Below are 136,747 nucleotides of genomic sequence, written 5' to 3'. Positions count from 1 at the left end.
CTAAGGAGCACTTTCCCGTTATTCAGCTAAAAACTGCCCTTCCAAGTCATCGCTGACTTGCTGGGGATACCCTACGTTACCCCAGCTGGGGGCTTGGCCCCTCGACTCCATAGTTGTGGGGGGGTTTTGCACCCTCTTGGCCCTGGGCTCAGCACCTACGGCCCCGCTGAACACCTGCGCCGGCAGAACGATCCCTCCCTGCCTCAGTTTCCCCATGCCCGAAACAGCCACCGCACAAAGCTCTTGGGTTTAGGTTTGCAAATGATGGCGACATGGGATTTTTTTAGCTTTTCCTGGCAGAGTGTTTCCTTGCGTTACCCCAGTAACGAGGGGAAATTAAAGGCTAGAGAAGGGAGCGTTTGGGTGCCTGCACCCCAAAACCTGGGTGCTGTTGTGGAGCAGCACCGGTTGCATGCACGGACTCAGCGTCATCAACCTGCAAACGGAGGATGCCCTGGGTTTTTTTGCAGGTAGGAAAAGCTGCGTTTCCTTGTTTGCGGGTGAGTGGACACGTACCATCACTGGGGCTCCGGGGTTATTCAGCCGTAATCAAAAAAGAAAGCGTTAAATGACGCTGCGTAATTAATCCCAGGGAGACATCCCAGCGAGGGCTGCGTCATGCCGGTGGGGTGGGAGAGAGGGATCATTCCTACTCAGCGAACGGAGAAACGAGGTGTGGGGAGCTCGGAGGAGGAGGAGAGAAATTCAGAAGGTTACGCCGAGGGTTTACCCAGCCTCGTAATTATGGGCTGTCCCTTCCCTGGGAAAGACCCGTAATTATTTCCTTGCTCCCGGAGGAGAATTAATCATTGCTGGCCCCAAAAAAGATATTCCTTATTTTGTCCTTCTCATCGCCAGCGAGGATCGGGGAGGAGGGGGGGGCCAGGCAGCTGATTGAGGGCCGTCCCTGTCCCTGCGTCCAAACCAGGGCCAGCTCCAGTTTGATGTGGGATTTCGAGGGTCCCCCCTAGTCCAACCCCCTCCCACATCAAAAGCCAACCTCTGGCTACCCCAGTTTCAGCCTCTCCTCGGGCTTTCAGCTTTTTCAGCGCCGGGATTTGCTGGGGGATAACTTTAATATTTTCTTTAATGTCTTTTACAAGAAGCCCCCCGGAGCTGGGGGGGGCGGAGGGGTGGGGGGGGCAGTGGCAGGTTGCAGGGCTGAGCGGGGTCATGGGCTGCCATCGGAGCAGGTGATGTTCGGATTAAAAGGAGCGTTTCTCCCTAATCCCAGCAAAGAAAACCAGTGCTGGCGAGGGGACAGGCCAGGGAGCCGTTTCCCACTTGGGAACTGCTTCTGGAGGCTCCCCGAGGTCCAGCTCTTCGAGGGGTGCTGCACATCTTGGGGTTTTATGGGTGCAAACAGAGGCTCATCTGCCCCAGGATCCTCCAGGAGTCACCAACATCAGCTGCCCACGGAAGAGGACGGGGATGGGGACAGTGTCTCCAGACCTTTCCCATGTCTCATCTCCAGGGACACGTGTCTTGGGGTCTGTGCTGCAGAGCCCTGCCCGGTCCTGCCTGAATTTGTTCCTGCTGTGATTTGTGGGGCAGAGAAGACGGACCCAACCCTCCGCTATGGTCCAGCATCTTCCAGCGATGGTCTAGCACCTTCATTTCTCCTGTTCACCCTCAGCAGTAGGGAAGGGGGAGGGAGAATATTGCGACTGGCGTTGGAGCTGGGGTCAAATAGGGTGCTTGGTCACCACCAAGATCCTTTGCCTTCCTATTCCCTGCCCAATTCCTGAGTTTTCACCCAGGTTTTTCAGCCTGATTGGCTCATCTGATCCTGACCAGCTGGAAAATCTGCCCGTTAGCATCAGCAGGGGAGCTGCAGCCCTCCAAAGCTGTGGGTTTTAGTTGGGCACCTGAGGAATGAAGCTGATAATCTGGTGAGTAGCTCCACCTGCCTGAGCTTAGAAAAGGACCTTTGCGAAGACAAACCAGTCTGGGACCATCCCTGGGGCTGCTGGTCCTACTGGGACAGCCAGGTACGCTCCGCCGTTGGGATAAAGCAGGCGAGCGAGGCCAGGCAGAGCTTAGACAGGAGGAAGGGTTGCGTTTCCGTCATTCGACAGCAATAAAACCCAAGATGTGACTGTTTGAGGGCGCGGATCCGTGTCTCACGCGCCGCAGCGCCGGGGATGTTGTGACAGCTTTCTGGCAGCTCCTGTCTGCATCGTCCTCCCCTGCGGGATCCAGGGAGGGGGAAGAGGGTTTGTTAATGGAAAGGATGAGGAGAGGTGGGTTCCTGTGGGTTGTTTTGTTTGATACCAGTGAATTTTGCTGATTTGTTCCAGGGCACGCGCTGTTGGAGCCTGTGAAGGGGGGGGTGTGTGGTGTGCGGTGCTGCCTGCTGGGCTGGCAGGAGCAGGGCTGGGGCGGGGAGAGATGGAGGGGACCCTTTTTTGGGGCAACAATGAGAAACCGGCCCGCCTGGAGTTAGGAGCAAACACCTCATTTTTTTTTATTTTTTATTATTTTTTTTTTTTCCAAATGCCTATTTTTACTATTTCACCCCAGGAAGGCTGTGGGGTGCGGTGACCATTGGGCTGCTGAATATATCAGTGTCTGAGAGCTCCAGGTGAATATATCAGTGTTTAAGAGGGTCTAAGTGTAGCCTCTCCCTGCCCAAGGGACTGTGTGAAGGTCCTGAGTGGGGGCATTTTTTTTTTTTTCTCCCTTTTTACCCCAAAGGGGGTAAATTTTGCAGAGGCCATTTGTACCCCTTTAACTCCCAGGAGCATCACCGCACTGAGGCGGGTTTACACCAGCTGAGGATCCACAGCAGCTTTTTAAACATCACGTTGTTGGGGGGGGGGCTGGGAGGGGTGAAAAAGGGAGACGATGGCTAAAGGGGAGGGGGGGTGAAGGGCTCCCATCTGTCAGGTCTTCTCCCGTCACTTCTGCTCGGTCGTGCACGGCGGCGGAGGGGGCTGACGGCTGTGACAGGTCGTCACGCTGGCTTGCCAAGCTTTGGGAGTTCTCCGGAAACTGGGTTTTTGGATGGCAAAAGCCGAGCTTGGGGAAAGAAAACGGCATTTGGGGAGAACTCCGGAAAGCCTCGTCTCCCCTGAGACCGATTCCGAACCATCACGCTGCCCTTTGCGTCCAGCATCTCTGCCTCCATCGCGGGGGTGAAGTTTTGTGATCTCTTAGTTGTCACCAAGAAAAGCGCCTGCCTTTTCCCCAGCTCTGGCACGAGCCCATTTGAGCTCTAAACCTGCAAAAAAGTGAGTTTTTTTGCAGCAGGCGAGCAGGCTGAGGGGGCTGGGAGAGGGGAAACGGGAGCTTTGCAGGGCCCGCAGCACCCTGGCTGATGCAAAGGTTGGTACCCACCACCAGGAGCCCCCTCTCCCCCCCTGCCCTAGGGGAGTGGGGCTGAGAAAACACTTGTTGTGGGTCAAGCCTGGCTTTTCATCCCAAGGGTGAGCAATTTTTTAGAGGAATGTATGTTGACTTGAGGTCCAGAATATGAAACAGCTGTGAACCAACCTCTTACTGCAGCTCCTGAGAGCTGGTGCCTAAATCCCTTGGACTTGCTTGATCCTAGATCCCTAAATCCAGTGGCTTTTGGTAGCAGAAGGGTCCCTCCCTGGATTTCCACCCTTGCTTTCCCCCTCGGAGCCAGGAACATGGGCAGGAGCCTGGTGCACGAGCGGGGCCTGGCAGGTTTCCAGCTCTCCTTTCACCCCAAACCCTCAGCTTTTTAATTGCGTGCCAGAAATTCCCCCGGGGAAGGTTGTGGCGGCCCCTCTGCGGTGGGCAGGTCTCGCCGTCGGGGTCAGGTAAGCTCAGCTCGGGGTTAGGAGGGTACGTTGAGATAGAGGAAACAGCTCGAATACCCGTTCCTGTGTCGTTACACCTCTGTGCACGTTGAGATGTGTGTGTTTGCGTTCTCTTTTTTTCTTTCTCAACATGTGCAGGTGGAGGAACGTACGTACGCTTTAGCTCCTTCCCTGCAACGGCACCAGCTGAAGCAGCTTCCTCTGCGCTTTTCGGATCAGCCCACCAAGTCCCTGTTTCAGCTAAGGTGAAAATTTTCCCCCAAAAGACCAATTCTTTTTGCCCCCAGGCTCAGCCTTCAAGGCAATGCACCCCTGCTCCCCCCGGCAGCCCCGGAGGCTGTCGGAGCCGAGACCTGCAGTGGCCGGTGTCCCATTAAGCATCTCTTAGCGCCATGGTTTCACTCACATCCACAGCTGGACGCGTTATTGTCACTGGGAGTAGCCTCACCCCCCATCCTGCCCTGCTGCGTGTGGTGAAATGGGTGATTTTAGTAGTGGAAAGGGGACCTAGAGCCCTTAAAATCCCCCTTGGTGCCTGTGTGCCCATAGATAGCGCATCCCGAAATAAAACATAGGCGCCGGGTCCTCTCCTGGCTGGAGCTGTTATATCGCAGCCACTTGCCAAGACCCGCAGGACCCTTTTTTTTGGTTCGTTATTTGAGTTTTTTTGGGTAAATTTGCCGTGTGCCATCCCTCCCCGCTGCCGAGGACGGGACTTGGGGGCCCGACTCCATCAGCGGCCCAGCCCTGGGTTTGGGCAGCGACGGGGGGGGGTGGGGGGGTGTGTGTCTGGATGCAGCCATCAGGTCCTGGGGAGCACGGGGATGCTGCGCGGGGGTTGTCCCCCATCCTGGTGAGATTTAAATAAATGCTACGGCATGCTGTAAAAATGCAGTGTCTTGGACTAAGCTGCTGTATTTCCATCCCCCAGACAGGGGCACTGTTGGATTTCATTCCTGGTGGAAGATATTTTAATCTTTTTTTTTTTTTTTTTTGGTTTACGGTCCACTAAATCTTCTCCGGGAGGGGCACAAATTCCCCTGCGAGGTGAATTTAAGATTACTGACAGTGACTTTAATTTTCTTGGGCGTTTTTTCAGAGGCACCCTTAGCCAGCAAGACCCGGTAACCGCAGAGCAGACAGAAACTGCTGCTTTGGAGACACCAGCAAGCACTTTCTGATGTTACCAGGCTTTAGCTGCTGCGGGGACTTGATTTGGAGGCTCAGCCGGAGTAACCCGAGGAGGCAGAGCTGCTCCCTCAAGCTGCTGCCCGCGGACTGAAGGAGGAATGGAGGGAGCAGACCTGCACCTCCCTCACCCGCTGTGAGGGGAGGTTTCGGCAGCTCAACCCTCTTGCGTCTCCTGTGCCTCAGTTTCCCCACCTATAACCTCGCCTTGGGGGCAGGGTTTTGAGGCAGAGAAGTGACGCCGTGCTCGGCCTTCTGGACTTTGTAAAGGAGGAATATCTGCTCAGGATGGATGTTGCCTTATGCTCACCTCCTGCACCACACGGGAGGGAGCCTTCCCCTCCGCGGCTGGTTACAAGCAGGCCACCAGAGCCCCCTCCTCGCCTTCCTCCTGGCTGCCCCCATCGTCTGCAGGGAGAGGAAAGGACCCAGCAGAGGTCCAGATTTCAGACTTTCCCCCTTGCTCCTCCACCTTTCCCTCCCTAGATTGCGGAGGCACCAGAGGAGGGGTATTGCCACCCTCTCTTCCCCGCTGCAGCCTCTCGTTTCCCATCTGTGTCTCTTTTCTTCCCCGACTGAAAAGAAACTGTCACCCTCTCCTTCGCCTCACCGCTCACCCCAACATGTGACACAGCCACATCTACATCCCTGCGCCCGTCCAGGGGCAGAGGCAAGGTGGGCGAGCGCATCTCCTCCTCCCTTTGTTGCATCGAGGGGGGGATTCTGCCCCCCTGCTCCGCTCCGTGAGCCCCCCCTGCAGTGCTGCCTCCAGCGCTGGGGCACCAACAGCAGAAGGACACGGAGCTGTTGGAGCGGGGCCAGAGGAGGCCCCGGAGATGCTGGGAGGGCTGGAGCCCCTCTGCTGTGGGGACAGGCTGAGAGAGCTGGGGGGGTTCAGCCTGGAGAAGAGAAGGCTCCGGGGAGACCTTCCAGCCCCTTCCAGTCCCTAAAGGGGCTCCAGGAAAGCTGGGGAGGGACTTGGCATCAGGAAGGGGAGCAATGGGACGAGGGGGGACAGATTTACACTGAAAGAGGGAAGATTTAGCTGAGATCCGAGGAAGAAATTCTTTGCTGTGAGGGCGGTGAGCCCCTGGCCCAGGTTGCCCAGAGAAGCTGTGGCTGCCCCATCCCTGGAGGGGTTCAAGGCCAGGTTGGACGGGGCTTGGAGCAACCTGATCTATTCAAAGATGTCCCATCTCATTGCAGGGGGGTTGGACTGGGTGACCTTTAAAGGTGCCTTCCGACCCACACCATTCTATGATTTCTAGCCTTTGGCTGATAGAAAATGGAAAAGCAACAGCCCCTTCATGAAGGAGGCTGTTGTGGGGGTTAAATTAGGGCTGGAAATCATAGAATTGTCTAGGTTGGAAGGGACCTTTCAGATCATCGGATGGATGCTTTGATGTCATCCTTCATGGACGTTGGGGTGAGATGCTGCTCTCCCCAGGGAGGAAGCAACGATGTGAGCAGATATGTGCTGTGGTCAGAGGTGGTGGTGAGAGTTTCTTATTACTGATACAGAATAGCCTGATTTTGGTGACCAGGAGCTGCTGTGACGTGGGTTGGGTTATGCAAACCCTCCGAGAAGGTGACAGGCCTGGAACAGGAGCCTGCCCGTTGATGGGACAGCATCGAATTGGGCAATGAAGACCCATAGGGTGGAACTTCATCGGGGTCAGCGTGGGGTCTGGGGCGATTAGTGACAGTGTTTATAGACAGCTCGATGAGGGGGTGGGGGATCGGATTGCCCAACGCCACCCCGGCACGAGGGATAGCGTAGCACGGCCCGTGAAATCAGAGTGGGCAGAGAAAGTGATCACCAAAGATTAGAGAAGGGGGGAGCGCTGGGGAAACGGGGCCTCGGGGCACAGGGACGGCCGCAGTGGGACCATCATCCTCCAGTTAAAGAGCTGGTCCAGGAACTGGGATGCTGCTCCTGGCTCTGCCCTAAATGCTTTTTGCCTCCTCTGTGTGTTGGGGACGGGGTTGTACCGCAGACCTGCCTGAGGTCCCCAACTCAAAGCAATAGCAGAGGGTTAACCTGTCTGAGCATCCCTTCTTCTCTGCGCTCCTCTTGCTGACGGGAGCCAGTCCCAGAGCACAGGGGCGGCGTGGTGGGCTCCGGGATGCTGAACAAAGCTCCAACAGACTTTGGCTTCCTCTAAAACTGTTGCGTGTGGGCTCAGGAACAGCGTTTAGAGCTCGGGGAGGGAGCATCTGATGGGAAGGACCCTGCCGGCTGCAGCCTCAGGTGGGTACCAGTGCGCTGCCCCCAAACCAGGTGGGACACGGAGCTCGGGAAGGCGAGAGGGGAAATTGCTGCCCCTGTTGAAATGGGAGCGGGTGGCCGTCCCGCCTTGCCCGCAACCCAAGCGGCTGCTCGAACCTGCTGCCATGTTATCCCGGATGGAGATGCGTTGACACGGCAGATCCGTGCCCTCCCTGGGCTTTGCAGAGCTGGGGCCAGCGGCCGAGTGATGCAGGGAACAGGGCTGTCCCCCAAACCTCCTCTTACTAAGTTAGTCCCAGCTTTCCCTTCTCCTGGTGTGGCTTTTTGGGGTGCTGAGGACCCCAATTCCCGGGTCCATGGAGCACGCCCTCCTTTTTCGCCCCGCGAGTTGTTGGCCATCCTTCCCCTTCCCTCTCTGCTGCCAGGGACCTGCTGGAGCGTGGCCGGCGCGGAGCTGCTGCCGCTTGGCTGCCGACGCTGCCAGCAGCTTGGGCTGCTCCTGCCGGGGCCGGGCAGATGGCAGGCAGGGCAGGTCGCATCCCGCAAAGAATGGCCCGGAGAAAGCTTTTGTTTTGCTGCCTGGAGCTTTTCAGTGTTTCCAGGGCATCGATGGGAGCAGTGGCAGCCCTGGTGTGATGGGGGAGGTGTCCGACCCTCTTTGGAGAGGGCTTGGCGTGACCAGCAGTCCCCTGTCCTGCTCTGGATGGATGTGGGCAGCCAAGACTGGATCCAGCACTACAGATCTGAAGCTTTCGTTGATGAGCAAAACGCACCGCAGTCCCACAAAGCAGGAAATTAAAGGAGAAGAATGAACCAAGTGGGACAGAAACCAGGGAGAAAGGAGGTGGTGGAGATGGCAGGGTGCAGCGAGGAGGGAGAAACACAATCCACCCAAGTGGGTACATAATTTATTTGCCCATTAGCTATTAATAAGCCGGCCTTTTGTATCAAGTCTCCCAACGCCCTTGTAACAACTTCAGGCCTTTCTGTGGAGCATCACCCTTTCTGGGTGTTCCTGTGCCACTTGCCATGCTAACATGATTCTTGATATGTCCCGTGCCTTCGTTACCACCGTTCAGCTGGACGAGTAATTAATGAGATTCCCCATTACTGCAGTGTAACGGTAACCTCTGGGAAATACCCGTGAGGTAGTACCATCTCCTGGAGGTACTTGGGCATGCAGGGATTTGGGTGGGGCTTGAAGGATGAGGTAAGTCTTTGGGCCTTCCTTGTGAGTTGAGTTAAAACAGAACGGCCAATGACTTGGGCAAGCCATGGACCTTTCCTTCTGCTACCTGCTCTTCATCGTTACTGCAGGATCAGACGTGGTACCTAATACCAAGATGCAGATCAGCTCAACGTAGCAAAGAGAGGTGGGGAGGACCCGTCCATCCTGGTCAATGAACTCATGGCTACCCTGCAGCCTCCAGAGTGTACCTTCTTCCCATCCTTCCCACCAAGCAGAAGATAGATGGGTTTAACCCATCCCATGTGTTCTTGGGATAAAGATGACCATACCATAGGCTTGGAAGGACCCATCAGAGCAGCTGGTTTTTGGTGGCTCAGGGAACAAGGCGGGTCTTTGCTAATGGGAAGGCCCTTCTGTGACCTTGGGTTATGTCACCTCTTCCCTGGCATTGCCTGATGCTACTGCTGAGAGCTGAATGCAGGTGTGGGGTGCTCAACGCGTCCTGGCAAACCCCTGGAAAGGCTCCCAGGGCCTCCCTGGGACACGGAAGGGCCACAAGTCAAACGGTCCCCAAGGTGTTGGCCTTGTGTCCCGTAGGCATCGCACAAGGAAGAGCGGTGAGGCCAGGACCCACGCCTGAAGCCACACAGCTCCTGTTGAGACAAAAACATGCCTTGGTGGGATGAAGAGACTGGACTTCAGCCCACATCTGGGCAGGTAAGAGCTGCCGAGCTCTTTGGTGCCTTTTAATCTTAAAATGTGAATGTTGCTTCTTAAAACAGGTCTTGCCGCTAGGTGGGAAGCTCTTAATGTCAAGGGGAATCCCTCACCCCATGGGTACGTTGCCCGTGGAGCAATGATGGGGACAGATCTGCTCCCACTAAATGAAGCTGCCACTTGGGGGGTTCAGCTCCGGAGCCGAGCTCTTGGGGGTACAACCCCTCTCTTGGGGCTGGTTGCCGAAGAGTTCGGGGTTGTTCGGGGCAGTTGTTACCCTCCACGTGTGAAGATGCGCCACAGCCCTGCTTGCAGCACCGCGTCTCTTCCCCGTGTTTCCTTTAAAGCCAAGGACAGCAAGGCGAGGTAGGGTTTCACGAGGGTGTAGGGTTTCTGAATCTGAGTCTTTCCTGAGACAAACTCTTTCTAATCCTTACCTGCCTGTCAGAGAGGCGCAGGCACCGGCCGCGTCCGTAACCACCCAGGATACTCTACTTGCTTGAGGAAGGGCTGGAATTCAGGCTGGCTGATCGGGGCTGCAGGTGAGTGACTGGTTTTCATTTTATTTCCTGGGCTTATAAAAGTCTGTTACAGCATCGATGATATAATGGAAACGTAACTGAGCCCAACGCCCGTGGAAAGTTCCCACCTATATTAAGCCACTTCTTTTATTTTGCTTTATTATCGCTAACATGTGGAAGAATCACCTGGTTGCGAAGGTTTCCATTTATCTCCAGCTAAAACGGTGCTTGGCTCATGGTTTTATACCAAGTTGTGCTGATACGGGGTTTTCGGATGCTCTTGGGTTTGTGCCTGAACCCAGACAGATACGCTCTGTGCTTTGAGCATTTACAGCCTTTGTTTCTCTTCCAAGACTTAAATAAAGTAGTTACTCTTGGCTGTGATCTTTTTTAATGGCCTTGAACGCTTTGCAAGTCTTCCATTAGAAAATCATCAGCCGTGGCAACCCGCTTTATTGGAGCGGAGGCAAGAGACGTCGAAGACGTCGAAACACACGCGAGGAAATGTTAGTTGCCTTCAGCCACGGCTCAAATTAAACCGTGAGGACCCGGGGTGAAACAATTCGTCAGTATTTCTGACAGGCTGAAATCTATGGCTGCCAAGTAGTCACTTAAATCCTGAAACAGCGGCGGGAGCATCCGTTCCATCGGGATGAATTAAACGGGGATGCAGAAGCAGCCGACAGCAGATGCAGGCCGCAATAATAAGAGTTAATGGGTTCTTTTTTGGGTTGGCTCGGTCTCGCCTGGAAATTATAGGGATGTTTTAGCTGATCCCGGGGGAGCGAGCGTGGGAATCCCCACCGCACAAAGCTGCCCAGGGCTGATGCCAGTGACGCAGAGCAGGGCGCGGGGACGGTTAATGGGAAGATCGGGCCAAAACTGCTTCTAGTTCCAGTGGATTCAGTACACTTTGCATTTAGTGGTGAAGAATAATGTGATTTTCACGGAGTCTGGTTTAGGTCATCTTCCCCGGTCTTGTGGGTTGGCGCAGGAGCGCAGACGGAGCTGGTCCTGGCGCTGGCTCAGTGCTCACTGCGGCTCTCGCACTAACGAACGCCTCCATCCTCTAAGCACTAATGAAAAAAGCCGGTAGGAAACCAGGCACTGGGGGCGAAAGGTTGGGCGAAAGGACTCGGAAGGGGCCAAAGAGACCTCCCTGGGTTAGTATTGGGTTTGGGTTCAAGCAGGCATCACCCCAGAGCTGCTACATGAGCACCTTCAGGGTTGTTTCGTGTCTGACGTGTGATGAGCTGCCCGGTCTCAGGGGGAGGCAACCCCTGGAGAAATTGTAGAGATTTCCATACAAGCAAAGCCTCGACCCATTAAAGCCTGTTTTTTTAATGGGGAAAAAATGATTGTATTGCTGATTCCCGGAGCGATACAATCTGGCTTCCTCAGCTGAGCTGTTCCCGTTGCATCTCCCCCAGCCCCAAAGTGGCTTAAAACTGCGGCTTTTCCAGCCGAGATGGTGCGTCTGTGCCCCTGTGAATGATTCCCCGTTGCATCCCGAGATGAGATTCAGCTCATGGCACGCAGCTGGGAAAACCACGGCTTTGCCGTGATCACTTAAGTGCCGTCCTGGGCAAGGAGCGGGGACCAGGGCACCCCATCCCAGGGTGGCCCCTCTGGGCTCGGCCGTATCCGTTTTCAAAGGTCACAGGAAGGAGATTGGGGAAAATTGCTCCGAGGCAAAATCAGCTCCAACTTCGCAGGAGGAGCCTGGGGTTGTTGGGGGAAGACGACCATGAGGGGCAGCTTTTTCCTCTCTCTCAGCTTTGAGATCTCCTTTTCCCCACAGCTCGGGGTTGGGGGGGAAGATTTTCCAGGAATGATTTTTTGATTTTTTTTCCAGGATGCGAAAAGACGGTTCTTTTAATTCTTTTTTTTTTTTTTCCTTTTTTTATTTCCTTGGGCGTTTTTTTTTTTTTTTTTTTTTTGAGCAGCACCTCTGGGAGAGCCCCGACTTTGCTCACCCCGCTGCCGGGATGCCGCGGAAAGGGCTCAGCGAGAGGCTGATCTCGATATTTCGCTTTCCCAGTTCAATGGCGCAGCAGCGTGGAAACCTGCCCCAATTACACGGGCTGGAACGAAGCTTGAGGGAAAGGCTCAGCATCCCAAGCTGCTGGCAGGAGGATTTGGGATGCAGGTGAGGGCTGGGGACGGATTTGGAGGTCAGTCGGGAGATGCCCTGCCTGGTACTTGCCCTTTGCAGGGTGACGCTCTCATTTTTGCCTTTTCTTGTGAAGTTTTGGAGGGAGGAAGGAAGCAATGCTCTCTGCCGGGCCTGGGGGAAGAAAGGGAAAGGGAAATAGCTGTGGTTTCATCAAATCCTGCCGGCAAAGCAGGCAGGGGCTTGAAATGGCAGCTCGGCTGCCTTTGCTGAAGGCAGTGGGTGATGCTCAGAGCCCCAACGGCCCTTTGGACCAACCGAGGGGTTACGGCCGCATCCAGCAACCTCCGCTCAGCACCTGGCTGGGGCTGCTCTTGGCCGTGTCCAGGGTACGGCCAGGACCCAACGTTGTACAGGCAAAGTGTGACACCCCACCCCAGCCCCGGCAGAGGTTCGGGGAGGATCGGGCACCCCTGGCCACAGCCATGTAAAAACAGGATGGAAAAAGCCCCCAGAGGTGCCATTCCTGCCCCCGAAGCTTTGGCAGTTTGGGAGCTCCCCTCTGCGGATAACGGCAACTAAGCTCCCAGAAATGAAGGATTTTCCCGGGATGAAGACAGGCCCAGATGTTGGCAGCAGCTGAGGAAGTGCCTGGCCAAGGGGACTCCTGGTCAGAGGAGGCCTGGACGCCTCCACCCGGCTGGAACCTCAGCGTGCAGCCGTGCCGGTGGGAGCGACGGAGGGTCCCGAGCCTCTGCCTTCTCCTTCCTTTCTTTCAAGTGGGTGCAAACGAACCTGGGCTCCCTGTGAAATCGTCACCGTCCCGGCTGAACGTGGCAGAGCATCCCAGAGAGCAGCCCCGGACAAAGACGACCACATTTGAGCATCCCTTCTTCTTCCTCCGCTCCCTCCTCACCCTCGCTTGGGAAGCAAAGGCCGGTGCACGTGTTCGCGGACACGAAGGTGGTGCGTTGGGATCCTGGCTGCTGCTGCTGGTGGTGGGCAGGACCCAGCGAGGGAGCCAAAAAAAAACCCCATTTCAGGCACAAGGAGAATGAGGGCAAGGAGTCCCACCGGGCTCACGTGGGTACCGGCATCACCTTTCTGCCCGGCGCGGCAGAGGTACGAGCATCCCAGCGCTGCCGTGGCCATGCGCCCGCGAGAGGCAAAGGGGCAGCAGCGCTGGGCAGCCCCCGGCCAGCCGAGCTGAAGGAGGAGGAAGAGGATGGAGGTAAGAGGAACGGGATCCCCACGCGCTGGGGGAGGATGAGGACGATGCAAAAGCCGGGTTTGTTGCTCCCTTCTTCTTCGCAGTGGTGGGGGGGGCGGGGGAAAAGGAGAGGAGGGTTTGGGGCAGTTGGGTGCTGCATTATGGTTTCGTTGGGTATTTTTGGGGTAGTGGTGACCAGGGGAGAAGTTTAGTTTGTCCTTGGAGGAAAAGGCAGGGTGACGCGCTCCTGATCGCCGGGTGCGTGCTGGGGGTAGCCCCGGTTTTGCCGGCAGCCGGAGGGTCCCGCTGGCATCATCTCAATCGCTTTAAGTGTTAATTCTTTTTTTGCTGCTGGGTCCAAATTATGTCCTCGCCTGGATGGGACCGTGGGGTCACGGGCTGCTGTTGATGTGCCAGGGAGAGCTGCCCCGACCTCTGCAGCGGCTCCGGCTCAGCACACGATGCCACAAGCCCAAGTGACACCGGGGCCCCCAAACCCTGTCGCCGGCTTCTTAGCTGCTGCTGTTGCAAAAATCGGGATCGATGCAGGTACCCATCTGACCCGATTAGCGGCTTCCTATTGCTTTCCATTTATACTATACATCCATTTTTGGCTCTCGCCGACAACCTCCCAGCAGGGTTTGCTGCCAGTGCGGATTTTAGGGGTTGGGGGGGGGGCCGGGACGCAAAGTCATTTCTTTGTCCCTAGGAGCAGGCTGAGGTTACAGCGCTGAGCCCTGGACGCTAGGTCGGGGCCGGGGGGGGGGGCTCTGCCTCTATCCGAGCACTTTCGGACAGACCGGGGAAGTTTCCCATCGATTTGGGATCGAATTGTCTTTATCGCGTTTCAGCCGCGGTAAGCAGGGAGGGCGAGAGCGGGGAGGGCGGCTGCCTCCCCCGGCCCCATCCAGGCGCCCTGACAGAGCCGGGATGCTGGAGGGGAAAGGGGTCACGCCGTGCACCCGCGATTTCTGGCACTGTACAAGCGCTTTGAGTCCGTCCGTCCATCCGCTGGCCGCTTCCTAAAGCGCGTCCCTCGAACCCTTTGCAGCGGCAATTTCTTCGCGGAGGGCAGATCTCCGGCCTCCAAAAAGCCCATTCAGCATCGCCCAAAGCCACCACAGCACCCTCAGAGGCAAAAACCTATTTAAATCTTTCCCTGAATCAGGTTAAAAACCCGATTCCGAGCACGGGGAAGATGAGGAGGGCTCAGCTGCAGCCTGGCCCGGACCCAGGCTATCACTAGCCCCCCTTGGGCAAGCAGCCTGCATCGCCGCAGAGCTCATTTCACCCCATCTGGCTTTTCCCGCTACCTGCGTCGTTCTGCGGCAGCTTTTATGGGGCACCCGGTGCGGGACCAGGTCGGTTCCCCCCTAGCAGGGACTCGCCCTCGCTTCTTATTAAATTACATCCTGACCCGGTTAATCCGTAGCTGATTAATTTTGGACTGTGTGGCTGGGTATCAGAGAGGTTTCATCCGTCTCATGGCGTGTACTGTATGTACTGGGCTCTCTGTTAATCTGATTTTTATTTTTTTGATTATTTTTTTTTTTAATGTAAAAAAAAAATATGGGTGGAAAAAGGAGAATTGAGGTATGCAAACTGGGGGAGGGATTAAAGGGCTCCGGCTGGGAATGCCTCTCTGCCCGCTGTGGGGGTCAACAGCGGGGGACCCCTCTGTCCCAGCACCGGGAATCCCGCTTGGGATCTTCCTCCTGGGCATCTTTTCCCGCAGGGCTCCTACTTGGCTGTATAGGAGATCGCCAGCTCCGGGGAAACTGAGGCACGGAGATGGAAGGAGCCCATAGGAGTCGGTGGCCACTGGTTCAGGCTGATCATCCTGTGCGATTTGTGGGTTTAAATGGTGGGGGTCATCCTAACCCCCCCCCCATCCTTGCCTAGGACACGCTTTAACCTCTCCATTTAAGAGCAAAGGTCTCACATAGGGGTCTCGGATGGGGCTGCTCCTGAGCTCTGGGCTCCTTTGGTGCCGTGGGGCAGCAGAAACCCTGGGCTCGCTCTGAGCCACTGGGTTATTTCAGCATATTTTGGTCCGTTTTCCATTTCTCTGCAGTTCCCGCACGGAGCACTTGAAAGCGGAGGCAGCTTTTGCCAGACCCTTGTCATCCCTTCGAAGGTTTGAATTATTCTTTCCTAGTTTTTTTTTTTTTTTTTTTTTTATCATCCATAAACTTGCCAGCGTCTCCCCTCCTGCTTATTCCCTCGCAGGAAAATTCTCTCCCGAGGAGGCGGATGAGCCACAAACTTTTGCGGGATCTTTCCCGGCAGCAAACCCAGGGGATGCTCGGTTTTGGTTTTGTTTTTTTGGTTTTTTGTTTTTGTTTTTTTCCCCAGGGATGGTTCCTGCCCCATTCCCAGCAGCGGCAGATGCCCCATCCAACTCAGTAAAGCCTCCAAAGGATGCTCCGTGCCTGAATCGGAGCTCAAATACTCCATTAATTACCGCCGTCCCTCGTTTCGTTACCCTCAGTGCCGGGGCACCGGGGTCGCTCCATAAAAACAGCCCTAAACTGAAGGTTTTGAAGGGTTTGGGTGGTGCTTTTGCATACTGCGACCCTTGTGTGTCCCCCAAAATCCAACCCTCCCTGACTCTGGCGGGGGAGGAAGGGGGGGAGGGGGGCGTTGCTAATATAAAGGCACTTCACGCCGTGCTGGGAAATAAAAATTCACCCCAACGTTTCGAACAGTTGGCCGTGGAGCCAAGCCAGCTCCCTGCCAGAGCCGTGGAGCTGAAATAGTAGCGCCGACCCCCAGCTAATTAGTTCTGCGAAGAAAGAGGGGAAATTAGCAGGGGGCTCATTCCAGCGGTGAATCGCTCTGCGGGCTGAAGGCTGGCGCAGAGTCGCGAGTCTCCGCCGGCATCGTTTTCGCCGGAGAATTCGGGGAAAACCAAATTAAGCGGCCGTCGCCTCGTCGCGCGCGGGAGGGGCGGCAGGGGGGGGACGGGACCTGCGGGGACCTTCTCCTCCTCCTTCCCATCACACCATCGCAGGTGTGATGAGCTGGTCAGTCCTCTGCCCCTTTCCCCACAGGGAAACGCAAGCTCCGCGGGCAAAGCAGGAATTCAGGGACGTGCTTCAAAAACAAAACAAAACAAAAAAAAACGGACGAAAAAACCCTTATACCGACTAATCTCTCTGTGCAGCGGGACACGCTGCAGGGTGGGTTTTATCTCCCCTCCCGCGGCCGGGCTGTGCGTGCGGAGCTGCTGGGCAGAGATCCCCTACCAGCGCTTGCTGGATCCCCTCCAGCCCGGATGCGGGACACCCTCCGGGGTCAAATTTGTCCGTGGGATAAATCCCGGCAGAGCCGGCAATGCCAGGAGCGCGGAGGAGAGGATTAGAGGGAGAGGAGTGCAGGAGGAGGACAGGGTGCCTGGGGCCAGCCCCGTTTTGGGGGGGTAGGGGTGGTATTTAAATCCTTAGGGCCAAAAGGGTGTTTGAAGTCACCTTGGTGGAACACGAAGGCAGAACTGTCCCCAGGGTGCCCGGGGTGCAGCTGAATTCTCCGGAGGTGACTGAGTTGTGTAACCATCCCGCTTCTCGGAGGCAATGACGGTACCCAGGGCGTCTCCCCCCGCCCCGGACCCGTCTCCCCTGGCCCAACACCCTGCTTGGGTTTCGGGGATTTTCCTCTTAACAAGCAGGTTTTTGCTAGCGCTGACTTCTCAGCCCCAGCACCCATCAGCTCCCGCGGGTGGTTTTCAGCCTCCAGGTTTCCCCCTGCTCGTTGCCCAGCGGCAGGACGTGACCCTGGTTCACGCCAGGGAGACTTTGGGGGGGGGGGGGGGAAAACCCTATCACCATGTAGCCGAAGCCTTCCTGAAGCTGGGTTTGGAGGGGAGACGGGCACAGGCTGGGGCTGAATTAAGGTGCTGGGAATATGGATTTAACGCCTTTTTGTTAGCAGATCTCCAGCTGCCTCCCCGGGGTGGGTAAATACAAGCACCGGAGTCTATAGGGGTGCAGAAGGCGGGTTATTAAATGATAACCCAACCCTGAAGGACCTCATCAAAGGTCTGGATAAAGTTGTGTCCCGTTTCCATCGCGGATGGACGGAGATGAGTATAAGATGCCCCAAGCCAGCGAGTCCCGGGCTCCCCTCCGGGACGGGGAGGTTTAATGGGCTCATTAACATCACGGGGAAAGGGGGAGAGAAATAGCTCAGAGGACAGAAAAGGATGCTGGAGGGAGGGAAATCAAGGTGACCGGGTCCCTCAAGAGCAAAGGAACGTCACTGTGGAGGAATCCAGGCTGAAGCACACGAGTAGAAATGTGCCACCCCCTCCTCTGCCTTCCCCAAACGCGGAGGCCTGGGAGGAGATGGGGGAGGAAGAGGAGGAGGAGGGTGGGGAGCTCACCTGGGTGAAGGTGGAGGTGGGACCCATGCGAGGCCACCCGACAGGGATGAAACCACCCTGGAGCATCCACGGTGAGGATACCCTTGAGTGTAGCAAGCTCTGGAAAAGACAGAGAGAAAAAACGGGGAAAGAAAAAAAAAATATATAAAAATATATAAATCCCAGTTATTTCAGTGAATCGTACCGACCTGGCTTGTCCCATCCACTCGGGGCATTTATTTATTTATTACCGGAGGTTATAAGCCCGGCGGCGCTGGGGCCCGAGCCAGAGGCCGGCTGGTAGCCAGGCGTGAAGAAAGGGCATGTCCCCTCTCTCCCTCGTCCCCCGCCGACGCCTTCCGCGGGGCGATGCCGGCCGTACCTGCCGCTGCAACCCATCCCGGCCACCCCGAGGGGGGACGGAGATGTCCCACGTGGCGGTGGCGCAGTGGCCGTCCCCTCCTGGAAAGGAGCCCGCTGTACCCACGGCCACCGGCGACAGGTAGGTGGGCAACGGGGGACGCTCCAACCCTTGGGCTTTCCCCTCCCCTTCTCTCTTTAATATAATTATTAACTAATGATAATAAAAAGAGCCCTATCGCCTGCTGTAAATCTCTCTCCCGGTGCCAGCGGCGTGCGGGTCCCCGTCCCCCCTCTCCGCCTCCCTCCCGGGGGCCAGCTCAGACCTCGCCACGTCACAGACAAGACTTGTCCCCGCTGGACCATCCGGAGCATTATTGGGGATTAAAGGTGGCATCCGCCAGAAGGGCACGTCCTCCCCCGTCTCGCTCGCCAGCGAGCGGGTGGGGGCAGGAGGTGGGTGGCCGGGATCCTCCCCACCCCCGGCCTCCCCGGGTGAGCGGGGTCCCCTGCACCCCACCGCCCCCTTTTCCCCATGGACCCTCGGCTCTTTTTAGGGTTCCCAGGGCGATGGCGGGGCCAAGGCTCTGACCGGCGCCGCGTCCTGCCACCATGCCCGCCAAAGCCCATCCCCGGCGCGTTGGGCTGCCAATTATACAGTGAACCAAATAGAGACGAGCCTTTTAAATGACATTGCCTGCCTTATCCCAAAGGGACCTTTCAAGGGTATGGCTGGACTTTTTTTTTTTTTCTTTTTTTTTTTTTTTTTTCCCCCTCTACACATCCCTATGTGCGTTTAATAACTCTCTTCCCAGATGCGGAGAGCGTTGGCACTTCCATGTCCCGTGCGGGTAAGTCCCTATAGGTGACGGCGTTGGGGGGGGGGGGTTGGTTACAGGAGGAATCGCCTCCTTTCTCAGCCCAGCACCGGGGTGGTGGGGAGGGGATGGGGGCGGAGAGAGGCTCAGCATCTCCAATTTTCTGCAAAAAAAAACAAACAACCAAACCCTTGGAAATGGCTGTTATTCACCCAGGAGTGCTAGGGGTGGCTGGGGACGGAAGGATGACGGGTGGGAAGCAGAAGGGAACGGCAGACGGGGTGAGGGGGGGGGTGTTTCGATGGTTGCAGGGGGGCTGGTGGGAACCACGGCCCCGATTTACTGGGATGTGATGGGCAAAACACAAACTCCCTCCCTCAAAATGACCTTTCTCTTTCGCCGTCTCTCTCCCTCGCTTGATTTTTTTATTATTTATTATTTATTTATTTATTTATTTTTCCCGGCCAGGGATTTCAGCTGAAGGGTATTAGTTAATCAGATTCTGAGAAGCAGATGTTAGGTGATTTAGGGGGAAAAAAAAAAAAAAAAGGGGGGGGGGGGCGGGCAACTTTCTAGTTCAAGCCTCCGCTGGAGCCCAGAGCGAGCGTTGCAAAGCTTTGGGAGGATGTTTCGTGGCTTCGGGCAGCGCCGTTAATTTTCGCTCTAAATTAAAACCGAGACAGATAGGGTGGTCTGGGGGCTTGGGGCCCGGTGGGGCACCCGTCTCCACTGATGGGGACAGGGAAACGTCAGCACGTTTTGGGGCTTTGAAGGCAAGAAAAGGAAAGTTGGAGCCCTGCATCCCTTGGGCGGCTGCCCCGAGGGCTTGAAATGGGGCTAAAAAGCACTTTTCCACCTCCCAACGGGGGGAGGATGAGCGCAACTTGCCACTCTCAACCGCGACCACGGCGTGCCAATTGTCTCTTCGCGGCTCCGTGCCCGGCTTCCCGCATGAGGGATGATGCTGGGGGGGACTCAGCTCGATGTGCACGGAGGGTCCAGAGCAAAGCCAGATTTCAGGATATCATGACTTCTTCTCTGACCAAAACTCTCGGGTTGAAGCCGTCCCACCGAGCAAGGCATGGGGAATATTCTTGCCCGTGGTGCCGGCAGGTATTAAAAGTTAAGCACGCTTAATGCTTAAAATACCAAGATCATCTCACGGCGCCCACTTAGGATGCAATTTCATGGTCAGCTTTAGCTGCTCGAACTTTGCTCCGCTGTCCCGAGGGGCTCCCGGGCGCGTGGTCCCCTCGGGGCTCTCCCGCCGGGATGGAGGAACGGTGGGACGCGTGGTGGGGCAATTCGATTCACCCACCCCGCTCTCAATCCTTCTCGAGCTCAATCTTCCCCCCTCCAAGCGAAACAACCCCGCTCGCCTGATTCAAACTCATTTGCTGCAGGTTTTTTTTCCCGACTTAAAAAAAAAATCACCTTTGGGGGTTTATATTAAGAAACAAATGAGATTGCACAAGAGGGGAAAGATCCGCACTGCTTTCCCCGTTTTCTTTAATGCTTGTTTTTCCCTCGAAAGATTTAAAAGAGCTTTGTTGGGGCTGGGCTGATCTCATTATCCCTTTGCCTGGCTCCTGATGCTACCTGGGCACCGAAGCAGGGGTTATCTGCAGCCCTCCGTTGCCGTCACCCCGCAGAGGTTGTGTTGCACTTTCTCCGCCCGCCCATGCATGGGGGATGTAGTTCCGACGCTACACCTCACCCTGCCCACGACAGCTTTTCAACTGAGCCGCCAAAAAGCCAAGGCTGAGCTGAATCTGGCCCCACGGAGAGCCACCGTGCCCTGGGCATGGCCAAGTAGGACACGTGTCCACCACTGGGGCTGGAGGTCTCAGCTTTGGAGTCATTGGGGCTCCTCAGCTTCGCAGCCGGTTGCTTTGGAGGGGGCAAAACTGTGCTGCTGCTTCCTCCAGGCACCATTTCTGCCACATTTCCCCAAATATTACACGGGAAAAATGGCACAAAACCAGCCAGAAGCAGCTTTCTAGAGACGGGTGCCTACAACCAACCATGCTCCGTGGCTTTTTTTTAAGCAAAGAAACAAGATCTTTAAGTAGCTTGTGATAAATTGTGGGATTTGCCCCCAAATCCAGAGTCTTGTGACGCTGCTGAGGTTCAGCCCTTGTCTGGGATATGGATGCTGGTCCTGGATGAAGGTTTGGGCTTGGGGTTGTAATGCTGAGAGCAGAAGAGGGAGGGATTGTAGCAAGCCGGGATGTTAACATCTACTGCAACGGATTTGGGGTTCCTCCTCGTCCTTCCCAACTTCACCAGCGGTGCATCAGCGCGGATGGCTTAGTCTGCCACCGGGGAATGGGGAAGGCAAAACTTTAGGAAAAACAGAGCAAATGGCTTCGGTTAAATAGGGAGGTTGAGGCACCGGGTGCAGCCGGGTCCCTGTGGACAGGATGGGTGCCATCCCAGCACCTGGTTGCAGGAAGCAAAGCCTGTGGTGGAGAGCATCCCCACAGCACAACCGGCACCGACGCTGCTCCGCGTGGACGCGGCCTAAATTGCATTGCTATTCTTGGCAGTCGAGGGCATTTGGGTTTTTTTTTTCGCTCCCTCTCTCTGAACTTCACTGGGTAAGAAAGCCAGCGTGCCCTTGGTGGTTAGCGGTCACACGGAGCAGCTCTGCGTATCCTTCTGTGGTTTCTCATGTCCGGAAAATATATCTGTGGGGGAAAGAGCTGGAGGGGAAATAAATCAGGGGGTCGAATTTGCTTGGAAAGCACATACTGGGGCAAATCTCCCTAGAACCATTCCCTGTTAACCTCTAATTTCTATTCGTGCTTCTCCCTGAGGCAGGACAGGTAATTTCCCAGCTCCATAACTTGGCCTGGTCCCTGGGCTCCTCTTTGACTTTGCCTTTGAGCTCGGTAGAACAGCAGCGGCGTGTGGGGGAGACGTGCACCCAGGAGTGTTTTGGGGACAAGGTGTCTGTTGTTGAGCACCTGATAAAGCTGGTCTGGGAAAAAAATCCACCCCATGGCCTGACAGGTGCTCTCCAGCCTCTCCAAGTCACCTGAGTGCTTAGTCCTCGTCTTCTTCCTGGGGCTGGGAATATCAGGTCTACCATGCAGGAGGCCTAGGAGAGCTCTGGAGGACATCACCTCACCCACTGCCCACCCCAAAGCCTGGATCAAGACAAGGGCTCCCAGTTTGCAGCCCTCTTCACGCAGAGCAAAGGGGTTCTCCAAGGCTGATGGTCATGTCCTTCTCCTCCTCTTCTGCTTTCCTCATGGACTGCACTTCCCAAATCCTAGTGTGACCCCCAGTTCGGGAATTGCTTTCCCAATGCTGGTTGACCCAGCTGCAATGTGCCGAGGACCTCCTGGGGTTTGACCCAATGCCTTTCCCAGCTGGAGCAAGGGCTGCTGCTAACCAGGACACCCATGTTTAGTACCTCCAAAGCCTGCTCCAAACTCTGGACCCGTACCTGGAAATATCCGAAATGATCCCTTGCTCTGCAGGGCTGAGAAAAGCTGGATGGGACACCTGGGTTCAGCCCCATCCTCTGCTTCTGCCTGACCTTTTATCCTTGGGTGCTGCAAATGGTATTGGGAGGTTTAACGACTGTAATGAAACCATGCCAAAAGGGCTTGCAGGATCCAGAGATGAATGACTTTCTGGAAGTATAAGGCTTTTGCCAGTCAATGAAATTAATGTTTCCATTAGAAAAAACACACGGTTTTCTGACCTCAGATTTCTTTTATTCTTTTCAGTCGAGCCAAGCGATACACATGCACAATTCAGCTCTGTCTCCCTCTCCGTTCACTTGCAGATCCTCATAGCGTGGGAAAGACGCAAGCTGCCGGCATCCGACCTGGGGATTTATGCTGTTAATCTGATTAGTGTATGATGGACGTGTCCAGTTGGAAGGAGATGGAGGTGGCACTAGTCAGTTTTGACAACGCTGATCAGATCGTGGAGGATCCCTGTTATTCAAACGACCTCAGCCCCGCCGGCCAGTCGCGGAAAGGCCATCCCAGCTGCGCCAACCTCCTCTCCAACTTGAGAATCCTCATCAACAGCGAAAACGCCAACAATGAGACCATTTTCTCCAGGTTCTCTGCCGAGTTCAGCGAGCACCTGGTGGGGGAGAGGGTGGGCATGGATGAGGGGGATCAACGAGTCATCATCAACATCGCTGGGCTGAGGTTTGAGACGCGGCTCAAGACCCTCAACCAGTTCCCCGAGACCTTGCTTGGGGACCCGGAAAAGAGGATGCGTTACTTCGACTCCATGAGGAATGAATATTTCTTTGATAGGAACAGGCCCAGTTTTGATGGGATCCTGTACTACTACCAGTCTGGTGGGAAAATACGGCGTCCGGCCAACGTCCCCATCGACGTCTTTGCTGATGAAATCACCTTCTATGAGCTGGGTGATGAAGCCATGGACCAGTTCAGGGAGGATGAAGGGTTCATTAAGGACCCTGAGACCCTCTTGCCAACCAATGACTTTCATAGGCAATTCTGGCTGCTCTTCGAGTACCCCGAAAGCTCCAGTGCGGCCAGGGGTGTAGCTTTGGTCTCCGTCCTGGTCATTGTCATCTCCATCATCATCTTCTGCATGGAGACTTTGCCGGAGTTCAGGGAGGAAAGGGAGTTTAAGTCCACCCAGGAGCTTTCTAAGAATCTGACAGAAACCTTGCTGGCCCACAGCACCTTCACAGACCCTTTCTTCGTCATAGAGACTGCCTGCATCATCTGGTTCTCCTTCGAGCTGTTCGTCCGGTTCATCGTGTGCCCCAGCAAGACCGAGTTCTTCAGGAACATCATGAACATTATCGACATTGTGTCCATCATCCCCTACTTCGTGACGCTCACCACCGAGCTGATCCAGCAGAGCGAACTCAACGGGCAGCAGAACATGTCCTTGGCCATCCTGCGGATCATCCGGCTGGTCAGGGTCTTCCGCATCTTCAAGCTCTCCCGGCACTCCAAGGGGCTACAGATCCTGGGGCAGACCCTCAAGGCCAGCATGCGGGAGCTGGGCTTGCTTATCTTCTTCCTCTTCATTGGTGTCATCCTCTTCTCCAGTGCCGTCTACTTTGCAGAAGTGGATGAGCCGCAGTCCCATTTCTCCAGCATCCCCGATGGCTTCTGGTGGGCCGTGGTCACAATGACAACCGTTGGCTATGGAGACATGTGTCCCACCACCTTGGGTGGGAAGATCGTGGGGACTCTGTGCGCCATTGCAGGGGTATTGACCATTGCGCTGCCCGTCCCCGTCATCGTCTCGAACTTCAACTATTTCTACCACAGGGAGACGGAGAACGAAGAGAAGCAAATTCTGCCTGGGGAGGTGGAGCGGATACTCACCAGTGTGGTGACGGGAACCGGCAGCATGGAGTCGCTCAATAAGACCAATGGGGGTTACCCTCGAGACAAGGCCAAAAAATGATGGTCGAGGCCATGACGGGACTAGGCCCTGTCAGGTGGGATTGGCTGGAAAAGGTACAAAACATCTGCACGTTATGACTTTTTTTTTTTTAAACCAAATGTGCTGCTGCTTTTTTTGGTTTTGTTGTTTTGTTTTTTTTTTTCTAGACATTTTTCAATCTCTGGTTTCCTGTGGCTATTCAAATAAATACCATCTTTCTTATCTCTCTTCCCTGCCCATCAGTCTGTTTTTTATTATTTGATGCTCAGCTGCTTGACATTTCGCTTCTCTGTCCGTGGCGTCAGAGCGGAGTTTCCCATACACAGAGATTTCCCCCATTTTCCGGAGGGGGGAAAAAAAGGGCAAAATGACATGAAACGCTTTTGCTCGGTGGCACCCAGCTGTCCAGGGACGAAGGTGAGTCCAGCTCCCTGCTTTTCTTAATGCATTTTAAATAGTTCCTCCCCACCCACCACCGCTCAGGATCTGGGGTTCTGCCCAATTCCCAGACCTGGGGATTGCTCTGGCTGAAAAATAAGCTGGGGGGGGTGTAAAAAAAAAAAGGGGGGGGGGAATAATTAAAATGTATATTTTCAGCTGATTGAGTTCTCCTTGGCTGCCTGCCTGATTAATTGGCACAGCAGGGTGGGCAGTGACGGATGGGACCAAGCCACTGGGTGGGGGGCTAAGAAGGAGAAGGATGGTGACCGGTCACGGTGGAACGGCCACCAAGGAAGGTCCAGGGCACCTTGGCTCCACACCCACCGGGATTTCTGATGGAAAACTGAGCTCTGAGAGAGGGACGGGGAGTTCTCCGGCAACAAATGCTCGACTCAGGGGTTATCTGGTGTGCAAATGCCTTCGGGGACGAGCCACCGTGACCTTGTAGCTTTTATTGTCACTTACGTTGCTGCAAATGGGGCACAGATTAATGAGGGCTGGCGTTTCCCCGACAGCTCGGTTGGAAAAAAAAAAGGCACTTCTGGTTTTTCTAAACCATGCAAATTTCCATCGGCACTTCTGATGGGAGAAACCAGCAACAGATCATTTTGCCGTTCTCTCGAATGCCAGCAGGTTTTCTTCCGACAAAAACATTTTGTTCCAACTTCACTGCTTCACTTGGCTTTTTTTTTTTTTTTCTGATGTTTCTGCCTACATTAAAATCACAGTTTCTCATGCAGCGTCTACACATCCGCTTTTATAGCCCACATCTGTTATACTTGATGTCTCATCTCCTAAAGGTTCGACACGATCATTACGCAATGTGCCAGCGTCTCTGGTCTGCAATTTCATTCAGAAAGGAGCCGTGAAAGATGGATTTTATTTATTTTTTATTCCCGGTCTGATGGAAAATGTGAGTTTGGGCATGCTGGGATTTTTTCCCAGTGGCAGAAATCCTGCCTCCTGCCAGCTCTGCTGCAGAGCTTGTGTTGGCTCTGGTCTGGGGGGGTGTGAGTGTGTTATTTTGGGGTTTTGGGGTCTTTTTGTGGACTGTCTTTCTGCAATGAGGTCTTTCGCGCCCCAGGGGGATGGATTTGGGACATGACCAGCATAATTCCTTCAGGACAGGTTTTTCCCTCTGGGACAAATGCCCCTTTTCACCTGCTCGCCGTGGTTTTTTCCCATCCCTGCACCACCACCTTCTTCACCCCATCCCTTGTAACCCCCCGGATCACCATCCCCCAGATCGGAGGGAGGAGCCGTGAGGGCTTTTTAAATGTCCTTCCCACCCTCTTCAAGTTCTCACCGTCTGCGGGGCTGGCTGGAGGAGGCAGAGCTGGGCACAGCTGGAGAGCAGCACCCTGAGACACCCCCAGCTCCTCCCCGTTCACCCCTCAAGTCTCTCCAGCAGCTCTGCCGCGTCACTATTTTCATTTCACAGCCGGTTCTTTCTCCTTTTCCTCTCGAAAGCTTGACCTTTTTACGTTCTTTTATATTTTTTTTTTTTTAGCGCTCCCCTCCCCAGACTTCACTCCCAGCCTGTCAAAGCTGAGGCCCTTTCGGTGTTTATTGCTTGGGAAGGCACCACGAGAAGCCCTGGTGAAGGTTTGGGTTGGGAAATATTCAACCCGCTCGCTACGAGCACGTCTTCTTTGCTCCTGCTCCCTTAGCAAACAGGGACTGAAACGGTGCTGGGACGGACGGATGGATGGACGGACGGATGGACGGATGGATGGATGGATGGATGGATGGACAGATGGATGAGTGGAAAGATGAACAACCTGATTCTTATTCAACTTGTAAACTTCATTCTCCAATAAAAGAATAGATGCTTCAAAGCCTGGCATGCGGAAAATACCGTTTATTTGGACTCAACTTTTTATTCTTGGCTTTGTGCGGCTCCACGGGGGCTGGTCCCCAGCTGGGAATGGTGCGTGGGAGTCGAGACGTGGGACATTATAGACCTGAAGGCTCCGGATCTGGGGGCTGAGGAGAAACTCCGCAGGATTTTCCCAACACTTCGGCTTACACCGTCCATTGCAGGAGGCCAGGTCCACGGGGATTCCCTGATTTATCCTGTGAGGGCGGGGTCACAGGCATTAAACCTCTCCAGACACATTAGCTTATTTCCTATTTATCCCGAAGTGAAGAGAAGGAAAACCAGGCTATGAATACCCAGTGGCAACGCTCAGCTGGTGCTTGATAAAAACCTGCCAGAAAACCCATTTTCCCCCACAATTTGCAGCTTAGTACCTTCCCAAATACAGGCTCAAAGCTCAATGAAATCCATAAAAGGCTCTTATTATCTGTACTATTCTTGAGTCAAGCCTTAATGAGCCAATCTGTCATGTCCTTCAGCACGCGGGCTGAATTCCCACGTGAAATTTTGTACTGCCACAGGAAAAGCTAAAAAGACGACAAGAAACCTCTTTGCTTTATCAAAAAGATGTCCTGGCTGCTTTTCATCCTTGGAGCCAGTTGGGACTTGTGGCCACATGTGAAACATTTGTCAGGTAGAAGCATCTCCCTTCTCCTCCGAGCTGAAATTTCCAAGCAAGCCCCGGAGCATCCTGTTGCCACCAGGCAGATAGTTCTGCGCTTCCCCGGTGTACAGGAGTACAGTTTTGGCACCGCAGCCACGAGATGGCACTCCAGGATAGACATTTCCCCGGACATAGGCAGACCCGACATGTATTTTCCCCCTCTCGAATTCATGCTTGGAAGCTTTGGGGTGGTTTATTTCTTTATGGCATGCGTTAGCGTGGATGTGGGAAGGGATGCTCTGGCCACGGGGGATGCTCTCATGGAGGAAGCCTGTTGCGGGGCGGCGTCTGCCGGGGATTCTTGGCACAGGTGCGGAATAGCCATGCTGGGAGGGTTTAGGAGCTGCCTGCTGGCACGACATTTGGGTTGTTGGTCCTTCTTGGGAAAAGGACACGGGTCCCCTCTTCCGTCCTGCTCACCAGGAGCACAGCTACAGCCCTTGGGTTCTCCTGTTGGGTCTTGCCCATGCTGGCAGGGTTCCATGGGTTGCTGGTCCTCGGAGCCATGGCTCCCGCTGCATCGGCCTCATTTCTTGTTGCTCATGACAATGAGAAAATTCCCATGACGGAGCCGAGGCAAAGCCCCATCTATCCAAAATCCAGGCTTTGGTCCCTCTTGGGCAGAAGGGATTCCCACCCGCTGGGGCTCTGACCCAGGGCTGTGTGAGCTCAGGGAGCTGGAGGGGATAAATCACATTCCCACCACCCCACATCAGATATTTCTTTCTAGCCGGCTCAAAGAGACGGCAACTTCTGTGCAGTGAGAGGAGAGAAAAATTAATTTCCAACCCCACCCGCCTGGATCTCTCCCTCCGCATCCCTGTTCCCACCGGGGAAGCAACCTCCAGGACCCATCGATGATGAAACCTCATTTATCAATAAATAATGCAAGTAGTCCCTTCTCCCTCAGCCCAGTAGAAAAGCAGAAGCAGCTGGGACTCTTGGATGTCTCTCCCGGCCGCCTGCCAAGCGCTTTCACCGCAGCTGCTGGGGAGGGAAGAGGCAGCCTCCATTTTCAGCAGAGTTTGATATGGATGGAGGTAACTTCCTTTTCCAAAATGGGAACGGCGACTTTAAAGGGCATGGAACAAAATTAGAGAAGGAATTGGCCCAGTCATTGCGAGGCAAAATGAGAATAAAATAAATACGTTAGGTGCTTTTTGCACAGTCGTAAAGTCTATAACTGAGGACCGGTTGGTGTTTCCAGGCTCTTGGTGACCATGTCATAGCACAGACCAGTTCATTACTGGGAAAGGGGGGATTTAATTGAGATTCCTTATGGGGAAACAAATGGATTGTTCTAAATATGGAAATTGGAATAAGACATCACCTCTACACAGGCACAGCCGTGGATGTGCTTCTGTAAAAGCTTCCCAATGGGAGGGCTCGCACTGGGTGAGAGCCATCTTTTGTCCTGCCCTCTTGGGCGGTCCAAGGCAAATCTCCAGCCGAGCCACATCCTCCTGGGGGAGTCGCTGCCCTGAGATGTCTTTGGGCTATTGGACACCTTGTAGGGGACACAGGGGGAAAACCTTGAGCCGAGGGACAGGGAGCTACTGGGGGAGCTCCTGGTGGGACACGTCTGGGGGTCTGCAGGGATCTGCCCTGATGTGGGCTGCATCTGGGATGGTGAGTTCATCCTCCCTGGATGGAAGGTTGGGTTTTCCAGGATCACCCACTTGATGTAGCCCCAATGCAAGAGCTAGCCTTGACTTCCTAGAGACCCCTCAGCCCCTGCAGGCCACAGCTGCAGCTCCCAAAAGCCCAGGTCTTGCTACATTGATCAAACGCTCCGTAGCCACCACGAAGCAGCAAGTGTATGACAGGTCCTTCCTAATTCCTGCCATTCTATCACAAATAAATGTGCAGCCACCAACTCTGAACTGTCAACACTTTATTTGCGTGTGAGCAAGAGATTCCTTATGAGAGAGAATCTCCTGCTGCACCCAAATCACGGTTGTGGTTTGTTTGCATGATGAAACCACAGCACCACTGGTGTCACCGTGGATCTAAATAGCCTTGGCCAGTCCAATGCGGTTGTTGGCCCGGTCAAAGATGCTGTAGTACACCCTGATGAAGACGTCTCCCAAGATCCAGAGGTCCCCAGAGGTGTTCTGGAAGCTGGTGATGCAATGTTCTTGGTCGTTCTGCATTTGAGCAAGAAAAGGCAAATGGGGGCAATGTGGGCTGGTGTCTTTACTTGCATTGCTCTGGAGGCCCATGGCCATCCCTCCCCTGTCTCCCATGGGAATGGGAGAAGCCAAGGCAACCAGAGCCACTGGAGAAAGTAAAAGGACCTTGAGAGAGGTTCCTGAAACCAGGAACACCTGGTTCCCCCTTACCTGCTCAGTGTAAGCCAAGGAGGACAGAGGATACTGAACCCCATTGATGACAAAGATGATGTTGGGCATGGCAGAAATGGAGCTGCAGTTCACGTTGTACTGCAGAGAGCAGAGGAAAGAGGCTCTTAGGTGGGAAACAACACGTTCACAGGACGAGGAGTGAAGGGGTTTGATTTCACCGGTATAAACTAGAGACTGGGAGTGTCTCACGGTGATCTCTGTTGGAGGTATCAGAGGAGCGGGGCTGGTTTGCCATGAGCAGAGATGTGGTTTGGGGCCGGGCTCGGCAGTTCCAGGCTCCAGGGTGAGCAGAGCAAGCCATGGGTGCTCTTACCTCTCCGTACGTGTCCTGCCTGGCCCCAACCGCGCTCTGGATGTTACTAATGCCGGAGGGTGGCCCAGCCACAAGGGAAGTGCCGGTGTCGATGATGGCTTGGCAGCCACCACTGCACGCAACCTCCTGGCTGTCCACAATGATGCTGAGGGGGACACACAAAGCACAGGGCTGTTAAATAACCAGCTGGATCTCAGCAATGTTTTCAAACTTCTTTTATAAAACTTAAAGCTGGGTAACCCAAACCCTTGGGCCTTTTGCTGCCTGGAGTTTGCGGTGCCAGCTGGAACCACAGCCCCCATGGCGCACCCGGGGACCGAGGCACCAAACACGGCCCAGCAGTTGGGACCCGATCGAGCTCAATAAAAGTAGGTTTCGGACTATAATTTTGCTCTACTCGTCACCAGAGACATATCCAAGAGCACAGGCTTTGTGCAAGAGAAGAACTCGACTGTCCCCCAGGCACAAAGCACCCTCATTTTGGGTGGCAGTTACCAAAGTATTATGGATTTTAGTCCCTTGATCTTCTGCATTACACAGCCGTGGGGTATTAAACGCCAGCGGGAAGCCTCTGATATCATGGGTCTCAGGTGTCTTTGGAAACGATGGTTAGAAATGAACATAGGTCAGCACAGCTGTTTTGTTACCTGTCCATGGAGATCTGCCAGTAGCCTTGGTAAGAGACGAAGATCCAGTTGATGGAGCCGGTGAAATAAGCCTCATCGATTCCCCCAAAAATGACCACGCTCCCTGTCGTCTCGCTGGACGATGCAGAAAAGAAAAACAGTGGAAGGTTTGCCATGTGGCTTCAGGTCAGAGAGACAACAGCCGGATGGCAGCAGTGACAGCAGAGCTGGAGCCACCAGCAACTGCAATGATGTGCATGAGACGTATCTCCCAGCCCTTCAGACCCCCGTGGCTTACCGGGACAGATAGACTGAAAAGAGGTTCTCCTCCAGCAAGCTCTCATTCACCATGTTATCGAACACCGGTGTGATGCCATCAACAGCCAGATTTGGGTAGCCCAAGCCCAGGATCCCATCAAATTTGACATGGACAAAGAATTGGCCGGGCTCGGTGGTGCTCAAGCCGAAGAGCTGGTTGGTGTCCATGAGAGATGCGACCTGGGGACGGGGAGGATGCTGTAAGACCTGCATCAGGCACTGCAATACTGATGTTAATCAAGTGGTGAAGACACAAAAGATCCCTCCTGGAAATGCCATCGTGACACTCACGGTGACGGTGTCGGAGCCCACGATGCCCTCCATGGCGCCGGTGCCATACTGAATAGACAAGTTCTGCCCTGTGCTTTTGTAGGTGGAGGAGTGCGACGGGTTAAACGTCTGATGGTTTTCTAGAAGGTAAGTGGGAAAATCAGAAATGAAGATTTTCAGCAAGGCTGAGCCGTAAGGGAAGCGTGGGAGGAGGAACCCTGCTGAATTGCTGTTTAGACCTGCCATTTATTATCCTGCTTTCAGGAACAATTTCACTGTGAGAATTTGCTGTACGTCCCTGCCCCTCCTCCAGCAACCAGGAATCCACAGGAAATCCCATCGCCCACTTCGGACAGATGGGGAAACTGAGGCACTGAGCACTAAGGACTTCACTGAGTAGGTCCTACACCCCAAACACTCATCCCTCCAGTGCATTTCACAGATGCTATGGACCCAGCACCATGGGGTCTGCTCGTTGCACTGGCTAGGTGGCCCCTGGTCCCCTGGCAATGTCACCCCGATCTCTGGGCTCGATCCTGCAGTTCCAGGATGTGCTGCTGGAGCCAGCTCTGGTGAAATGGGGAGCCCTGCCTGCCCCTACTCACGGCAAGCCAGGCTGGGGCAGGAGACGGAGGGAACCCAGAGGTTGGAGGAGCCGGTGTCGAAGACCACGGTGAAGTCCTGCGGTGGGGTGCCGATGGAGATGGTCCCGTAGTACTCCATCTGTGGGGCAGGAGGATCAAGGGTTGCTTTTTAAGGCATGAAACCAAACCTGGAGCTTCTCCAGGCTTTCAGCCTTCATGGTCCACTTCTTCATGGGGATGCCCTGCTTCCAGCAGAGCTCCTGGGGGGGACGTTTCACAGAATCATGGAATCATAGAGTGGTTTGTGTTGGAAGGGACCTTAAAGACCATCTATTTCCACCCCCCTGCCCTGGGCAGGGACATCTCCCACTAGACCAGGTTGCTCAAAGCCCCGTCCAACCTGGCCTGTCCAGGGCCACCAGCAGGAAGGGGCAAAGGATGCGAGCTGAAGGCTTTGGGGTAAAAGGGTCTGGGTTTGGGTTTAGTCCACGCACAGCACAGACATGGGGATGGGTGTCCCACAAACCGCCCTGGGGCTGCGCCGCTGGGGGACAAAGCCATCACTCACGTCCAGGGTGTTCAGCAGGGGCTCGGTGGCCACTTCGGTCCCGTTGGCAAAAGCATGTGGGAATCTGGTGCCGATGTCGTAGCGGTGATTCTGGAAGAAGCGATGCAGCAAACCCTCCTCCCTGAGGACCTCTCTCAGCTTCTTCCCCCTTTCCAAGGGCAGCCTGGCCCAAGCACCAAGGGAAAAATGAGAGTTCGGGGAGGATTCTGCCGCCTGCGGCTCCCGCGAGCAGCATTTGACACCTTCCAATATTTGTGCTGCTCCAACGGCAGAAGCAGAGTGGGGTCCCCCAAAGCCCCGAGTCGGGGAGATTTCTGCAGAACCCCAAAGCATCTCTAGAAACCAGACCCCCCCCGGACACCCCCCCCCCCCCCGCCTCCTCTGCACCCCTGGGGCAGCTTTCCCAGCCCTCACCTCCGCTTCCCAAAGCCATTAAAAGGCTCTGAGTGCTCGTTTTCCCCCTTTGCCTTGACTCGGGTGGCCCGTGAGGACAACGCTGGTGTCACTTACTTGGTGACACCCCGGGCGAGGGCAGAGGCAGCGCAGAGAAGGACGAGGAACCGCATCGTGCCGGGGCTGCCAGGGCAAACGCCCGGCGGTTTTTATAGCCCCCGCGCCTCCCACCTGCGGCGCCAAGAGCGGACGGGACCGTCACTGCCCTGTCCCCACCTCGGTGGGCACCTGACCGAGGCAGGTGACACCCAGGGACAGAAAGACACGGCAAACATCGGGTAAGAGCGACACGTCACACAGCAAGGTGGTGGGGGGGGATGGGATGGCGCCAATCACGCCGTGCTGATGGTGACACCCCACCTTGCTGCCCCCCCGAACGCCCCCCTCCCATCCTTTAGCACCCCAAATCCTTCGTCCCCACCGGCACCGCCTGTTTCTGAGCATCATTTTGGCTTCTCATTTCGGCACCCAAAGCCGTTGCGAGCAGCAGTGGGATCCCAGCTTTATACATCCCCCCCTCCTTTTATGGGGGTCTCTCCCCAGTTGGGGTGGGGAATGGGACCCCGACGTGCGTGCACACCCCCGGGGAGGTGGGCGCGAGGGCTTTGCGCACATATTGCCCCCGCTGGCGCCCGCCGTTATCTGCAAAACCCAATTAGCACAGTGGGATGCAAACAGGCTGCGGGAAAGGTGACCCTGCAGCACGCTGACCCCCCCGCGCCCACCCCCCCGGCCCCGGCCCCTCAGCGTGGTTTGCCCAGCGATAACGGGGACCATTAAAACAGGATTAAAACTCCTAACGAGCGCCTCGGCGTCGCCCAGAGCGCGAGGGAGGCGGCGGGCGAAGGACACGGGGCGATGCTGAGTGACGCGGGACGTGGTACCCGCTCGGTGCTGCTTTTATTTCAGCCACCACACTCCCCCCCCCGCCAGACCCCCCAAAACTTGGTGGCAGGTGCTGGTATCGCGGCGGGTTGGGTTTCTCCGATGACAGCGTAGAAAAGCTGATGGACCCCTTTTTTTTGGTCTTTATCGTTTGAGTTTCCTATCGGCGTTGCAGCTATTTAGAAAGGACGCTGCGGGCAGGGCCGCTCCGTCCCCGCGTCACCGGGACGGTCCCCTCCGCGGTGGGGCGAAGGCGGGTTTCTGCGATGGGTGCAGTAAAGTAGGAATTAATAATGATTTATTCAGCAGAGGGAAGGGAACCAGCTTGAAATTGTCCGGTTGATTTGGAGAGGAGCGGGAGGGGGCTGGGGCTGGGGCTGGGGCTGGGCTGCGGTGGCCAAAAAGGCAACGAGGCGCATCCCGGTCCGGTCCCAGACGTGAGTCCAAGTTGGATTTCAATGAGGAAAGCCATCGGGATGAACCGCAGAAACGCCCTTGGGAACAAAACCTCACTTCAAGCCAAAAAATTAATAGAAATAATAAATAGAAATACTAACATTGATTAAAATAATAAAATAATAAAGACAAGACAGTAATAACGTTGAAAGCCATGTCCCGTCCCGCCACGGGAACTGCACGTCGCGCCGGGGGCACTGCAAGGGCTGGAGAGAGAAATGGGGGGTGGGAGCGATGATTTATGCTTGGTGTAAGAGTTGGACGGGTTTGATGTGTATTTTTGGGGGGGTGGGGGGAAATTTAGAATAGAATAGAATAGAATAGAATAGAATAGAATAGAATAGAATAGAATAGAATAGAATAGAATAGAATAGAGTAGAATAAATTTCCGTGCTGTTTGGAAACCATACATGCAAATATTTTAGTTATTGAATATTCAGACCCGGGAGCATCACTGGGACGCGGCGCTGGGTTTGTGACACCTGGGCCACATCCTGTCTGGGTCCCAGTTGTGTCCCAGTCGGGTCCCAGCCGTGTCCTGTCCGGGTCCCAGCCCTGTCCCAGTTGGTTCCCAGCCGTGTCCTGTTCGGGTCCCAGCCGTGTCCCAGTTGGGTCCCAGTCGTGTCCTGTCTGGGTCCCAGCCCTGTCCCCGTTGGGTCCCAGCTGTGTCCTGTTCGGGTCCCAGTTGGGTCCCAGCCATGTCCTGTCCGAGTCCCAGCCCTGTCCCAGTTGGTTCCCAGCCGTGTCCTGGCCGGGTCCCAGCCCTGTCCCAGTTGGTTCCCAGACGTGTCCTGTCCGGGTCCCAGCCGTGTCCTGTCCGACTCCCAGCCCTGTCCCAGTTGGGTCCCAGCCCTGTCCCAGTTGGGTCCCAGCTGTGTCCTGTCTGGGCCCCAGTTGGGTCCCAGCCATGTCCTGTCCGAATCCCAGCCCTGTCCCAGTTGGTTCCCAGCCGTGTCCTGGCCGGGTCCCAGCCGTGTCCCAGTTGGGTCCCAGCCGTGTCCTTTCTGGGTCCCAGTCATGTCCCAGATGGGTCCCAGCCCTGTCCCCGTTGGGTCCCAGCCGTGTCCTGGCCGGGTCCCAGCCCTGTCCCCGTTGGGTCCCAGCCGTGTCCTGGCCGGGTTGTGCAGCCGGGCGCGGTTCACCTTGGAGCCAGAACATTAAACAGGGAGTGAGAAAACGCACGTGCGAGAGGACGAGGGGCGCTTGGCACCGCGCTGGCGGGGACGGGGTGGGGGCGAAGCAGCTGACGGGAAGCAAACAGCCCCCGATGCTCCCGATTACCAGGTTGTGTTGACTTCTCCCCCCGCACCCCGGCCCCCCCCCCGGGGTCCCCACAGCAGGACGTGAGCTTTTGCTTCGCTCCTTGTGCTTTTTCCCCTGCATGGGGTTTTCCACCTCCAGGAAAATTTAATAATAATAATAATTAAAAAAAAAAAAAAGATACGTGCTGGGTTTCGCTGCCCTAAATGCACTTTAAAAGCAGCTTAAAAGTGGTTTTTTTCCTGCTAAACTGACGGTAAAACAAGGAAAAACAAGGGCAGGGACCCGCTCGGGCTGCGCATCCCTAATCTGGCTACTCACGACTTCTTCAATTTACAAATTTAAATCAAGGAGGAGAGGTTGCTCTTGCGATGGAGGGGGGGGTGTGGGTGGGGGTGTGCCCCTCTATAGCCTTATGCCCCGATCAAGTTGTTTCCCACCAAATGGTCACCTCCTGCAGCTCAGAGCCGGTGGGAGATTCGGTAATTCCCACACGGCAGCTCTGCTCGGGGTCCGGGCGGTCCCCCAAAAACGGGAGTGGAGGATGGTACAAAGCTCTTTAGTTGATTTTGTTGTTGTTGCTGTTGTGGTTTCTGCTGGGAGAAAATAATTTGCAATATTTTCCACTGGGAGATGCCTAAAAATTAAGGAAAACACCCCCCCCCCCCCCAACAGTAGCACGTTTCCAAGCTTGTGGGAAGGCCAGAAGCAGCTAACAAAGCAAGGCAGCGTTCAAACCACGAAACTATATATTTTTTAACACTGTTATGAAATATTGTGCTTTTTTCCCTGACTTCCCCCCCCCCCAGCATTGCTATGGGCCCCCTTTCTATTTGGCAACCCACGGTGTCCCCCCAGCCCTTCTGCCATCGTCCCCAGTGCCGGGCGATGGGTACCACCAACCCCCCCCCCCCCCCCGCATCCCAGCATCCCCCCCCGCCCCCCCAGCCCCCCCGCAGGACTATTCTTTTGGAAATAAAAAGCAAAAAATACTTGTGATGTGTAAAAAAACAAACAAACAAACAAACAAAACAAAACAAAAAGAAAAAACAACAAAAAAACCACCCCAACTAAATCAAATCAACCCAGTCATCGCAACGTTTTATTTTCACCAAATTTAGAATTTTTTATTTCTTTTTCGGGGAGAAACAAGCGCGGGGAAGGTTTCACCCGGCGTCGAATGCCACATGGGAATGGCTTTGTGATAACGCGGCGTCTGCCACAGCCCTGCCTTTGGCGTCCTTTGGGGTCTTTAGAAAGAGAAACGGTTGCTGCTTTAGCACCAAAACCCACCGAAACCCACCAAAACCCACCAAAACCCACCAAAAAACACGGAGGTCCCAGAGCCCGGGGGGAGCCGCTGCCCCCAGCACCGAACCCCCAGGGCTTTCCCGGAGCAGCTCCGCACACTGATGCCTTCAATCCTCAAAAATAAACCAATCGGGTTTAGGGTTGTTTTGGGTTTTTGGGGGTTTTTTTGTGGGTTTTTTTTTGCTGCAAATGCTGATTATTCTTTTTTCTTTCCTATATTTATTTCTTTTATTTATTATTCTCGTAGTGGCTGTAGGAAGCAGGAGAGAAGCTCAGGCGATAACGCCTGTTTTTTTTTTCCACGTGATGTTTTTCCGAGGGGAACCGAAAGCACGGGCCGGCGATAATTTGTAGCGCGTTTAATTAACGTTAATCGTTCTCCTCTCAAATTCGACTGACGTAAAGGGAGGCTCCCGAACCTCGCACGGGGGGGGCCTGCACCTGAGGCAGACGCTGAGGCTGGCAAACCTTTTCCTACCTCCCAAAAACCCCACGTCTGGCACAACGCGGCTCCAGCCGGGCCCCGCTTCAGCCTCTGCCAAACACATCGCGTTGCTTGAATTTTAGGAAAACCCTTTCCTTAATTCCCCACAGCTACTTGGTATTGATTTCTTTTAATTGCCGGATAGATTAGACCATCCATCACTCGCTTCCAGGGGAAAAAAAAAAAATAAAAAAATAGGCTGATAAGACACAATCAGGCAATGCCGCGAGGGGAAATATCCGTACGGAAAGGGTTTATCCAGCAGGAGTTGCAGGGAAACTGCTCAAATTCCTCCCCCCCAAACCCAAAAGGAAGTTGCTGCCCCTCCGATTTTTGTTTTCCCTAGGGAAAAATAACGACATCCCGTGCCCCCCCACCCCCCCCCCGCCACTGCCCCCCAACTTTGCCGCTGGGCTGGGCCCCGGGGATGCTTGGGCAGATGAAATGATGCCGCTCGGCTTCACATCCCTGCTTTTATCGTGCGCTGGGATAAAGACCAGGAGAGGCAGCGCTGGGCTTCCCAAATCCCATCACCGACTGTATAAAATGAAGGGGGGGGGGGCGGGGCGGGGGCGTGAAAGGCAGCTGACATGCAGACAACACCTCGGGAAAGGGATTTTTGAGGCCACAGCCACCGTCCTTTCAGCCGTTCCTGGAGGCTGGAGCCGGGTCCAGCTCCAGGCCGGGGCTGAGTTTTGCTAAACCACACGTCGGAGCAGCTCGGCCTGACCGTGCCTCAGTTTCCCCATGTAACATAGAGCTTATAACAACACTGTCTACCTTGGGAAAGCACGTTTCAGGTGGCCCGGTGCTACGTGGGCACACGATGGCCGTGGGAGAGGGTGATAAATGTGCGCTGGCGGGGGCTGGGGGGGGGGGGGGGAGCTCGTAGCCGGAAAGCCGGGAGCATCGCCCTAAAAATCGATGTTTTTGAAGTGGAGGGAGCAGCGGTAGCGGCCGTCGAGGAACCTGGAGCAGATGAAGTTGGGTAAACAGGGGCAGGTGTGGTGCTGGCGCTTCCCGAAGAAAGGGACCTGGGGAGAGACATGGGAGAGACGAGGGCGTCAGGGCTCTGCCGCGACCAGACGATGACCAAACGGGATGAAAGCCCCCGGGAAAATCGCCGGCTTAACGGGGATCTGCCCGAAATTAAGTTTTGATCCCGCCGAAGCCCTTCGCTCCTTCCTTGTGCGAGCAGAAGGCGCGAGCGGCATTAAATCTTACTCCCGGCATTAAATCGTGCTCCCGGCGTGCAAAATCGATGCGGGAGCTGGGAGCGGGGCTGGCTCCCCCACCCTCCCACCCCGGGGGGCCAGGGATGCTGCTGCTGGATCCTGGCGGAGGAGGGATGGCGGCGGCAGCCACGCGCTTTGGGCTAATCCCAACGCGCCGGGGTTTCATATCGGCCAGAAATCCCGACGCTGGGGCGGCTCCGCGGCATTAACTCGGCTTCTCCTCGCTTGGCAGAGCGTTCGCGACTCAATTTGGAGCAGGGCGGCGAGCGCTTTTATTTTAAATGGCCCGGGCAAGCGGCTTCCTTCCCAGCTCCCAGTCAAGGTCTGCAGCGCCCATGGGACTTCCCGAGGATTTCGGGCGGCACGGATAGGCTTAAAATACTTCACAGAGGACGAAACCAGCTGCACGGCACCAGCTCGGGGACCACCACGACGCTGCCTCGTCCCAAGCCCGCCCCAGCCCCCCGCCTCGACACCGACCCCCGTCTCCATCCTGGGGCTTTAATGGAGCTTTTCTCCCATGCCAGGAGCTCGGTGCCCTTTTCCCAGTCCTTGTCGTTCCCCCACCACCGCCCCCCCACCCCATCCCAGCCCCACTGAGCATCCCCGTGCCGGTACCTTGTGACTGAAGGGGTGGCACTCGTCCCCCTCCTGCCCCAGGGGGGTGCACATCCGCAGCCCCCGCAGCCAGAGGCTGACGGCGCAGCAGGTCCCGCTGCCGCACTGCGGGTCCCGCTCGCAGGCCTGGGGAGAGGGAACAGCGGGGGGGTTAGTTGGACCAGGCCGGGAAAGCATCGCTAGCCCTTTTCTTAGTGTTTTTTTTTGGGGGGGGGGGGGCAGCGGAGAGCTCAGCCCACGCCAAACCGCTGGGTGTAACCCCTTCATGCGGATTTAAGGGAGAGGGGGGTTATTCCCAGCTCTCCCAGTTTGGGTTATAGGATCGTGAAATGGTTTGGGTGGGAAGGGACCTTAAAGCCCAGCCAGTGCCACCCCCTGCCCTGGGCAGGGACACCTCCCACCAGCCCAGGTTGCTCCAAGCCCCGTCCAACCTGGCCTTGAACCCCTCCAGGGATGGGGCAGCCACAGCTTCTCTGGGCAACCTGGGCCAGGGGCTCACCGCCCTCACAGCCAAGAATTTCTTCCTCGGATCTCATCGAAATCTCCCCGTTTCCAGGTTGGAGCTGGGGCAGGGCACAGGTTGGGTTGGGGGCTTTTTGCAGGACGAGGGGGGGAAATCCCCCGCACACACAGAGATGGGAGGGACAGAGGAAAACGTTATAGTTGCCCCAGTGAAAAGCAGCGCCGGTGCCAAGGCATCGTACCTCTCCTTTGCACCCCGCTATCGCCCCCTCTTTTAATAATTTCTTTTAAATTTTGGATGGAGAAAGACAATCTGGGATGCTCGGGCCTTCGTCTCAATTGGGAACATGCTCTGGGGGATGCCCATAAAGATATATATTTTTTTTTTCCCCCCTGCTGGTAAACTTCCTAAAATCCCCCGTTTCCCCGCGTGCCGGGTCTGAGATGAGAAGCAGAAAGAGCAGCTCAGCAGCGTCGGGGGATAAAGCCCTTGGCCGCAGCACCCGCCACGCACACACATCGCCCGGCAGAGCCTGTAAAACCTGCCGAATAATGCAAACGCGCCGTACTTTTTTTTTTTTTTTTTTTCTTTTTTTTTTCTTTTTTTTTTTTTTCTTAGAAGGGAGCAGCGTAATGCCAAGAACGCAGCCTCTCCCACCCGAGCCAGGTGGAAAATGGGAAACGGTCACCTCTCCCCCGGCCCCGGGATGGGGAAACTGAGGCACGGATGCAAGCGCTGCATCACCCCACCTGGGAGCCCATGAGGATGTTGAGAAGGGGCGGACGGGGGCACCTCGAGCACCGGCAGGTCCCATTTCCACCCCCCCACCCCCCCCCCCTTCCTCCCCAGGCTGTTGACCGTCACTAGGGCAGCTCATCCCACCCCCGACCCCTTCGCTGACCCCTTTTCCTGATGTCGGGTTGGTGGCAAAAGAAGCACCCATGGGGCTCACCCCTCAACACCCCACCCCCCCCCCCGGGGCCACCCCTCCTTGGGGCACCTCCGAGCCCCCCTGCAAGCCAGGAGAACCCTAAAGAAGGACCCGTCCCTTCCCCGCCAGCGGGTTTAGAAGCCCCCACGTAGGGTTTTGCGGCGCTGAGCCGGTCGTTCCCTGGTGCTGGGGGGGGAGGGGGGGGAGACGGAGAGGAAAAGGGGGCAAATCCCCACCCTGGCCCAAGCGCCGAGCCCCGAATCTCCCTCCCCCCACCTCCCAGCCGGGAGCATGTCGCTCGTGCAGGTGACGAGGGATGGAAATTGAACCGGGGGGGGGGGGCAAAAAAACACGCGGGCGATGGATAGAGCCGGGTAGTTTTGGGGTGCTGCTCTCTCACGGGGGGGGGGGGGGGGCAGAATAGGGGGATTTGGCAGAATCTTCCCTTTCCTGAAGGGAACCTGAGTCTCCCTGAGCATCCAAAGCACCTTGGAACACCCGAATCCTGATAAAAAAATCAGATATTAGCAACGATGGGCTCTCGTCTGCAAACTCGGGGGGGTGGGGGGGGGGGGCGCAGGCAATTGGGTGCACGTAGGGGTTGGGGAGATCCAGCTGAAAAAAATCACAGGCTTGAAAGAAAAAGGTCTGGTCATAAGGGGGGGGGGGGGGGGAGTCTGGGAAAAGAGGAGCCAAGAGCCCGTTGGAATCAACCCCAAAATTCCCCTCGGTTGGGAAAAGCCGGGAGGCAGAGAGGGGGCCGGGATGCAATGGCATTGTCTTGGTTTGAAAAAGATTTTTCACGACCAGGGGAAAAAGCCCGGGGTGGGGGGGGGGGGGGGGTTGGGCCAAGTCTGGTGTTGATGAAACCAGCATCCGGACTCCTCAAGTGGCTCAAAAGCCCGGATTTTGTCCCCAAAACTCACTGCTCCTCTTGCTTTCAGCATCACCCTCGGTCCGGCTCAGCACCGAGCTCTGGGACGCGCCGAGCCCCGAAAGCCCGTTAACGCAGCAGGGTAAGTATCGCCCCCCTCCTTTGCACCCCGACGTCGCCCCCGCTTTTAATTATTTCTCCTAATTTGGGATGGAGGAAGACAACCCGGCATGCTTGGGCCTTTGTCCCAATTGGGAACGTGCTCTGGGGGACGCCCGTAAAGATATAGTAATTTTTTTTTCCCCTGCTGGAAAACTTCCTAAACCCCTCATTTCCCCGCGTGCCGGGTCCGAGAAGAGAAGCGACGCGACTTTACGCTCGCGTGGGCCGGGGCTGGCTGCGGGAACGGCGTCCACGCCTGGGGAAAATGAGTAATGAATTGGGGGCACTCGGGAGTAACGAACAAATACCCCAAAGCGAGCGGCGAAAAGCCCCCATTCCTGCCTTATTTCCCGAAAAGAATTTAAAAAAAAACCAAAACAACCCCACATTGAAATGTCTCCCCGGCTTGGGGCTGGCACCCGGCACTCACCCCCGTGATGACGGCGCAGGGGCAGGAGGTGACGAGCAGGAGGAAGCAGAGGGTTCGCAGGACCCGGCCCATGGCGCCGTCCTCTCCGGCTCTGCAGCATCCCCACGCCTCCCCCTATATAACCCCCTCCACCTCCGCCACCTTGGCCTTCCCTCCCGCCCCCGTGATCTCACAATAAGCAGATGAGACCTGAAGCTCTAAAAGAAATATTAATAAAGCACCGCAAAAGGCGGCGGCGGGGGAAAAATCCCCCCCTCCTCCCACCCAGGGTTATTTTTCAGCTCAGCCAACACAGCTGGATTTTCCGAGGACACCTCTATATCCGTATTTATCCCCGAGGGGCGTACTTAAGAATTTGTGATTATTTAGCTAAAAGAAAACGCAAGAATAAAGTTAGCCGGCTACTTCTCGGCTCACGAGAGCACAACGCGCAATAATGTGGCCCTGTGATAAATATCCCGTAGGAACAGAGCCTCGGCGGCATTTATTTGTGAGAATAAAAGGCGGCAGAGAGGGAATAATATCTTTTTTCAGTGAGGAGGGTGTGTTGGTATCCGAATTTAACGTGTAAATACGTTGATTTATGGTTTGAAGTACATCCCCCATACCTCAAATGGCATTTGGCGCATCTCCTGGGAGCGCAAGGGAATACGAGCAGGGGTCGCTAAAGCGGTTAAAAAGGCAGGAAAAGCTGGAATTATCGGCTGCTTTTTCAATTTGCACATCCTGGCAGGAGGCAAGGGATGACAGCCCGGAGCGGGGATGGGGGGAGACGGGGCCGGGGGCGGGGGGGGTGGCTCGACAAAAACACCCACCCGCCCCCGCGGTCGTATCCATCAGGTGAGAGAAATCTCTGCAGCCTCTGCCCTGCGATGTCCCCACGGAGCCGGGGCCGTTCATCACCCGCCACCTCGTCTCGTGCAGCCCCTTTGGAAGTCTAGCTATAAAAAAAAAAAGAAAAAAAAAAACAACTTAAAAAAATAATTAAAAATTTAAATACCTTTCTATGGCCAGCGCACGGTGCCGGGGCTCCCACGGTCCAGCCTGGATTTGTCCAGGACTCCCCGGACCAGGCTCCCAGTGCTGCCCGTCCAAGCAGAGATGGTGGCAAAGCCCCTTTAGACAGCGAGTGCTGGAAATAAAACTCCATTTTTTTCCCCCAAAACAAAGCTGGGTTTGCGATTCTGCCCCAGCGGGATGGATTTTTTTTTTTTTTTTTTTTTTTTTTTCCAGCCCTGTATTGCTAGGGACCATCCCCGTGGCGTCAGGGCTCCGCACCAGCGTTAGGAATTTAGTCCCTTCTGGTTTTTCCCACTGAGGAATAAACATCCCCCAGCCTGATTTTGGGGCCGTCCCCTGCCAGACCCTGTCCGTGGGGGCAAATCAGAGCCTGGGGGGCAGCCAGAGCCGGGGGGGGGGCAGGCTCAGCCCCGGGGGGAAACACGGCCCGAAGTGATGGGCTGGGATTTGAAATAGGGGTTTGCTGGGAACCGCGTTGAATTTGGGTTGAATTTCTCTCGCGGAGGATCAGGCCGGTGCGAAATCGTTTATTTAATTAGTTAAAAGTAGCCCAGGCATCTCCCCGCCCGGAGACCAGCCCTTCTTTTGCTGCGGCAGCTGTTCCGCTCCTTCGTTAAAAGTCTCCTCCACCTGGGCTTGAATTAATTAATCCCAACTCTCCCCAAAATCCTTCCCCGCCAGAAATCCTGCAGCTGGGAACGGCTCAGGGAGCAGGTGTTTTGGGGAGGTTTCCTTGAGAAGTTGCTGACGGGATGGGAAGCGGGATGCAGCCCCCCCCTCCCCGGCTTCCGTAGGGGCGTATTTGTATTTTTGTCCTGATTTGCTTCCTGGGGTTGGGAAAAAAAAAAAACCCAAAACAACAAAAACCACAACAACTCAAAAAAGGCAATATAAAACCAAGCCGTGCCAGTGGGGTGGGATGCAGCGGGGAGCCCCCGGGCAGGCGGGACCGGGGTGCTCGGCACTGCCCGAGAGAGCCCCCAGCTCGAGCAAGGGGAAAGAAAAATTTAAAAGAAAGAAATAGATAAATAAATAATAACCCCCCAAAAGAAAAAAAAACAAACGAACCCCGCCGCGCTTCGCTTTCCCCATCAATAACGTTTTAATTTTCCCACCTGACAGGCCAAGATCCATCGTCAGGCGCAGGCGGGAACGGCGTCAGCCGGCACCTCATTAGTGTCCCCGAGCTTTGCGATGCGCCCACCATAAATCTCCTCCCACTCCTCGCTGGCGGAGGAGGCGGGGGGTGTGTGTGGGGGGGTGTGTGTTGGGTTTTGGGGGGCATTTTGGGGGGGGCTCCTGGCAGGAGAGCCAGCCTGAGTGTCACTTTCAACACCCCTCTGCCCTGTGGAACCGCGATGGGGGTCCTGACCCCCCCCCACCAGCACCGTATGCACCAGCCCAGTGTGGCCCTTCCTGCTGCACATATTGGGCTCCTGCCCGTGTCCCCATACCCCATGTCCCTGTGTCCCCGTGTCCCTTTGTCCCCATACCTGTGTCTCCGTGTCCCTATGTCCCCATGCCCCCATGTCCCTGTCTCCCCATACCTGTGTCTCCATGTCCCTGTGTCCCCATGTCCCCATACTGGTGTCCACACTTTCCCATGCCCCTGTCTCCCCATGACCCTATGTTCCCATGCCCCCGTGTCCCCATGCCCCATGTCCCCATACCTGTGTCCCCATGCCCCCGTGTCCCTATGCCCCTGTGTCCCCATGTTCCCATGTTCCTGTGCCCCATGTCCCCGTGTCCCTATGCCCTGTGCCCCTGTGTCCCCATACTTGTGTCCCCATGTCCCCGTGTCCCTATGCCCTGTGCCCCTGTGTCCCCATACTTGTGTCCCCATGTCCCCGTGTCCCTATGCCCTGTGCCCCTGTGTCCCCATGTTCCTGTGTCCCTATGCCCCGTGTCCCCATACCTGTGTCCCCGTGCCCCTGTGTCCCTATGCCCCGTGCCCCCATACCTGTGTCCCCATGCCCTCGTGTCCCTCTATCCCCATGTCTCCATACCGGTGTCCACATGTCCCCATGCCCCTGTGTGCCCGTGTCCCTGTGTCCCCATACCTGTGTCTCCGTGTCCCTATGTCCCCATGCCCCCATGTTCCCATGTCCCTGTGTCCCATGTCCCTGGGTCCCCATGTCCCTTTGTCCCCATACCTGTGTCTCCTTGTCCCCGTGTCCCCATGCCCCCATGTTCCCATGCCCCTGCGTCCCCATACCTGTGTCTCCATGTCCCTGTGTCCCCATACCTGTGTCCCCATGCCCTCGTGTCCCTCTATCCCCATGTCCCCATACCGGTGTCCACATGTCCCCATGCCCCTGTGTGCCCGTGTCCCCGTGTCCCTGCATCCCGGCCGTGGTCCAGCTGGGAGAGGATGCTCAGCCCGGGGGCGGGGGGGGGTGTGTGTGTGCGCACAGGGCACCGCAACTGAAGAAAAAAAAAAAACAAACCACCTCGACTTTCATTTTGCGCTGCAAATCCCGAGCGGCGCCGCGGGGAAGGGGAGGAGCGGGGAGTAACCACGGTCGGGAAAAGGAAAGTGGACAAAAGGGAGGAAAAAAAACCCTAAAAACAGCAACTCTGCCACCCGCTCTGCGGGAAAACGGCCGCCCAGGGAGGGCTGCTTCAGGGAGCAAGGGGGTGCGGGCTCTGGATTTGTAATTAACCCCCCCGAATTAGTGCGCGTGTGAGCCTGCGGCCGCTGCTTCCTCGCCCGGAGCCGCGGGGGGCTCCCGGGGCCGGCGGACACGGGCGGAGGAACGGGAATGACTCAATCCGAGCGGGCGCCTTCGCGGAGCGAGGCCTTTTGGCCCTGCGGCGCCGCCGTCCCCGCGCGTCACGTGGGCGACGCCGCTGCCAGGAGCGGCGGGGCAGGGCGGAAGTGTCTGTGTGTTGGGGGGGGCGCGGGGCCCGGCGGCATGGAGGGGACGCTGGAGCAGCACCTGGAGGACACGTACGGGCCCGGGGGGACACGGGGGACAGGGGCAGGGCTGGCCGTGCCCCGCCGGGGCCGCGGGGGGCGGGGGGTGAGGGGGGAGCTGGGCCTAGGCCGGGCCGAGGCCTGGCCCGGCGCTCACCGCCGCTGTCTCCCCCCGCAGCATGAAGAGCCCGGCCGTGGTGGGCGTCCTCTGCACCGACTCGCAGGGGCTCAACCTGGGCTGTAAGTAACCGAGCACCGCGGGGGCGGGGGCGGAACCGGGGCCTGCCCCACCGGAGACCCCGGGTTAGGGGGGCATCGGGCCCGGCCCAGGCCCTGTAAGGACGCCGGGGGGCCCCGGGGCCGGCCATGCTGGAGCCCTCCCCGTTTGGGGGGCACCAGGCCCAGCCTTATGGGAGCCCTCCCAGTCTGGGGGCACAGGGCCTTGTCTTGCAGGGGCCTCCTACACACACTGGGGGGGCACCGGGCCTGACCCTACTGCAGCCTGCCCCCCCCCCCCAACCTTCTCCAGTGGGGTCCCCAAAGTCCCTTTGGTCCCTTCCTGCACCACGGTACTCTGCATCCCCCACACACGGGAGGAAAAACTCCTGTCAGCTCTTCCTGTTGCTTAAATTCAGGCCAAAAATGGTGGTTTGAGGGCAGCGATTAGGGGAGAAGCTGCATCAGCCCACAGCGGGGGCAAATGGGCCCAGGCCCCAGGGGAGGCCGCTTCACGTGAAGCGCTGTCACGGCCCGTGTGGCTTCAGCCAACATCTCCCACCTCTCGCAGGCCGAGGAACCCTCTCGGATGAGCACGCCGGCGTCATCTCCGTCCTCGCCCAGCAGGCAGCCAAGCTCACCTCCGACCCGACCGATACGCCCGTGGTGTGCCTGGAGTCAGACAGCGGGTGAGTGTCCAGCCCAGGGGGGCCGTTTTTCCCCTCTGTTTGCCATTTCCCCCCAGCCCTGGGGCCCTCCCCAGTCAGATCCCAAAAGCAGCTCTCCTCACCATGAGCTAAACTGGCAGATGTGGAGGAAGCTCCATCTCTGAAGCCACGGGGGGAAGGTAGTCACTGCCATAGGCACGTGAATTCATAGAATTATCATAGAATGGTTTGGGTTGGAAGGGACCTTAAAGCCCAGCCAGTGCCACCCCCTGCCCTGGGCAGGGACACCTCCCACCAGCCCAGGTTGCTCCAAGCCCCATCCAACCTGGCCTTGAACCCCTCCAGGGATGGGGCAGCCACAGCTTCTCTGGGCAACCTGGGCCAGGGGCTCACCACCCTCACAGCCAAGAATTTGTTCCTCAGATCTCACCGAAATCTCCCCTATTTTCGGTTTAAACCCATTCCCCCTCATCCCGTGGCTCCCCTCCCTGCTCCTGAGTCCCTCCCCAGCTTTCCTGGAGCCCCTTTAGGGACGGGAAGGGGCTCAAAGGTGGTGTGTACATAGAAGGCATAATAATTCATTAGACTAAATGGCACCTTAAGGAGCAGGAACTGTAAAAGCAGTAGGAAACTTTTCAGGGGATGGTGGCTACTGCAGCTCAATACTGTTTCCCCACTTAGGCTAATAAAGCCCAGGCTGTAGCCGGTCAGCGTGGCAGGCAAAGACCCCCCCCCAGCCCTGCAGGTCTAGCACAGAGCTGGGGATGCTGCAGCCACGGAGTGATGCTCCTGTCCAGTTTCCCACCCAAGTCAGCTCCCCCTCCTCGCAGCTGCCTTCTCAACCGCCTCAGCGCTTCTCTTCTTCTAGGAATATCATGATCCAGAAACACGACAGCATCACTGTAGCAGTGCACAAGCTGGCATCCTGACCCTCCGGAACCCACGCAGAGCTCGGTTCCCCACTCCGGCCCAGCTCCTCCTCACTGGACAACCACTCTCCTCTGCTGCTCCAGCGCGGAACATGCTCGTAGTACCAAACCTGGGCTGAAGGCGCTTTCCCTCTCCACTTAACAGCTCCTTGTGCAGCTATCGGGGTCTCCAACTCACATTTTAGCACTTGTTCCGCTGAGGATGAAACGCGGGTCACTCACCAAGCTCATGTAATGATCAGATAGTACGAGGTGTGTGTGTGTGTGTGTGTGTGGCCTTATTTGCTGGAGAAATCAATAAATGACCTGCAAAAACACACCTTTGCCTCTCTCTGCTCTGGCTGTGAAAACTGTTGCCCATTGCTTTGCCTTGTTTCCAAACTTTTCCCAGTCCCTTCTTCATTAGCGTTTCTCTGGAGAAAAGGAGCAGTGCACAAAGGCTTGAATTAACGGAGGCTCCTCCGGTGGAAAAGGTACAAACGCTTTCCGAGGAATTTCTCCTAGGAAATGTTTAGCCTCCTCTAGTTAAACGTTCTGCGTGAGAGTTACTTGCTTACTCTGCCTTGGATTGAAGTTCAAACCTAAACGTGCTGGCCCTGCCTGGGCTGCCTGGTCCCTGCGTGAACTGTAAGTGGATGTTGACAACATCCTCACAAATCCCGGCCTCCCTTTTTCTTACAGATTCGAGCGGGGAAACTATCCTGCAGAAAGGCTTTTCCCCTTGAAAAGCTGCTACGCTCAACGGCTTCCTATGCGTAAGGGAGTAGAGAGGAGCTGGGCCGCAGCTGTCCGTGCGTGAAGCAGAAGGGAAGCTTCACAGCCCAGCACGAGCGAAGAAATTGGGCTGGGACAGAGGCAAAAATGACATCCATGCCGCTTTGACTTCACTGCTGGGAGAAGCTCTGCTTTTCAGCGACGTTCAGTCTCACAGTATGGGAAACGGGCGGCGGGGACGTGCCTCCCCTGCCTGGCTGGGCTTCGTGGGCGGCGTTAATTCTGTGTAGCAATGTTAATTCCGCACAACGACAGGCCTCGGTGTCTCCAAGCTCTGTGGCGGCGGTGAGGGGGTCCCTGTGGTCCCCTCTCCCTGGCAGCCCGCGGAGCTGGGAGCAGCTCAAGCCGCAGCGTTTTCTCCTGCACACCCCACTGCTCTGAGAGCTGATGCTGCACCAGATGCTGCCGCCTTCTCCCCAGCACCCCCATTGCCAAGCCCCCCCCCCCCACCAACCCAGCCTTCAAACCATCCTCACTGCAAAAACCATTGCACTTGAATAAAAGCTTAATGCGCGTATTAGAAGTCCTACTACAGGGAAAGCTCCTCCGTAGGCTCCGCTATATCCTGGGCTCCTGCGGGAAGACGGAGCGTTGCCTTCTCCGCCAAGGGAGGGGGAGCAGAGATCGGTATCACGATCCTACAATTTTCTCTGCCCTCAGGAGCGCCGATTGGGGTGACAGGTCAGCCAAAACGGGGGGGGGGAGGGGGGGGAGGAAGCGTGAGGGCTGTATTTACCCAGGAGTTTGTGCATATTTACAATGGAGGCATGGAGCCAACTCAAATCCCGCTCGACTACCAGCTCTGCACAAGGGCCGCGGCAGCACGGCTGCCCTGCTCCAGCTGCCAAGCATCTTAGTTGGAAAACCTAAAGCTTTCCGGACTATCCCCTCCTAAATGACGCGGTTTTCCAGGCCAAGGGCCGCGCAGCAGAGGCAGGGATGGGGGTCTGCTCCCCAGCAGCCCCAGGCTTGGCTTCAGGCCACCACTGCCACCTACTGCTCTGCTCAACGCCTGGCAAGACCCGGGGCTTCGCCTGGAGCTATAACCCTTACAAGGCTTCCCCTCCTCTTTTCCTCCCAGCAGGATTTCTGCTCCAAAAGCCCTGGGTTTCCTGCTCCTGGCTGGGAAAGGGGAGGGACTCCTGGCCTTGGGGCCCCACAAGCCGGGCTCTGCCTCCAGGAAGGAGGAGGACGGGCTCCGGCCACGCAGCCCCAGCGTTTGCCGGGCTCCATGTCCCGCTTCAGGGCTCATCGGGAAGGACAGACACCGTTATCCTCACCGGAGGCGAACGAAGGACCAGACTTTGGGGTGCCAAGTCAGGAAGGGGGGATTTAGTCTCTGGAGCAAATGAAAAGACGATTCCTCTTTGCAATCGACTTTTTCGGGAAGGATTTTCCAGCATGGAGCAGCGAGGAGGTAAGGAAAAGTTTCAGGTTCATCAGCCCCGGCTGCTCTGGGGTCCAGCTGCTCCTGCGGGCAGGATCCTGCCGCTGCCGGGAGTGCGGGATGGGCGAGAGGAGGGACGGGAGATGGAGCAGAGGAAGGTGGGGAAGGGAGAGCTTCCCACGAGAGCTCACAGACGGATACGGCCGGCGACCCCCCGGCTTCTGGCACGAACCTACCGAGCTGCCCGCTCTAAGGCAGCAGCAAGCTGCTTGTCACTTAAAACCCCGTAAAGCTTAAGCGGTTGCAGTAATTCGGTGGGAAAGAAAAAGGCTACTAAACTGTTTGCAGGCAGTGGCAGCGTCCAACTTACTAACTTCTGTTGGCAAAAAGGCTGGTAAAAGCTGCGCCCGCCCTCAAAAGTTTTTGCAAGCTCGATGCGAAATACCGGTGCCTGCCCGCCGTTGACAGCAAAGGGGTTAAAGGGCTCAAGGGCGGCCACGGGAGCAGTTTTTGAACCGAACCAGCAACACAGCGAGGTGTTAACGTGTCCTGAAATTCTCATTTCCAGGGGAAAGGAAGGAGGAAGAGCTGGAGGCTCCGGCAGCCGGGAAGAGCCCAGGTGCCGAAGCCGGAGGGTGGGCATGGGGAGTGGTGTTCCACTTCTTCCTGGTAAGTGGAGAACAAACTCACCTAAAGCCTCCCGGGGCTGGGGCGGATAGAAAGTCTCGAGTCCCGCTCCCGCGGAGCGGAGGACAGGACGGGCCAATCCCACCGAGCTAGCGGGGGAAAAAACCAGCCCTGCTTTGCTACAGCGAGTGCCATCGCCCATTTCCCCGGGGGGCTTCCCCTACAAAATGCCACCTGAAAACGTCTCAGTGACGTAAACGAAGGCGCCCGACCTGCAGCCCAGGGCCAAAAAGGCTGTTTGCAAGGATAAGATGATTTTTCCCCTACTCGTTCCCGCCACCACTGGGGTGTCAGACCCCAAAGGGGTGTCTTCGACCTTCGGTAAGGGCAAGATTCCCACCGTGGGGCAGCGGAGGGTGGGAGCCAAGATGGGTTCCCAGGGAGCGACTGCGGGAGCAGCACAGGGTGCAGGCAGCACGCACACACTCGGTTACTCTCTCCTGGGAGGACCGAGCATCTCAACACCACCGAAAAGGCACTAATTCTCCAGGCCACAGGCTCTAATACCACCCAGCATCTTCCCATCAGGGACGAAGGCGACGCCATCCGCCAACCAGGCAAGCTGGGAAGCGCAGGAAAGCTTTCCCCAATTTCCACTCCGTCCAAAGTAACTCGCTGCCAAAACATTAACCACCCGCTGCCGGGGGAGGAGGAGGGAGGGAGTTAAAATTAAGGACACAAAACTGTCCTTTGTCCCCGTGGCAGGACAAGCCTGGGAAACCTCTCTGGCTAACGGCCATCCCCGCTCAACACCTCATCGACTGCTGGTGATCTATTAGAGCGCCAAGACACGTTTAGATCATTTTTTAGGATTAAAAAGTGACTTACAGAGAAAAAAAAAACCACCCTAAATGAGTCAGGCTCTAGTGTTATTTTGTTCCTTTTCTTCAGAAAAGCCCATTTGGATGAATGGTTTTTTTGAGGGTCTGTTAATAAAACCACACCGTGGCCACCACGGATATTCCCCCACCACACGCTACACCAGTTAACGCGTCCCAGTTTGTTTCTCCCCAAACACAACAAATGACCCACCCAAGAAAAGCAGAAGGAAAAGCTTTTTCCCCCCGCCTGGCCCCTGTGGCACCTTACCTCCGTCTGCTTCCGATTCAGGTCAACGTCCTGGTGATGGGGATGCTCAAGACCTTTGGGATTTTCTTCGTGGCTTTCCAGGAGGAGGTGGGGGGCTCCTCCGAGCAAGTCAGCTGGATCGGCTCCATCATGTCCTCCCTGCGCTTCTTGGGAGGTGAGCAGGGACCCCTAAGGGTGGGGGCAGCACCTCAACCTCAAGCCCGTTTGCTTTGAGGCACCGGGGACGCTCCGCAGCTCCGATGTCCGTCCCCAGACTGCTGCAAGCAGGACACAGCTGACAGCCCCGCGTGTCTCAGCAGGACCATGGTCCAAGGATGGGGATCACGGGCGTCACACCGCCTCGCTGTAGCAGGTTTATTTTACATATCCAGAGTGAAGTCTCACCCCTGACACCAATATGATCGCCTCCGAGCAAACCAGCTGCTGAATAACTCATGGCCGCTGGGGGTGGTGAGCGTTCGGGCGAGCATTAGGAAGAAATTCTTCACCCTGAGGGCGGTGAGCCCCTGGCCCAGGTTGCCCAGAGAAGCTGTGGCTGCCCCATCCCTGGAGGGGTTCAAGGCCAGGTTGGACGGGGCTTGGAGCAACCTGGGCTGGTGGGAGGTGTCCCTGCCCAGGGCAGGGGGTGGCACTGGGTGGGCTTTAAGGTCCCTTCCAACACAAACCACAGAATTCCAGGCTGGCCGGGGGGGTGGGAAGGGACCTCTGGGGATCACCCCGTCCCACCCCTGGCCAGAGCAGGGTCACCCAGAGCAGGTGGCACAGGAACGCGTCCAGGGGGGGTTGGGATGTCTCCAGAGACGGAGACTCCCCCACCTCTCTGGGCAGCCTGTGCCAGGGCTCTGCCACCCTCAGGGTGAAGAAGTTCCTCCTCATGTTGAGATGGAACTTCCCATGGTCAAGTTTGTGCCCGTTGCCCCTTGTCCTGTCCCTGGGCACCACTGAGAAGAGCCTGGCCCCATCCTCCTGACACCCCCCCTTTCAGTATTTATCAGCGTTGATAAGATCCCCCCTCAGCCGTCTTTTTTTCCAGACCAAGAAGACCCAAATCCCTCAGCCTTTCTTCGTAAAAGGGGTGTTCCAGTCCCCCAATCATCTTGGTAGCCCTTTAAACCATTCTATGATTCGAACATTTGGGCTTGGAATTCCTCCCCCTGTACCATCCCCGGAGCTCCCAGGGTCCAAGGCAAGGTCTCTCGGCCGCTCTCCTGAAAATTAACCCATCCCGAACCTCTTGGGTCACCCCTCCTAGGGTGCCACACGGGCCACTCGTGGCGGCACCAGACGCGCTGACCCCAGTACGCGTCCCCGAGCCCTGCCAAGCGCCATTTGCCACCTTCAGCCTGAGCTTTCTCCCTCCTTTCCCCTCCAGCCCCGCTCGTGGCCGTGGCCTGCAGGAGGCTGGGCGAGCGGCCCACCTCCATCATGGGGGCCGGGCTGGTCGGCGGGGGCTGCCTGCTGAGCACGCAGGCCACCAGCGTCCCCTTCCTCTGCGTCTCCATGGGACTCCTCCTGGGTGAGCAGCCCGCGAGACTCGCGGTCGGGCAGCGACTGTCCTGTGCACGACGGGTAAAAAGCAGCTCCTTTAACGATAAATCCGGCACTTCCTATAACCGCTAAGCAGCCCCAGCTCTTTTCCATGAGATGTTGCGTGAAACCCCAAAGCTTCACGCTCAGGAGCACAAAATACCAGTTTCCACGTGCTGGACCCAACTAACCTCGCTTTTTTCCTGGACCTAACACGAATCCCCGTCTTTTAAAATCCCTTACTAAAAGCGCACAGCTTCAAACCCCCCAGATACTAAACACCACGTGTGGCCAGGGGGCTGGAACTAGATGATCTTTAAGGTCCCTTCCAACCCGAACCATTCTGTGATTCCATAAATCTTATTTTCCACTGACCGCAACAGCAAAAATCCACCCACCCCACCCCCCCCCCCGGCTTTCAGCCCACGAACCCCGTGGAGCAGCTCCACTGCGGGGACAACGAGCGTGGGACGGCGCGACTTCGAACCCCTAAAGCTCACGAGATGAAGCCGTCGCTTTTTGGGGCCGGACGTCTTATTTCCGCCCTTCCCGTAGGTATGGGGTTCGCCTGCCTGTACCAGGCGGCGGCGGTGATGACGGCCAAGCGCTGCAGGACACGGCTGGCTTTCTCCAACGCCATCGCCCGCTCCGGGATGGGGCTGACGTTCCTAATTGCCCCCTTCACTCAATTTCTCATCGATTTTTATGGCTGGCAAGGTGAGAGCGTCTCCCGTTCATTCAAATTCATCAGCGTTAAGAGGGCGTTGGAGGATATTCCGGGCGGGATAAGAGGTTCTTTTTAAAAATGAAAATTGGATGCACCGAGGAACAACTCGGCCTCTTCTAGGAGAGTTTGGGGGCATCTTGTTAATGATTAAACACTTAATCAGTCGTTAAAAGTTAAGTCAGCATCAAAACAGAGCCCGCAGAAACCAAAACCAAAACTCCCTACTTTTACTACGCTGTTTCAAGGCCACCTTGAAGGTCCATCACACGTAATGGACTTTTAATGAGGGCAAACAAACTCCCAAATCCTGGAGGTAGCTCTGGATTTGTTGTGTGTGTCACAGTGAAAAGGGCCTTCCAGCTAGAAAAACGGGAATCAAAACTCCTGCAAGGTACCTCCTCCTCATGCCAGCACTTTTTCCCACGTTCAACGCAAACCACAGCCCATTCTAGAAAGATCGTCCCCTACTGCTCCTCCTTTCCCAGGCCAAGAAAAAAAAGCATCTCTTCCCTTCCCTCAGGTACTCTCCTGATTTTCGGAGGCATCATGTTAAACCTCGTGCCTTCCAGCATGCTGCTGCGACCCATCCACACCCGGCCACCTCAACGGTCCTCCGGGAAAAATCAAGACCCCGGGGCTTTAACGGCAAAGGAGGATTCAGAACCCCTCGCTGGATGCTTAGATGAAACCGCTCGTGGGGAAACACAGCTTCGCCCAGCACAGGACCTTCCCACCACGGAAGGAGTCACGATTCCCCACGGCGGAGATGTCTCTGGTCCGGTGAATACACTGGATTCGGAAGGGTTTGCGAAACCCTCCGTGGAGAGCTGCTGGCCAGAAACAGCCGCCGAGGCCAAGAGAAGCTCCAAATCCCTTCCACCGCCCGCGAAAGAAAATTCGCAGCCTCTCCTCGACTTCTCCCCACTGAAGGATCCCGTCTTTGGCATTTTCACGTGGTCTTTTTTGTTCAGCCACTTGGCCTATTTCGTGCCCACCTTCCACCTGGTGGCAAGAGCCAGGACGCTGGGCATCAGCAGCATGGATGCCTCTTACCTCGTTTCAGTGGCTGGTAGGCAAAAAAAAAATAATAACCTTTTAAACCCATTTATCATTCCGATGATACCGAAAACAGGAAAGGAAAGCAACACAAATCTTGCCAAGAAATAGTCGCGAGTATGTCTTAGAACAAATCTTCATGGAAGAGGTGGAGCTCGCAGCCCTTACCCCGCTTCTGTATCCATAGCGTCGCCTTCCGTCCGCGTACAAAGCGGCTCTCACGTGTTGGGTGGGTCTCTCAGCCGAAGCTGGATGATGCCCCAGCCTCGCTGAGCCGAAAAAACCCCAAGTTTCCAATCACGTAGGTGCTCCTTGTCCTCCTAAAGCCTCCCCACCACAGCCCCAGCTCAGCTCAAACCCACCAGCCGCAGGAATCCGGAGTCACTGGGCATTCAAAAACCTCCCGTTTGACCCAGGAATGTGTGCAGAGAGAGGGGAAAAAAACAACAAAAAAAAAAAATTTAAAAAAAAAAAAAAATCAATCCTAAGGAGGAAAAAAACCCCACATTAACTTGGATCTGGCCATTTTGATTTGGCACGTTCGGGCAAAAAACAACCCGAAGCAACCCCCCCCAAAAAACCCAACCTGCCTGATTATAAGCAGGGATTAAGTAGCGTCAGGTTAAGAAAGCGGCCGCAACCTCAGTCATCATAAAATATTTTATTGTACAAAAATAAATTCCACTTCCACGCCGCTGTATAATATTCAGGCATGACGTGCACCGTCAAGGCATCCAGAAGGCAGCGCTTAATCTGACATTTTGCATTAAGAGTGGGAGGGACACGGCGGTCAGCGAGGTATTAGCTGACAGCGAGCACTCCTCTGGTCTTCAGCTCATAACAACATATTGGAAAAAAACCCCGCAAAATCCAAGTATCAAAAGTTTGCTGAGCCTTTAAAAAAAAAAACCAAACCAAAACAAAAAAAACCTGCCACCGTTCCGTCCTTCTTCGCTGCTTTACAAAAACCGAAAATCACACGAGCGGATTTCTTCTCAATATTCCGCTTTATCTCCGGCTTGAAAAAGAGACGGAACAGCAAGCTTATCCTTCCGATTTTTACCGAAGGGCACTTCGGAGTTTTCTGCTGAGTGCAGAGCCCTTAATTGAATTCTCCCAGACCACTCCGGTGCACCCACAGGCACTTGGGCAATAGGAGGCACCAAGGGAAAGGAAAAAAATAAAAAACAAAAAATAAAGCACAACTTTTACACCACCTTGAAAACACTTTCCTGTAACCTCAGCCCTTTGCGGTCAGGTTCTTGCAGCGAGCGGCAGGTGGAACGAGGCCGCGTTTCACAGCAACGCAGTGCAAAATAGCAACAATTAATAAAATAAAGCCTTTTTTGAGGTTCTGGTGAACTCCTCTTTCCCCCCAGGCGTCACGGAGACGGTCAGCCAGCTGCTCTCGGGCTGGGTCGCCGACCAGAACTGGACCAAGAAGTATCACTACCACGTGGCTTACCTTCTCCTGGGCGGCGTCACCAACCTGCTCTGTCCTCTGGCCACCACCTTCCCCTTACTCATGACCTACGCCGTGGCCTTCGCGGTTTTCTGCGGCGGGTTCATGGCTCTGGTCCTCCCTGTGCTGGTGAGTAGGATATTTCGTTAAAAATAAAGAAATGTAGTAGGTGGCATTCTGTGCTGGTGAGTAGGATATTTCATTAAAAATAATGAAATGCAGTAGGTGGCATTTCCAACAGTATTCCAAAATGATGTGAAAACCCTTTCAGAAGCTGCAGGAGAGAGCTGGGGGGGTTCAGCCTGGAGAAGAGAAGGCTCCGGGGAGACCTTCCAGCCCCTTCCAGTCCCTAAAGGGGCTCCAGGAAAGCTGGGGAGGGACTCTGGAACAGGGAGGGGAGCCATGGGACGAGGGGTAATGGTTTTAAACTGGAAAAGGGGAGATTTCGATGAGATCTGAGGAAGAAATTCTTTGCTGTGAGGGCGGTGAGCCCCTGGCCCAGGTTGCCCAGAGAAGCTGTGGCTGCCCCATCCCTGGAGGGGTTCAAGGCCAGGTTGGACGGGGCTTGGAGCAACCTGGGCTGGTGGGAGGTGTCCCTGCCCAGGGCAGGGGGTGGCACTGGCTGGGCTTTAAGGTCCCTTCCCACCCAAACCATTCTATGGTTCTGAGAGGGCTCTCCCCTCCAGCCTTCCCAGCCTGAGCCACTGGAGAGGCCCAAACCTCCTCTCCAACCCACTCACTGGTATCCCCAGCCCCAGTGCAACAGAAGCGCTGGGAGTTTATTGCAGACTTTTAATGACCTGGCTCTGCTAATTGCCCCCCACATCCTCCTTTCTAAAGGAGATCGCTCCAGCTCATAGGAAATGAATGGTCTCATCCTGCTCCCCATCTCACTGTTGCTAAGACAGAGGGTTGTGCGTATCTGCTCCCGATTCCAGAATTCTCTCTAACACGCTCCAACCAGGCAGGATCTGGGTAGGGAGGCATCATTATAATTTGCCATTTCTTTCTGGGAAGGAATTCCGAGTTTAAAAGCCCTTCCTCGAAGTCTCGGCAGCGTCACTGGTTTGGGAAAGACGCCCAAGCAGCCGGGAAGGCGGAAAAGCATCTCGCATCCCAGTAATTTCCCTGCTGGCCTTAAGGAGGCGAGCGGATCCCAGGCTGAATCAGCCCTACAGGTGCAAAGTCCTTTCAAAAGCGCAGCCGAAGAGGAAACTCCCCAGGGAAAAGAAAAAAAAAAAGAAAAAAATAATAAAATCTCTTGGGCTTGCACATTGACATGAGCTCAACCGGTAATTATCCGTTTTGTTTTGCAAACAGGTGGATCTAGTGGGTGTGCAAAAACTCCACAGCTACTTGGGGTTCGCTGCCTTCTTCGCCGGGATCGCAGCCGTCGGCGGACCCCCTCTGGCAGGTAACTCTGGTGTTGCGTAGAATATTCACCCACCGCAGACGTCCAGGGGTAAAACATGCTGCTGGTCCGCTCTCGTACCCGTATGCATCCAAGGAGGGTTTTTCTGTACAAGTTGTGGGGTGTGTGGGTGTGTGTGGGTGTGTAAAACACCCCTAAACGTATTTCAGAAATGTATCTTCATAGCCCGGCTGGTGAATTTGCAAAACCCAACCAGCAGTTTTTGGAAAAAAGCCGCGAGGAAAAAAGGAGGCTAAACCCCAGGCGCACATTTTAGACCACAGCATTAGAGGAACGACCAGGTCAGCGTGGATTTTACCCCCAACAGGGCACTGTAACACTGGACTTGGAGGAGAAGGACCGGAGGAGAGGCACGGAAGGGAAGGTAATGCAAGGACGGACTCAGCAGCAGTCCCACCAGGCAGAGGAACTGAAACAGTCTCAAGTAATCTCTTGTTTTGAAGAAGATTAGGCAGCTCAGCCACAAGAGCTCCTGGGCCCAAAGATAAGGAGGATGAAAAAGCCTTTCCCTCTTCTCCCGCTGCCAGAAAACCAAGGCAGTTTTGAGTATCTGGCAGATTTCAAGAGCTTCGAAGCGAGTCTCCAGTCTCTGCTTACGAGCGAGGGACTTGTTCTCCTCCAAACGTCTCGGCCAGGACAAAGCTCTTCCTCGCCCTGATGACTCTTTAGCCATACCTCATTGCTGGAGACGGGCCCTGAGCTCTTCTGCGGTCCTCCTGATGCAAAGAAACTAGAAAGAGCTGCAAGGTCAGACATCAGGCTGAACGATGTCCCATCCCTCAACTCAGCAAACGCATTCTGAAGACGGAATAAAACTTGGCGATGTTAAAGAGAGCGTGGCCAGCGGGTGGAGGGAGGTCATCCTCCCCCTCTGCTCTGCCCTGGGGAGGCCACAGCTGGAGCACTGGGGCCAGTTCTGGGCTCCGCGGTTCCAGAAGGACAGGGAACTGCTGGAGAGAGTCCAGGGGAGGCTACGGAGATGCTGAGGGGATGGAGCATCTCTGTGCTGGGGAAAGGCTGAGAGCCCTGGGGCTGTTCACTGGAGAAAAGCAGGCTGAGAGGGGATCTCAGCAATAGCCAACGGGCCGGGGGCAAGAGGATGGGGCCAGGCTCTTCTCAGTGGTGCCCGGGGACAGGACAAGGGGCAACGGGCACAAACTTGACCATGGGAAGTTCCATCTCAACATGAGGAGGAACTTCTTCACCCTGAGGGTGGCAGAGCCCTGGCACAGGCTGCCCAGAGAGGTGGGGGAGTCTCTGTCTCTGGAGACATCCCAAACCCCCCCTGGACGCGTTCCTGTGCCACCTGCTCTGGGTGACCCTGCTCTGGCAGGGGGTGGGACTGGATGGTCTCCAGAGGTCCCTTCCAACCACCACCATTCTGGGATTCTGTGGTTTGAGTTGGAAGGGACCTTAAAGCCCACCCAGTCCCAGCCCTGCCCTGGGCAGGGACACCTCCCACCAGCCCAGGTTGCTCCAAGCCCCGTCCAACCTGGCCTTGAACCCCTCCAGGGATGGGGCAGCCACAGCTTCTCCGGGCAACCTGGGCCAGGGTCCCACCACCCTCAGGGTGAAGAATTTCTTTCTAATGCTCGCCCGAACGCTCACCACCCTCAGCAGCTGTGAGTTATTCAGCAGCTGGTTTGCTTGGAGGAGATGATCCCCAGAAGTCCCTTCCATCTGTGGTTCTATGAACTTGTTCTTCATCTACTGCTTCCTGGCCCCCACCTGCAGAGGCATTTTTTGCTTGGAGCTGCCAAGGATTCGGTAAATACCAGCTCCGGGCTGCAAAGTTTTAGCAAGGCCACTGTGACAAAATTGATTTCCCTACTCGGTATTTCCAGGTTGGTGAAACTCTGTATATGGATGCAATTTCCAGCAACTAAAGCGTTTCCTTGACAGCCTGCTTTACGCTGTCACGGTGATGCATAGCCTATATCCAATAAAATCTCTTCTGCTGATACAAGACGTATGCCCACCAAAAAGCAATCCCTGTACAACCACCGCAGTAAATTCCCCGACAGTGTAACGCAGAGTATGAAAAGAGCTGAGTAATTTGGCAATCCCTTATCCATGCATCATACGCGCTAAGGTAGCGGTTACGCTTTCGCCCAATATATTTTCGCTAATAAGCCTTTGGCTTTCGGAAAGCGCCAACTGCTCGGCGCGCGAACGCTGCCGGATTTTGTTGAGCAAGCAGGTTTCCTGTGAAAGAGCCTTCCACGGAAATCGCTCTTCTTAATACCGGCGGGATAACTAAAGGCCACATAAAGCCAAGAAGCAAAACTCTCGCTGATCCCTGTCACCGCAGGCAGAGCGAGGGGCAAAGACCTCAGGATCGAGATTTACGATCCAAGATAAATTCTGCAATTTTCTCTTCCAGTACAGCCGTATTAAGCGTGAAAACCGAATACGACCAGAAGCCACTGATTTAGTGCCCCAAAGCATCTGCTCCTTACAGAACAAGGCTGAAATGTACGTGAGACCCTGGAGTTTAGTGCCTCCGACTGCTGCCGACCTCCCCCCGACCTTGACTTCAGAATTACACAATTTTAGAAAACTTGAGTATTTTTAATGCAGCAAAACCCGAGGCGTGGCGGCAACCGCTAAGGTTAAAAACGCTTGTTTTGCGCACTAGGACAAAGCCTAACCAAAACGCAACGAAAAGGTGACTTACCTCCGAATCTGTTCAACTAAAAGCCTTTAAATCCGGAGGGCAGCCGGCCCCAGCGAGAGCCCGGGGTGAAGAGTTTGCTGCTGCCTTCACAGCTCCTCGGCCCCCAGCACTGCGGGATGCCTCTGCCGCGCTGGAAAAAAAAACAAAAAAAACCACCAAAACCAAAACAGACCAACCATTATTTTGGCAAGCCGCAAGCGAGCTAAGGAGAGAAGCACGTGCTCTGTTTCCATGTGCAGTACCAACCACTAACTCAAACTGCAAAAGGAATAAAACCAACCGCGTAATCCAAGATCACAAACCAGGTTCCAACGCGCCAGTCCCAGCAAACCGGGGCGGTGAAGGGGGAGAGGATGGAGTTATTTGAAAGCCGTGCTGGCACGGGCGTTTGGATGCTCTCACCGAAATTTTACCTGCATCTTCACACCAGGTGTTGTTGTTTAGGGCACCCGGAATAAAGAAAATTTCGGATTACAGATCGGCAGCACGACGTAAACAGCCTGACCGCAGCCCGAGGACGTTTAGTTTGGACCACTTAGGTGCCAGGGATTTACCGGCGTCGCTTACAGAACTGCTGCTTTGCTGAAGTCTGCACACACCCACGAGCTTCTAATTCAGTTTTCTGCAGCAGGAAGGAATTTTTTTGGTTTTTTTGGGGGGGAGGGGATGGGGAGCGGGGGCGCCGACACCGCAGGCAGGTGCTTGGAAAGGCTGGGGTGGCGTGCGGTGGAAGGCCATCGCCGTGCTGCCGGCGAGGAGGCAACGCTGGTCTCTCAGCAGCAAGAAAAAAAAAAACAGAAAGATTTGAAAATATCCTGAAGGATATTTTTAAAAATTATTTAAATAAATAAATCGGAGCTCCACTGGAGCACTCTGCCCTGTACGTCTTACCAACCACTCCGTTAGCGTCCCTTCTCCCGTCCGAATCCCCCAGGCTCGGCCAGCAAAACCAGATCCCACCTTCGAGACTAAACCAAAACCATCAGGGTCACGGGAGAAGCCACCCACGTCACCACCTCCAGCGCCACGGGACTCTCCTTTCCCACACCAGGCTCCGGCTCCACCTGCGCCGCGGCTCACACGATATCCCTGAGAAAAAACACAAAGCAGAGCTGAAACCCCCCCTGAGAAAGGCAGGAGCCAACGGAAACCGAAGCCGGGGCAGAGCAGCGCATCCCGCAGCCTTTCCTCTCTTTTAGAAACCCCTCCTGCGGCCGTCAACGTCTACAGCAGGAAAGCGCCAGCGCCTCTGGTTTGTCACGGATCCCCAAATTTTCCCGGCGCCGTTTCTCTCCCCGCTGGGTGCTGCGGCGCCCATGGATAACAGCGGCGGCAACGCTCCTGCGCGGCCCAGAGCGGGGGCTCCGGGGACCGTATGAATCCCCCTCCCGACCAGGGCTGCTTTGAAAAATCCCAGATTTGGGCCAAATCTGCCCTTTGTGTGAATCATGCAAGTCCACAGGTGCGAGCGGAGGCATCGCATTTTACACCAGCAGTGGATTTGGCCTGGCTGCTATCCCACCCCCAGACACCCAACCATCCCCAGGCCAGGTTTGGGACTATATTAAAGTTTTTATTACGTGCGGCAGCGTTGTATATTTTTAATTCAACCCGAGGAATTATCCACCTTTAAAACGAGTGTCTAGTCACCAGATAATACGCCATAAACTAAACAAAACACTTCGAGGTCATTTTAAAAGCCCCCCTCGCGGATTCCTGAGTCTTTACGGAATTTAGGTTTTCCTTTTAAGTGCTCCCAAAGCTACTTTTAAGCGAGGTCACTTCAAGCTCCCGGGATCTCTCATATTAGACAGGCGGCGTTAAACGGGGTCTGCTCACAAGGCGGCAAAGGCCGGAGAACCTGGAATTTGCAGCCCAGATGTCGCAAACGCCGACACGTGCAAGTCATCTCAACAGCCCAACGGGACCCTCCATCTGCTCCAGCAGCTACTTTGGGCCCGTTTAAATATAAACGGGACAAAAAGGCAGGGATTAAATTCGATGAAATTAAAATCCCCGGCGGCGAGGAGGATCAGAAGTTGGCCCTGGGAAGAATGACCCTAAATTTGCCCATTAACCCAAGGGCAAGAGTCCGTACTCGCCAGGCACCGGGGGATGGCAGCCGGCCCACAAAGAGTTAAGATAATTTAAAAGAAAATATCTGAGGGGTTCTTAAATGAGAACACACAGCCTTTGCTTGCCGCCCACCTCCCAAAATGATTCCCCCCGCCCCCAGTGTGAAAAATCCAACAGCTTTAATAACAATCTTTTCTCCTGCAGGGTGGCTGTATGACTACACCCAGACATATGTCTGCTCTTTCCTCTTTGCTGGAGCCTGTGCTCTCATCTCACCTCTCTCTTTCTTCTTCGAGCCTTCGGCCCAGAAATGGAAGCTAAAAAAAGCCAACCTGAACCGCGGCCCCACGCTCGGCTGAAGCGATTCCGCGGTGGAAGTATTTAAAGGACGGTCTTTTGATTGCACCCACGACGGGAAAGGGATCGCTGGCACAGACCTTCTGTACCGGGAAATAGAAAACGGCAGCAAAAATGAAAACAGGAATGTTTAGATGACACATTCCCAGTTTGTATATCTAGATATTTCTCCTGCATGTGTGATTAAAGCCATCTCGGAAATCCAGAGTGTGAAGCGTTATTTGATGGGGAAAAAATAAGGCCCACGGCCCAGATGGACGCAGGCTTGGCTTCGATTTTTGCTCCTGAGCTGTGTCGTTCTGTATTTGAGATTTATCCCCCGGCGTTCGGTCCCACAGCTCGGTATCGGAGCCGCCGAGCCGCCCCTCCAGCTCTCCCAGCCACCGCCGGAGCCAAACTGACTCACCTCTTGGGATGAGCCGGCCAAGGACCTCCAGAGTGCCAAAACGCGGCGGGAGATTGTAGCTTATTCTATTTAGATACCAATAATTAGCCCCAGGGAGAGATGCAAGGATAGAGATGGTACAGAGAGACAAGGATTAAACTTCCATGAGGATACGGAGAGCGGCCGTTCCACAAAAACCTCTTTCCGTGGAGAAGGATGCTGCACCGTGGCCGCTCGCTCTCCCGGGCTCGGTGTTATTCGCCACAGCACAGAGGACCTGCAAAGCGAAACCGATTCTAATTAAAGCCAGCCCCAAATACAAAAAACTTGAGACCATTCCCATCTCGCAGACCCCTCTCTCCCCTTCTCCCCACCCTCCCGAGCATCCAGCGGCTCCCTGGGATCCACTGAACCCGCGGCGGCACATCCCAGAGCCAGGCAGCAATGCCGAGCCTACATTCAACCAGCATCCTAGATTTAACTGGGATGGGCGAGATCTAACGCAGCTGCTTTGACTTTCTTCCCAGTATCGAGGTTGCAATTTTTTGCATTATCACCAGATATTTGAATTTATGACACAGACGTGGGATATCGTAAGGGTTTTACACGCAACCATCCCGGCTACTGGCATTATCCATCCCTTCCTCCCTATTTTTTATTTTTTTTTAACGTTAAACCAACAAGAGAGTTGTTTCCCCCTCTAGAAACACTCCTTCAAACTGTCAAATGGGTTATTTCAAGCACGAAATTAAGCGGTCTATATTTAATAAGGAGCCACAGAACATTACGGCGGTGTTAACGAGATAAAACATTATTGCCGCCGGCAAGAGTCCCCTCGCAGGTAACGGGCCAAATTCAGCACTTCCGCAAGTACACGACGCCAAAGAAACCAGGCGCGCTTAAATGAGGGAAATATTTAGCCTTGGATTTGCAGAAGACGGGAAATATCGGTGCTACAAAGTTAATTTTTGTGACGTTCATTCACAGCTTCCCTTGACTCCTGCAGGAATCCGCAGGCGGCAGCAAGTGCTTCAGAAATCGTCCTTTTACACCTGAACTATGGCAAACCCAGCCCGTGATCCGGTTGTGCCGGTTAATACCCGTATCCATGACGAGTCTTCTTCCAAGCAACCGGGATTTAAGGATAAAACTGTTTAAGAGGCGTTGAAGGCCCCGGGTGTTCAGGAGGGGCGAGCAGGTACCCGGCAATTTGGCTCAAGCCAGTCCTGCCCTCAGCCCGGACCTTCTGCAGCGGGGCCGAAGCTTTCACCGGCAAATTTAAGTTTTCACCTCTTGAAACGTTCTCGTTCATCGCTCTCCTACCAAACTAATTAACGACTACCGGCAGCACCGCCTTCCTGCTGTAACAGGGGCTGTAAGGAACGCTCGGCTTCAGCGTTTCCAACCCGAAAGCTTCCGAAACCCCTCTGTAATTCCGCATTTCTCTAACACGTATTTGAGCTCAGGAGTGCTTTTCGCTATTGACGGCGTGAGACCCAGCAGCCAAAGCAACGCGGGGACGAAGAAGAACCAACACCCCACAACCTCACAACTCCTCCACACGATTTTCAGCATCCATCCCCGTGCTCCCATCTCCTCCTTTCCCCGTGAATAAAGCCACCCTGCTGGATCCTCCTAGAAATCCACCTCCTCGAGATCCTTCCACACCTTTCAACGCAAGCCCTGCTACATTTTTCACCTCTTTTGCCACCAAAAAACGACTTGCAGTGGGGTGCGGGGCCCACACCTCCCATCCACCTGCTTCCAACAAATGGGCTCCCTTTCAAAGCTCCGGGTTTTTAAGAAGGAGAGTCCTCCCCTGTCCTCTCCAGAGGAACACGCGCCACCAATTCCTTCCCTTTATTTAGAAAAATGGGTCTCCCAAGTTCTTGCCCCCTCTCTTTCCTCCTGCGAAGGAGCAAACAGCTCGGGAGCTCCCATTTCCCACAGCGTCTTACCCCTCAGACGGGCACCACCACCTTTACTTGCCCCAAAACTTAATTCCGCGGGGGCCCAAGTACCTCTCTCTGCCCCCCATGGCCTCTCATCTACCGAAAGAGGTTGAGGAAAAAGAGTCCCCACAACAAGAAACTCCTCCCAGCCGCCCTGCGCAGTCCTACCATCGGGCTGGGAGGTGGGAGAAGAGCCTTCGAGCCTTCGAGTTCCCAAGGGAGCAGGCTCAGGATGAACCTCCAGCTGCAGATCGGCTTCTCCCCGCTCACGCCGTTCGCTGGGAAGACAAGCACAGAGCGGATGGTTTAGTTCCCCTCGTGGCTCTGAAAACTCAAGCCATTTATTTACTTTACAGGCGACGCACGCATTAGAGAAACAAACAGCGACGAGGACGGGAACAACTGCCCGGAGGAAGGTTTTTTCCATCCCATTGAAGTCATCTTGCAAATAACTTCATAAAGGCGGTTTTGCATGGCAAAGAGCGTCACACGCTGTTTGGATGAACGCAAAAAGCAGGGTTTTGCTGGGACACGAGCGAGTTTTAAAAGCTGTAATCTCTTGGGTTGACTCGCGTATCCCCTTCCCGCCTGCTCCCTGACTCAACCGCGGAATACAGGGTAGGGAAAACGAGCGGGAAGGGCTTAACGTGGTCTTGAGCATCAAAAACACTTTGCTTAAACGCGGTGCCCTCCCCAGTCCTCCCTCCCCGTCCCAGGAAAGTGGGAGCCCAGCACAGAACTGGGTTCCCCTCCTGCTTTCCAGCCCGCGCCTGCCTCTCCAGCACCATCTCTGCCCTTTCTACGGGTAAAGAAATTGCTGCCAACCTCCTGGAGATCTGCCCAAGAAAATAATTTATCTTGCAATAAATAAAAAAAAAAGCCCTGGAAAAGCACCGCCAGGCTCAGCGCGCTGCCTGGTGTCACTCGGTGGAACATCTCCCCGCTCCACGCACGTGCGAGGCCCGGGGTAACGGGCCAGGGCCGCTCTTCCAATCGGATGAGAAATCCCATTTGGAAGCATTTTAACAAAGATTCCTCGGTTCGAAAACCTTCCTCAAATTCACACCAGAGAAACCGAACGCTAAAGATCCCTCCAAAGACACAGGGCCGCGCAGGCTCCCAGGGCCAAGCGCCCCAGCCACAAAAAGCCTTTATAAGTTGTTCAAAGAAACCAGCCTCCAACTCTTACTCTATCCCGACAGAAACCTGGTGCAACACCCCAAATGCCTTGGAAAAAAAAGAATAAACTTCATTTAGGTAAAAAGTTTTCTGTACCGACGGACAGGGGACCGTCACCCTGCATCCTGATTAATTTTAGCACCGTAAAATTAAGAAAAGGAGAAGGAAACACGGCCTTGGCTTCTCCAACAAGACCTCGCAGCACACGCTGCTGCAGTTTAAGGATTAGTTACCCCCGGTTTTGTTTCATCCCAACAACGTGGCTGCCAGGCTACTGCAATTCCTGGGAATTACAGCGGGGAAAAACGCCTTCCTGGCATTAGTCAGTGATTTATTCCCAGGTATAATCCTGCGAGGCAGCACCGGGAGCCAGAGCTCTCGGTAAAAAAGGGAGCGAGCAGTAACACAGGAGCATTGGGACTTCGGTGCCATCTCAGCCCTGCTCAGAAGAGCCCCGTCACCCCCCGTCACCCGCCGCCAGCACCCGGTATTTCGGCGGGTCTGATTTACAGGGTGGGCACCTGCTGGATCGTAATCCACCCCCCCTTCCACCGATTTTTCACATAAACTGGGATGAAAAGCTGCTAAAACTCGGCTCAGGTCTATCAAAGCTACGGAAGTCAACGCAACTGGAGACCGCGTCAAGAATAAGTCCTTAACTCAGGCCGACATTATTTCATATTATTATTTTCTACTGCCACCCTACGCCCCCGAGGGCGCTGCCTGTCGGCTGCAGGTTCCCCTTCCTCACACCGTATTTGTGGGAACCTGCTCTGGGTCATTAAAAAAAACCAGGGTGGAGATTTTAAAACATGGATTTAGCCGTCCCTCGGTACGGAAAATAAGCTCTCTCCCGGCTCGCGCTCTCCGTGCTCAGCCCCTCTTCTCGATAAAAACAATAATCTACTAAAAACCAAGGCTGGGACAGTCCCGCCGCTCCTCTCGGATGCCGACGGCTGATAAACCCAGGCACAAAGTACAGAGAAACTCCGTCCTGATATTTACTGCATAAATTTATCGCGTAAATAAGCGAGACCACCTTTATATCGCAATAAAATCACACACACATGCCCTTGGCTCCAAGGGCTGGGCTGGAATCGTTTCAGCCGTTTCCCCTGGGCACGGGGTGAGCTGGGAGCCGAGCGGGAATCCCGCAGGGCTCGGAGCCCCGACGCCCGGGTGAGGGGCAACAAGCGTCGGGTTTAACGCAGCGCCCGGGATCTCGCCTCCTCCCTTCTGCGGCACCTCGGTTGCTTTAACGCATAAAACCGCTGCGAAACTCTCGCCGACGGCCACGCTGCGAGAAACACCGGCTTTGCAGGACACTCATTAACCACAGAAGAAAGAAGAAAATCGACATAATTCGGATTTTGAAGGAGAACAAGGAGCTTTTTCAGCAGCTGGCAGCGGTGCGGTTTTTTGGGTGGGGGCACACAACACCCCCCTAGACGAGGTGCTCCACCTCCCAGCGCTCCTGAGGTTTCTGCTTTTACTTTTAAGCCGCAGGAAGAAAGCAAAAAAAAAAAAAAATGCAATTTAAAATAGGTGGGTAAGGATATGACAACACGGCCTTCCAGCAACAGGAAACAAGGCTGTTCTTCCTTCGCCCGCTTGTTTGGCAGATACCGCCTGTGGTTTCGGCTGTTTACTTGCCCTTACACGCGCTGATAACAGGAACGCGCGGCTTTTTTTCCTCTTTTTTTTCTTCTCCCCCCCCCCCCTTTTTTTTCCTTCCCCCCTCTCCCCCTCCCCAGTGCTTGTTTCCCTCCCTGCCTGGAACGCATCCCGCAGCCGGGTCTCTCGGATCCGCCGCCTTTGCAATGCGGAGCTTAATTAAGCCGAAATTCAGCAAAGCCCAAATTCCAAAGTTTTACTTCCAGCGAGATGAAAGCCTCCACAGGAGCCAGGGAGTTGGTTATGCATTTTTTTTTCCCCCCCCTTAAAAAAAAAAAAAAAAAAAACCTTGAAAGGTAGGATAACGATTTTCATTGAAGTCAATGGGAATTTATCAGCTACCCTAATGAAAAAAAAATTAAACCAGATGTTTGGAAAACCCAGAAGTTTTAGCTTTAGCTAAGAGATCCTCAAGCCTGCAGTAAGCACAAAGGCGATGGCAGCTCTTGCTCATGGCCTCAGACAATTTCAGAAGTAATTAACGGGTCAAAGTCTCCGCTTCCGAAGCGATCCAGACTTTACCTCTTAAGTCATTACCGAGCTTCGCCAAACTTTCCCCTACAGATATTTCTCACGTGGGCAAGACAGGGCAAGGATTGCCCTCCGGTTCGGGAGAGGCAAAGGGTGGCTTTACAGCCCCGGTGACTAATATAATGCAAATAAATCGATTTCCAACCCCTCAAGCCTTTGGTCAAGCAGGGAAAGGGAGCCAGGGCCATGCCGGCAGAGCCGGGGTTGGTGGCAGGGATGGGGGTAACCAGGACAGGGCTCTCCCAGCCCCAACCTGCTGCTGGGACACGAGCCTGTGTGCAACGAGGAAAAAAGTAAAGGCATTTCTTAAAGGCAGCCCAACAGCTGGGAAGGCATCTATGCTGATGAGAATCCTGGAATGGTTTGGGTGGGAAGGGACCTTGAAGACCATCCATTCCCACCCCCTGCCCTGGGCAGGGACACCTCCCACCAGCCCAGGTTGCTCCAAGCCCCGGCCAACCTGGCCTTGAACCCCTCCAGGGATGGGGCAGCCACAGCTTCTCTGGGCACCCTGGGCCAGGGGCTCACCGCCCTCACAGCCAAGAATTTCTTCCCCAGATCTCATCTAAATCTCCCCTCTTTCAGTGTAAAACCCTTCCCCCTTGTCCCATGGCTCCCCTCCCTGCTCCAGAGTCCCTCCCCAGCTTTCCTGGAGCCCCTTTAGGGGCTGGAAGGTCTCCCCGGAGCCTTCTCCAGGCTGAACCCCCCCAGCTCTCTCAGCCTGTCCCCACAGCAGAGGGGCTCCAGCCCTCCCAGCATCTCCAGGGCCTCCTCCGGCCCCACTCCAATATGCCTTAGTGCAAGAGAAGAAAGCTGGGCTGGCAGATGGGAGACATGATGTCTTGTATTCATCTACCCAAGAGGAGCAGCACGAGAAACAACAATGTCCCCTTCCTCACCGTGACCTCCCCATGAGCCTCACCGACAGCAGCTCAGGTGGTCCAAGAGTTCCTCCTGCACCCAGCCACTGCCCCACAATGGCGCCGGGTTCAGGACTGGAGCACCTGAGGCTGCCCTGGCCCACACCGCAGGCAACGAACAAAAGCCATCCCTTGGCCAAGTGGGCTGCAAACACCACCATGGTCCAAAGGGCAACTCCTCTCCCCCAGCAGCCGGAACTTAACAACAACCCCCGTGAGACTTTAACAACAACCCCTGTGAGACCTCGTTGGCTTCCCTTAACGCGAAACCCTTCTACACCCTACACGTGTCCTCAGCCACACTTAAAATATCTAATTTTACAGGCTTGAAACACAGCACTTGCATACAAGAGGAGATACAGACTGGAGGGTCGAAGTGCTCCCTGGCTACAAATGGCAGAAATTACAGGGAAAACTGCCAGTTTGGGGCAGGACATTGGATTGAGTTGTACGCGTTGCTAAAAGTCAGCCTGACCTATCACCGGATCTGGGAACAGGAAATACTGAAGATAGCTAAAAATCTACAGCCCGATCTTCAGATCCGGTTGCAGAACTAGGTATGAAGGTCAAGGCAGGGAGATAAGTAGATGAAATATCCGCTACCCACAATTAACCTATGGCTCATCCGCTCATCCGTGGAAGCCGACCACATGCACACACAACCCATCCTGATCCCAGGAGCTCAAACCCGAAACCACAGGCACAGGAGCTGGGCTGGGAGGCGGCAACTCATTAACCCATCACAACACCATCACGTCTGACAGCATCCATACCTCAGTTCTTCAACCACATTTAATGAATACATCCCTGGAGCGGGATACAAAGGATTGACCACCACGTACCCGTTCTCGGCTCCTGCTAGAGGCACCTCAACCCCACCAGCACACGGACAAAGAGGATGAACACCAGCAGGCTCTCGTTAATCTGCCCCGAGGAACCCATCCCACCGAGTCCTTCAGCAGCTTACTCTGCCTTAAGAGTTTCCTTCACCCGGTTCTCAAGCCAGCTATAATTAAACTCAGACACGCAGCTACCAGGCAATAACCCAAGGAGACACAACAGGAATCCCAAAGCCATCGGCCCAAGATTCTTCCCACTTCTCTCCCTGGCCTTTCTGCAGATGCCGTCCCCGATCGACTCGCACCAAAAACCAGGACACATGGTGAGAGCGTATCCTCAAAGAGCATTTGCCATTTTATAGTAAACCAGCAGCACGAGGCGAACATAAGCTCGTTATTAGCGAAGAGCAGAATCTGGGCCATCTGATGTTTTAAACTTACTTATTAATTCAGCCGCGGCTGGTAAAAGCACAATTCTAAAAAAACCGTGTGAATTCAAGTAACCAGTTCTCCGTCTAATCCACTTGCAGCACTTTCTACCGCAGTGCAGTTAATTAAATGGTTCTCTTTATAAATCCACTTTCCCCAGAAGTCTCATTAGCCAAATTAATATGATGCATATAGAGCACTTAAGCCTTCAAAGAGATTAAGTTTTAACAAAAGCCTGGCTTTACCTGGCAGTGAAGAGTCCCTCTAACCAATTCAGAAGGCAGACCCAGCACACGGGAAAACAACTCGCTATTACAAAACAACCGGAGGAGAATCAGCCCACACCACATCCCACGATACCTCCAAGTCTCCGGAATAAACAGGTAACGTAAAGGAGCCGGGGAACGATCTCCCGGTTAAATACACAGTGAAACCCGAGTCAGACCTAAGAACAGCCACCGACAACCCCGTTGGCCAGAAGACAAGAAGTCAAAGCCGACCCAAGGAGTGGGAGAGTGCCCAAGCCCCGAGACGCGTGCCCGGCTACCCGAGCGGCTAGCCAAATTGTCAAAAACACCGTCTTTATTGGGGTTACGCTCACCCATCACTCCTCTCCCGTTGGCATCAACCGCCCAGCTGAGTTAGAGAGGCTGGAACGCGCCTCCCGTTATTACAAGCAGCCCCAGACCTTCTGGACCACGCTTCAAATTCCACTCAAGTTAGAGGTCATCGCTCAACAGCACATGAAATACATTGCGAAAATAGGAATTTTAACTACAAACACCAAATTTTGGGAAGAAAAAGCATCTCATGAGTCTCCCCCTCCCCGCTTCCCTCCCCTCGTCACCAGCAATATCTACAGTTGCTCCCATTTACAATAAACAGCTTGATTGCAACGCGTACACCAGCATCCCATAAACACAAAGATAGCTTTGCCTGGTCATTGGCTTGGCTCTCCGTATCAACACACGCAAATTATAAACAGTACTCCGGGTTAAAGCAGTGTTAATTCAAGCAGTTCGTCAAGTCAAAATAACCGCTTTAGCTCCCCGAGCTGAAAACCTTTAGTTTTGGGGGTTTTTTTTTGCCAGAAGCCACATTCAAGAGTTCGTTCCATCACTCCCATCCCCAGAGCGGATGGAGCAGCGAAACACCTTAGTAGAAGTTAGTAGGCTGGAGAAGCAAAGAATTACAAGGCAAATAACAAAACCAATCTCCTTTTACGTTACAATTCAGTTCGACCGCCTCAACCCCCTTACCTGATGTCGGGATTTACAGAGCAGAGCCTTGCGGAGCACGACCACGGCATCCTTTTGGGGGGAAGGCACCCGCAGCCTAGCGACGCTCCCGCAGGGCCGCAGGGATCCACGGGAGGTTAAAGCATGTCAAGGCAATCAAGGGCAAGCTTGCATTTCAAGGTGTCTTCGTCTGCGTGTCGCGTTAATTCTAACAAGCATAAACACGCGAGGGTTCTGAAGCCAACGATGCAGCAGTGTTAGCTTCTTCTCGACGGTTGTCAAACGGGCCCCCGAAGTCTCCGGCGGCAAACGCGGAGTTGTAACTCCTGCACTGGACCAGCCTTCCAACCGCTCAGGAGCCCCCAGTACAGGAGAACGCAGCGACTCCGTCACAAAACATTATATATATGTGTTTTTTTTTTTTTTTTCTCCTCCTCTCACCATCTGTACTACACGGGGAGGCGACTGCAAGCAAAGCCGCGGTGGGACCTGGGACGCGATCAGGGTGCATGCACATCCGAGGCGGTGCCGAACCGTCTGCTTCGAAACCGGTCAAAATAAGGCACTGGGACACCAACGCAAAGGTTTTTTTGTGTTTTGTTTTGGTTTTTTTTTTTTTAAAAAATTACCGACTCTAGCTCTCGGGAACTCTTCGTCCAGTCAGCATAACTGCCGAAAAGCCCCTGGAGATGGAGGAGCGCCTCGCGTACGTCAGGAAAGGCTTTATTAACATCATTTAAACAACTTTTAAGGACTCATCGCTCTTTTTCTCTTTTGGCAATTTTTGGTGCGACAGGTTTTACGAGCAAGATTCAAAGCAATTTCGAACTTTTTTTTTTTCTTCAAAATTAAAAAAGAAAAAAAAAACCCAAGAAAAAAAGGGAAAAAAAAAAAAAAAAAAAGAATCAAAACTAAAGCCAAACCGTGGTAGGTGAACGAAATAAATCAGAAAACTTAAAATTCAGGAACTCCAGCTCTTCGAACCAGCGAAGCCCCAGACTTGTACACCGTTCCGAGACGCAGGGTGGTGCTTCCCTGCTTCTTGCACGCCCGCAGCAGCACCGCTTCCCCGGCACGGTGAGGAGTAAAGCAGCCAGTGACCCCCTTTTTTCGCTGCAAACCAAGGGGGTGTCCCAGCAAAGACAATCAACCAGATTCCTTCCGATTCGGTACAAGAGGCCGGTCAACGCGAAAAGTGTCGGTTCTCCCCGTTTCTTGCTCAAGACCCACAACTATCAGATCAAACATCGAGCAGCAGCAGCGAAGTAACCCCTTCGCTGCGAACAAAGGGGTCAAACGTTTGTCGTCAATTCACTTCCAGGCAGAAAAACCATTTTCCTCAAAAGAAACAATTTATTTAGAATGAAACAAAATCAGCTCAACTGTGAGCGCATGTTTGAGTGACAGCTACTTTTAAGCTGTGTGAGCCATAAAAAGGGTATTCCTTTACTTTTCCAGCAATCTTGTGTACACAGCACAAAGCAAAGAGGTCATTTTTTTTTTTTTTTTTCCACTTAAAACACGGGCATCGGCATCACAATAGCAGATACACAACTTTTTTTTTTTTTTTTTTTTTTTTTTTAAAGCTGCCATTTTAGTAAAATGCACAAATACTAAACAGATAAGCTTTCTTCCATCAAGAGGCCCATGTAAAATTCCACACAAGCCACAGCTTTCTCTTCCCAAAGGTCCATTAGAGCTTGGTATCCCATGCGGTCGTCTTCTGCAGTCCACCAGCTTTGCTTGCAGGAGGAAAGAAAATGTTATTTCCATACAAAAAAAAAAAAAAAAAAAAAAACAAACACAAAAACGTATACAACAGCTTTTGTGTTGTTTGTTTGTTCTCCCCTCCCTACGTTCTACAGAACAGAAAAAGAGCTACAAGGCCTTTCTGGATATTCTACCTGGACTTCAAAAAAGCACCAATACCACCCACGGGCACGAAACCTTGAAATGAAGTCACCTCCCATGTACAGAAGCATCACGAGTAGCGCGCAGGGCTTCGTTTTGGACCAAGGTTAAACTAGGCTTACAGTACTGATGATTATTCAACTTTCAGTAACAGTTCACGGGACACAGCAAAAAAAAAAAAAAACCAAGAAAAAACAAAAAAAAAAAAAGGAACCAGGAGAAAAACCAACCGGATCGTCGAGAATTCGGTTGACTTTCCTCGAGGAATATTTCCTGAAGGCAACTTAGCAACAAACCCATGAAATGTAGTGTGAGACGGTTCGCTTTTGTTCTCGTTTCGCTGGGCAATGCTAACAGCGGACAACTCCAATATCAAAGAAAAGGTCAAATCAAAGACACATCTAATATAATTTAAAACTGTTACTATTCAAGTAATGTTTCTCATCCATCATTTCCACACAATCAAAACTGCATGAAGTTGAATATTCAATGAACCATTCTCTGAACCATACGGTCTGCTTTAAGCCTAATACAAAAATCATCTCATCATTCTGCTTATACATCATTGGAATATCTGTCCTTCGGTGCTATCTGCAGAAAGGAATTAAAAATTAAAAGGGGGGGGGGGGGGGGAAACGGGGACGACAAATGGGAAAGAACCCCAAAAGCTCTCGGCAATAATTCCTTCCCCTCGTTTCTGTGGGACAGGCGTCCAGCAGCCTCCCCAGGAGTGCTGCCCTCAACACTGCTTTTGTTTTTTTTTTTTTTTTTCTTAAAGCCAGGAATTACAATTTTCCAAGCCATTTTTCCCTGAGTCCTCAGAGGTTTTTAAACCTGTCTTCACAATTTTGAGTCACTCCTCCTCCCCGTTAATACTTTTAAGGCCTTTCACCTCGGTTAGCACCAAGCGGATGGTGCCCCGACCAATGCCAAGACGTGGAAAACTCTCTCCTCCGCCCTCCACAGGGGGCTGAGCAAGTTGTCACCAAATCATTTCAATCTTTTACAAAAAAAAAATAAAAATAAAATAAGAGAGAGGGGAGGGTTTGTCTGCCTGGCACGTACCGCCCTTCTCTCTCTATGATGCTTAACAAGGATGCGTCGGGATTTGCAGCCTCTGGAGTTGAGGATAACCTCGGCGTTGGAGCCGCAATCCCAGCAAAGAGCAGAGCGGTCACTAGACGGGAGGCAAACACAAGCCACTGGCCGGCAGCCAAGGAAGTTGCGTAAAGTTTCCAATTAAGAAAAAAAAAAAAAAAAGAAAAAAAAAACAACAAAAAAACCCCAACCAACAAACCAACAACTACAATCTTTAAAACAAAAGTACGAGTCATTTGAGGTTCTTTCCCCAAAGCATAAAGCACGACTATGAAATGATTCAGGAAAAGGACATCCTTTTTCCAAGCTAATCCAACAAACTAATGAAATACAGGAACATCAGCTGCACACAACGTTCGGAGAAATACCGAGCTCTCGCTCGAGCAACGTAATGCCAAACACGACGGGAGAGCTAAAAGTCTGCTACATCTGGTTTGCTCTATACAGAAGTGGTCTTACATACGGGACTTCTACTCGCCTTCAGCCCTGGCCAAGCCGATTTTTTAGTGGACAATTACTCCAATGGCGCGCCCTTCCGAGCCGAAGAGAAAAGCCCAGCCCGCCCAGCTGTACCAGCCTCGATGGCAGCATCTCAACTTAAGTGCCGGCAAAAAGGAAAAAAAAAGAAAAAAAAAAAAAAGTAAAATAAACCGTTGCCAGTCAATTAGGTTTTGACATTAAGAACCCTCAAAGGGTGTTAAAATCCTTGCTTACAAAACAGAGCAGCAACCACAAATAAACCAGATTTAAAGAAGCAGGTACTCCATTAAATAAGGAACCAGAAAACCTGGAGTCAAACGCAGCCTCGCCTGTTCCTCCTGACCCTCCGGCGCAGCGCAACTTTGACTCATAAAAGCCCGTGGCAGGTATAAACCACCGCTATTTTACAAGGGGGGGGAAAAAGAAAAAAAAAAAAAAAATATGGAAGTGCACCAGGATGCTCAGGTTCCCACATTGAGTTTGCTCTGACAAGCTCTTTTGACCCCAAGTTTTACGGGTTTTAAAAAACAGGTGCCTGCTGCGTATCAGCGTAACAAACACTGTTCTCGGCAAGTTTTAAGTGTTGAACACAAACAACGTTAGTGCTTCCTCTTTTTTTTTTTTTTTTTTTTTTTTTGGTTTAGGGCAGATTTGAATTCCCAGCGATTCAAGTTTCTTTCCTTTAAAAAACCTCCGCGCTTGCAGGCGACTCGTGTCAGGTGCAAGGCGAAAACCCTCTCGAAACGCAAGCGGCGGCAGCGCTGGTTACTGCTGACACACGACAGACACCCGCGAGAATTAAAACAGACATTCTTTGCAGTAAGTGGTAAATACGCCGTATCTTCTAAAACATACAGTTATTTGCGTTATCGGTGTCATTTCGAAAAATTCTCATTGTTAATAGTAAGACGAACAGCTGAATTCTGCCGTTATTACATTCACGCTGAAGGACAACAACCCAGAAATCCTGGATTTTACCCTCAAACATTTAAGAGCATTAAATGAGGCTTGTACGTTTCCGTTTAGAAAGAAAAAGTAGCTATAAAACCAAAATCCGTTTTCAAGATATGCTGCCGCATTCAAGTTCTCGGTTCACCGCCGTGCTTGGGATACGTCTACTCGTTAGATAAAGGGAATCACAGCCCACTTAAAGCAAAGCACTCTCTGACGAGTGGCTCGGTAAAGCGGCGTTACAGAAACTCCTATTTTTGTGACAGCGAATCTCAAGCAAGTAACAGTCAGACTTCAGAACTGTTGTGCCCATAAAATACATTCAAGACATTTCCTCCTTCACCTACTGCTCGCAAGCCAGGCCGCATTTCGAACTCGATTTTGGTCGCGCAAGTTGAAAGAGAAATCAACTTGTCCCTCCGGCAGTTGCCCAAGGAACATCGCGGAGGAGCGACCGCGTGAAGCAGCATCGCTTTTACATTGCCCAAGTCTCCGAAAACGGGGCTAAGTGCAAGATTACATTCTGGGGTTTAAGTGCAAGATTACGATTTTGGGGGCTGTAAATCGACACACAGATTTACACTTCAGTTCAGAAGCTCGCTGCAGCATCCCCTCGGCTGTCAAACAAAACAACAGGGATTTAGATCCCTTCCGAAATGCCTGTATTAGCAAACTGGAGAAAAGTGCCCAATGAACGGGGGAAAAAACAGGAGAGAAAATGAACCAAGTTCTTTGGAAAAAAACCAAACTGTTCCCTCCTAGAATCACAGGAACAAGAGCTCACACCTCAGCATCTCGGAGTACTTTGAATACTTCTCCAAGAGGCTAAAAACACTTTACTCCAGATGCCTATAAAATGATAAACCTCATGTAATGCCCCCTGTACTGTACCTGAAAAGTCCCTAGCAGACAGCAGTTTCTTGCTATTAACAAAGAGGTAAAACGTTAATGAGAACTTTTATGTAATTAAATTATCACAGAATTAAAACCATCTCTGGAGAGAAGCACACTTGCTCAGAGTTTGCACTGTGGAACCAGACCCCACTGTACCTGCAACTCTTTGAGAAAAAAAAAAAAAAAAGGCAGTAAAAACAAAAAACCACAACAAACTAAAGTTATTCTTAAAGCACCTCCTTGTTTCTTGCATACCAGAGTAAGCACAAGACATTCATGGTTTGTAACAAAGTCCTCAGCTATTTACCAAACATTGTCACTGCTACAAACCCAAAGTGCATATATGGGATACAACAGAACTCAAGAGAAATAGGAGAAATACACCTGTTAAAAAAAAAAAAAAAAGAAAAAAAAAAAAAGAGCATACTTTCAGTGCATGCATTTTAAGGGGGTGGATGAAATTATCAACCACCCAATAAAGGAATTCAATGTTCTGCAGTGTACCCGAGAGCAGGTGCCGCTCACCTGAAAGCCGTCAACCTTGAGCCACACAACTCAAAGGGAAACCATTCAGGCTCCCGAGGAGAGGGATGACACGGGCCCAAAGGGCCACCGGCCTCAGGCCAGCACGGAATTTCAAGGACTCAAAAAGAAAAAAAAAAAAAAAGAAAAAAAAAGTTGACACCAGTCCGTTAGTAAGTGTGTGGTTTTCCATTTAAACTACCGAGTGCTTTAAATCTGGTCTTTTCGGTTCGTAACTCTTACCAAGGATGAGCCACTGAACTTGCTTTAAAAATCCATGAAATGAAAAAAGGACACGAATCAAAATTAAGATGGGAGTTTGTTCTTCCCCCCCCCCCCCCCCCCACCCCGTTTTTGTTTTTCCTCTTTTTTTTTTTTTTTTCCTGTAAATCAAAGCAGGCCTAGCCTCCCTGCTACCCCCACTGATGGGGGATTCTCAAAATACCCTATTCACGCTAATGGCTAACCAACTTTTCTGGCTTCTAACTTTATAGAAAAAAAAAATGCAGTAACAGAAAAACGGGGCAAGGAAAGTCACCTACAAACAAAGATCTAATTTAAAATAACGACAGGGCTGGCTAAGGCTGTATCCCATAGCACCTGGCACACGCTGGAGGGGCTGTGTGGAGGAGTAGGCAGGGTTGGGTACAGAGAACACGAGGGCCTTAGGATGCCCCACGGACAATGACCATGACCAGATAGTCGTCCTCTGATTTGGCCAGCGCCTTGGCCGTGGAGTCCAGGAATTGCTGGGAGAAATCGCAGGGCGGAAAGGCGTGCAGGACCCCGCTGTTCTCCTTGTCTTTGTTACCCCCCACAGGGAGGCTGATCACCCCAGCAGCCTGCTTTTGCTTTAGATAGGACACCAGATTCCTGAGTGGCCTCTGGGTGGAGGTGGTGGCGGCCTCGGCAGCTCCGGCTGCGGAGCGGTTGTCTGATGCACCGGGCACAGCCAAAAGGATGGCGTAGCCGTTGGGACCCGCCACTTTGATGCGCCGATTGACCTCGTCCAGCTTGGGCTGGTCCAGACGAAGACGTTGGGTGATCTTGAGCTGAGCTACTTTCCCACCAGTCGCTCCCTCCACGAGGAGACTGCTGGCAACACCGAGGTCCCCCTGAAGCAGATGCATATTGGACGGGAAGTTGCTGTTCTTCAGCAGGAGCATCCCCTGCCAGGCCAAGCACAGCTTGGGGGCTCCTCCGGCCTGCGACGCTCCATCCTGCTGCTGTTTCTGAGGAGGAGGTTTGAGGCGGGAGCCGCCGCCGCCTCCTTCTGTAGCACGTTCCTCCTTTTTGGCTGGACTTTTGCACTCCTGCACAGCGGCTGCCACAGAAGCGCGATGCTTCCGCTCCCGTTCAGCAGAATTCTTGCGGTCACGCTTTTCATTTTGACCCCGCTCCAGGCTGCCCCTGCGCGATTCCCGGACAGGCGAGGGCCGCTCCAACAGGAGCAAGCGGGAGGACGAGCGCTCAGGGTCACTACTGTAACGCTCCCTCCCTCCAAGGAGCTCAGGGCTGCGGTCCGGGGGAGAGGTTGTGGCTAAACAGTGACGCTTACGGGAGGAAGAAGAGCGCTCGCTGTCTGGAGAACGGTCCAAGTGCCGGCCTCCATCCTCCGCCAGTCTCCGTTTCCTAGGCTGATCCCTACTACTACTGCCCAATTCCCTCTCCCCTCGGTCCCGCTCCAAGGACCAACCATCCCGGCGGCGCTCCAGGCTTTCCAGTGGGTCATAGGCAGCTGCCCGGTTACTCCTATCCCGTACAGGGGGTGGGGGGGGCACCCACTCTGTCTCAGGATAAAGGTCTCTGTCGCGGTCTCTATAGAGTAACGGTGGCGTCCTGTCCCGGGCCCCCCGAAGAGGATCAGGTGGGGCTCCCCGGTGAGCCCCAAAAGCAGCTGCCTCCGCCACGAGCTCGTAATGAGCAGGGGGTGGCAAGGGCAGAGGCTGCAGGTAGGGCTGCTGGTACCGATGCTCAGTGTCAGCAAAGTCTACGCGGAGGCGGCGATCCGGCCCACCCAGGGGAAAACCACGCATGTGGGTGCACGCTGCCTGCGCCGCGTCCAAGCTCTCATACTGGATATAGGCCCAAGAATCACCTTTGCGGTAATCGATAGTGCGAATGGTGCCAAACCGATCAAACTCCCTGGCCAGGGCAGCGAGGGGCACCCAGGGCCCAAGGCCACCAACCCAGAGCCTGGTCGTCGGAGTGGCTTTACCATACCCAATCTTGATGGGGTTGCGCAGAAGCACCTTTCCTGACATGGCTAGCTTGGCCCGGTGCGCCATGTCCAGATTTTCAAATTTAAGAAAACCATAGGTGCTGGTCTGCCCGCGCCCCGGCCTTTTGATGTCCACCTCGGTGATGACCCCAAAACGGTCAAAAGCTCGGCGTAAATCTGACTCGCTCACGGTGATGTCCAGGTTGCCCAGGAACAACGTGCGGTTGGCTCTCTGGTCATCCTCGGGGCTGATCTCCTCCTCGCTGGCGGCTCCAGCACCCCCTCCTCCTCCACGAAAACCCCCAGCAGCCGCCACACCGGCCACCCGCTCCAGCCCATAGGCCGGCCGCACTCGCGCTTCGTAGAAACCCCCGTAGTCCCTCTCCCTCTCCAACTCCCTGGGCAGAGGGGGCGGAGGCGGCAAGCGGCCCAGGGCGAGCTGCTGCAGCCGGTAGTCTCGATAACCCAGGGCCCCGCCACTACCGGCGGGTGACAAAGCCCGCTGTGTCGCCCCAGCCGGTGGGTGCCGTACAGCCGCCGCCGCCGCGGCCGCCACCCCAACAGCCGTCGTGCCGTAGGGTGACTCCTTGTCCAGCAGCGCCGGGGAACGGCTGCTGCGTCGCCGGCTGCTCCCTCCGCCGCCCCCGACGTAGACGGCCTCGATTTTCAGCGGGCGGTCGTAGAGGACCAGGCGGCCGCGGGCGTGCTTGGCAGCGCGGGCGTCCTCGGGCCGGCGGAAGTTGACGAAGGCCACGCGCTCGTCGGCGGCACCGGTGCCGGGCGGGAGGCGGCTGATTTTGACACTTACGTCCCCGAAGCGCTTGAACTCGTGGAAAAGCCCGTCCTCCACCGCCTCGTCGCTCAGCGCCGAGCCCAGCTCGCTGATCTTCAGCGTCTTGTACTCCCCGCCGCCGCCCGACTCGGAGGAGGAGGAGGACGGGGCCGCTGCCGCCGCCCGGGACTCACCCCCACCGCCCCGGCTGCCGCTGCTCCGCGACGCCTCCGCCGTTTTGCCGCTGCCGTAGCCGTGCCGGCTGCCCCCGCCGCCCGCCGCCGCCGCCGCCCCGGCCTCGTACTCCCGGCTGCCGGCGCGGCCGGCCTTGTCCGGGTGCAGGGCGCGCCGGCTGCTCCCGCTGTTGCTCTCGTTGGAGGCCGCCGCCGCCGCCGCCGCTTTCCCACCGCTGCCGTTGGAGCCGCCGGAGCCGCTCGGCTTCTTGCTGCTCCGCTCGCCCCGCGCCGAGGAGGAGGAGGACGCCGAGTCCTCGCCGCCGCCGCCCCCGCCGCCCCGCGAGCGCTTGGCTTTGGCCGGCGAACGCTCCTTGCCCTTCATGGCGGCGGGCGGCGGGGCCCGCTCCCGCCCCGGGCCCTGCTCCCGCCGGCGGCCTCACCGACTGACTGACCGCCGCGCTCACGCACCCGCCGCCATCTTGGAAGCCGCGGCGGCGGCCGGCCCCGCCCCCTCGGCGCCCATTGGCCGCTGGCCGCCGGCCCGCCGCCCTCGTTGGCCGCCGAGTGCCTAACTCCCCGCCCCCTCGCCCCAGCCGGGCAGAAGGCCCGCCCGCTCCCCCCTCTCCGCCCTTTCCGATTGGCTCGGCCCGCTGTCCTTCCGCCGGCCGGCCTCGCGCGCCTGCGGGGAGGAGGCGGGAAGAGCCGCCCCCTCACACTCCTCCCCGCCGCGCTCGCTCATTGGACGGTTAGAAAGGGCGCCGCCTTCTGATTGGCTGCCCTCCCCTGTCAGTCGTGGCTGTTCAACCATGGAAGGACTACCCCTGCTCATTGGCCATTGGGGCAAATGCACCTCCTCCTTCTGATTGGCTCGATTACCTGCCAGTTATCATGGTCCTGCCGCGGCCCCGCCCCACCCTTCCCCATTGGTCCGCTCGCTCAGACGCGGGTTCCCATCGTCCCTCTCAAACTCTCGCGAGATGCTCTTTCACCGCCCCCTTTTCTCATTGGTCACTGATAACCTTCCCTGCGCTGCTTCGATTGGCTGAGGTCTACGCCGCTCCCGAAGAAGCGCGGGCTGCTGCCCAAGCTGCCCTCTTCGTTCGTCATTGGGCGAGAAAAATCTCCCCAGGCATATGATTGGGTGCAGTCAGCTAGATTGGTGATAGGCTGAAGCGGAAATCAGTCACGCTAGCTCTCACTCTGATTGGTCCTAGCGGCGAGGAGGGCGGTTCCCCGGCAGAGTTCGCCGTGCGGCCGCGGCTGAGGGCTCAGAGCGTGCTGGGTTGCGGCACGGAGCGGATGGCAAGGTGTCTGTGATCTCTGCGTGTCTCCTCAGCCTGCAGGGACGCGGGAAAGGCCGGGGGATAAACGCCACGGGCGTGGGCTGGGGCTTGGCTTCACTTCACCGGAGGGAAGGGAAGGGTGGAAGGGGAAGAGAGCGTTCAAAGCGGGTCGCGGTAGCTCGGCCTCTGATCAGTCCCTGTTCTGCCTTCCACCTGTCTGCTTGTGCGTGTGTCTGTCCACCCCGGGAAATACACTGAAACACCTCCCGGTGCGGCGGTGGGAGCCCTGCAGCTTTCCGGGCCGGCAGCGTGCCGGGGTCAGCCCGGGGCAGGGGCACGTCTCAGCCTGTCGCAGCCTCACTCGAGGTCTCAAACCATTTGCAATATTCACCATTTGAAGAATCACAGGAAACATTAGTTATGCCGATACGTTTTTGCCTTGGCCAGCAGTCTCATTTTTCACTCGTTGGCTAGAGCTCAAGAGGTGGTCAAGGATGGGAAGGAACAGGTTCGCTTTAGGTCTTCCTCTGAGGGAAAGGTTCGGAGCTGCTGTGACCTCCAGGTCAGGGAAACGCAGTCCTCACAGAACAGAAACAGAACTGATCGTAGAATGGTTAGAATTGGAAAGGACCTTAAAGCCCAGCCAGTGCCACCCCCTGCCCTGGGCAGGGACACCTCCCACCAGCCCAGGTTGCTCCAAGCCCCGTCCAACCTGGCCTTGAACCCCTCCAGGGATGGGGCAGCCACAGCTTCTCTGGGCAACCTGGGCCAGGGGCTCACCACCCTCACAGCCAAGAATTTCTTCCTCGGATCTCATCGAAATCTCCCCTCTTTCAGTGTAAAAGCCTTCCCCCTCGTCCCATGGCTCCCCTCCCTGATCCCGAGTCCCTCCCCAGCTTTCCTGGAGCCCCTTTAGGGACTGGAAGGGGCTGGAAGGTCTCCCCGGAGCCTTCTCTTCTCCAGGCTGAACCCCCCCAGCTCTCTCAGCCTGTCCCCACAGCAGAGGGGCTCCAGCCCTCCCAGCATCTCCGGGGCCTCCTCCGGCCCCGCTCCAACAGCTCCGTGTCCTTCTGCTGTTGGTGCCCCAGCACTGCAGGGGGGTCTCACAGAGCGGAGCAGAGGGGCAGAATCCCCCCCTCGCCCTGCTGCCCACGCTGCTGGGGATGCAGCCCAGGCTGTGGGGGGGTTTCTGGGCTGCCAGCGCACGTTGCCGGGGCGTGTGGAGCTTCTCCTCCACCAACACCCCCAAGTCCTTCTCCTCAGGGCTGCTCTCTATCCCTTCATCCCCCAGCCTGGATTTGTGCTTGGGATTGCCCCGACCCACGTGCAGGACCCTGCGCTTGGCCTGGTTGGACTTCACGAGGTTCGCAGTGTCTCCTGTGAGGATCCCCCTCCCGAAGCGCTGCCGCGTGGTCCCCCCTGTGCTCTGCCTGTGCTCGTGTAGAAAGGAAAAAGAACGGTTCAAAGGGTGAGAAGCCCGTGGTGGTGCTGCCCCTGCACCCTCCTATCCCATAAATCACCACCCCACCCCCCCCCCGCAACCCCTAATTTCCCACCCCTGGGGCCATGCTGGAGAATAATCCCCTTGTACTTCTTGGCTGCCGTCGAAACGCACCAAAATCCAGCAGTACCTGAGGAGAGGGAAAAAAACCTGCAATCACACTGCAGTAGGAAGAACTTCATTTAACCCAGCGATGCTACGGCCCCCCTGAGCCACCTTTTATAATCACAGCCTAAGTGCTTTGAAATAAGGAGAGCAGAAAGCGCAATGTTCCCTCCCTGTGCCTCCGAGTGAAATGTCCTCGCGTCTCTGTGTCACCCCATGGAAATAAGATCGCTCCCCAGGAACGTCTTCATCCAACAGAGGGAGAATTGAATCAGATTTTTTTTTAATAGCGCTCCATTAGGCTGCATTTCTCCCCGGCATATCATCTCCTTCTGACAGAGATGCTACACAGAGGCTCCCGAAGTTGTGGGTGGGTTTTCAGCGGTGGGTAAATAGCTGCTGTCTAAATATAAACCCGGGAGTGATAGAAATTGTGTTTGAAATATACGTTGAGCTTCTGAAAATGAGATCCTCCTCTGTAACAACACGGCGTTAACCTAACGGGCGTACCGGAGACAGACCCGCAATGATACCGGAGCTCGGCTCATGTGGCTCTAATTATCGGCGAGTACATGGAAGACAGATGCAATTAGGTGGATGGGGATCATCCAGATGAAGTGATACGAAGGTATGCGAGGGAGGGACGGCAGCACCGGCGCGGAGGAGCCTCGGCTGAGCGAGACGTGGAGTCTCTCAGCCACAGCTTGTGGCCACCGCTGCTCTCCTCGGGGTCGAGCCGCTCTCCTGGGGAGACACCACTGAAGGAAAAAGCTCAGGCGTTGTTGTCTCCCCCTAGAAAAAATGCTATTTTGTCAAGGTGTTACCATTTTACAGAAATATCTCGCTTCCAGGGCATTTCTGGAGGCTGGGATGGGTTTGATTGAGGAGGGGGCCCAGCCCACGGCGTTCCCTGGGGAGCAGGACATCCCAGTTTACAATAAAACCCCATCGTTTTAGTCCGGATCAGATGTGCCCACATCCCATGCAGATACCCGTCCCCCCCAGCTCCCCTCCTGCATGTCCCGTGCCATCTGTCAGAGCATCACAAAGGAGCTGAGGAGTCACTCCTCGGCTCGGTGAGATAAAACTGTGGGGAAAAACCCTATTTTGCCCTATTTCAGCTTCGTCTTTGAGGTTACATCCAGTAAAACCTGGGGCAGCTCCGCTGGCTTGAAAGGAAATGCATCGCAAAAGGCTAGTGATAGAGACTGCCCAGGTCCTAACCGCTTCCTCGCGCTGCCTCGGCTTGGGAGCGAAAAAACCAGAAATTAAAATTCCTCAGCTGATGAGTCACGGTTTAAAAGACACCTTGGGGGAGCACTGGGCCACAACATCGCAGCAACGGGTCCTCCTGATGGACATTTAATCTGATTTCAGTCATCCTGACCCCCTCTTTCTAAGGGGGAACTCTTCTCCTCCGGGATTTTTCCGCCTCTGCCGCCGCCGTGGATCTCTGCAGTGCCCAGTTCAGCGGCACTGGTGTGGTTCGGAGCGGGTTTTGGCACTGGGAAAAGGCGCCGCGGCACCTGAAAGAAGCCCTGGAGAAGAGCAGGCTTTGTCAGGCCATGAGAAACGACCCGGCGTAAGCAGGAATCTCCCCCCAGGCCCAGGCTAGATAAAGAGCGCTCTGTCTGCGCTTATATATATGCGTATGAATAATTAAGGTGCCAGATGGCCCTTGAGCCCCTGGCCTAGATACAAACCTCTAATTACATTTGGTGTCCGTGGGAGTTGGGTATCCAGGTCCCTCTGAGGAGCTGGGCTCATCCTGGAGGATACTTGGGTGTTGTAGAACCAAAAACAAAAAAAAACTTGCTGTTTTCCTGCAAAAAACACTTTCTCGAGGGGTTTGACCGTGCGCCTTCTTTTCAAACGCTGGCTGGAGGTGGTCGCAGAGGAGCAGGTCAGCGCGAGGGGGGAGGAGGAGAAGCAGAGCGCACTCCCTGGCAGGATCCCAAAGCCCCGGCTCTGAGCCCCGCTGATCGACATGGGCAGAAGACTCGCGAGCATCTCGGCGGCGGCGATGTTTGCCGTTTTGCATTCAGACAAGCTGCTTTTCTTCCTGGAGATGCAGCTTCTATCCCAGCTGGCCATTAGAGATGTCGAAATACATTAGCTTCACTTAGGCGAGGCCACAAGAGCCCCCCCGGGACGGGAGCTGCCAGCCCAGAAGTGAGCCGTCTGCGCTCTCTGACCCGCAGAAGAGGCGAAAGCTGCCCCCGAAACCCTCGCTGCAATTCTGGCGACCGTCTCCGCAGCCACCCGGCCCTCGCCTTCGCCAGCAGGGGAAAAAAAAAAAACAAACCAAAACCAAAAACACCAAACCAAAACCGGAGAACATCCACCCTGCGGGATGCCGGCGAGGTTTGGCAACGAACCGCAAGGTACCTCGAGGAAAGCTGGGAGAGAGCGGATTTCTCCGGGAAAACGGCGCTGGGGGAAGCAGCGTGGAGACGGGGTCAAGTTCAAGGCTCCTCGTCCTGCCTTGCCCCTCTCCTGGAGTTAACCGCTGCCTAAATTCAGGCTCCCTTCACCCCAGCTCAGCCCTGCTCAGCACCGTCCCCGAGGGCTTCGGGGACAGCTTGTGCGGCGGTGTTATGGTTTGAAAAAACCCATAACAATTTATTGTCGTTTAGGCAATTATTCTATCACCCGATGAGCCCTCCCCACCCGGGAAGGGGAATCGGGGAAAACGAGGAAACACAAGGGTTGAAATATAAATAGATTTAACAGGATAAGACTAAATAATTAACAATAATAATGAAGAACCAGTATTGATCCTGATACTAATATAAGATATACCAGGATTATACACAGCCCGTTCCATCAGCAGGAGCCGTGCGCTCCCCGCGGGGACAGCCAACGCGGGACCCTGCGAGCGCTGCCGTTTCGGGAGGAAGGGAAGGGCTCAGGGCTCCGGCACCGGGGCGAGGAGTGCTCAGGATGGCAGCCATCAGGAGAGAGAGAGCGAGAACTCCTCAGCAATCTTTCTAATTTCTATTGAACGTGCCGTTCATGGGATGAAATAACCTCGTTGGCAGCTTGGGTCGAGTGCCCGGGTCTCGCTCCTCCTCATCCCCGCACCTGGTGAGCCCGAAAACACTGAGACCTTGAAACCTGCGCCCCAGAGCTGGCTGTAAAGCGAATATTTTCACCAATTCAGACGCCAGAGTCTTCTAAAAGTGCAGTTTTCCCAAGCATCGGAAGAGAAATCAGTCCGGTGTCGCTCCGACCGGGACAGGCGGTTCCCCAAGCAGGGAGGACCCTCGACCTCCTCGGAGCATCCTTGCAGCCCCCGGCTGCTCCCCAGCCTCCTGTGTGTCCCCCCGGGGACCCCAGCCCCGTGCCCGGGGGTTCTGCCCGCCCCTACCGGTCCCGCTGCCGGCAGAGGGCAGCGACAGCCCGTGAATTACCGGGGCCGGATCCGGCCCCGCTGCCGCAGCCCTGCCCGGGGCCGGTCGCAGGAGCCGGACCCTCTGCCCTTGGCACAGCCCCTCCTAACCCGCCCCCCCCCCGCCCCTTCCCCACCCCCCGCTCCCTTTTCTGCTCCATTTCATCTCTTTTCCTCCGCTGCGCGGGGAGTGCTGGAGTTTAATAAGTAATGAAGGAATTTATGGAGCCATTAGCACAGTAATTGTTCGCTTTCCACCTAATATTCCGAGATTAATGGAGAGGGGAAAAATAAACCCCCAAAGTACAGAGAGAATCAAGGCAGGATGGGGGATCCAGGAGAGGGAAAAATAAACCCCCAAAATACAGAGAGAATCAAGGCAGGGTGGGGGATCCAGGACCACGTTGCAGGGACACATCCTTCTCCGAAGCCCTGCGTCCTGAGGAGGGCTGGTGCATGGACATAACTCTATAATTACAAAGATTTGAGCACCCAAGGACCCTCCGTGCTCTTGGCCTCCTGCTCTTTCCAGCCCCCCGCAGCTCTCCCTGGGACATGGGAAGGATGGTCTCGCTCAGGACAGTGATGTCCGTACGGGATGGCGGCACCCGGTTTTGGGTGGCCACCCCTGGTCCCTCCTGGCAGGGCCCCGCGGCTCCTCCTGCGGAGATGTGGCCGGAGGGAGCCAAGCAGCGCCCTGGGAAGCTGCGTCCATCCACAGGCTTCAGCTGGTTTGGCTCACATCCGTCTCCGGTCCATCTGCCCCCTGCAAGCTGGTGCCTTTGCCTTCCAATCGCTACCTGTGGAGCCCAATTTTACATCTCCTGGGCTCAGAGACCCTTCCACCGAGAGGCGGCAATCTGGTCCATCATCCCTCCGTCCCTCAGTTCCTCTCTCTGAGAGCAGGGAGGGGAACGAAGTCATTCCCCTGGGGAGCGGCCCGGGAGGCCTCAGCCCGTCTGAGCTCACACCGAGCGGAGCTGAGACTCGCCACCATCCCCGCAGGCGCCTTTAAACGCTGGAGCCTCCTCTCCAGCCATTGCCATGTCACCACACGGTGACACGCTGCCATGGGACATGATGAACGACCGCTGCAGCAAGAGCTGGGTCTTGCTGGGCAGAGAGCAAACAGGTAGCAGCTCCGGCAGAGGGGGACCTCGCATAACCACAGGGCCCCAAAATGACCCACACACCTGAGATGTGGCTTAGTCTCAGCCAGGGCTGTTGGATGCCGTTAGTGGAGGAAGATTCTCCTTGGATAGGGAGAGAGAGAGGAGACACCCCCCCCCCGCCATCCCTGCTCTGAGGTATAACGTCACCGCCAAGTGTGACGTCTTTGCAGGCTGAGTGGCACTTGCTCCAGGAGAGGCAGCGCTAAGGGACGCTGTGAAAAGCCAGCCAGTGGCACCACTCCCCGGCTCCCAGCAGCCGAGACCTGTGCCTTTTCCCTGTGTCCCGGTGGGGAGGAAAACAAGGACACAGCCTGCGGCAAAAGATGTTTCTCAACCATTTGCACAAGCAGACGGGACGGGAGAAGCTGGTAGGAGCCCGCGGAGAGCCCAGCACCCACACTGGAGGGACCAAGGGGATGGATCCCCACGCGCCAGCCGGCTCCCAGGCACCTCGTGCCTCTCTTCCACCCCTCTAAGGATCGGTACCTCGCTCCTGCTGTGCCAAACGCCGCCGTCGTAAAAATGCAGAAGTCCCCCGTCTCCCTTCGGTCTTCAGGGTGGCGTGTGTCACGTCTCGCAGCTCTTCCCTGTGACATGCTCCAGCCGCAGTGGGAGCGGAGAGCGTCATGACGAGCAGCACGTCCTCTCCTGTCCCGTCAGGGCACCTTTCCCTGCAGCCCTAGAGGTGAAAAAAACAAAGTCTTCACAACATCTTTCCTCCCTTCCGACACCTTCCCAAGCGAAAAAGGCGTCCTGCTGAAATGCAGACGGACAAGGAGCCCAGAAGTTGCCAGGGACCCCGTCCGCTCTGAGGACACACGTGCTGACCACACAACTCTGGGTTTTTTTCCTACCTATCCTCCATCCCCACCCTACCACCCCCTGCCACGCACGGGCAGCCCCACAGTGGTTTCTCTTCCCTGTCACCCATGCCCACCTTCTTCTTCACCATTCCCACCTCCTCCTCACCAGCTCCGGTGCCTCAGTTTCCCCACGCTGGGGGTTTTCAGAGAAGGGTTTTCCTGTGCCAGGCAGGTGGGGATGGACGACGCCCCCACCAGGCACCAAATGCCCCCCCAGCATCTCCCAGCTCAGGTACTCCACCACACGGTCGTTATGTCTTTACGTCGCTGGCAGGAAGGGAAAGATGGCAATTAAAATAAATCAGAGGCTGGCAGCTCCATTCATCATCTGGAGGGGAGCAGTTACAATCTGGATGGGGTGGGAACTCGGGCAGGAGACAATCAATAAAGCCCGCAGGTCCGTAAGGAGACACCCACCAACCTTCAGTCGGGGCCCCAAAGTCAAAACCCTGCCTGACTTTGCCATGGGAGCAGCGCTGGGCTCGAGGAAGGAACGTGCGAGTTGAATTCCCTCGAACTCTTGGGTTTCCAAGCCGACAGCCCTGGGCAAGGCTTTGCTGCTCAAGGAGACCCTTCTCCATGGCGAAACGGGATCCTGCGCGCCATGGAGGAGCAGTGAATAATTCATGGGCTCGGGCTGATCACACAGCTCCTGGGGCAGACCTGGGAGCGGGGCAACGAGGGCTGCTCTGGGACAGGGTCTTTAGCTCCTAGGAACAAGGAGATCTTCTTACTCCTAAAGGACTGGGAGCTGGAGAACGCTTTGGGATCCCAATGCCAACGGACCAGCTGGTGCGAGGGCCGTAACGTTGCTCCTGGCCATCCCGGTGCTTCAGGCCCTCTGAGCATCTTCCCCACGGTGGCTTCGTACTCTTCCTCCCATGGGACCATACCTGCGACTCCTGTCTCCTCGTGGGCGCTGCGCTTTGGATTTAATGCCAAGCCTTTCCCTCCCCTTGGCTGGGCCGCCAGCAGTCCCCTTCTGCAGAAGGGCTGGACTCAGTCCAACACATCCTCAGCCTTCATGGCGACAAGGATCCAAGCCAGGCCGAGGGACCAGCGCAGGTTACCCCCGAGGGAGGAAAACCACGATGAACGGGGTGGTGACACCGCAAACCTGCCGCACACGGGCTTGGCGAGAGCCCCGGCAGCCCATGGGGGTCTCCAAGGGTTGTGTTGCCAGCCCTATCCCATCAGCAGGAGCCCTGCAGTTGGCCTGATGAGACCCAAAAGGCTCAACACGCAGATTTATGCAGCGTGGGGGCAATTCACGGGCACAGGAGGGTGGCTGAGAGCAACCCTGCAGCCTCCTGGCCCGGGCACGGTGCGGGATCTCCCCATCTCCATCCCACGAACCTCCTTCCCCTCTAAGCTGCGCTAGATCCCATGGGTCTTTATCAAAAACCACTCCGTACATTCGGTGCCTGGAGCTCCCTCAGCCATGGACTATGAATTCTTGCTAAATATATATTTAAGGGAGTCGTGGGGATATTTTTAAATGACCCCTGAAGCTATTTCTGCTTAATTTCCCTCACTTTTCCTCCGTGTCTCTCCCTGATCTTCTCCTCCACAGAGGACAAGAGCTCATTTTCATTTCTCCTGTCTGGGAGCTGGGGTGCCTGGCTGGCTGGCGACAGAAAACGCGCCGAAAAAGAGCAGACACGGCTGTGCAAGAACAGCAGCCAGGGCTCACCCAGGGCAGAGCTCGGCCGGGTCCATCCCCCCGGCTCCTGCTTCAGGGCTCTGCTCATCACCAGCCGAGAGCAACCAGGGTGAAACAGTCCCCTCTGCCGCCCTGCCCAGGCACCCAACAGGGCTTTTAGCCCCTCTGTGATCTTAAATTAGATTCGAGCCGTGCAGTCAGGACAAGACCTGCTCACGGTCCTGATGCTCTGGGGCAGACTTTGGTCCCTGCTGAAAAGCAAAGGCACATCCCCGCTGTATTCAGCTTCCGCAGGGAAACCGTGGGCCCATCCATACCCGCCCCCCACCCCGGCAAAACCCAATATGCTTCCCACCCTGGGCCAAGCCGTTTCGCTGCTTTACATCTCAATTTTCCCATCTGACACCTGCGGATAATCCCCCATCCCTGGGCCTAATAAGGTCCCGGTGCCTCCTGGCCGGGAGCCACGCGCAGACCCCGCAGATGGAAGAGGTTATTTCCCGAGGCAGCCCTCAGGGGAAGGGCAGCGCGCGCGCGTACGCACATGCGGATTTATTGCACCTAAACGCTGCCAGCAGAGAAATACAAACGAGTGGAAACCCCACGTCTCTCCCGCTGATGAGAAAGCGGTTCGTTAGGTTTAACCCTTTCAGCTCCGCCGCGGTCTCCCGCCCCGTCCTCTTCCCGCTGGTGCCCTTGAGAAGCCGCCCGTCGTTCATCTTGGCCGATCGGCTCATTCGTCTTCCCCGCAGGTGTGATTTGCCCTTCAGGCTCTGCCCCTCGCCCTCGCCATCCCTCCTTTCCACGGGCGATTAACTCCCGGCTCTAAGCTCCATCCCGGCGGCCGTCTCCCCCTAGGAGCAGACATCCCCTCCTCCCGACGCCTTCGGGTTGGGCATCTCTTAGGCGGTTCTGGGGATTTTGTCTGGCTCCTTTGGGTGGGTTGAGGGGGAAGCAGCAGGATTGCCCGCTGGCTTCCAGCAGAAAAGGGAGAAATGCTCCTTACTTCTCTGTGGCTTTCCGTCTGTGCCTTCCCTCCCAAATTTCCTCACCTACAACCCACCTTTAGGGGTTTTTTGGCACTCCTTTGTCTGCCCAGACACCTCCAGCCCTTGTGAAGGCCTGTCTCACCGGCATCCCTCCGAAAATACAGACGAGAGCATGTAGTAAACCAGAAAATGGGGATCCCGGGGCTGGGATGGATCCCTGACGAGGTCCTGCATCCGTCAGAGCTCCCCCTGCTCCAGCCCCGGGGCAGATTTTAACCCACGTCTGCACCGTCCTGGGTGAGCAGCCCCCCAGCATTTCACCAGCGAGATTTAACCATGGGGGACCAGCCTGGATTTCCCGGCCAGGCTCCTCCAAACTCTCCCACAAGGCAGGTGAAGGAGCACAGATGCAAGAGGAGACGCATCTCGGAGCCCGAGGACACTCAGAGCTTCCACAGTTTGGTCCCAATCTCTCCAGAAAGCTTTAAGTTTAAGCTTCCAGTTGCTTTTTTCCTGGTGCTTAATGACCCCAAGCTAACGGTTGTCAGTCATCAGGTTACCGTCGCTCCGCCGAGATGCAAGGACCACCGCCGACACTCTCGGCGCATTCACAGCAAACGAAATTGCGTGAGCTGGTGCAGCCCCGTCCTCCCCGGGCGCCTGCTCCACGTTCGGGTTTTGGCACCGAGGTTGTTTCTCACACCTCCATCGAAGGCAGGCCGGAGCTGCTGGGAATATTTGTCTGCTCATTGGAAAAAATCTCCCCAGATTCCGGCTGGGAGATGGGACAGAGGAGCTGAGGACAGGGGAAACCACGTGGCTTACTGTAAAACTCCTTCTCAGCCAAGGTCCTTTGAAACTCCTGGAGATGTTCCATCAACTCCTGCAGATGTTCCTTCCATTCCTGCAGCCATCTTTCAGCACAGGCTGGGTCCAGGATCCCTCTCGGTGGGTAGGTCAGCAGCATCCATGTGCTACAGCCTGACAAACACACGGATACCAGGTACAGAGGGGGCGAGATGCCCTGAAATGCCTCTAAGAGGGGGAAACCTGACCCCAGGAGATCACCGAGACTTGGAGAGGAGACCCTACAGCTTCAGAAACCACTACATTAAGCGCAAAAAGTTGAAAACCGCAACCCACACACCAGATCTAACCACGTTCCTCACTGTCCCTAAGAGCTACAGATAGCCACAAAGTCCCCGGTGCTCCTGCTGAGGCCGAGACAGCCCCGGATCGTGCCCTCGGACCAGCTGGGACAGTTGCCAAGAGCTTCTGCGAAGGCGAATTGCTTGCAGATGCTCTTGGTGCTGGTCCAGGACACCCCGAGCTGCTGCAAGCCAGACCCGGGCACGCGGCACGGAGAAGCCCCACGCTACCAGTGGGATGCGAGAGGCCGAGCAACGGAAAAGCAGAGGGAGAAAAATGGCCAGAGGAATGGTCTCGTTCGCTACGGACTCAGTTTTAACCGAGGTAGAGTTGTCGTCCTTTGCAATTCTGCGGGACAGGGCTGCTCGGAGCCGGTGGCTCCCGTTGCAGAGCAGGACAAGGGTGCTCAGAGCTGGTGGCTCCCGTTGCACAGGAGGACACTGATGCTCGGAGCTGGTGGCTCCCGTTGCACAGGGGCACAGGGATGCTCTCCGCGGGCAGACTCAGAGAGCTGAGACCCTGCGGAGCTGGGAGGTTCTTCCCTTGAGTACCAACACCCATCCCTTCCCTGGGCGCCCAAGCACATCAGCTGGGGTTGTGCCATTGACCAGATAATGGGGCACATTGGAGCCCCTCGTGCCCCCTCTACCTCCTGCTGCCTTTTCTTCTCACCCACTTCTTTCATCCCAGTCCTTTCCCCCAGCACCCATGGTCTCCCACCCCTTCCCCTGGCAGCCCATGGCCCCCAGACCTTCCCTTCCAGTGCTCCCCACTCCTGCAAAGGGCCCTCCTAAAGGGTGCTGGTGGCAGAGGGTGGCTTATGAAGACCTGTGTGTGGCCACCCAGCAGGACGCAACCCTGGGGACCCGCCCAAATAGAGACCTCACAACTCATTGCAGCAATGACAAGAGACAGGTCTCAGCAAGGAGATGGCGACGAGCACCAAGAGCCCGTGTCCTCCCTGCAGCCACCAGCTATAGAGAGAGGGTGGCTATTTTTGGGGTGCTGGCACAGCGTCGGGTGCTGCATGGAGGGCGAGGTGGCACTTGTGGGTGTTGCTAAGTGGTGACACTGCCACCTGAGAGCATCCAGCGTGGCAGGAGCAGAGGGGACGCAGTGAAGCTGAATCCACTGCCAGAGGCTGTGGACGAGGGGGTCCTTGGACGGGGTTTGAGCCTGGCTCTGAGCTGCCCAAAGGGAAGAGGGTTCCCTCCACCTCACCCAGAGCAAGCTTCACCCCTGAAGACTTCCCTGGAGGACCAGGAAGGTCTTTCCAAGCTAAACAACACGGGGAAAAGGTCTTCCCTCAGCCATCAGACCAGCGCGCGTCTCCCCACTTTGTAGGCACCTCTTGCAGAGGCAGAAATCAAGCAAAATCCCACCCTGAGCTAATCCGAGTCCTGCTTCAGCCCCAGGTTTCCATTCTCCGGGGCACCTCCAGCCCCTCCATCCCAGTACGCTGCATCCCTCCCTCCCTCTGAGCCGCAGCATCATGGTGAGAGCTCAAGCAGGCGCTGCCGCCCAGCAAAGGACTCCCAAGGACATGAGCCAAGGAAGGTCACACCACGCTCGGCTTGATGAGATGGATTAGAGACCGGTGCCTCGCCCTCCTCCAAGGCCAGCGGAGCAGAGCTGTGATCTTCCCAGGTGACCGGCTCCGGTTTGCCTGGGGCCGATCTCCGGTACGCAGGAGGGGAGATGACACCCACCTCCTTGGGAGCCACGTTTTCCTCAGGTCCAAGCCAGGGGTGCAGCCCTGCAGCCTTCACCCTCTCCCCCTGCTCCTCTGGCCATTGTCCCCACAGGGACACGGGCAGCAGCTGAGATAATTTACCATTTAATGTGGGCAGATGGCTTAATTTAAACAAAATCAGAAAGGAGGGAAGGCAGTCTGTGAGTGTCTTGATGAGCTCAGCCTGTTCTCCTGTCTCTCCCCCTCCCTGCACTGCCCTTCTCCAGCAGCAGGTAAGGTCCCCACGCTGCCCGGGGGGTGCTGCAGGGCTGGATCCGGCCCCAAAGGCTTCTCAGGTCCTTTCGTCCTTTCTCCTCCCCAAACTTCACTGTGCAGGAAGGAGAAAAATAAATAAATAAATAAATATCCAGGTGCAGCAAAAATAGCAGCCTCCCCCAAGACCCTCTGCAGCTCGGTTTGGTCTACAGAAGCTCTTGAGATCTTCACCTTGGGGATTTGGGTTGACCGATGATGGGTACTGGCATGGTTAGAGGTGGTGGCACCGTCACCCAGCGGTGCTGTGCCCCAAGGACGGCAGGGACAGAGGCTGCCCTGGCAGCGACGGAGGGGCTGAGCTGGGCAGAGTGAAGGGGAAACCTGCTGGGGTGGGAGGTGGGTGCGGGGAAGGTGCTGAGCCAAAAAAAGGGAGGGATAACAACCAAAGGGACTGCGGCTCCTAAGCTGCACCAGGCTAAATCCCTTCCTCCCCCCTGTCCTGCTCCTTGGGGACACCCCAGCGATCATGGTGCCCATGAATCCCTTCCTAAACTCCCCTCCAAGCTGCGCTCCCCCGGCACCGTGCCTCCACCCAAGGCTTCATCACGCTAGGGTACAGCAAAGGGCTACCAAGATGCTGAGGGGACTGGAACATCTCTCTGATGAAGAAAGGCTGAGGGATTTGGGTCTTTTTAGTCTGGAAAAAAGATGTCTGAGGGGGGATCTTATCAACGCTGATAAATACTGAAAGGGGGGGTGTCAGGAGGATGGGGCCAGGCTCTTCTCAGTGGTGCCCGGGGACAGGACAAGGGGCAACGGGCACAAACTTGCCCATGGGAAGTTCCATCTCAACATGAGGAGGAACTTCTTTGCTGTGAGGGTGGCAGAGCCCTGGCACAGGCTGCCCAGAGAGGTGGGGGAGTCTCCGTCTCTGGAGACATCCCAAACCCCCCCTGGACGCGTTCCTGTGCCACCTGCTCTGGGTGACCCTGCTCTGGCCAGGGGTGGGACTGGGTGATCCCCAGAGGTCCCTTCCAACCCCGGCCAGTCTGGGATTCAGTAATTCCATCCACCTCTTCTCCATCCCGAGGGCTTCCCCCATCTCCTGGCTCTTGCCTTCCACCTGAAACCAAAGCCTGCTCGGGCTTTAGCCACGCAGCTCCCATTTTATGCCCATCAAGCCCCTCACACAGCGAGGTCCTACCCAAACTGGAGCTTTCAGTGCTTAAAACCCCCAGCACCCGCTCGGCTGCGCTGGTCAGCGGGAGCCGGGGAGGCAGATCTGAGCCAAAAACCATCACCAGAGCCCGGGGGCGAAGGCGGAGGATGATGAGGCAAAGGTACGATCAAGCATTCAGCGCTTTGGTTTCCTACCCGGGAATTAACCCGGCAGGATTCCCCGCGCTCACGAGGAAAGCCAGGCAGCCAGCCCTGGTCCAGAAGCAAATACAGCACCTCGGGTTGCCAACCACCACCATCCCCACCTGCCTGAGCAAAACGACCCCGAGATGAGGGGCGGGGGGGGAAAACACCCACAACATCCCCGCCGATCCCCCTAATTTCCGGAACAAACCCGGCAGGCTCTTATCTGTCAAGAGACGGTGATTTTCCTATAATTACCCCCGTCCCCTATGCACATAACAAATCCATCCTGGTTACGCAGAGAGTTTTCATAACAGGTTGCATGGCCGTAGGTGATGGCTTTAAAAAGCTCCCCACCCATGGAGCCGCGCTTTCCGAGCCTGTTCCCTCCGCAGTAATAAACGCTAATAATAAGGCTTAGTACCACGCAGCATTTTACGGCCTGTCTAATGCAGGAAGTCAAAGTTACCGAACACAATGGTCTCCTCTAGCCACAAAAATAAGCATAATCCGAGGGAAAAAAAAAAAAAAGACAAAGCGGCCTTTTTGGAAGCGGCAGAGCATGCCGGCAGCTTTGATTTGGGAACATCAAAGCGGAGCCGGAGAGTTAAGCGATGCGCCCGAGGCTAAAAAGCGTGTCGGTGGCAGAACCCCTGGGCTGGCGCTTTGCTCCTCTCCCACCCGTGTCCATGAGCCTGCCTCGAGTGCCATGGCTTTATGCTGGATTAGCCCCATCTCCCCCCCCTCCCCCAGCATTTTTCTCCCCCATTAGGCTAATTAGACACACGCACACCCCGCCAGTGGGTTGCCCTTATTCCCAGGCTGCTTGCGTGGCTCTGCCGAGGCTGGGGGGGGGTCCGGGGGGTGACTGCTCGGTGCCGTATCGGTGGGAAGCAGCAGCTTCGCAGCGGCTCGGGGCGGTGATTAGCAGGGCTGATAGCCAGGCAGGACACCCTGATCCGAATTTCAATCAGGCCAGGCAAAAGCCATCCAACTTGCATCCTCCACAGGGGAAATTTCAGGGGGGAGAAACCCGGGGAACGCGTCTCCCTGCGTCTCCGGGAGACGCTGATCCCACGGAAATGCAGTCAGCGGTGGGGTGTCAAGGCAGGACGGGGTGCAGGTCCCTGCTGGGGTGGGCAGGTGGGAGGGGATGGTTTTGTCCCGCCGGCTGGAAACCCGGGGGGGTAAAAGCAGCAAGGAAACGCGGGGAGAGGAGCCAGGAGCAAAGATGACGGGACTCACTAAGAAACTTCTCGTTTGTCCTTCCTCCTGGAGAGGTTTTGAGAAGGACGGGCACGGACCGTGGCCACCACGGGCAGGAGACCTTCCCTCCACAGCACAGCGGCTCCTCGCCCGCTGCGGGATCCCCTGTTGCACCTCTTTTAGGATCGCCCGGCAGCAAGGAGGGACCCGAGTGCCTCAGAGACGGGTGGGCCACCCCGATTTACACCTCAGCTCCCCCCCGGCACCCTCTTCGCTCCTGCCCACCGGGGAGGTGCCGGCTCTGCGGCGGAGACAACGGGATTAGCATCGATTTGCTCAGAGCAGCATCCTCGGCCCGGGCTCCGCACGCTCCCTCAGGGGTCCGAGAGCACCCACCGCCCCTGTGGCTCCCTCCCAGCCTCCGCATCCACACCTCTTCCACCCCCTCCCCCTCCCCAGACACCAGCAGATCCTTTCTTGCACCAAGAGCATCTGCAACCCCATATTGCTCCAAACGGTGCCCATCGGAGGGCAGAAAAGTGGATCCTAACCCAAATCTACCACACAGCTTTGAGAGCTGAGCCCCGACGTGCGCGTCACCTCCCTCCTGCTAGCATGGCTTTTTGGGTATGGCTGTTGTAGGACAAAGCTGTTTATATATATATATGTATATATATATATAAAGGAAAAGCATCCCTGGGAGCTGTTTTATCCCCCCAAAACCTCGCTGGCTCCACCAACGTCTGTGCAGCTCCAGAGGGAAACGGGGAGAGGGGGTGAACGTGCGAACAAGGTGATTCCCAGGGCCCTGTGCTGCGTTTCAGGAGGGGGAGATGCCCGAAGCCCCCAGAGCTCCTGCTTTTAAATTGCTTTTCATAGAACCCTGGTCCCCGTCGCGGTCCCCGGGGGCTGCCGGGACGGCACAGCGTGGTTCTGCCGTGGGGCCGGCGGCTCCCCCCCTGCCACGCCGAGGCTGCGCAGTCGCCAACGATTTCAAAGAGGTGCCGGGGAACGGAGGCACTTGAACATTTTTAATGATGCATGTTCCCCATCAGCTCCGCGCCGGACGGGAAGCCTTTAAAGTCGGGCTCCCTTTGATGAGACAATGGACCTGGAGAGAGAGAGAAACGCTTCTCCTCCTCCTCCTTCTCCCCCCCATCCACCTTCCTCCATACCCCTCCTGCCCCAAAAGGGATAAATTTAGAAGCGAAGAAAACCCACGAATTGCAAGTAAGGGGCAGAGGATGCCGCCTGGGAGCGGAGCAGCAGCCCCGTGACCAGGCACATTTAGGCCACGGTGTCTCCTGATGGGTTTTAGCAGAGGATGGGGGACCCCACGGGGGTCCTCCCCATCCACCCCCAATTTCTAGCCATCATTTTCTGGGATACAGGAGCCCTTGTTCTGCCGCACAGAGCCCAGCATTCCCCGCCCCCCCACCATCGCAGCCATATCCAAGAGCAGAGAGGAGAAGCCGCATCTCTCCCAGCTTCTCCCAAATCGCCTCCCCAGTGTTGCTCTGGAGGGGTTGTTCCAGTTCAACCCCAGCCTCTTAAAAGGCCGTTTCTCCCCCCAAACCCCAGCCCTGCCAAGCTCATCAGCTCACGCTGGCTTTCAACACACCAGTCAGCGCCGAGGACACATTGAAACCAGTTACGGGAATGTGACGTCCTTCTCCGAGAGGGACAAGCGCTTGGGAAGCACGAAGAGCCCCCAGCTCCAGCTGACTCCCAATTATTCCGCTCAGAAATTGCTCTGTGGTATTTTTTTATTTTTTTTTTTTTTGCGTCGTTAACATCCCATTAAAAGCGTCCCATTAAGTGGAGCTGGCTGGCAGGGAGCTGGGCACATGCAAGGCTGGAAGGAACCACAGCTCTCCCCTTATGGTAAGTTTTCCAAAACCCACTAGTTACATCCCTAAATAGTTTCCTTCCACAAACAGCGAGATGGTGTCAGCTGCTTTTTTTAAAAATGAACAGCAGAAAATAACAAAAGAGCTGCAAACGGCAGCTATAAATGCAAAGCAGAGGCTGGAGCGTGGGGGTCCCACGGAGAGGGACCGGGGGGTTTGCAGGGAGATGGGGAACACGTTCAAAGGGGACAATGACCCTGTGAGATGCCACCACGGGTTGGCGAAGCTGCTCGGACAGGGCTGGCCTTCCCTTTGCCTTCAGTTTGGAAGGAGACAGCATTTATTCCAGTTGGAAGCAACCAGAGCATCCCCACTGTGAGCTGCTCTTAGGGCTTCTCCCTTCTTCCCCTGGCCAAGCCTCCTGCAGCCTCCACAGAATCCGAGACTAGCCGGGGGTGGGAAGGGACCTCTGGGGATCACCCCGTCCCACCCCCTGCCAGAGCAGGGTCACCCAGAGCAGGGTCACAGGAACGCGTCCAGGGGGGTTTGGGATGTCTCCAGAGACGGAGATTCCCCCACCTCTCTGGGCAGCCTGTGCCAGGGCTCTGCCACCCTCACAGCAAAGAAGATCCTCCTCATGTTGAGATGGAACTTCCCATGGTCAAGTTTGTGCCCGTTGCCCCTTGTCCTGTTCCCGGGCACCACTGAGAAGAGCCTGGCCCCATCCTCCTGACACCCCCCCTTTCAGTATTTATCAGCGTTGATAAGATCCCCCCTCATTTGTCTTTTTTCCAGACTGACGAGACCCAAATCCCTCAGCCTTTCTTCATCAGAGATATGTTCCAGTCCCCTCAGCATCTTGGTAGCCCTTTGTTGTCCCCTCTCCAGCAGTTCCCCGGCCTTCTCGAACTCCACGCACAAGGGAGGACACGACGCTCTACTGCAAACGTCGTTTCCCACCAGGGCTTAAATGCGACAGGTTTATAACGCATCCCCCCCCGCCCCCTCCATGCACTGCCCAGCCCTGCCCCGACCATTCCCGCTGCCGGGAATGAAGCTGCAGGAGTCCTCCTCTCCCAAAGGAAAGCCTCAGGGGCCCACGGAGAATTTAGCCAGGTTACCGAAATAGAGTCAATAGGTACCTGGAGTGCTGCGATTTGGTTTGGGTTGTTGGGTTTTTTTGGTTTTGGTTGGTTTTTTGGTTGTTTTTTTTTTTTCCTCCCCTGCAGGCTGTTCCGCAAATACCATTTTCTGTGAGCAGAAAGCAAAGCTGAAGACTAACTCGCCCCGGGAAAAGCCGAAAGGCCGGTGATGGAGCAGCCTGGGCAGCCGGCGGCCATAAAACACATGCAAATGAATTGCCTCTTATGAGACACCCTCCGAGACACACGCGAAAAAAAGCCCCTCGTTACTACCGAGTACCAGGCAGGGTTAAGAGTATGGCCTTGACACATGGTCCCCAAGCCCAGGGACACTGGGGACACCCCTGCCATGGTGACACACCGTACCCAGGTACCCAGCCGGGTCGCACCTTGCATCCCAGCTCAACGAGTGCCCCCAAACCCAGCAGCATCGCGGATGCCGGGGGTGTTGGTCCTCTACTAACCCATGCCAAACCTTGGCCAAAGCCGACGTCCAAGAGCAGGACCATGAACCTCAGACACCACAGTCCCTCCAGCAGCACCCTCTTGACTCCACGGGGGGAGAGAGAGAGTTTCCAAGACGACACGAAAACAAGGAGCTGGGCTGAAATATGACTTTTTGCCTTTCGTTGTCCAGAAGACAGACAACGGACCATTTTCTGAACGCAGCCTGAATAGGAACAAGTCTGCCTAAATTCACCGTGAACAAAGATAAAAGCCCATCGCGTCGGCTGTTTCCAATCCTGGAAAATAACCCGCTGGATTGGAGCTGCGTCAGGCACGCTGAGTGCGGGCTAGGGATGGTAGAACAGCTATTAATGAAAGTGGAAGTGGTTTCCAATTAAAAAAAGCCGATGACAACAGTTTTTACATCAAAAGAAGCCTTTTTCACAGAAAGTGTTCTGTTTGGGCAAAAATATTAATCAATCAGGCTGAAAAATGCTGCAGTAAAGATCATTTTGTTTGGTACAAGTTCTCAGCTTGGATTTTGCTCGGAGGACATGGGGTTTTAAACATCCATTTCTCTTTTAATGAAAAAGCCTTTGAGAAACCGAAGAAGTTTTCCTGCAGATGGGATTTCATTCTTTTCCCTGGGTGAAGGATGGGAAAAAGCACAAACTCCACCTTGAAAACCGAGTAGATTTGTTCAACCGTGGCTGCTCTTTGCTGGTTTAAAAAAAAAATAATAAAAATAATCAAAATACCAAACCCCGCTGCGGAGAACATGGCCTCGAGATACCCAATTGCATCGAGGCATCGGTGGCTCGTGTCTGCCTGTGCCCGTCTCGCAAAATCTCCGCTCCATCTCTCCATGAAGCCCACCTGCCCTCAGATCCTGCTGTAGGACGAGATCTCACCGAGAGCTCTGGATCTGGGGAGCCCTTCTGCTCCCAGCAGCGGCTCATCCCTCCAGAGCTGATCCCCCCCAACCCTGCCCAGAAGCTGCACCTTGTTACACATCACCCATGGGTCTGTCCCTGCAGATCCAGCAGCCCCAGGCAAGGAGCCAGTGGTGGGGCTGGCCACGTCTTCGCGCTCCACGTCTTCGCGCTCCACGTCTTCGCGCTCCACGTCTTCGCGCTCCACGTCTTCGCGCTCCACGTCTTCGCGCTCCACGTCTTCGTTTCAGGCCCCACTGAGGCAGCAACAAGCAGTCCCAGATTGGGGTTTCTACGTTTCTACGTGCTGGATGACCACATGGAAACGTCCCACCATAATAAAGGGAAAGCAACTGGGAGGAAATGCCTTGGCTCCAGCTTGGATCTCACCGGGTTCAAGGATGGGCCTTTGCTTGGAAAGCTCATGACCAAGGCAGGACCCTGCTGCTGGGGGCCATATGAGTGGAGACAAGCTCCTGGGGTTCAATGTACGACCCATGTCCGCACCCCCATCACAACAAGATCTCCAAGGGTGCCACCCAATGAGCCTGCAGACCAACCGCCTTGCGGTTGTTAGACAAGCAAATGATCATCTCATCGCTGCAGACCAGCAATCACCATCGCTGCCACCCAACACTGTCACCGCACCCGCAGAGATGAGCTCCCACCACAGTGCTGGGGACAGGCAGGAGGAATTATAAAGCGTCTATCAAGAACTAATATTTTTCTTTTTTTTTTTCAATTTTCCAAATTTCCAAGAGAGATGCGGCAGGAGGGGGTGAAGGGGAGATTTGCCGAGCTAGAAAATAAAGGGGAACAGCAAGGTTTTGGTCTTTTCTCCATAGGAGACTCTTGCGGCTGCCATCCCTACATTGGCCAACGGGCAAACCAAAACAGGACGGTTCCGCAACGGGATCCTAAGCAATCATCTTCATCCTCGTGTCCTCTTACGACGGTTCTCCTCCCACACTGTGGGCTGGAGACAACTTGCCCCCGGCAAAGCCCTTTCAGAGGTGCCTCAAGGCAGAAGAGAACACGATCCCAACGTGGGTAAGAGGATCTGCTGATTTAACTCATTTAATTCCTGGAGATGGGTGGAAAATTCCTGGTTCCACCGTTCCAGGAGAGCAAACCCAAACCCATCCTCTCCTCGGCACCACGTCCCTCCTTTCCTCCGCCGCAAAGCGCCAAGACCTCCTGCCATCCTCCACCACCAGCTTAGCAAACCCGTCACCCAGAAACCACATCCAGTCCCCAAAAAAACCCCAAAGGGCTACGAGATGGGACGAGCGACCCAGCTCGTACCCAACCACCTTTTAACGGCGTTTCGCAACCCAACGCCCACGTCTTCTTCCGCGCCTGCATCCTGGGTGAGAAAGGACCAAGGATTTACAGCCACCGTCCTCCTTCTGGAGCTTGGCCATCCCTTGTGCCCTCTCCTTACCTGCTGCCTTTTTTATTTAATTTTTTTTTTTTTTTTTTTTGCAAGGAAAACGGGTTGCCCTGGAGCTGGGTCTCCATGGAAACTTGGGTTTTTCAGACACTCAATGGAAAACGCTGGCACGGAGAGGCTTGTGCAGGAATACTGATTCAGCCCCAGCGTCTGTAACACTGACTGCATTTTAATCCCGCTCCGCTACCCGGCGAGCTAAAAATACCCCATGCGCTGTCGCCTCCTGAACTCGCGTAAACAGCTTAAAGCAACACGGCGATGCCAGAGCAGAAATTTCATGAATCAGCTAAAAAAAAAAAAAAAAAAAAGAGGGATGGGGGAGGTAATGGTGGGGTCTCAGCCTCCACCGCGGCACGAGGAGCATGGGGAAGAGCACGTCCCCCCTCCAGGGATGGAGGGGGAAGGAGCAACCGGAGATGGGAACCCCGTGAGTCCTCGGGTTTTTGTTTTGCCTCTCCAAGATGCCCTTTTCCAGGTGTAAAAGGAAGAAAACAAGGTTTTGTCTCAGTCCCCAGCCAGCTGGGAGGAGCGGCGTGTTCGTCGGCATGCCAAGCTCGAGACGGAGCACCAACGCGGGCTGGGGGGAAGGAGCCAGCCGTCCCCAGTGAGGAGTTCGGGGGACAATCTGGGGATGGGGTGACCTTGGCTGCCCGCTGGCGAGCCGTGACCTGGCACGGTGCTTCCCCTTCCCGCTCGCAGCATCTCGTCGAGAAAGAGATGGCAGGGTCCAGCAAATGGTCACCTGCGGGACGTGGGGGCTGCCCACGCTGCCAGCCCTCGCTGCGCCGGCAGCCCAGCGTTCCTGGGACCGTAATAGGCAAATAAGATCATGCTCTCCCTCTCCAATTAGCCGGGAATGTCCTCAGCTGACTCCCAGAGGTTCTTTTTGCAGAATATACAAACACTGCCTTGTTTTTAAAGGCTTTCACCCGGCAGCACGCCTTTCGCTGGGGAGGGACACCCAGATGGGGAAACTGAGGCACAAACCTGCTTTGCTCAAGGCCTGTCTGCAGGCTGGGAGTGATTCCAGGTTTCCCAGTTCCCCCATCCATGCTAGCAGCCAGGCGTTGCCCTTCCCTTCCAAAGCACCGCAGCCTGAAACACCCCTGCACCCATCGCAGGCGCCCTCCTCCCCCCAATTAGCCCTGCCTCCTAATTAAAAGGGTCTCAAAAGCCCGGAGCGGGGAGGGGGACGAAAGAACCAACACATCCAAGCGGTTTTGTGGAGGGTCATTCAGCCCAGCAGCTGGCTGGAGAATTTGGGTCGGTTTTTCTGGGGAAACTCTGCGTTTGCGCGTTCGCTTTCAATCCATCTGTGGGGAGGGTTGGGGGGGGCAGGGGGAACAGCCGGCATTCCCGGGATGCTGCTTCCGGGAATTAGGGAGGGAGTGATAAAGGGGGTTTTGCAGTGGAAAAAATTCCCCCCTGCCCTGCCCAAAGCAGGAAAAGCCAGTTTCCCAGTAAAAACCGTTTCAGGTGATATTATTTTTCTAGGCTGAGGACAGGAGAACTCGCTACAGGGTTCCTTGTTGCCAGCTCAGGGAGGGGAACAGGCACCCCGGGGTCCCTCAACCCCCCCGGTATCCCCTCCCGAGCACCTCCCTGGCCCGGCTTTCTCAGCACGTGTCACAATAGTGCAACGTAGGGACAGAGTTTAAAAAAAAAAAGTAAATTTAGGTCACTTTTTGTAAACTTTACGAGTTTTCTCCAGCAACAGTAGGATTAAGGCTGTCGGCTCTGAATAGCCAGGGAGGCAAAATAAATCCATGCAAGGCTCGCGTGGCCCGGCCAAAAATGGGCTGGAAGCCTCATTCCTTGATGGTAAAGAAAAGCCATTCTGGGCTGGAGTTATTTATTAGATTTCATCACATTAAATGAGCGGGAACTGGACAGAACCGACGCCGCCAGCCCCAGCCCTCCCTGCCAAAACCTTCCGCGCCAGCCCTATTAAACTAAGAGCCTGAAGCATCTCCGCCGGGGAGGGGACGCGCAGGGATGCGGCAGCCAGGGACCACTGCTGAGTTCAGCGGCTGTGAACCTCCGTGGGGAGGGGAATGGCGGGGGAAAAGGGAGGTTCGTCCATCCCAACCCCCCCATGTTTGGCTCAGCACCCTCCACATACGGCATCGGTTCGCCGGGCAGAGCCATGGCATTGAAACCCCTTCCCCAAGCTCCGGGGGCAAAGAAACCCTTTGCAGCCCCATCTCTCTCCAGCTTTATTCCCACCATTCCTCTTTCTACTGGAGCATCGCCCTTCTCCAAAGCCACCGGAACCAGTTGGCTGCTGGGAAAAGGGGTTCAGGATTTCTCCCGAGAGGCGTTCCAACGCCCAGCGAGTTCACCGGGGTCTGTCCCAGCTGCTGACGTGTGCCCAGCCCGGCCCACGAGGTCGGGGCTCTGCAGCGGGGCTTGGGAGGGGGAAAAAGGCTTCGGAGGGTCCCACCAGTCCCAAATAGAGCAAAGTATCCCCTTGTCTCACTCCTCTTACCTTGACCACCCCTGCTCTGAGGCCACGACCAGCAACACCAACTACCAGAGACCCAAACAACCCCAGGAGCTGCTCTGGGCCAGGTTTATAATCTCCCCAGTGCCCCCAGCTCCGCCTCCTGCAGCCCCCAGGCTCCTCCAGGCAGTGGGGCAAGCGCAGGTATCCTCAATTAACAGCTGGGATTAGGGCAGAGAAGCAACCTCCTGGTCTTCCTACAGGCGTTCAGTAGGAAAGAGGAGTTACACCTGCCTGCCAGGGAGCCTCCCCCTGCCAAAACCCCCCCAGGTGATGCCACAACCTCCTACCGTAGCCCCAAAGATGAGCGTGGGGTGAGGCCAAGGCGACCAGAGCAATGTAATGCAAAGGAATTGTAGAATAGAATGGTTTGGGTGGGAAGGGACCTTAAAGGTCATCCAGTGGCACCCCCTGCCCTGGGCAGGGACACCTCCCACCAGCCCAGGTTGCTCCAAGCCCCGGCCAACCTGGCCTTGAACCCCTCCAGGGATGGGGCAGCCACAGCTTCTCTGGGCAACCTGGGCCAGGGGCTCACCACCCTCACAGCCAAGAATTTCTTACCAATATCTCATCTCAATCTCCCCTTTTTCCATTTGAAGCGATTCCCCCTCACCCCATGGCTCCCCTCCCTGCTCCAGAGTCCCTCCCCAGCTTTCCTGGAGCCCCTTTAGGGACTGGCAGGGGCTGGAAGGTCTCCCCGGAGCCTTCTCTTCTCCAGGCTGAACCCCCCCAGCTCTCTCAGCCTGTCCCCACAGCAGAGGGGCTCCAGCCCTCCCAGCAGCTCCGGGGCCTCCTCCGGCCCCGCTCCAACAGCTCCGTGTCCTTCTGCTGTTGGTGCCCCAGGGCTGGAGGCAGCGCTGCAGGGGGGTCTCCCAGAGCGGAGCAGAGGGGCGGGAGGGAAGGTGCCCACTGCTCGGGGGGGTTTGAGAGAGGCGATAGAGCGAGCATCACCGCTGGGCTCGTGCGCAGCCGATGGGGACGTGAGCTGGTCCCAGTGTCGCTGGGCTTCCCGAATCTCGGTGCCTGCGTGGCCGTCAGAGCGTTGTCACCCCGCTCAGGTCACTGCAAGAGAAATGCGGGGGCAGTGGGGAGAGCTCACACACCCCCCCCCCCGCAGTGGGCTCAGGATAATGTTGATTTTAGCGGGTGATTTCCAGCCGTCGAGAAGCACGCGTGGGTCTGCTCGCGTCGAGCTGCCTCCCCCCTTGAAATCCCTTGAAGAAGAGCCGCCGCTGTGGGATTGCAGCAATTGCCCGGTTCCAAGGGGCTGACGGGCAGACGGATGCTCAGCTGCTCTCGGCCCCGGGATGGAGATACGGCACGAAGCTCTGGAAACCCGTCCTCCCCCGGACGCTCGGCCCTGCTTGTCTGTTGGCGGAAGGGATGCTCAGCTCGCCCTGCCCTTCTCCCGGGCTTTGCTCCATCCCACGGCCTTCACCCGGCACCCTGCAATCAGTTCCCCACCCGGCAAATCCGCCTGTCTTAAAAGCATCTTCACTTTGGAAAAGGGAAACTGAGGCACGGGAGAACAGTCCCCGAGCAAACCGCCTGCAGAGAAACCCAACATCCCCATGCGATGACCGTACCACCCCCTCCGCTTCCATCCCTTTCCCCACCTCCTCCCCCAAAGGGTGGCCTGGCTCCGGGTGGGAAGCCCCTCTCCCGGCCTGGATCCGGCCCCTCGGTTATCCATGGGGTGGCTGCAGCTCCCCGGGTGCTGGTCCCCTCCCGGCACCTACTTTCCTAGATTAAAAACCATGCGCTCACGGCCTTGGCGTGGCGCCACGCTGCCTCTCGCTTGTTTTTATTGACGGCACCATCTTTCGTTGATTAAAATTCCTCTAAGTGCACCCGATGGCTCATCCCGGCCCCGAGGCCAGGGATGCTGTCACCGTCTGTCCCCCCCACCCACCCCATATCAGGTCCTTCTGCCCGTGTTCCCTCTCCACCGCCTGTCCCCCGGTGCCGTGTGTGCCTCCCTCCCCGCTTGGTCTTTCCTTGGCTTCAAAAATAAAGGAAAAGAGTCAAAAATGCTCCTGGAGATGGGGGTGATTTTTATTGGGGGAAAGGATGATTTTTATTGGGGAAAAGAAACTGGAGGGTGGAAGGGTGTGCTAGGCTGTCCCTTGTCCCCTCCTCCCGCTTGGCTGGGGCTGGATTTGTACCTAGAGGGATGATGAGCCAAGAAACGCGGACCAGGAGGGGAGTCGTGCCAAAAGCACCCAAATCCAAGCCTTGCGGCTCCAAACGAGCAGCGGCACTAACGAAATGCCCACCGACCCAGGGCTGGGGCTGCCGGAATTGTTGGGCTCAGCCGGGTTTGCCTGGGATGGTTTCCCAGGGATGGGCTCCGCAGGGATACGGGGGATGCTGGGAGCATCCCACCGCCCAAAAATGGTTTGAATTCCTCGTGGGGATGGCTGAAGTGGCACACGGTGGTGGTCCCCCCCGGCGGGGCCACAAGCAGCATCAATAAACCATCCTTTCCGCTCTCCTTTAGGGCTTTTTGCTCCCTCCGGGAGCTGTTGCTCCTCCATAGCTGGTCCCAGTGCTCCCTCAAGAGGGTTTTGCCCCCCCCCCGCCCAGGGGTTCAAGCCTTTTCCATCTCCGTCCCCCACCTGCCACCACCCTCCCGTGTCTCCGAGGTCCGTGGGGAAGCCGGGGTGCCCCCAGCCGTGCCCAGCAGCCCCGTGCACAGCCCCAGCCTGGCACGATGGAGCAGCCGGAGCCAGAGCTCAGGACGCCCTGCACCAGCTGGGGGTTTGGGATGGGGGATTCCGTCCCCCCTCTGGCACTCAGACCCCCCCAGGGTGTCCTGGGGTGAAGGACCTTACCTGGCTGACGGCCCATGTCCACCTTCGTGTGGGTTAAGGCTTGGCAGCGCTTGACGCCCATCTCCCTGCCCCACCACAGACCCCCACAGGGACTCACCTCTCTCCCCGAGCCAACAGCCAAAGAGGCAGGAGGAAGGAGAGGGGCACCCTGGAGAGAGGGGGGGGTCCCTGGGGACACCCTCAGTCCCTGAGCCACCGGTTCGTTCCTCCTAATTAATTTTTTTGTATGGGATTCGATGGGGAAGAATTTGCAAACGGTCGATGTGGTACAGAATGGTGATGGGAAGAGGCTTTGTCCAGGATGGAGAAGGGACCTTGTCCGGCTGCTGGGGGACATTAGAGGGGACATCTCCAGGCAGCTTTGTACCAACCACCCACAATGTGGCCCCCCTGTCCCTAAAACCACCTCCCAAAGAGTCAGGCTGTCCCCGTCTCCTCGAGGTCACCCTCAAACAGCCTGGCAGGTCCTGAGCATCGCCGAGATGCTCCGAGCGCTCCCGGTCCCCAAACGCTGCGTGACCAGGACCGGGGCCGGGGGGGGGGGATACAGGTGCCCAGCATCACTTGACCGAGCACCCCTGACCAGCCGACACGAGCTCCCAGCACCGATCCGATGATCGATCCGTGTCCGAGAAGGGCCACGGCATTTAGTATCGCCAGGGACCCAGCAGCAACGGAGGGGCTCTCGCGGAGCATCTCGCTCCCGGCCTCGGAGGAAGGCTCTCTCTTTAACTGCTCTTTGGCTCCCGGCCACTGATTGCTCACGTTTGTGACTGCTTTCTTTCGGGTTTCGTGGCAGCTTTTCAGTTTTCCCCCCTGGTTTTAACCATCCCGGCCTCTCCCGTGTCTCAATAAGTCTCAAACAAAAGACTTTGTGCCCCTGGGGCGGGTTGTCAATGGGGGGGGATCCCCAAAATCTGCATCCTGGAGGTGTCAGCTGAGGCCTCTCCAACTCACCGCAGCGGTGACTGGAGTCATGCCAGGTCTCTCTGGCTCTCCAGGGACTCGGGGGGGTGCCGGGGGTTTAAATCTCCTTCAGAGCCGCTCAAAAGGCGACAGCGGGAGCACCCCAGCCCCAAAAGGGCGTGAAATATTAACCCTGGACCCGTGAATCAGCTTAATCTGCTTGTCTCTGCAGCTGGGCTGCCCAGACAGCCCGGGGAGGACCAGCCCGTTCACCTCACTGCGGTGTTCACTCTGAAACCTAAGGATGGCACCGGTGCGGCCGTAATGCTGATTATTTCATCTTTGCTAGTCCGAGTGGGCAGAGCCAATGCGTTTGCCAGCTCTGCAGTGCCTTTCCTTCAACAAACGAATATCGCGCGGCTGTTGAGGCCAGTCTGCCGTGGGCTTTCCAGTGGGCTCTGCTCCAAGCCGTGCGAGAAAGCAAGGAGCTGGGCCAGAACGGCCAGGCGACGCCGCTGCTGCTGAAATCACCGTCCCCGCTGGCAGGGCCACACCGGGGTGGGGACAGGGCTCTGCGGGCATGCGGGGAGCCGGCGGCGAGGAAAGATGGCAAGGAGGGATTCGGGAGCTGCCTCGGCTCATGGGTGTCTTTATTGGAACTCTAGTACAGGGGGACAGGTAGAGGCATGCGTACAGGACAGACGGACATGGGAGTAGTATTGCCTTGATCACAGAGATATGTAACAGCGTTAGAAAGACACTGACCCTTCCAGGCCAGCCGGGTTCACCCCACCTCATCACCTATTGCTTCCCGTCCCCGTCCCCGCGCCCCAACCGACCCCCTCATCCCCCCCGTCCTCTCGGGGGCCGCATCCAGGGGTAAGCACCCATGAGAAGCCGGGAGGGGGGGGTGACGGTGCAGCGACCCGCTCGCGGCACCTCGAATGGAGCCTTTGAAACCCCGGAGAAGGGTCCCCAGCGGCCGTTTGACGATGGAGGGGGTCAGAGCACGGATGGAGTCGCGGGCGGGCGATGTCTCGGCGAGCTGCTGGCGAGGCTCCGGAGGCAGAGGGGCACGGTGCATCCCAAAGCGGGGGCGAGGGGACGGGGGGCAGCCCAGGGGTGCGCTGGGGGAGACGGGCAGCGTGTACGTGGCAGGGCTGGCAGCAGGCAGGGGAGCGGGGCCGCCCCCCAGCACCCCGACCTCCCCTCCTGGCCCTCTTTGGAGGGGACCTGGCTGCCAACCCCCCCACCCCCCCCCCCCCAGCCGTGGAGCTGGGAGTCGGAGCTTTGGGCTGCCATGGTGGGCAAGCAAAGCTCCCTGGGGAGAGCATCCCCTGGCCTCGGGGAGAGCATCCCGGGGGGAATGCAGGTCCCAGCCTTGGGGAGAGCATCCCTGGGCTTTGGGGAGAGCATCCTTCAGCCTCGGGGAGAGCATCTCCCTTGGGGAATGCATCCCTTGGCCTCGAGGGGAGCCTCCCTGCGCTTTGGGGAGAGCATCCCTGGGGGAATGCATTGCTCAGAGTTAGGAAGAGCATCCCTTGGCCTCAGGGAGAGCATCCCTTGGCTTTGGGAAAAGCATCCCTTGGCCTTGGGGAGAGCATCCCTTGGCTTTGGGGAACGCATCCCTTGGGGAAAGCATCCCCCAGCCTCAGGGACAGCATCCCTCCGCCTTGGGAAAGGCATCCCTTGGGGTACGCATCCCTCCGCCTTGGGGAAAGCATCCCTCGGGGTACGCATCCCTCCGCCTCGGAGAAGGCATCCCTTGGGGAGAGCATCCCTCGGGGACGGCATCCCTCACCAGGGCGCTGTCTGTATCCAGCCGGGGCTCAGGAGAAGGTGACCACCTCACCCTGGGGGTAACTGGAAGAGAGGACGTCTTGGCAGGTGTCTGCAATTAAAGACACAAGTATTAAACACGCCGATAGACACTGATTTCATCAGCTATTTGTGGAGAAAAAGGAGAGGGAGAGCGAGACTGAGCTTCCAGGTGACCCAGACTTTGCAGAGTGCAGAAAACACAGTAACGACAGAGTGAAATGTCTTCTCCGGAGGGATAAAATGCTGCTGTTCCATCAGTAAATCCCGGGGGGAAAAAAAAAAAAAGTTTTAAAAAAGTGTCAGAATGGGCCCAGAGATGGAGTCTCGTGAAACGATTCTCCGAGAGAAACCAGACATGGAGTCAGGGAGATTTTGAGGGTAAAAATGAAGAGCCGAGGAAAGAATTCGTCCCTGCTGCAGCCCAGAAACCTGCTCTTGACCAAAACTTCCCCAGCCAACCCCAAGCCAGATGTCCCAAAGCCAAGCCTGGCGCATTAATATCCCGCAGTGTTTTTGCCTCTCTCTCTCTCTTCTCTCTCTCTCTCCCCCCCTCTCATTCGTTATCATTGAATTAATTAACATTGATTGGAGCTCTGAGTCACAACACCGCCTCTACCCATGTGCCAGCACCCGGTTTCCAGGCGAGGGGCCGTCAGACGAGGAGACAACGCCTGATCCACCCGATAAAGCCACGGAGCTGCCCTTTCCACCCAGGCATTTTGCTGCAAAACCCAGCACTGGCTCCCGACGGGCGGGTTTGTCCCAGCTTTCCCCCCTTCAGACCGAACGCAGCTCCAAAAACGTCTCATTTTCCCCAAAATAAAGGTCTCCTCCATCGAGCATCACTGCGCAGCTTGGGTGAGCAGTGCCGGGACGCGGAGGCTTTTCGAAGCCCCACATCCCCAAAAAAAAACAACCTTGGGATTAAAGTCCCTGCACGCCAGGGCTTGAAGGAGAGGTCTCCACCTCCCGGCCTGCCACCATGGATGGGTTGTGGGGACCCAGCATCGTCCCCCAGCAGCAATTTGGGCACCAGCGCCGGCCGCGCACAAAGCGGCTGCTAAAAAATACCACGGCTCCCGGTTCAATCACTCCTGCCGGCAGCTAAAAGCTCTCGGCAGGGCTCGTGGCCCGCTAGAAACATTCCCCGTCAGGTCGATTGATTTACCGGGGACACGACTCGGCTTTTAACTCCCATCTCCTCCTCCCCGCTCAAAGCCATTTTTGTGTGCTAGCTCGAGACCTGCTGCCCGCATCCTCCAGGGACCTGCCTTGGAAAGCAGCTTCCCAGCCCCAGAAAAAATCAGCGCGACTAAAAATAAATAACAACAGCCAAGATTATTTTTTTTTTTCTTCTTCTTTTTTTTTTTTTCCGGTTTTGTTTAATCTCTGTCCCCCAGACAAAGCCGCCAGGAGAAAATTGCCCTCCTGTCTCAGCTCATCGTTACCAGCTCGATTCTGCGTCCCCGGCGGGTCCCAGCCCCTCCGTGGCGTGCGGCTCCTTCCTCCAGCCTTTTTTTTTTTTTTTTTGGGTGACAGGGGGGTGACAGCCCGCCACCCCCTCCTCGGGCAAGGCAGGAGGTTGGCACAGCCGTAACCCAGTCCCCAAAATCCCCAGGGTTTGCTGCCAGGGCCGTTTCCCCCCCCAAGATTTCCAGGGGTGGGGAGTTCACACCGTCCCACTTTCCCCCCCAGCAGCATCTCCCCAAAAACCCTTCAGCCTCCAGGGGCTGCCAGCCCCGAGCTGCTCCAGCTCCACGTTTGGGTAGGTCCTACACGAACTCCGCTTTGCTCTGCCGGCGCGCTTGCTTTTTATTTTCCTTCTTTATTTTTTCCGCGCCCCCCCCCCCCCCCCCCGTGGAAGGTCTCTTTGCAGACAAGAGGCCGCTGAAAGAGAAACCGCCCAAACCCAAAACGCTCCTGCGGGTTCGGCCCCTCGCAGCCCCCCACCCCGGCCACCCCTCCGAACCTTCCCTGGGCCACCCCCAGGGACGCTTCGCAGGTCCCTTTTCTTTTCCCGGCTGCAAGAAGAAGAAGGGTTTGAAGAGCCGTCGGAGCACCCCCGCCACCCTCCCCTAGATGTTGGGGTTCAACACCTCCCAGCCCAACACCTGCACCTCCCGCGCCCCCCACCTCCACGGACCACGCAAAGATGGGGGCGGGGGGGGGATTTCGTGACGCTGGAGCCAAAGGCAGCGGCCACCTGCGTCTCCCGTGCTGCGAGGATCGGCGATGCTACCCCAGGGGAAAGCGGGGGGGGGGGGGGGCTGCACATCTGCAAAGCCCCCCCATGCCTGGGGCATCCTCCCCACCATCCGAGAGCTGGGCCCGAGCCTCCTGCCGCCGCGGTGCTGCCGCAACGCCGGATCCCCCCCCGCTTCGCTCTCCAAAACCAAAAGGTTCTTTTAGTTTATTTTTTCGCCGCCACCGGGCCGCGTTCCCTCCCCCAGCCTGTCCCACGCGAGAGGAAGAGCGTGACCCGCTCCCCAGCGGTCTGCAAAACACTTTCTGAGCCTCCATTTACCTTTTCATCAGGGCCGGGGGGGGGAAAAGCGTAAGGATCGATTGCCCGGGCGGAGGTAACGAAGTTAACAGACTGGGAGCTGGGAGGCACCTATTTATAAGCTCAACTGCAGCTTATTTTGCATCTGCCTCTGCTCTCCCTGTTCCTCATCAGCGCGGGCAAGGGACGGGGTTGCTATTTATTTTATTTTCTTTTTATCGTCGTCAAAGAAGCGCTGAGGATTTTTCCTGGCAGCGCCGGGGAAGCCAGAAACAGGCTGCTTCTGGGTAGAGCAATTACTCTCCTGACATCCGAACCTCCTGCCCGCCTGCCTCACAGGCCTCGCTATTTTCTCGGCTCTTTCAGGCATCTCCCGAGAAACGGGACTGCAACAACAACAATTAATACTTTGCACGCAACCCGGGATGGCGGCACAGTCTCTGCCGGCCTCCGGGTCTCCCGGGAAGAAGAGAGAAGGAAGAAAACGGATGATGGAGCGAGGCTGGGGGAGGGGGGGGCGGGGAACAGCCCCCAAGATCCAAAGGATGAGGCCGCTTGGCTTTTGTCCCTTGCAGGGCTGCTTTCTGCACCAGGCGCGGGTGGTTACAGGGGTCTGATCCTTGTCCCGAAGTGCTGCCGGTCTCAGCAGACAGGCAGGGGGATGCAAGGACTCCCAACAACATCAGCGCAGCCTGACGCTACGCAGCAGCTCTGGTCCCATTCCCCCCCCCGCAGCCTGGGCTGCATCTCCAGCAGCGTGGGCAGCAGGGCGAGGGGGGGATTCTGCCCCTCTGCTGCGCTCTGTGAGACCCCCCTGCAGTGCTGCCTCCAGCGCTGGGGCACCAACAGCAGAAGGACACGGAGCTGTTGGAGCGGGGCCGGAGGAGGCCCCGGAGATGCTGGGAGGGCTGGAGCCCCTCTGCTGTGGGGACAGGCTGAGAGAGCTGGGGGGGTTCAGCCTGGAGAAGAGAAGGCTCCGGGGAGACCTTCCAGCCCCTTCCAGTCCCTAAAGGGGCTCCAGGAAAGCTGGGGAGGGACTTGGCATCAGGAAGGGGAGCAATGGGACGACGGGGGACAGATTTACACTGAAAGAGGGAAGATTTAGCTGAGATCCGAGGAAGAAATTCTTGGCTGTGAGGGCGGTGAGCCCCTGGCCCAGGTTGCCCAGAGAAGCTGTGGCAGCCCCATCCCTGGAGGGGTTCAAGGCCAGGTTGGACGGGGCTTGGAGCAACCTGGGCTGGTGGGAGGTGTCCCTGCCCAGGGCAGGGGGGGATGGAACTAGATGATCTTTAAGGTCCCCTCCAACCCAAACCATTCTGTGGTTCTACGATTCTACCCTCACGTGCGTCTGCAGGCTGAGGAGGACGGGGCGCTAAAGCTCCCCACGCTGTGCAGAGGCGAGGGGCGCGTATACGTGTTATACACAGTCCTTACCTGTACGTTCCCGCTCAATCCCAGCACCCTGCCAGGAACAAGACGGCAGCTCAGACCCGACACACTCACCCCATCCCATGGGAAATTCTCCTTTCCAGGCTGGGATGCCGGCAGTGAGCTCCCTGCCCTGACAGTTGCTTCACACCGGTTGATTTTTATTTTTTTTAAATGCCATTTTAGGACTTGGGCAGAGGCAGCCGGACTCCTATTGATTTATTCAGTTCATCAAGAATAAATCAAACAACCTTGCTTTCGCCCGCTGCTTTTCGCCTGGGCTGGAACGTGCGCTCCTCGCCAGATCCCTAAACATAGATAAGCGGCTGGGAGGATATTCGGGGGAAGTATCGTATATTCTTGCTCTATTCTTATCCTATTCTCCAGGCAGCCAATTTTGGCCACTGTTTGAGATAAAACCCCGGGCCGCGGCGGTATTTAGTGGTCTGCTCTTCTCCTCCACTACAGCTCCCTTTATAATCTTATCCAGGGGACCAACCCCTGCAAACTCGCCCCCAAAAACCAACCCAGACCCCACCTACAAATAACCCCAGGCTGTTTTCCCCCCTCCCCGCATCCCCCAAATCACTTGTTCAGAAGGCGGCGGGGAAGAAGAGGGAGAAGATGCGATGGGTTTTTCAACAGTTTGGTGCCTCCCACTGAAATCCCTCCGTCTCCCGTTCGGGGCCGGGTTGTTTTAGAGGAGGTTTTTTTGCACATTAGTCATCCCTTCTCCCCAGTTGCATAACGCCACGGCTAAAAATTGCATCCTACCGGCTCCCGTGTCAGCTCCCATCCTTGCAACCCTCCTTGCTCTGATGGGGATGAGACTTTATTTTTGGGGGGGGGGAGGTTTCCACCAAGGGTTTTCCACACTGGGCAACCGTCTCCGGCGTTTGGATGAGCGGATGGGGGAGCCTGGTGGAGGACAGGGGGGCAAAGGAGAGGATGGGATCTCTTGGGATCCATGGCTGCTTCTGCTCCGGGGTTAATCCTCTGCTTTCAAGAGGCTCAAACCCCAAAGCTTTGAGCGTTGAGCCTCTCGATCTGCTGCTTCTGCAAGAGACGGGGCAGCAGAGCCGGTTTTTCATGCCTGGCTCGTCCCCGAAGGCGGTGCGTGACCTTGGTTAAATCATTTATGATTCAGAGACCACTGAAATAATAGAGGGTGACCTTCCCTCTGGCACGGGCTGGGGACGTTCCAGCTCCTCGGAGCCCGCTCCGAAGGGGAGGATGCACCTGAGAAGCGTCTGTACGGTGCCGTCGTACTCCCCCCTTCTCCCAACTCACGGGGTTTTGGGGTGATTTATGGACCTGCTGAGACACCCCAACCGTTTGGTGCGGGAATACGCTTTAATTACAGAAATTCAAGGAACGCAGCTACAACTCGGGCGCTGCCGGCGAGGAGCGAATCACCACCACGGCACAGGGGTCAGAAACCACTACGGGAGATCCCGGGCAGAGGAGGGATGCGGTTTATCCTAATTTCTCCCCAAATTTGGAGAAATTCCAGCTCCAGCAGCGGCTCCGTGCGGTGCCCAGCTCCCGCCATCAAGCCCCAGCATCCGGCTCGTGGCGCCAAGTATTTTTCCCCTCTTTTCTGCTTCCCTTCGACTCTCGCTCCTCCGCTCGCAGGGCAGGGAAGGAAAGAAGAAAAAGCAAAATAAAAGGCAAGAGCTTCATGTCCGGCCCCACGTGGGACTTGGAGGGGGGGTTGTTTTGGACACGTGGTGACTGGCTCCTCCTGGCAGCTCCTTCAACTCGGTGGGGAGGAAGAAAAATAAGCCAGAAAAGGCATTTAACGCTTCTTCCTTGCGCAGCATCTCTTCCACTGGGACAGCAAGAAGTTTTACTGCAGGAGGCTCTCGGTGTTAACCCTTCTCTGCACTGAGGGAAACTGAGGCACGGGGAGCCTGGGAAGGAGCAGGAGGGTCCCAGCTGCGGGATGTGCCCCAAATCCAGCCCGGCTCCTTCGGGATGCGGGGACCAGCCTCGCACCAAGGGGACCCTCACCCTGCGTCGTCCCCAAGCACCAGCTCCGGTTTGTCCATGATGGAGGGGATCCCCAAAAAGTTCTTGGGGCTTTTTTTTTTTTTTTCTCACTTTGCTTCCCATCCTCCTGCTGAAAAGCCCCCAGGCTCCAGCCCCGCTGAGGCGGACTTGCTCGGAGTAAGGAAAGAGGCCAAAGGAGCCCCAGGAGGAGAAATGGGACCAAACCAGCCCCTTTCAGCCACCTGAGACGCAGATGCCTCCGGAGAGACGCCGGAGCCAGACGTGAGCCAGAAGTCAGGGGACTGAAGGTTTTGTTCTAGTTCGGGAAGACACCTGAGATCATTCCAACTCATCCCAAAAAAAAAAAAAATTAAAAAAAATCTAATAGATGCGAGTAAAAGCAGCAGCGCGTCAGGGAGTTTGGCAACTCCAGCCTCTTCCTCCCACGGCTGCGGGGGGAGGACCCGGCTCCAACCCAGCTCCCAGCCCCACGGGGATGCTCTTGCCCCATCACCCTGCGTCCATCTCAGAAGAGGATTCATCCCCTCCATCCATCCAGGCATCACCTGGTCTCACGCCTCTCCTTTCCCCACCACTCAACAGCGGCTTTCCCAACCACTCCCAGGGACCCCCATTCCCCTCCCCATCATCTCCCGGTTTCCTGGGAACGCCCCCACATCTGTTTTGCCAATCCTTTATCCCAGCTCCACGTGCTCCCAGCACGGAACCCGAGGGGCTCCCCAAAGCCACCTTCAGCTCCAGGACCATCCCCGAGGTCCGACGGAGAAGACAACACAAGGGAGGAAGGAACAAGCGTGACTTAGGCAGGAAAAAAAAGGCACAAAACGCGGGGAAGCGCTGCTGGGCAGGGAACAGAGGTTTATTCATCTGTTGCCTCCAGAAACTTGAGGCTGGTTTGTTTGGTTTGTTTTTTTTTTTAAAAAGGGGAGAAAAAAAAAAAAAAAAAAAAAAAAGGCCTAAAATTCTATGAACTCAGCCATTTCCAGCAGAATGATATATAATTTTATGAGTCAACATGTCCTTGCGCTCCCACCACCCTTTAGCCCAAGCGCAAACGGCCCACGGGAAGGAGGGCTCGACCCCAGCGGGAATCGCACGGCTTGGCCCCATCTATTTAGGGGGAATAAGGTTTCAAGGAGGGGGGGGGGGAGGAGGGAAAAGCCACCGAGCCAAACCCTCAGCTCACGCCGGGGACTGTCCCAAACACGGGGACGCGAGACGGGTTCGACGGAGACGTTACAGGTCCTGCGAACCGGGCGTGGGGGCGGTGGGAAGCGCGGCGGCAGCGGTGGAGAAGATCAGAACCCGCTTTCTCAGCGCTGGAGATGTCCCAGCTGGGGCTCCGCTGGGGACAGGCACCGCCGCGGAGCAACGGTGTCGCGGGGAAAGGTGTAAGGGCCACGGGGTTGGACGCACGGAGGCACACGAGACGACAAAGCGGGATCCGGGCGGCGTTTTAGAGGATGGAGGGGACGGGAGAGCAGGGCTGCTGCGGAGGACGGGGAGAGCCGCAGCGGGAGGCGAGGGGGGCCAAGCCCACCGTGGATCCTGCCACGCCATCTATGCTGCTGAGGCTCCGGGATTTGCCGTAGCCTTGGTGAAGAAAAGGGAGAAGTTAAAGCCCGGGAGCCTCCTTCCCCAGGCTGGGAAAGCAAAGAGCACCTGGGGGAAGGGGAGTGAGCATCCCCCAGCCCCACACCCAGATTTAACCCCCTAAAAAAAAAAAAAAATAAATAATATTCTGGAAGGGTTGAGGGTTTTTTTGAGCTTCTGCAGATCCTCCAGAATCTCCCCTCCCTGCCCCCTCGGCTCCCCGTGCAATCCAGCAGCGCCGCCCGAACCCAGGACTGGAAAAATCCTTGATGTTGGGGAGACCAGAAAAAAAATGTAAAATAAATAATAATAATAAATAAAAAAAAAAAATCACTCCCGGAGGGTTGTTGGGTTTTCTTTCCCAAATTGCTCTGAATGAGGAATGAGGCCGGGGGTTTCGGGAGCTGAAGCAAAGGGGGAAAAGCAGCAGAACTCAAACAAATACGGGATTTGGAAGGAGTTATTCCCCCGGCTCTGGTTTTTAAGGCGGCTGTAGCAGCAAGCTGCTGCTGACACCTTCCCGTATGCAAAAGGAGCAGGTAGACGTGCTCGTTATTTTCCAGAAGAAATTGCATTAAGGAGCAAATAATTCCATTGCTTTAAGCATGGGAACCCTTTACACTCCCCCGAAGAGCCAGAAATTGCTCCAGCGTTTATTGAAAAGCAACAGCCAGAACAAACGGCCTCGCGGGTCAAAAGCCACTTCTCTTTCCGGAGAAAAAAAAAAACAAAGTAACTCGCACAGAAAATTGGATTTTTTTTTTACGTCCAAAGAGCAGCCCTGTTCAAAGATGAGCCCCAAGATCCGCTCTCCGGATCGCTGCACCTTGCAGGGACACCTCTGCTGCCAAAATATGGAAAATTGAGGATGCTGCCGGCCCTGAGGAGCCCAACCGCCCTGCGCCGTGCCGTGCTCGCCGCATCTTCCCCCGAGAGCGCCCGGGCGAGCGAATCCAGCCTTTGCCTTCCCCGCGAGCACCGGAGAACGCGTGCGAGCCAGCGCGTGCGTACGCTGGGGGGGGAATGGGGGGGGGGGAGGCGGCTCCCTGACAGTGGAAAAACAAGGTGATGGATGGTCCCTTCGGCAGCGCCGAGCTCCGAAACCATCCCCGTGTGTCGTGTCGTCCCCCCACCACCACCCAGGGAGGTAACGGCACATCTTCGGGTCCCGCTTCGATGGGAAGGCACCGACGGCGGGTGCTGGTCCCAGCAGGGCTGGTTTGGGCTCGGATCAGGGATTAATGCTCAGAGCGGAGCGATCGCGGCATCGCGCGCACCTCGGAGGAGGATGCTGAGACGCGAGCATCGCCTGGAATAGGCTCCAGAGCACCAACCTCTTTAAATCTGATTTTTATCCCATTTTTAGACTTTTTTTTTTCCCCCCTCCCCCCCTTCTCTAATCATTTCCCAGCCACAGCAGCCGTCAAGGGAGGCACAGGACTCTTCAACCGCTTCCCAGAACTCAGCCCCCCAAGGAGACGCGGCCCCTGGAGCTTCCCAGCAGAGAAAGGTCCGGGGGACCGGGGGCCATCTGCCGAAACCTGTTGCTGCCTTCGGCGACGCTTTTCCAGTTCCCGCAGTGGAAGCGAGAGCAGAATCAGGCCCCAAAAAGAGAAGAGCAATTTCCTTATTTACTTTTTGGCACGAATCCACGTGGCGAGCGAGGAGGGAAGCGAGCGCAGCCCTGAGCCGGTGGCGGGGGGGAGGGGGGGGGTGCGGGGGGAGCCCCAGCCCGAGCTGGGGATGTTTCCCCACCGACAGCAGCTGATGCAAAAGACCCCTTATTCCCCTAAAAACACCCCAAAAAAACCTGCATGGGGCTCATCCTCCAGCAAACCCTGCTCTTTTCCCAGGAGCGCTGTGGCTCTTTGAAGAGCTCACGCATTTTCCTGCCCCCCCCGCCCCCCCCAACTGCCGCCGCCCCCCGAGCCCTGCGTGTGGGAAGCAATCGTGCCGAGACGCAACTGGTCCTTGAAAGCTCGGGGTCACCGATGGGTCCAGCACCCAAACGACAGCGTTTTGGCAGAGGCGCATCGCGGGGTCGGGGCTTGCCGGAAGCCGCCTTGGCAACGCCAAGACCCACTGACGCGGTCGAGCGCTTTATGGGGATGCTCTTTGCCCTCTTGCTCAGACCATTGGATAGAAATGGGTGGAAACGGGCGTAGGAACGGGGCCAAAAAAAAAAAAAAAAAATCACGCTGCCACTTTTGATTAAGCCTCAAGCGTCACAGTTTGGGGCAGCACTTTATAAAGACGCTCGATCGCCCCAGGCCCCCTCTGCGACGGGACTCCGAGGGCAAACCCGCCCCGAGCCCAGCACTTCATTTGCTCCATCGATTTATTCCCAAGCCACGCTCGCAGGAGCGCCGGGGAAGGAGCTCGGGACTCCATCCCTCAAGGCCACCGCGGATTCCCACCAAGCTCGGGGCCAGGTGCCACCACAGGCAGCCAAGCCGCAAAGCGCCGGAGGGTTTTGCTCTGCTAATTATCACCGGTGCTGTTCGTTAACGGAGCCGGTATCCCAGCAACTCACATAGGTGCTGACTGAGGTCACCAGGATTGCTTTAGAAATGGCTTTGTTGCCAAGGAGCAATCTAGAGGCATCTCATAAACCCAGCGGTGGGACAGCGGGTAACCCCCGGTGGGGGGGTTCTTCCCCGGGACCCGCCGATGCCGTGCTCCCCACGTGCGAACGCTGCCGGCTCCCGAGCGCACGTGCAGCCTCGCAGATGCTTTGAGCCGGCAGCAGATGGGGACGGGGTAACGCAAGCCGGCAGCATCGCCCAGGAACGCCTGTGCTTGTTTATAACGGCGGCCTGGCGCTCCCCTTGCCCGTCGCACGCACTCGCGGCCCCGTGCAAACGTGGGCTTGTCCCTCGTCCCCGCTCCCGGCCAAGCATCACCGGTGGATGCTCACGTGAGCATCCCGCACCGCTCCAGCCACGTGCCGGTCACGGCCCTGTGCTCAAGCAGCAGAGTAAAAAAATCAGCTGCACGATGCTTTGCGTTCTGGCAACCAAGCCAAAAATTGCTGCTTTGCAATGCCGGCGTGCATCCCCTTCCCTCCATTCAAGCCCATTCCCTCTGTCTCCTCTTGAAATCCCACTCTGGTTTCAATCACTACCTTTTCCTAGACCATCACGACTAATCTCGCCGCCACGGGGGATGCTGGACTCATCCTGCCTCCGTATCCCTCCATCCAAGCGGAAGAGGAGGGCTCACAGGCCAAGACAGACCCATGCCAATGTGTCTGTGGCCCAGCAGGACACATTTTGGGGAACTGCTGAGCAGGACCTGAGTGTTGGAGGGAGATAAGGTGTCCGGAACCATCCTCAGCAGCAGGGGAGGAAGGGGACAACACTAGAAGCAGCAACAGGGACAAGAAACACATGCCACGTGGCAACCCACCTCGGTCTTCTCCAGGGGTAGCTCTTCTCTTTGAGCCACCCCAATGAGACCAACTGCTGGAATCGGGCTCGAACCACGCCGGACACTGAGATCTGCGGCGTATTCCTGAACCAGCTCCATCTCCTGATTTCCACAGCTTGTACAGACATCAGTACCTGTCCCAGGATCTGACAGATGGCCATCAGCAAGTCGGGCTCAGAACCAAGCTCATCTCAATTTGCAGAGCTGCCAACATCCCAGTACCAGAACAAACAGCCTCAGCAGGAGATAAATCAGGACCAAGGGAAGAGGCTCCTTTGCGGCCCCCAACGGCTTTCGGCTGAGCGCAGGAAGCTGCTTTGCCCTTCTGAACATCTCTGGTCCCCACTAACCCTGACCACGCCGGAGCAGTTCATCGGGAAAGACATCAGCCCTGACCTCCCGGGACGGCATCCTGCCGGTCCGTGCCCAGCAGCCCGAGCGGGACGCAGATATTGAGGCTCCCTCTTCACGCGTCACTCAAACCCCTCTGGACACCAGATCCACCTTTCTCCACGTTCAAGACCATCTCAGCAAGGTGGGGGTAAGCGACCCATACCCACGCCTATTCTTAACGGTATAAAACGCATTTTCAGGACGTTTTGGGGAAGGACACCAGAACAAACCACTGAAGATCACCAAAGTGCCCATTCGAATAGCTGTTGCTGCCACCACGCACAAAATAAATCTCCCGATCTCCTGCAACCCAGTGATGGGATCTGGGAGCCCAGCGAGAGCATCACTGGGTCCTCAGCTATTAGATCCACTCTAGTTCTCCTGCCTTCAGCGGGACCAAGCTCAAGTGCTTCAGTTGAGGAGGTGCCTGACTTGAGCATCTTGTGAGGATGAAGATCAGCACTGGTGTTCATCCCTCTCCTTCAGCCCTTCCAGTTCAGCATCTCCCCCCCCGGCCAAGTCTGGAGCGGGACTAGAGCCCTCTCACCCCTTCGCGTTAGTGGGCTCTAAGGAACGAGTCCAACTTCACAGAAAAAGGCACTTCCAGGAGAAAAACCATGAGGCATTTCATGCAAATACTTTCGTAGTGCCCTTCTGCCCAAAGACGAGCAAAGCTTTTCTTTTTTCCTTCCCCCCCCACCTCATTCTAAGCGACGGCGCTGAGCAGCAATGCCAAAGGGAATCCTTGATTTCCCAGGAGGAAGCAACCAATTTGCTTCTCGGAATGTAATAAGTGTGATTGCTCCCGAAAATACCTCCCTGTGTCCCAAGCCCACCCAGCCTTTACCATCCCAAGCAGCGCTACGGCCGCAAACCCTTTAGGGCCTCCAAAGCACCCCCACCAGGAGGCAGCGGGTCTCGGGGTGCAGCTCAGAGATGCAGCACGTCATCTTTTCTCCTGCCCGGTCCCGGCTCACAGGCTCCGTTCCCTGTGAGTAACCGGCATCGGACGGTGCCAAGGAGGTAGAGGAAGGTCAGCTCTGCAGCCACGCCATCCCACACCACCCTGGACGCACAAGAAAAAGCGCAGAACTAAAAAAAAAAAAAAAAAACGAGCTGTGTCCTAAGGTTTATCCCAGCGATCGAGGGTGCAGCTGGATTTTGCGGCGTGAGGCAGGCACTGGGGATTTCACCTCCCAGGGGCCGGGGCGCGGGGAGATGGGCACAGGGCACGCTCGCCGGCGGAGCGGAGAAGGCCGGAGGACGGTGGGAAGGGACCAGACTGAAGAGGACTGTTGTTTTGTCACGGGAAGAAGAGTTTTGTGTTTTCCTGACTCATCACCCCCGCAGTTTCCCATAGAAAACCTCAACACTTCGCAAAGCTCACTTCCCAAGCCCAGAGGAGACAGCCTTTCTGGCAGCCCCGGGCTTTTGGCAAGGCAGAACTTGACACATCGCGGCTCCCCACGCTCGAACCCACCAAAAGGCATCGGAGGGGGAGAGGAAAGGAAAAGCCTCCGGATTTTTTTTTTTTTTTTTTACGCCCCCTACTGAAAACCTTTTTGGCCACCTTCACTCCCAACCTCACCACCTCCCCAGGAGAGATGGCCCCCTCACACCACCCTGAGACGGGTGATGGAAGGCCAGGGAGAAGAGCTAGAAGGACAGGAGAAGTCAGAGCACTGGGGAGCAAAGGGACAGACCTGTCCCCAAGGAGGGCAGTGCAGCCGGCATAGGGTCACAGACCCCAGATGGTGGCAATCAGGGGAGAAGAACGTGGGGGAGGAGAAAACAAAAAGGGCAGAGCTAGCACGGAGAGATGTGGTGGAGGGAGACGAAGCAGATGGAGAGGCAGGAGGACAAGTGGATTTGGGGAGCAGAGAACAACAGCCAGGCAGGTGGAGATGAACCGCTGTCTCGGATCGATGCAGCAAACCTCCACCTCGCTCCTCCATCTCCCCCTCCCCAGCCCACGGGCCAGCTCACGCCTCCGGCATCTGCCATACCTTTCTGGACGCCTCCATCCGCTGCACAGGAGAAGTCGCCCGTGGCCAGCAGGAAGCACGTGGAGGATTTCTTGTTCTTATCCCGGGTGCTGGAGCGCCGCATGGGCCGCTTCTCCTCATCGGTTGGCGACAGCGGCTGCTCCTCATCTGACAGCACCACGTTGGCCTCGCCGTTCTGCTTAGAGTCTGCAAAAAGGTGGCAGAGACCCATCAGCAGTCAACAAACCCACAGGACAGGGTGCTCGGGGTGGCCGGAAGGGTTTGCTGAGACCACGCCAGGAAGCAGAAGACCAGATTGCAGATGGCCCAGAGCAACACCCGCAAACTCAGGTACTGATCCCAGCCTGGAGATGCTCGTTTAGAGCAACCAAGGAAGCAGGACCATACCAGATTTTAATCCTAAACAGCAGCTCTTGCCCCTGCTGAGGGTTATATACCCAAGCAGGGTTTGCCAAGGAAGAAACACCCCTGGTCTTTGAGATCCACCCACCTAATTGGTGGGAATTAGCTCTCCAAAATTCACCCTGCTGAGATACCAGCTGCTCAGGTTAGTGGTGATGTGCTAATTTATGTCATCTGACTCGGCGGTTCGTTAGCTGCGAGGCTGCTGTGCCAGGTGAGGGTCTGGCCTGAGGTCCTGGATCAGCGTTGGGGTGAAGGGATGGGGTTGACCCCCTCCTCCAGAGCACTCTCAACTGCTCCCCACTGCCCTGGGGGCAGACGGGATGTGTGAGCACATGGAAAAAGGGGAGATTTATAAGGGGAAACACCTAGCTGGGGGATTCGGAGCTCCCTGTGTCCCCACAGGTGAAGGCCCATCGCTGTTAGACGCCTGGCCAGATGTGCGGCTGCTCAGGGCTGACTTCAGCAAACGCCGCGTCGGCGCAGGACATCAACCCCACCGTAATCCCTCCTGTTGCCACACCGCAAAGGCGGCTGCTCCCGAGGCGCTGCTGGCAGCAAACCAAGACGAAAAGGGCAAAGCAGCTTCCGTGGCCGGCAACGATACCGCGGCGGGGCTCTCGCAGTCCCCCATGCTTAGCCCATGCGATGCCGCCCACCAACGACTGCCCGCAGCCGGGGCCGTGCCTTCTTCTGGCCTGAAGGAAAGACTGGCCAAACCCCAAACTTCAGCCCAGTGCATGAGACCAAATAATCAGTGTACAGGGGCTGGTTTTGCTCCCGCCCGAGCGCAGGATTTGGAGCAGCGTTGACCTTGCTGCGCAGGGACGCTACACCTACTAGAAGATGAACAGGGAGGTGGAATCCCGGGGACTAGCCACGGATTTATCCGTTTTGGTGAAACTTGCCCTGATTTACAGCGGGAGGAGGCAAAAGAAAATCTACCCCAAGGGCATTACCAGGCTAAGATGGAAAGTGGGCAAACAGTCTTACCTCTGTGAGGGTGAGGAAGAGGTGGGCTAGGTAAGGACACCTTGAATCACACCACAATGACTTGGCCTACGCCATTAGGAGAGCAGGATATGGTCTCCCCCCCCCTCATCTGGAGGGGGGATCTTGGTCTGCAACATCCTGGTCCATCAATACGGCACCCAATACCCGGACACCCAAGGGCCCCAGCCCTTTCTGCACCAAGTTCCCACCAACCCAAGAGGGACTCTGAGACAGAGGGGACCGAAAACGCTGCCTTGGGGGCTCCCGGAGGCCTCTCCCTCCCTCTGCCCCACCTTTGGGGTCTCACCTGACCGTTTCCGCTCAGCTGCCCCCTCCTCTACTGCCAAGGGGCAAGTGTCGCTCTGGGTGCTGTTACGGGGGGAATTTTCCTCGGATTTGCAGTAAGTAGGGGAGTCCAGCGGGGCCGGACGGGGTATATGCTTTTTCTTCTTCTTTGGCAGCTTCTGCTTGGCCATGGCCAACGAATAGTACATCCCAAAGTTATTGACAATGACGGGCACAGGCATGGCGATGGTGAGCACCCCCGCCAACGCACAGAGAGCCCCCACCACCATGCCCGACCAGGTCTTGGGGTACATGTCGCCATAGCCCAGGGTCGTCATCGTGACCACAGCCCACCAGAACCCAATGGGGATGTTCTTAAAGTGAGTGTGGTCGCTCCCGCGGGGGTCGGACGTCTTGGCTCCGATCCGCTCGGCGTAGTAGATCATAGTGGCAAAAATCAAGACCCCCAGGGCGAGGAAGATGATGAGGAGCAGGAATTCGTTGGTGCTGGCCCGGAGGGTGTGGCCCAGCACCCGGAGACCCACAAAGTGCCGTGTCAGCTTGAAGATCCGGAGGATCCGGACGAAACGGACCACCCGTAGGAAGCCCAGTACGTCCCGAGCAGCTTTGGAGGACAGGCCACTGAGACCTACCTCCAGGTAGAAGGGCAAGATGGCCACAAAGTCAATGATGTTGAGCAGGTTTTTAACGAAGAGAAGCTTATCTGGACAGCAGATGATGCGAACCAGGAACTCAAGGGTGAACCACAGGACGCAGACCCCTTCGATGTAGGTGAGGATGGGCTCTGTCTCCACTTTATGCGTCAGCAGGATCGTCGTGGTGTTGCCAACCACCAGTGTCTCCGTCACGTTGACATCAATGTTGAAAGCCTCGTGTGTCTCCAGGCAGAAGGTGGTGATGGAGACCAGGATGAAGAAAAGCGAGGCAAAAGCAACTACCTGCAAAAGTAGAGATTACCCAGGCCATTAGCTGATTTGGGTCAACTGGTGGAGGAGAGCACCAATTGTATGAACCACCACGACAACAACCTTGGGGCAGCCTGAGGCACGCTTCTGGTGTCACCTGCCTCTGGTACATCTCTTCTAACCCTTCCTAGTCAATAGCAATAGCAGGGATAGGAGATGTTCTTATTCAACAAAAATGAGGCTCAAAATACCCCAGGAACTGTGTGTCTGCCACCTACTTCCCCAAAACGGGAAGATGGAGAATGGGAAGGGTTCCCTGGACCTGTCCCATGAGTTGACAGCAAACCTCAGTGTCTGGGGCCATCGGTCCAGAACCTTTCTCTAGGTGCTACGACGCGCACAGGGAAAGGTGTACTGGGCTCCAGCTGTGGCTAGAGATGTGCTGGAGATGACAGCAATGAAGGGGTGAAGAGAGACCTGCAACAGCCTGGGTTTGGAGCAAGCCCCCACTGGAAACACACATGAAAAGAGAACTTTGAGAGGACCAATTTGAAGAGCTTTCCCTCACATTCATCCCAACCCCCCCCAGATGAGATGTTCGCACCATTCACGACTGTGAGGTTCGGGGTCGGGACAGATCAGGGATGTCCTTTTGCCCCCTCCCTGCTCCCTAAGGGTCAGTGGTGGACAATGTGCCCGTCCCAGGGCCGGGAGGACAGGACGAGGAGGAGAGGAGTGGGCAGAGCTCAGCATCACGCTGATACCTGGACCTGGTGACACCCAGATGCTCCCATTTCTCCCCTCTGCCTGACCAGCCAGACCCCTCCCCACCACCTCCTCCCCCCCCCGGCACGCTGCAGTCCTTGGATGTGAGGTGGAAATCGCAAGCTGTGTCAGAAAGAAAACACTTTGTCGTGTCCCCCCCGTCAATCCTGCTCAGCCCTCCTCCCCGCCAGGATGAGCTCATGATGAGTCCATTACCCACAGCATCTGTTTCCAAGAGCCCCCGAAAAAAAAAAAAAAATGCCTCCGAGCGGAAAAGCTCTTCTTCTACCTTCCTCCAGCACAAAAGCCCAGCGGATTTGGCTTTCTGGGAGCAAATCCTGCTCCAGCCCCCTTTTGCTGCTAACACACCTTGCCCGCACCGAGCGGGATGCGACCTTTTGCTGCCGAACCCGGGCGAGCGGCTGCGTTCAGCAGGCAGCCGCGCTGTGAGCCGGCTCCAGACGACAGCCCAGGTCCTCGGCTGGAGTGAATCAGCAGCAGAGACAGCCTGAGTCACGCTTGAGAAAAACCCGGCCCCGGACACCGGCGGTAACGTGCCGGCAGCGCTGAGCCCGCCGAGAGCATCCTTGAGGGGTGTCCCCAAGGTCAAAGCCCTGTGGGTCCAGCAGAGAGAGAGCATCAGCCCTCCAAAAGTTAGGTGTGAAGTTTAAGCCAGGCTTTAATTCATAGAACCATAGAAGGTTGGAAGGGACCTTAAAGACCAGCCAGTGGCACCCCCTGCCCTGGGCAGGGACACCTCCCACCAGCCCAGGTTGCTCCAAGCCCCGTCCAACCTGGCCTTGAACCCCTCCAGGGATGGGGCAGCCACAGCTTCTCTGGGCAACCTGGGCCAGGGGCTCCACCGCCCTCACAGCCAAAAATTTCTTCCTCAGATCTCATCTAAGTCTCCCCTTTTTCTGTTTGAAGCCATTCCCCCTCGTCCCATGGCTCCCCTCCCTGCTCCAGAGTCCCTCCCCAGCTTTCCTGGAGCCCCTTTAGGCTCTAGAAGGGGCTGGAAGGTCTCCCCGGAGCCTTCTCTTCTCCAGGCTGAACAACCTGATGTTGATGGAGAAACCTCTGGAAGATGATTCTTTCCCCCCCACACCCCCCCAGAAGACACCTGCTCGGGGATGGGCTGAGAAGCTCCACGCCCCCCCCCCCCCCCCAGAGCAGCCCAGGCCGGACCACGTGCCGTGATGCCGCTCCGCTGGTGGCAGCTCCAAAGCCTCGCGCAATTTGGGGAGCAAACCCACCAAAAAAGCAGGATCTTAAAGCAAGGCCGGGTTAACCGGACAAGCGTGTCTGGACAGCGGTGGCACGGCCAAAATAATCCGCTTTTCAGCTGAAGGCCGAGTAACGTCCCTGAGTTTCCCCGTATGGGGAAACCTGAAGATTAAAAACTTAAAGCAAAGTGAGAAGAAGGAAAAAAAAAAAAAAAAATTACCAAGGAAGAGAGTGAGGCCCTGCTGTATGAGCCGTGGAGGTGAGATCCGATTTAGCCCCAGGAGCAAAAGCAACCTCTAAAAATAGGAGCGTCAGGTTCACAGCCGGTGCCAAACATCACCCCCCCCCCCGCCTCCCCAAAGTCAGCGGTGCTGCTCCCGTTTTGTGTCAGCTGAAGAGCTGACCCGAGATGTCTCATCTCGCCTTTGGCCTCTGCTCCAAGATCAAGTCTTTTTCCCAAACTGCCTTAAAAATACAATAAAATCTATGTATACACCCAGCGGGCACCGAGACAGCACCAAAAGCCCCACCAAACGAGTCCTCCACAACCTGCCAATGATCTGCACCATCTCGACAGCTTGGGATGGGTGTTCCCAAAAAAACCACCCCTTGACCCTACAGGAGGGCAACAGCCTGGAAATCCCACTGGAAGTGGGGTCAGGACCCCAGAGGTTGGGCTGCAAAGGGAAAAATGAGGAGCTACAAGTGAGGAGAGTTTGGAAGGAGAGGTGAAATCACCACCAGGGCAGCTCCCCACAGGGAGAAAAAGAGTTTTATGCCCTATCTGGGAGAGCGGCGACACTGGGGACCAAACTTTCACCGAGGCTGGACCAGACACAGGAGCCAAGATCCCGTCGGGCATCGATGCTACAAGGAAAAGAGGCAAAAAAAACTTGGGGAGGGGATTTCGGACCGCGCGCTCAGGCAGTTGCCAGCTCAGGAGGTGCCGGGAGAAAAGGCTGTGAGGAAGGAAAGATGGAAATAGCCAGGAGCCAAGTGAGTCAGGGCCCGAGGGGCTGCTCCGCGGGCGAGGAGGAGCAAGGACCGGAGAAATTCAGCCCCCGAGACTCTTAGTCACCGCTGTCGCATGCTCCAGGGAGAGATTTTTAGGCACACGCAACCTGGGACCGCTCTCCTTCCCACTGCTGCCGAGGTTTGGCAAGATACGCCGGACCGGCTGCTCTGGAGCATCCCCAGCCGAAGCGCCGCGGCTGGGATCACCCCTTTTCCTCCAAAAAAAAGAAAGGGGAGACTCCAAAATGGGGCAGTATTAAAGAAATCCCACTTCAACCACCCCAAAACGCCAGGGCGGCACCACAAACGTTGCACCCACAACGGCTCATGGGTCCTGGAGCATCCAAGCGCTGGATGGTGACTCCATAGAACCGTAGAAACTCCAAACCAGTAACGGTTCCCTGCATTAACTGAGTGCACTGCCACTTGGTTTGGTCGCGCCGCTCCGTGCCTCAGTTTCCCCTTCTGCCACAGCAGTTCTCCTAAGCCATTGCAAGGCCATATCGATATTTTAGAGTGGAAAAGAGGACCCAGAAGAGCCTGCGAGCGTCCCCGCTGGAAGGCGAGCGTCCCCATGGCAGTGCTAAGCTTTATCTTAGAGCAGTACGAAGGAAGCAGGGAGCTCCCAGCGCAAACTGGTCCCACTCCGACCCCACACCACAGCCGTCTCCGCTCCCTCCGACACGCTCCTCCTGCCTCCGCGTCGCCCGAGAGCAGCTCAGCACGCGGGAAAAGCAGACCCAAATAATAACGGCGTGAAAAACCTGAGTTGAATTATTCTGCTTGGGTTTATTTTTTTTTTTTTTTTTCGCTTGGAGCTTTGCGCCACTCCGAGTGTCTCCCGGGGGGGGGGCGGGCAACGAGAGCCCTCAGAGACGGGCAAAGGAGCGGGTACCCCTTTCGAAAACGAGGAAGGCTCTTGCTGCCCAAGCGTCCCCTGCGTGTGTGTGTGTCGCTCTTAACGTTAGCTGCAAAAACGTCGCCTTGACAAACTGACCCCCTGCCCCGCGCGCTGCTGGGTGGGTGTGAAATGCCTGCAGGATTTCTTACCATTGATGGGGGTTGGTTTTTTTACACCTCTAAATGCATCCAGAATTCATTTCGATCCCAAATGCCTAGATATGTGTGTGTGTGTGTGTCTGTGTGTGTGTGTGTCTGTGTGTGTGCGGCTAGGCATGACGGGGAAAACACAGGTGGGGACGGGATGGGATGGGGCTGGGACGGCGTGGGTGGGTGTCTGGGGGTCGGTGGGCAGCACTTTGGGGATGATCTCGGAGTGGCTGGGAGAGGAGACACGTGCGCGGAGCAGTGCCCGAGATGGGCTGAGGGGGCCAAAGATGCCCCTGGTTGTGGGGGAGATGAGCTGGGGGGGGGCAAAGATATTCCTGGTTGGGGGGGAGACGGGCTGAGGGGGCCAAAGATGCCCCTGGTTGTGGGGAAGACGGGCTGGGGGGGCCAAAGATGCCCCTGGTTGTGGGGGAGACAAGCTGGGGGGGGCCAAAGATATTCCTGGTTGGGGGGGAGACGGGCTGAGGGGGCCAAAGATGCCCCTGGTTGTGGGGAAGACGGGCTGGGGGGGGCAAAGATACCCCTGGTTGTGGGGGAGACGAGCTGGGGGGGCCAAAGATGCCCCTGGTTATGGGGGAGACGAGCTGGAGGGGCCAAAGATGCCCCTGGTTGTGGGGGAGACGAGCTGGGGGGGCCAAAGATGTTCCTGGTTGTGGGGAAGACGGGCTGAGGGGGCCAAAGATGCCCCTGGTTGTGGGGGAGACGAGCTGGGGGGGCCAAAGATGCCCCTGGTTGTGGGGGAGACGAGCTGGAGGGGCCAAAGATGCCCCTGGTTGTGGGGGAGACGAGCTGGGGGGGCCAAAGATGTTCCTGGTTGTGGGGAAGATGGGCTGGGGGGGGCAAAGATGTCCCTGGTTATGGGGGAGACGAGCTGGGGGGCCAAAGATGTTCCTGGTTGTGGGGGAGACGAGCCGGGGGGGGGCAAAGATGTCCCTGGTTGTGGGGGAGACGAGCTGGGGGGGCCAAAGATGTTCCTGGTTGTGGGGGAGACGGGCTGGACATGTCGGTGTCTGTGGGTGAGGATGGTCTGCGTGTCCAAGGGGGGGGTCGTGGTGGGCCGTGAGCACGTGGATGTGCTGGGGGGGGGGGTGTGTACGTGGTGTAGCGGGTCCCCAGGGATGGATGAAGGGGGGGGGGGTTGGAGGGGTGTGTGTGTGTGTGTGTGTGCGTGCGCACGCGTTTGTGTGTCAGCCGCGGCTGAGAGCCTGCACTGGCACGTGCTGATGGGGACCGTATGCTGCGCGGGGGCAGCATCGACACGGCGACGGTGGGGGACAGGGGCGGGGGGACGAGGGCGCCTGGGGGGCAGAGGGAGGGGGTGCTTGCGCAGACGCTTGGGGTGTCCTTGGGGGCTGCTGCCGCTGCTGCAGAAGAGCAGCGCGAGCTCCTTGGGAACAACCACGAGGGGCCCATTTGCTCCAGGACCTGATCCGGGTGCCAGCAGGCAGCAGTCCTGTCCCCCCGCGCCCCCCCGGCTCCACACCTGGGCCGTTAAACGCGGGGTTTGGCGTAGGCACGCGCACAACCCAGCGAGAGGAAGCCGAGCGATCCTGCCTCTCCTAGAGCATCCTGAGACTCTGCCAGGACTCAGCCCTGGCAAGGACTCTCTCCCTGATGATCCCTCGTCTCCAGGCGCCCAGGAGGTGCCCGGGTGGCACCCAAGGGTGCGAAGGGGACAGGGAGTAGGCTCGCCCCCGGTTTCAGCCCAGGTCCCCCCGACGTCATGCGTTGAGAAGGGATAGGGAGATGGTGGAAGAGACTTCCCGTAGGATGGGAGATGGCCAAGGTGCCCCGTGGTAGGAGGGGGATGGCTTCGAGGGGCCCACGTAACCCTCCAGGAGGGTCCATTTCACCCACGGGGATGGGGAGATGAAGACACAATCCCAGCGTGGCCCCATCCCACCTCCCCACTGGTGTGTTTCGGGAGCTTACCCTTGCCGCCTTGGACGAGTAGGGATCCTCAAAGAGCGCCCACATCTTGGGCTGCCAATTCCGACAGCAGCCACCCCCTCCGGCAGCCCCCGCCGCCCCCGGTGGCCTGTCATCCATGCCCAGGCGTTGAAGGGCCATCTCCCTACCCCCTTCCTCTTCAGGCTCCTCTCCACCGGCCCCTCCACCTGGCTCGGGACTCTCGAAGATGTCCAGGGCCTCTTCGGCATCGCGATGCTGGCGGTAGGTCATCCAACAACAGGGCTCCACGTCCGTCTCATCGATGCCCCAGTAGGTCAGCTCCTCCTCGAAGAGGGGTCCGCAGATGTCCGCGGGGCAGTGCAGTTTGCCGGTACGGTAGTAGTTGAGCACGTAGGAGAAGATCCCGGGGTGCCGGTCAAAGAAGAACTCATTGCTTTTTCCATCAAAGTCAAAGTTGCTCTGGGCATCGGGGTCAGCGAGCCAGGCCAGGCGGGTGCCCGGCAAAGTCCGTAGGGTGCTTTTGTAGGTCTCATGCCGGGTACCACCTACATTGATGGTGATCTTGTCCGACTCTTCCCCTTTGCCCATCTCTTCCTTCAGGCATGTTTTGGAGGGTGGTTTGTTCCCAGACTTGCGTCCACGGTAGGAGGAGACACACACGGAGCTGATCATAGATTTCGGTGGATGGGAGACGCACGCTACGCGCGCCCTTCCTCCGGGCGAGGAGCTGGGGGTCGGCGGAGGCGGGAGAGGGGGGCAGAGATGGGACTGGGGAGGGGAAAAGGGGGGGGCTCAGGCTTGGCTCTGGCCTCGGGGGGAGCAGGCTGGAGCCGAGCCGGACACCGCTGGCTGCTGGGGGACAGCAGGGGAGGCTGCAACCTCCACCCCCTCCAAAACCACCCCCTTAAATAAAACCGCCCTAAACCAGGAGGCGGCCCAGCCCCGCCGGGCAGCAACAAGTGCAGGCAGGAGGGGGCCGCGGGCAGGGCTCGGGCAGGGGGGGTCCGCCAGCCCCGGGGGGATGCGGGAGGACGGGGAGGATGCTGCCGCCAAGGCCGGGGAGCGGGGGCGGGGGGCGAGCCCTGAGCCCCGCCGGGCTGCGTGTCCCCCGTCGCCTTGTGTCCCCGTCCCCCCCCGTCCCCCCCCCGGTACCTGCAGCGCCAGGCGCGGCGTGGGGGGGGGGGGGGGGGGCCGTCGCCCGCCCCTCCCGCTCCGGCGGCTCCGCGCTCCCTCCGCCCCCCCGCCCTCCCCGGACCGGGCTCGGGGAAAAGGGGGGCGGCGGCCGGGGGGGGTGGGATGGATGCCCCCCCTCCGCCTCCCCTCCCGCTCCCCCCCCCCCCCCTCCCGCCTTCCCCGCCCCAGCCGGGCCCTGGCCTCCCGGGGGGGCTGCGGCGCCGAAGGGGGGGGTGCCCGTTGACGCCTGGCCGGGCCGGGGAGGGGGGGCCTGTTGCGCCCCGGCGGTGTCCTCCCGGTTGGGCTGGGAGCGGGGGGAGGCGGCGAGGGCAGCTCCGGGGCTCGGCAGGGGAAGAGCCGCCGCCGCCGCCGCCGCCCGGGGCTTTTCTAGGGCTGGGAGCGTGCGGCGGGGTTAGGGGAGCCGGCGCCGCCCCGCCGGGGGGGCCGGGACCCCCCCCACCCACCCACCCAACAGCCCCCCAGCCCCCCGCCACCCTCCCAACCACGCTCCTCCATCCCCGCATCCCTCCCCTCCATCCTCCCATCCATCCATCCATCCACCCCCATCCCTGCCAGCCCCCCCCACCTTCCTCAGCCCCCCCGCCCCCCCCCCCCCCCCTCCCACCGCACCCCCCAGGCACCGGCTCACCTCCCCGCGGGGCCCGGCGTGCAGGGCTTGGGAGGGGGGGAGGGGAGGGGGGAGCTCTCGGGGGTTCGGTGTCAGCGAGGAGTGAACCCCGGACACCCCAGCTCCGCTTCGCGCCGGAGGGGAAATGCAGCCCGGAGCTGCCTGCGGATCTGGAGCCAGCTCTTGGCAGAGGCTGGAGCCGATCCCATCCCTCCCTGGCTCGCAATCCCTCGCTCGCCGAGAGGTCGGGAGAGACCGACCCCGAGCGCGGGTCGGCGGCCGGTGGGGAGGTGGGGGGGGTGGGGTGGGGGGGGGGGGGGTGGGGGGAGGTGAGGGGGGGGGACTGCAGGCAGAGCTGGCCCTCCTTCCCTCCCCGCCACCCTCCCCTGTCCCCCTCCCCGAGCGTCTCTCGCTCTTGTTTGGGCTCTTGCGTGAAAGATGCCCCTTCCCTGGAGCTGCTGGGGCTGGGACGCGGGGTACCAACCACCCCAGCCCCCCCCAGGGGCCCTTCCCCTAAACCCCCCTCCTCGGGGAGGGGGCTTTTACACCCCCGGGGTGCTGGTGATGCTCAGCCCTGTCTCCTGGGGCTGGGGAGGAGGTGAAGAGCTGCGGCGCCCCAGGGGACAAGCCTGTCACCAAAACGAAGACCCGAGGGACCCAGTGCTGCCAGCGCTGTTTACTCCTGCGCTGCCGCTGCTGGTGCTGAGGTGGGGGGGGGGGGATGCAGGCAGGTGCTTTGGGGTCATAGGTGGGATCCAAGCCCAGCACAGGCCTGTTATTGGGGTGGGGGGCTGAGCCGGGGGGGCTCAGCACTTGGAAAAGGGGGTCCTTGGTGCAGGGCGAGTGGGGGATGCTGCCCCACACCGGCATCCCTCTCTCCACCACCTCCCTGGGCTCTGCGGAGAGTCTCCCCCCAGGGCCCCAGGTCCCATCTTCACCCCCTGCCCAGCTTTGTCCCCTCAGTGACATGCTCCCCTCCTCTTACCAGTGGCGGGGGTTGGGGGGGGGGGCATTGGGGGTGGCTGGGGCAAACGCTCCACCCCAAAAAAAAAAAAAAAAAAAAAAAAAAAAAAAGCCACGAGGCGCGAGAGCCGCGCTTAAAATCTTACCACCAAGAAAGCCCTGCTCCAACTGTAACTGCAACTGGACGGCTCCCAGGGCCGGATCCTGAGCGGGTGGAGGCTGGCGGAGCTCCACACCCAAACCACCCGGGGCTGCACCAGCGGGAGAGCGCGGAGCCCGAGGGAAAAGCGTGCTGGAAAAATCGAGCCTTGCATCACCGGCCAGGCATCGCAGCTCCGCTCCTCATCATCGGTAATGTGAGTTTGGCCAGGAGGAAGGAATGCTGCGACCTGATGCTAATATTTTATCCGGCGACTTTCATCCCGGGGAGATGCTGGTGCACCCGAGGGCGGCCGTTCCAGGGGTGGGAGGGGGTGGCCAGGCAGACAAATGGGTTTTATCTGGGGAAGGAAGAGATCTTTTAGCCAGCAACACCCGCCCAAAGCTGTCTGCTCTCTAAATATGCCTTCAGATTTTTAATGTCCATGAAAAAAAAAAAAAAAGAAAAGAGAGAGAGAGATAAAGAGAGAAAATAGAAAGAGCTTGATGAATAAGGGCCTTTCTGGAGCGAGAAGGAGTCACTTCTGCAGGGACCTCCCGCAAGGCTGAAGCATCTCAGATAACATCCAGGCAAAGGATGGAGTGAAGAGCAGGACCTGGAAGATCTCAAGGAGGATCAGCTCCAACCTGGAAAGCCACAGCCCTTGGGTGGGTCCTGAGGTCATGATAAGGGGTCTCTGGGTCCCCCCCTCA

General features: G+C 56.4%; 7 protein-coding genes across 15 annotated transcripts; 3 read left to right on the top strand and 4 right to left on the bottom strand.

Moving 5' to 3' along the window:
• The first annotated feature begins 22,367 nt into the window (after positions 1 to 22,367).
• On the top strand, positions 22,368 to 26,110 carry KCNA10 (potassium voltage-gated channel subfamily A member 10). 2 transcript variants are annotated; one of them, XM_074564164.1, is made up of 3 exons: positions 22,368 to 24,314; positions 25,139 to 25,251; positions 25,849 to 26,110. In XM_074564164.1, exon 1 carries the CDS (start codon positions 22,368 to 22,370, stop codon positions 23,916 to 23,918), a length of 1,551 nt encoding a protein of 516 aa, XP_074420265.1. In that variant the 3' UTR covers positions 23,919 to 24,314; positions 25,139 to 25,251; positions 25,849 to 26,110. The 2 variants fall into 2 exon arrangements, with proteins under 2 accessions (XP_074420265.1, XP_074420264.1); XM_074564163.1 differs by having other exon boundaries at positions 25,139 to 26,110.
• A 2,780-nt stretch (positions 26,111 to 28,890) lies between these two features.
• Positions 28,891 to 32,489, bottom strand: LOC141733652 (embryonic pepsinogen-like). Its single transcript, XM_074564315.1, has 9 exons — positions 32,434 to 32,489; positions 31,924 to 32,086; positions 31,377 to 31,494; positions 30,793 to 30,911; positions 30,482 to 30,681; positions 30,205 to 30,318; positions 29,558 to 29,702; positions 29,224 to 29,322; positions 28,891 to 29,028 (listed from the first exon to the last, which is right to left on the bottom strand). The coding sequence occupies exons 1-9, from the start codon at positions 32,487 to 32,489 to the stop codon at positions 28,891 to 28,893; spliced, it is 1,152 nt and encodes a 383-aa protein (XP_074420416.1).
• A 5,197-nt stretch (positions 32,490 to 37,686) lies between these two features.
• Positions 37,687 to 41,557, bottom strand: PROK1 (prokineticin 1). Its single transcript, XM_074564567.1, has 3 exons — positions 41,486 to 41,557; positions 38,626 to 38,751; positions 37,687 to 37,806 (listed from the first exon to the last, which is right to left on the bottom strand). Exons 1-3 carry the CDS (start codon positions 41,555 to 41,557, stop codon positions 37,687 to 37,689), a joined length of 318 nt encoding a protein of 105 aa, XP_074420668.1.
• Positions 41,558 to 44,994: 3,437 nt separating this feature from the next.
• Positions 44,995 to 47,554, top strand: LAMTOR5 (late endosomal/lysosomal adaptor, MAPK and MTOR activator 5). Its single transcript, XM_074564143.1, has 4 exons — positions 44,995 to 45,455; positions 45,601 to 45,662; positions 46,210 to 46,327; positions 47,175 to 47,554. The coding sequence occupies exons 1-4, from the start codon at positions 45,268 to 45,270 to the stop codon at positions 47,233 to 47,235; spliced, it is 429 nt and encodes a 142-aa protein (XP_074420244.1). The 5' UTR covers positions 44,995 to 45,267; the 3' UTR covers positions 47,236 to 47,554.
• Positions 47,555 to 49,193: 1,639 nt separating this feature from the next.
• On the top strand, positions 49,194 to 62,690 carry SLC16A4 (solute carrier family 16 member 4). 3 transcript variants are annotated; one of them, XM_074564159.1, is made up of 9 exons: positions 49,194 to 49,426; positions 49,965 to 50,065; positions 51,194 to 51,326; positions 52,545 to 52,688; positions 53,255 to 53,416; positions 53,947 to 54,495; positions 55,862 to 56,073; positions 57,265 to 57,358; positions 62,334 to 62,690. In XM_074564159.1, exons 1-9 carry the CDS (start codon positions 49,411 to 49,413, stop codon positions 62,486 to 62,488), a joined length of 1,566 nt encoding a protein of 521 aa, XP_074420260.1. In that variant the 5' UTR covers positions 49,194 to 49,410; the 3' UTR covers positions 62,489 to 62,690. The 3 variants fall into 3 exon arrangements, with proteins under 3 accessions (XP_074420260.1, XP_074420261.1, XP_074420262.1); XM_074564160.1 differs by lacking the exon at positions 52,545 to 52,688 and having other exon boundaries at positions 49,219 to 49,426; positions 62,334 to 62,488; XM_074564161.1 differs by lacking the exons at positions 52,545 to 52,688; positions 53,255 to 53,416 and having other exon boundaries at positions 49,294 to 49,426; positions 62,334 to 62,488.
• On the bottom strand, positions 54,502 to 81,046 carry RBM15 (RNA binding motif protein 15). 2 transcript variants are annotated; one of them, XM_074564156.1, is made up of 5 exons: positions 71,655 to 81,040; positions 64,992 to 65,101; positions 62,406 to 63,148; positions 60,054 to 61,142; positions 54,502 to 56,070 (listed from the first exon to the last, which is right to left on the bottom strand). In XM_074564156.1, exon 1 carries the CDS (start codon positions 81,038 to 81,040, stop codon positions 78,155 to 78,157), a length of 2,886 nt encoding a protein of 961 aa, XP_074420257.1. In that variant the 3' UTR covers positions 54,502 to 56,070; positions 60,054 to 61,142; positions 62,406 to 63,148; positions 64,992 to 65,101; positions 71,655 to 78,154. The 2 variants fall into 2 exon arrangements, with proteins under 2 accessions (XP_074420257.1, XP_074420258.1); XM_074564157.1 differs by lacking the exons at positions 54,502 to 56,070; positions 60,054 to 61,142 and having other exon boundaries at positions 62,524 to 63,148; positions 71,655 to 81,046.
• Positions 81,047 to 109,979: 28,933 nt separating this feature from the next.
• KCNC4 (potassium voltage-gated channel subfamily C member 4) lies at positions 109,980 to 136,458 on the bottom strand. 5 transcript variants are annotated; one of them, XM_074564371.1, is made up of 6 exons: positions 136,042 to 136,445; positions 133,153 to 133,899; positions 126,246 to 127,182; positions 124,544 to 124,729; positions 111,159 to 111,248; positions 109,981 to 110,484 (listed from the first exon to the last, which is right to left on the bottom strand). In XM_074564371.1, the coding sequence occupies exons 1-5, from the start codon at positions 136,207 to 136,209 to the stop codon at positions 111,187 to 111,189; spliced, it is 2,100 nt and encodes a 699-aa protein (XP_074420472.1). In that variant the 5' UTR covers positions 136,210 to 136,445; the 3' UTR covers positions 109,981 to 110,484; positions 111,159 to 111,186. The 5 variants fall into 5 exon arrangements, with proteins under 5 accessions (XP_074420471.1, XP_074420472.1, XP_074420473.1 ...); XM_074564372.1 differs by lacking the exon at positions 136,042 to 136,445 and adding an exon at positions 134,954 to 135,321; XM_074564370.1 differs by having other exon boundaries at positions 109,980 to 111,248; positions 136,042 to 136,458.
• Positions 136,459 to 136,747: the final 289 nt, after the last annotated feature.

The sequence above is a fragment of the Larus michahellis genome, chromosome 21 (assembly GCF_964199755.1).
Source record: "Larus michahellis chromosome 21, bLarMic1.1, whole genome shotgun sequence".
In the NCBI taxonomy this organism is placed as follows: Eukaryota; Metazoa; Chordata; class Aves; order Charadriiformes; family Laridae; genus Larus; species Larus michahellis.
Note: the sequence above shows the minus strand (reverse complement) of the source record. Positions and strands in the feature narration are given on the sequence as shown.

Bases quoted from the DNA above. Each gene is read 5' to 3' on its own strand.
- KCNA10 (XM_074564164.1), top strand. From the start codon at position 22,368: ATGATGGACGTGTCCAGTTGGAAGGAGATGGAGGTGGCACTAGTCAGT.
- LOC141733652 (XM_074564315.1), bottom strand. From the start codon at position 32,489: ATGCGGTTCCTCGTCCTTCTCTGCGCTGCCTCTGCCCTCGCCCGGGGT. The intron at 31,495-31,923 runs GTGAGTGATGGC...CCTGCCCCACAG, and splicing joins CCCTGCTGAACACCCTGGAC to ATGGAGTACTACGGGACCAT. The intron at 29,703-30,204 runs GTAACAAAACAG...TGTCCCCCTCAG, and splicing joins TGGCAGATCTCCATGGACAG to CATCATTGTGGACAGCCAGG.
- PROK1 (XM_074564567.1), bottom strand. From the start codon at position 41,557: ATGGGCCGGGTCCTGCGAACCCTCTGCTTCCTCCTGCTCGTCACCTCC. The intron at 38,752-41,485 runs GTGAGTGCCGGG...CCCTCTCCCCAG, and splicing joins CCTGCGCCGTCATCACGGGG to GCCTGCGAGCGGGACCCGCA. The intron at 37,807-38,625 runs GTACCGGCACGG...GTCTCTCCCCAG, and splicing joins GCCACCCCTTCAGTCACAAG to GTCCCTTTCTTCGGGAAGCG.
- LAMTOR5 (XM_074564143.1), top strand. From the start codon at position 45,268: ATGACTCAATCCGAGCGGGCGCCTTCGCGGAGCGAGGCCTTTTGGCCC. The intron at 45,663-46,209 runs GTAAGTAACCGA...CACCTCTCGCAG, and splicing joins GCAGGGGCTCAACCTGGGCT to GCCGAGGAACCCTCTCGGAT. The intron at 46,328-47,174 runs GTGAGTGTCCAG...CTCTTCTTCTAG, and splicing joins TGCCTGGAGTCAGACAGCGG to GAATATCATGATCCAGAAAC.
- SLC16A4 (XM_074564159.1), top strand. The intron at 51,327-52,544 runs GTGAGCAGGGAC...TTTCCCCTCCAG, and splicing joins CTCCCTGCGCTTCTTGGGAG to CCCCGCTCGTGGCCGTGGCC. The intron at 56,074-57,264 runs GTGAGTAGGATA...TTTTGCAAACAG, and splicing joins CTCTGGTCCTCCCTGTGCTG to GTGGATCTAGTGGGTGTGCA.
- RBM15 (XM_074564157.1), bottom strand. From the start codon at position 81,040: ATGAAGGGCAAGGAGCGTTCGCCGGCCAAAGCCAAGCGCTCGCGGGGC.
- KCNC4 (XM_074564369.1), bottom strand. From the start codon at position 136,209: ATGCAAGGCTCGATTTTTCCAGCACGCTTTTCCCTCGGGCTCCGCGCT. The intron at 133,900-136,041 runs GTAAGATTTTAA...TCCCCTCCCCAG, and splicing joins GGAGCAGGGCTTTCTTGGTG to TCCCATCTCTGCCCCCCTCT. The intron at 124,730-126,245 runs GTGAGACCCCAA...ACCTTTTTGCAG, and splicing joins AGCTGAGCGGAAACGGTCAG to ACTCTAAGCAGAACGGCGAG.